The sequence below is a fragment of the Diospyros lotus genome, chromosome 4 (genome assembly GCF_014633365.1).
Source record: "Diospyros lotus cultivar Yz01 chromosome 4, ASM1463336v1, whole genome shotgun sequence".
In the NCBI taxonomy this organism is placed as follows: domain Eukaryota; kingdom Viridiplantae; phylum Streptophyta; class Magnoliopsida; order Ericales; family Ebenaceae; genus Diospyros; species Diospyros lotus.
Window position 1 is genome coordinate 6187541 of NC_068341.1, and position 120002 is coordinate 6307542.

Here is a 120002-nt window from a genome sequence, read left to right on the forward strand (position 1 = left end):
GCAAAATTACAAGAAAGCAGAGCCATAGCCTACCTTACAATGTACCCTGTACCGTTCCTCTCATCAGTTCATCTCACTTTTTCTCAGCCACACATATCTTACATGTCAGACAGAGAGACACACAAATATCTTCTTCTTTTCTTTTTTTTATGCTGAAAAATATTACCGACGCGACAAAAACAATGTTTGAAAATGCAAATGATGGCGGATGGCCTCACTCAGTGCAATTTTTATGCCCAAAATAGAAGAGGGGATGGAAGGCCTCTATCATAGAAAATTGACATATTTTAAAAATAAGGTTTTGTTCACTAATAATAAACACTTCATTTTATTAAGTGGAGTGAGTTAGGTTAGATTTTAAAAGTACGTTGTGCCCATTGACCCGTCCCTCGTAGGTATTGGCCCTTTTAGATTTTAAAAGGACACTTGGTTTTAATTTTATTAATAATAATAATAATAGGTTTTGACATATTTTATTGTTAAGTGGAGTGGGATGCTCTAGAATTTGCCTAGTCTATGAGCCAGCCATTTACATAAATAACTGATCTCTTCTTCTACAGAAACCAACCAAATCTTTCCACATGTTCAACTGATTCCTGGCATTGCGTGGCCATGTGAAACTGAAGGAGGAATCAGCCACTTCCATGACTTACCCTTGTGATTCAAGATACCCCTCCCCTCTCCCTTTCAGGAATCACAAACAGAAAATGGCAGAAACATTTTCCTTTCCTACTGAAGAAATGGTAGTGTCAATGTAAAGTGCTGGCAGGAAGAAGTTCCAAGAAAGCAGACAACTACAGACGCTGGAACGGAGAAAAGAACAAAACTAACACACTATTGTTCTTAGGTGCTCATGAGTTCAGGTGAATTTGGTAACTCAATCAAACCAAGTTGATTGAGTTGATTTAATTTAGGTTATCTCTCAGCTCAGCTCAGCTCAGCTCGGGTATGAATTAGACTATCGAGTCTATCAATCCGAAACAAAACAATTATAAAGCTCATTTTCTCTAAAATTGCCTCCATTAAATCCGTTTAGAAATAAATGAGTGGAGGGCGACCTGTCATGTATCCAAACAAGGAGTCATCTTGGTCGTGTAGATTGAGAATCTCTGGTTTCAAGAATCCTCGAAGCAATCAAACTTGCACTCCTATCGTTATATATAATAATATAATAATATAATAAAATGGCGTAGAAGTGGGTTGGGTTTGGCCTCCTGAGTTCTGAGTTAGCTGGGCTGAGTGGATTGGGCCTCGGCTAAAAGAGCCTTTGGTTACGCCCCCTATATTCTGCACAGAATTTGTATGTATGTATGTATACTGGACTGTGGTTTGTGAATAAAATTATAGTATATTATTTGGTTTTTAAACAACTCAGCATTTTTGCAATAGGCCACTAGCATTAAAAAAAAAAAAAAAATCAATTTTTAACATTGATTAATTTTAGTTTAATTTGGTTCTAATTTAGCTTTGGTGTATATACACGAAAAAACAAAAAATCAATTTTCAATTTTTATTTTAACACTAGTCTTTAGATTTTAAATCCAGTTGACCGATATTATAATTATTTTATAAAAATAAAACTAAGTTTTAGATTATTTATCAAATTATCACTATTCTAAAACTAGGTTGATGTCTATTGCAATAATTGTATTTACTAAAATGTTTTAAATTCCTATTAAATTTTCTTAACATTGGGTATCTTTAAAAAATATATATATTTTTTGATTAAACTGAGTTTTTAAATTTTGGTTCAATTTTGTTATATATATATATATATATATGTTCAGTTAATTTAGTTTAATTGTCAAATTATTCCATAATCAAATGCTCGCCCCTAAAAGCATTTAAAACTCATATTTTAAGAATAAGTTTTGATAAGAATGGTAAAATTATTCTTTTATAAAGGCCACAAATCATAGTTATAGAAATAATTTCTTCACGAAACAAAAATAAATTTAGAATATCTACCATCCCTCTCAAAACTGCAAGTCTTGTATACTAGCAGCCCACTATCATATTTAATTTTTTTAGTATAAAAAAAATTAATAATAGTCTAATCCAAAAAAAAATATAATTCACTTCAAAATCTATAATGTGTAGCTCTCCACTCTGGACGATATCCTATTTATAAGTAAAATTGACTAAAGCCACTCAAATTAAATTATTAATTTCAAACAAGTTCAGATTATAGTTTTTTAAAATTAACCTTTATCATTAATTTCAAACCTAAATCCTATCATTAATTACATAAAAAATTTATTATATTAACTTTTTAAAATCTGAACCTTCCCTAACACAGATCCTTTGATCCGCCCTGAGCTATGAATTAATCAGCTGCCAGCCTGCTTTAGCTAAAAGAGGCCTGCCTAATGAGCTGCCACGCTGCATGCTTTCGCAACACAAAGCATGTGGGCACCATCAGCTCTGTCTTTAATCTCAATCCGTACCGTACTGCTCATTTTCTAAAACTAGCCCCAGCACTGCTTCAACTATCAAACAACCTAATAAATCAAGGAGGATTGGGTGAGCGATTTCACCTTTTGGACCAATAAATCAAGGAGGATTGCTTTTGGTGATTTGATTAATTTGACACAATAAAGGTGCAAGGCAATTATTGAACAATTATGCAGGCACTCGAATCTATGGTCGCCGATGGTGTTTTTTTTTTTTTTTTTGTGAAGTTGATGTGCCACTGCCTTAGCTTAGCTAAGAGGACTGTGGCACGAAAGAAATTCAGGGCTTGTCTTATTCAACAGATGATGATGATAAGACTGCTTGTGAATGTGAGTGATTCTACATGTGGGGAACCAAAATTCTGAGCCCGTGACAAGCAAAGAAGTGGGGTTGAATCACATGCTAATGCACTAGCCCTTTTCTCTTCGAAACTCTAATCTTCCACTCATTATTCGCTAATGGTCCACGAATTCCATGCCCATAATCAGAGCAAATAATGGAGAAATTTGCAACCTGGTACCCAAATAATCATCCCCTAGATGTGTTGCCTTGTGGAATCATGGCAAAGCGTGGCTGAGACCAAGTGAGTAAATCAGTGCCATCACAGGCAGAGAATTTAGCGGGAAAAATTGACCCAGTGACACGTAACGAGAAAAATAATTGTACCTAAATCCAAGTAGTAATTGCTCAGTAATATTAATAGATCGTTGTCCAAGTAAATTCACCCCTTGACAGAGGCACATAATGCTGGAAGGTTTTGGACTGAGGTGCTCTCACGGGTCATGGGCAAACTGGGACTAGTGAGCAGCTTAGCGTACTGCTGCAGCTGCTCTGGGTCTGGGTGAGGTCCCTTTCATGACAGCCTCACCAGGGCTAGCATATGCATACGGCCTTCACCACACCAAACAAAATATAATCAAAATGGTCATCCAGCTGCATTCAGATGGCCTGAGTTTTGTAATGGGGTCTACAGGGGAGACTCAGTTCTACCTTGGAAACTTTCGTTTCGTCATCTTTGGCCAAAAGGTAAGGTATTTCAAATACTGAACTAACAGAGACACAGTTCAGCGCATATGCAAGATGTGAAAAATCAGAAGGTAAAATAGTGATTAGTCCTGGGAAAACAGAGAAATTTGAAAATTAACACACAAAATACCTGTTCATCAGACGGTCCAGCTCATGCGGCCACCAGTTCTGACAGGTCAACATGCCATCAGCAGTGCCTGTGCACGGGGATCACAAGAAGTGTAAGAACAGATGATTGATTATGAATGCATATGCTTGAATCCTTCCAAATTTCTATATAGAAAATTGAGAATATAACTCTGTATTATCAATCATAGATATAAGCTCATGAATAACAATGCTGAAATATTGAAAATGAAGAAAATTAATCGACTACTCCTCCGTGCAATTGAAACAAAGTTACAAAGTTGTTTCCAAAGAACCATAGTTGTCTTGTGGCAGATGAAATCTAGTGACCATAAGTTCATAACAAACTGTGAATGCATCCCATATGAAGGTGAATTTTATGTTAAACACAAAAAGGAAAAGAAAAATGCTAGTATTGCTCCATTTATACATGTTATAATCATGACCAGATAGGAAAAAAATAATAATAAAATTGAAAAATGGTCTTGATTAGTCAAACTACACTTTAGCGTAGAATCACATGATGATCTAAATATAAAATAGCATATTACACTCCCTTTATATAGAATGGTAGGAGCGCACACAAAGTAATAAACATGTGTTAGCAAAACTCTATGAACCTTCATGGTTGTAAGAAAATAACTGTTAATAGTGTCAGTGTCTTATCCATCTTGCCCTCCTTTGAAGGAAGGAACATTTCCTTGTCTGTTTGTAATGGTGGGTCCTGACAAGTCAAAACAGTAATGAGTAGAAGTCCAAACCTCCAATATTCTACGAGACTGTGATATCTCCGTTACCCTTTCTTATCCCCAGCGAAGCACTCTTCTCCTTCATGAGATTAGTATGTCACAGAATTCAATGGCTTCCTGCTCTTCTTCTTCTTCTCGTGAATATGAGAGACCAAACGCTGAATCCGTCAGGGCAGTCGTCGCTTCAATCAACACACACATACATGAATTCCTTGCAAATGACAAAACTTGGAAATCCGTAAAATTGAAATGCACTTCAAAGCTCAAGATCCAACAGAGAGAATTCTTTGAATTCTCTGAGCATTCAGTACTGTCAAATCTATACTGGGGCATAGACAATATTGAAGCTGCAATTCAGTCAAAACAGCCAGAAGAGAAATCTGGCAGGCTCAAGAATTCAGAGCGAATGCTTCAAGTCCCTGCTTTGCTTAATGAGCTCGGAGTGACAGCAGGAATTTCAAACCAGTACTTGATTTGCTGCTCCTACTTCTATCTCTCTGTGGTTCGGAAACTCCAAGGAGATGAGTGGCAGGTTGCATTGGATTTTCTCCAAGCTGTTCTGGTCTCCCCACAACTTTTTTGGACAGAATTCACACCAAAGCCATGCAACAGTTCATTTATTGCCTACATGACATTTGAAAGTCAGAAAATGGGGGCCAAGAGAAGCCTGAACTCGGCATCTCTAATGGATTGTAACGATGATGAGATTGTCAAGGCAATGAGGCACATGGCAAGGAGGTACAAGGCATGGTTAACATACTATCAGGTCATGACATATGGAGAGGCTCCCCAGTGCCATGCTGCAGGCACAGATACTGCTTCAGCTAATGAGGAATTGCAATTCTGCAAGTAAGTTCTCTTCACTGCCTATAGGGAATTCTACAGTTATTTTTATGCATCTAGCAATTGCAACTACAGTTTAGGATTTCAAAATTATTTGATGGCTTAAAGAAAGGATGAAGTTATAAAATATGGAAAGCATCGAGTACTTACAGAATAACTGACTTGTAAAATATGCAGAACAAACCAAATTAAGAATTCAATTGACCACTCATTAATATGTTCCTGATAATAATATTGCTCCAGAGTCTAGGACAGCAAATACTTTACTAGCCCACAAAACTAATCATTATCTAGAGCTACTTCATCTGACACAGAAGAAAATGAAAAGGTGCATGCATGCTGTTTAATTCTGCTGTGAAATCTTAGAATATTAATGGCTTTTATTACTTTCAATTAAAATGTCAAGAAACTGATTTTATCAACAAAATGTAAGCATATCCTTCATGTTCCAAATGGTTTGGTATGTGGGATGAATCTATTTTTGTCACGCCAACAGGATCTTCCTTCCAAGTATGAATTCTAGAGTAAGCTAAGCCTAATTTACATTTCTATTTACAGAAAAAAAATATACATTTCACTTCTTTTTTTTTTTTTTAAATCTCCTGAACTAGTATGGCTCATAAAATTTGGATGAAACTAACTTGTTCAAGCAGAATTTCAAAGCATTCAACAATTCTGAATGTCTCATATCATTCAATGCTTCTGAACAGGAACAGGAAGTCCACTGGCACTGCACCAACAAATTTAAAAGAACGCGGGAAAAGCTTGCTTACTCATTATAGTGTAAGACTACACACTTTTCTTGTCCAGCTTCAGTGTATTAACTAAATCTAACAGCACTATAAGATACAGTTCTCCTTAAATTCTAAGTACAATATGCAATCAACAAGTTTCATGATTTAGAATTATTAAAAATGCTCGGTCTAATAAGTGAAAGCACTTTGATGCAAAATGATCAAAAGAATGCTATGATATAAAATCTGATGTGGAAATCAATGTCTATGTTCAATAATCAAAAGGGTGTGAATTTTTTAATACATCATACGCTTAATCATAGGCAAAATCCAATCCTAGCTGTGATATAATTATGAAATCCTATCCTAACTATAATAAAAGATAAAACCTAACTAAAAAAATCTAAAATATAATCAAAACGCCTTTAAAATTTAAACATATTATGATAAATCAAAATTCTAGATATGCTATCGAACATTGCATGTTGATAATCCTCATTCCTCATCATTCTCCCCTTGTTTGGAAAAAACTCATATCGAGGATCATTGTCAATGCCAACTCCCTCAAATTAGGGAAGAATTGCTGCTATCATGGCTAGATCCTTCTTGATGGTGCTCTAGGTTAGGATGTATTCCATCCTCGAGTCTATAATAAACCAATTAGGCTCAAATCTATGAATGCCAGGTGGCCAATAAAGATTAAAACAAGATATTGGTGGAAGACCCGGTGCAACAGAAAGATAGTAGAAGAAAGAGAAGAAAGTATGGGAAGAAGAAGAAGCAAAAAAGGGAGAAAATTCAGCAGAGGAAATAAATGAGTCCATATTCAATAATCAAAAGCACATGAATTACATCATACGCCTATTCATAGGCAAAATACAATCCTAGCTATAACATAATTATGAAATCCAATCCTAAAAGATAAAACCTAATTAAAATAAAATAATCTAAAATATAATCAAACTACGACTCTAAAATCTAAGCAAACTATGATAAATCAAAATTCTAAATATCCTATCAAACATTGAATTTTGATAATCCTCATTCCTCATCACACTTAAGGTGCACTAGCATAAAAAACTACAAATGCACCATTAACTGCACTTCATTTCCAAATCACTGACATCCAGTTCAATGTCTGGTTGAGATTTGCATTTTTTTTTTTTTTCAGTTACAAAATTGCATAAGACTTCCTCTGGAACAAATGTGTTTCAGCTTGCACTTCACAAAATGAATAATGTAACTAAGATCAATGCAGTTTGAGAAGGTGCATCCACTTGATCCTCAAGAACATGTAAGTCATAATGTGGAAGAGGAGTCTAAGGTATCTGACATTATGCAAATTCAAGAACACACAGAAGCTCTTGCAGATATTGATCAAGTTCATGCTGACAAATTAAAGATAAGGTCAAACATTGGATATCTTCAAGATCTGCTGACAGAATCCAAGTCAGATACACCAATTGCAGAGGATGCAAACAGCAGTGGTTCTGCAGATGACGATAAACACGAGGTAAGTTTAGTCATTAGGTATTTCTAAGGACTTTTTTCTGGGGTTAGGTGATCTAAAACTGCTGCTTAATCTCCTGAACCAGGTGTATGATGATGAAATCACAACAGATAGAACTATGATAAATGCAGGCAATCAAGGACCAGAAACTTATGATTGGTTTGTTCCACACATCTAGCAACATAAAATTTTAGGTTCAGTATTTTGACATATGTTCTGAGTGTGAATATGTGATTGTCCTATCACCTACAGGAAGCAGGTGGCACATAGCTCCACACGACATCAAGTGCATACCATATCCTCGCCTCAACCTCCTAGAAATTTAGAAAATGAAGAAACCAATGAAGGATGCACTACCACTTGCTATTCAGAAAGATATCACAGATCATTCAGTGATTTGGAGTCATCCATCTTGGAATTCAGAAACATGGATTCTTGTAGGCTAGGGACTTGCCATGTGGAAGAAGGGACAAGAGGGAGGAAGTTACACCACTGTGATCTCCAAAGCTTCAACCATTTAACAACTGCAGCTGTGGAGAATAATTTCACCATTATCAATTGCCAAGGAACTATTGGAAGAAATAAACAGAATCAATATTCCATAGACAATATAAATGAAGTTTGCTTGCTTCCTGGAAAAGGCTCTGAAGCTGAACTAATGGGAATACTTGAGAAAGCAATTTCGAGTCTATGTTTCTCAGAAGGATCAGGAACATGTGATGAAGATTACACCATTGAAGTTGTAAAGACGTATGAAATGCTGAGCAGCAAGAGAGGAATAAAATACACTCTGCTGAAAGACATAATATTGGATCAACTGCTAGCAGCTATTTCAACTTCCAAAGAAGTAGGAGTTATCAAGGCATCAGTTACCATACTTTCAACTCTTGTTGCAAGGAACAAAAGAGTTATAAAACACATCAACAAGAATGGCTTACAGCTGTGCAATTTAGCAGGTGCTCTCAAGCGAAATGTGCATGAGGCAGTGATTCTAATTTATTTAATAAATCCACCTCCCTCTGAAATTAAAACTTTAGAACTTTTACCAACACTAGTGGAGGTTTTGTGCACTTCAAGCCGTTACAAGGGCAGGCTAGCACCTGTTTTGCCGACACCTCCTGTAGCATCACTGATGATCATTGAAGTTTTAGTAACTGCATTTGACTATGCTACCAATAACATGCACTTGGCTGCAATTAGTTCACCTCGAGTCCTCTCAGGCCTTCTGGATGTTCCAAGAAATAATAATTTGGAAGACTTCACCTCTTTGGCCACTATTCTCGTTAGGTGCATGCGATTTGATGGACAATGCAGAAAATATATTTCAACATCTGCTCCTATGGCCCCATTTATCTCTCTCTTATTGAGCAGCCAGAAGCAAGCCAAATTCATCGCCCTAGAATTTTTCCATGAAATGCTTTGCATGCCACGGTATGACCAAATGCTCAAAATCCTGTACTTTTCGCAGCATTTTATACATAACCTAGATCCATGAGAAAATCAGATGACTATCATGAATTATAATGCATAAAAGGATACATACATCTCCTTACAATTCAGAAACTTATTAGAGGCATTTGGATGTTGATTTTCCACTTTAGGTCATCAGCCACCAATTTATTGCAACAGATACAAAAAGAAGGAAGCACCAACAATCTGCAAACACTACTGCTGCTCATCCAACAATCACAGCCCAAGTATAAACTTCTGGCAGCAAATTTGCTGCTTCAGTTAGACATACTGGTAAGTTCAGTTTGCAAGTTATGTTTTTATTCTTTCTGTATATGCATAATTGGTTCCACCTTCAGACTAAAATGTTGTATGATCCCTATCAATATGCAGCTGTCACAGAAACAACCTAAGGAATTACCCTTTGCAGTAAAATCCTTGAAAAATATAATCCTTAAATCCCCTATGCTGGTACATTAACTTTCCCTGAACACCCTCCCCTGCTCATACTACATTTCTGGAAACTTGAGAAGAAATACAGAGGTGATAATGTATCAGGGAAAGGAAAAGGCATATGGTTAAAAGCATGAGCGACACGCTAAAACTATAGAGTTGATAGAAATTACAAGCTTAGTTCAAATTCAAGTGAACCAACTTCTTAGGTATCTTGTCAGAAAATAGAGTTACTCTGTATGGCACCACAGATAGGTAGGTTACAGAATATAAATAAAGCACTTAAAAAGAGTACCTCTAGAAGTGTGAATGAGCATAATTTTACCTAGCAAAAAGAAGTGTGCCGGAGCTAATCATGTAGAATTATCTCTTGATTTTGATTCCTACACTAATTTACTAATGTAACTCAAACTATTCTTCAGGAAGACCCACAAGGTCAAAGCACATATAGAGACGAGGCCGTGCAAGTCCTTCTCAAGTCATTGACCGATGAAGAGAATTCTGATGCGCAGCAACTGTCAGCATTCCTTCTATCCAATCTTGGTGGAACATATACCTGGACAGGGGAACCATGTACAGTAGCATGGTTGCTGAAAAAAACAGGTTTGACCTCACAGCAACACAGGAACATGATAAGAAACATCAACTGGTTGGATCAGACCCTACAGGTGAGTGATGGTAGAAGAATTAGTTTGGCATTGCTTATAACTATTCTCTAGTTAGGTCACATGTGGAAATCATCACATGACTGCATGAGATTGCAGGACCCTGGTGTCGACACATGGTGTAGTAAGATTGCCAGAACTGTTGCCAAAATTGGGACACCCATATTCCATGCCTTGGTAAGAGGACTAAGTAGCAAGAAAGAGAAGGTTTCTCGACACAGTCTGACTGCCATTGCGTGGATTGGATGTGAAATTGCTAAGTTTCCGGATAACTTGAGATATTCTGCATCTGAAATCTTGTTAAGTGCAGTTGACCAATTTTTGCATCCTGGCTCAGAGCTTGAAGACAGACTTTTGGCATGTATATGCATCTACAACTATGCTTCGGGTAAAGGTAATGTCCACAGAATAGAAAGTAAAGACTAGTAGTACATGCCATGGAGGAATATAGAGCTAAATGAAAATATATTACCATTCATGAAGATCCAGCTAGACACATTATGATGTTTAGGTAAATAAGTATAGAATTGTTTATAGAAATCTTATAAGGCTTTGAAATTTATAGAAAGATCAAATTTTAGCATCAACAGAATACCACTATTTTTAACACCAAGATTATAGAAATGACGAACTGCATATCTGGCCTGTAAACAAGGAATGAAAAGAAGTAAATTGTCTCCAATCTCTCCTGGCTCATCCAAATCACCCACTAAATGAGAAAGTATGCCAAGATTGATCATAAGATGGGAATAAACCATAACTCACAATAATTACAATGAGCTCTACATCAATTATAAAAGATACTGACAGTCTTCCAACTTAACCCATTTACTTGCCACATCTCCCAGCCCCACATGAAAGACTCATTGTGAAAGATACAGATCCCAACGAATTACAGCTGTATTAGTATGTGAGTTCCTTATAAGACCTTAGAAGCATTATGAGTGGATTTTTCCTCCTATAGCAGCTTTTATATAGTTTGTTTTTTGCCCTTTTTGTCCTTTTTGCTGCAGGAATGCAGAAACTAATTCATTTCTCAGAGGGAGTGAGGGAGTCACTTAGAAGACTTTCACACATAACCTGGATGGCAGAGGAATTACTGAGGGTTGCTGATTATTTCCGGCCGAATAAATGGGTGAGTCTCCTTGCACGCTTCAACTTTCAGCATTAACAAGATAAATAACTACTGCAACTGCGCAGAAAAACCCTTTTTATCTTTTGAAAGAAATGCTGAATGCAATAAAATAATTACTGGTTCTTTCAGAATTATTCAATTGTACGACACAAAGTGCCCAAAGTTTACACTCAACAACACAACATGCCTTCTGGGGACATGTAGACATGAAATAAGTAGAAAATATATACTAGTAACCTAAAAGCACTTATGTAAATAAAAACATGGAAATAAACACAGGAAATGACGATTTGAAAAAGGTTTACAGATATCATAAAATAGCAATATTTTTTATTCTTTTATTAGTATGTTGATAAACAATTAAACATAATAACCAAGAAAGACTAAAAATATCTTTAAAAATCCCCCTAAACCAAAATGAAAATACCGTTCAACCTATAACAATGATAAAAATACAAAAAATATTTTGAAAAAAATACCACAAATTCAACATAAGGGTACCATCAAATCCATAATAATAATATAAACATCATGAGACAAAAAAAAGAAAAGAATAACTATTTTTTCAGATTTTAAATTACATGGAATTTTATCTTCTATTCTGTATCCAAAAACTTATTGTGCTAGAAAATTTTAATTTGGAAAAAGTTCTAAAAAGTCTATAAGAACCTCACAATGTCCCCAAGCTTGTATCAGCATCCAAGAAGTTGCAGATACAAATATAAAGCCCAAAATGAAGTCTCCATTCTTCCTATCTAGTGAAAATAGCATCAGGCGTTCTGCGCTATTCCAGAATTCGAGTCCATGAGAATTATACTTAAGTAAAACTTACTTCAAAAAGAGTAGGTCTAGGACTATAAATTACAGCTATGGTTAGCATTCATGCATAAAACAAGACCAGTTACCCAGGATATCTAAAAATCACCCATCAGATATAGTGTAACAGCTATCCCATAAGTGACAATTGCAGCCGTTTAACCAAAATTCTCTCTTGCTCTTGTGGTTTTGCTCACAATAAATCTTGATAAATCTAAAAAATTCCATGTCTTATATGTTCTATTACAATGGGCAGCGAATTTCTTGTGTTCACACACAAATTCTGGAGGCTACTTACAAATACAGTGGAGCCGTAACTGCTCTTGTCTACTACAAGGGACAGCTTTGCAGTGGATATGCAGATGGGTCAATTAAGGTAGAAAAACATAATGTTCTTTGCACTGAAAAGGTCATTATTTCATGTCAATGTAAACTAAAACCGTTGCTTACTTTTGATTGCTAAGGAATATTTCAGAAAAAAATGCCAATATTCTAAAATTGAAATGGTATTATTATAGGTCTCCTTTGTTACGTAAAATGGTTGTGGTCCTGTGGAGGCTTGAACTGCCCCACATTTGGAATGAATAGAAAACGATTTAAGTAAAGGTTATGCTCCTAAATAGGTATGGGACATCAACGGACAGACAGCTACACTTGCACTGGACATGAAGGAGCACAAAAAAGCAGTGACATGTTTTTCACTTTTTGAACAAGGGGATTGTTTATTGAGTGGATCTGCAGATAAAACTATAAGGGTAATTTTATGTAGTTGGATACATTTTCCAGAGTTTAATCTGAGGATGCCAAAAAAACATAATTATATCCAATACATCTCGATTTGTCCTTGCTGCAGATGTGGCAAATGATCCAAATGAAACTGGAGTGCATTGAAGTGATAGGAATGAAGGAACCACTTCGAAGTCTAGACACTGATGGCCAACTCATTTTTGCAGTCACAAAAAGCTATGAAATGAAGGTAATCTGTCTAGCACAATTTGCATAAAACATTTTAAAGGTCCAAATGCAAACTGCATGTACCTAGTTTAATCAGTATGTCAATAAATAGACAATCAAAACTCTATTTTTTCTTCAAACTAGTATTGATACGAACATCTAACTTGGAAAGGATCCCTTCTTTTGTCAGGTGTTTGATGCATCAAGAACAATCAGAGACCAGTGCAGAGCCAAACATGTGAAGTGTGTAAGGGTAATTCATGGGAAGGCTTATTTAGGTTGCACAGATTCAAGCATACAGGTTGGTTTGATGATCTTGTCTAATAGAAATGTCATCGTCTGATTAAAATTGTAAGTAACTTACAACTCAATTTAGGAGTTATCTATAACAAACAATCGGGAGCGAGAGATGAAAGCACCATCAAAGATTTGGAGGATGCAAAGCAGGGCCATCAATGCCATTGTTGTGTATAAAAATTGGTTATACAGTGCAAGTGCAGTCGTTGAGGGTTCAGATATCAAGGTAAGGAATAGATTTTTTTTTTTATTTGCATTTAGTTTCCAGTGAATGATAGTGAAAATAGTACAGGAATGGAGAAGAAAGAGCAAACCCCAAATGTCCATAGTGCCAGACAGAGGAACAAATGTGCTGGCAATGGAGGTAGTCGAGGACTTCATATACTTAAAATGCAGTTCGTCACCAAGCATCCTTCAGGTAATTAGTGCATTTTGGATGTATGATGCATTTGTCAAGGTTAATGAAATTGAGGTACTTAATGTTTAGCATAAAAAGCGGCCAGTATAGTCCAACAAACAGGCTCATCGAGATAAGACTTTATGGCTACAATTATGCATCTGGGCTCCAGTGTCCCTGAAGTGGATCAGCATTATGCCTGATACCATTATATAACCTAATTACTTCTAGCAATGTACATAACCTAGCTGATTGGATTGGTAACCTCATCTAACATATAATAATACTTCATGGCTACCAGATCTGGTTGAGAGGGACACAGCAGAAAGTTGGAAGGTTATCAGCTGGGAGCAAGATAACAAGCCTCCTTGCAGGCAATGATATTATTCTATGCGGTACTGAGACAGGACTAATAAAGGTATGATCTTTCAGCTCATGTGAATCAATCTAGTTTATACTTTAAAGTAGTTTGTTTAATTGATTGATGGTCTCACCTCAATTCCCTGATCCGGTTTCTATAGGGTTGGATCCCCCTCTAGCAGCAGATCCCTAGCAAACGAAGTTGTCATCAGTATATTTCAAAAGCTGCAAAGAGTTTTCAACTGATTTGGTCAACCAGCACAAATATAGCAAATGTATATAGATACAGAAGGCAAAGCAGTAGCATATGATTGGTTTCAATAGTTAATTACCTTAAAAGATTAGCTCAAATATATTTTGGTTGCAAGACATGCTCCATTGTAAACAAGGAAAAAAAGAAGAAACATATTTTCACCTATCGTTTCTCATTTTACTAGAAAATTATAATTGAAATTTTACAAAGAACGACCCTCGGTTCTCAATACTTATTTTTCATATCTGTTATCATGATGCCAATTTGAACAACTAATAGACATTAGACAAAGAATTTTTATGAAACTTGTAAAGGTTTTCATATGTCGCCAGCAAGGGTCTCTTTCCACAAGTAAAATTCAGACAGTGATGAGCACCCCCGCAACTGAATAAAATCAATTCACAGGAACATCCTTAAATAGATTAGAATTTATATATAAGAATGTAAATACCACTTACATTACTGGTATTTAGATCATTAGGGAATTTGCTGAGCCCGCAGAGCTAGCAGCGAACTGTAAATCAAGAAATCTCAGACAACCTGTTGGTGAAAGACGAGATGTACGAAAATGAATGGACAATGAATATATATATATATATATATACATGTATATTACTTCGCAGAGAAACGGAGAGATACCTAGGATACGAGTTTTTTGTCAGTTCGCATTTCCTTTGAACACAAAAAAGGCGGCTAATTGAAAATGAAAATTAAATCAAACGAGCCCTTAAATTTTTATTTTTTTTTCTCTAAATGAAAATGAAAATTAAATCAAGAGATTATGAGAATTGCTTCTAAAACACAACGAAATTAATATGATAATTCAAACAGCTGGATTGATAATTCACTTTCAAATGCAATGCCCTTCGTCACTGCTCTCTTATATATTTCAAGTGTTAGCTTGAAAGGTAATGGTGAAAAATTTCCTTCATATTAATTTAAGATGATGCAATAATATATTATAACACAAATTTTTATGAGTCAAAGAATACTAATAACCTATACAATACCAAAAAAAAATATATGATATATAATATGAAAAAAAAGTGCATCGAACACCAAAAAATGTGCACTATACAAGTATTATGCAAATACATTTTCTAATATTTAATATTTTTTTTATATTAAACAATACATTACTCGTTTAATATATTATATTTTTTACATTACACAATATAACAATGCTATAATGACGGACAAGTAATACACTGAGATTAACATCAGTAGGTCATGAGTTCGATACTCAACTTAGATAAGGGCCAATGGCCTATCTACAATTTATCGATTTATCTCTTTTATTAAAATCGAGGGCAGGAGCGGTGAGAACCACGCAAGGGCGATAATCCCAATATAGCAATGCCATTGATTACCATAGAATTTCCTTAATTAACCACATTACAGTTTTCCATATGTAATAGGAATAAGAAAATGTAAAATAAATTAAGACCAGTAACAGATTATAAAATCAATATGGCTATCGCATCAATACAACCCCTCAATACTGTATCGAACACTCCTTATAGGATGACAATAACAATGACAACAAATGGTCATCCTCTGTAGAAACTCAAAACCATGCTATAGCGGAAAATGCGGGTGGTTAGTATGACAATAGTCATGGTTATTGACAAGAATAATAGTACTTAGAAATCTATTCGAACATGTCTAATGTAATGAAATATTGCCCTCCGATCTTTCTGGGAATATATTTCAAGCATTGTCGAATGAAATATTGGTCTCAATCTTTGTGTGGATGTCCATTTGCACCGAGAAACTTAGCGACGCGCTCTTGCTTTGCTCCTGATCTATGGTCGTAATATTCAACAACAGCAGCTCCAGCTAGTGCGGCAAGGGTCAGAGCTTGTGCATGCAACCTGTTTTTCCCACCCAAAAAATAGCAGTTACATTCACAATATTGACAATGGCATCAACAAAATAAACCAGCAAGCCTCGATCCCACTAAATGGAGTCAAATAAGTTATATTCATGATATTACTAAGATAAACTCGGAAATAAAATATTGAAATAGTCGTCCAATAATAACATCATGCTGATTGTACAAGAGTACCTTCAGCTTTAGAATCAAAATATGGAAAAGATGCAAACAGAGATTGACACATCACGTAGTTACCTAGCGATGTAGAAAAAATAGCTAACTCTTAAGTACAGTTCAAGAGGAAAACAAAAATATTGAAGTTGCTTCTGATGCTTTATCAGAGACAATTTTAAAGTGCGCCTTAATCTTTTAATGATTTCCTCCTTATAATTGCGTACTAAGTGGAACTTGGATAGAATCATGAATTACTTAGCAGCATGGGCATGATTGTGTTTTATGCTCAATTTCTATCACGTGGCCCATTTAAGTTTTTATTTTTCTAAATTATGTTAATTGCTATAATTACTTGTGTATGTGCTTAATCACAAAATGAATATACAAGACTCTTGTGTGTAGTTATGGCCTACAAGAATATTATTGCCAACCTCAACAAGAATGAAAACTGGATGGAAATAGTTATGCCAATCAGCACCATAAAATCCAGTATTTATTGGAGGAGCAGGCCCGAATGTGATCAATATAGGACCTTCAATGCACAATAGAATATCACAAATGTACCTTTATACTCCATGATCTTTGCTGGTACTACAAGCTTTTCAGCAATTCCAATAAGCAGATCTCCATAGCTCACTAGAATGATTGTTGCTAGAACAATCGCTACCAATCATTCATCATGAACTAAGAACTTCTAATGATTGAAACTTCAGAAAGCTCGTAGCACATGCTAGAACCTAGAGTCTAAAGATACATTCGTGATTGGCATTCTCCTTTCTTGGAATGGGAAATGCCCAAGGCAATCTCTTAACACGATCTAGTGAGTAGTCTCTATAGGTGTGTTGTGGCCTATTTGGAGAGAGTGCAATACCAGAGGGTTTAGAGTTATCATTTTTTTTTTTTTTTTGTTGAGGAAACCAACCTTGTTTATCCTTTTTAGTGGTTGAGTGTGGTGTGCCCCCTCTTCTATTGAGTATTGGGTTAGTTTGTGGATGACCATCGTGCCCAATGAGCTCCTGTAGATATATAGGCTATTGCTCTCAATCTTGCCATGCCAAGGTTCTTTACCAGGTTTTCCCCTGGATACTGTTATTTTCTTTTGTTATAGGCCATCGATCATGCCCAGAAAAAAAAAACGTGTGAATGATTTTCCTGATTTTTTATTAACACACAACTCTATTATGCAAGACCAAGTAGAAGGCGAGGTAAATATCCAGTCTCCAGATAGTAATTCAACAGTATTCCTCCAAATTTTATCCTAGAATGTCATGAATATGGTTCCAATCATGAAAGAGACCTTAACCTAGTTTGAAGCATGTTAGGTTCATTCCACATATTGCTATGTTTTATTAGATATTTCCGCATATCAACGAAGCAAATCATAGATGTTGGGTTCTCAATATCAAAAAGACAAGAACAACATTAAGAACTTCAAGAGGATTACAGCAACAAATGCAAATTGGTGAATTAGTGTTTTGACAGTCCATAAATAACAGAACCCGATCCAAGATGTGCATAAACATCAAAACTAATCAAATCCCTAATTTCTCTTCTATTCGCTCCCCAGCCCCCAAATTCCCCCACCAATCAAACAGATTTATCTAGCACGGATTAGCATTCTGATGAGGGTTTGTAAGAACAAACATCGTCATACCTAGCATGAATGATCTTGACACTGGTCTTCATGTTGGGTTGGGACCAATTGTAGGCGATCGAACCCGCTACGCCGCTTAGCCACAAACATCCTTCACCAATTTTCAGACCAAACTCATTACAATCAAACCCAAAACACATAAAACTTGCATCAAGAAGAGAGAGAGAGAGGGAGGGAGAGAGAGACCAACGGTGCGAAGCTTGTGCTCGACGACCCATTCTCGAATGGAATCGAAATTGCTCTTCGCTTCAGCCATTCTTCGTGATTGAAACTCTCAGGGCGGTCTCGGTTTGCGTACTCGTTTCTTCGAGTGATTCGTGAATTTATAGGGGAAAGCAATGAAGGGTTAATTAAATGTGGGTCCTTTAACTATGTTCTATTTTTATTTTCCGCCCTCAGCCGAATAGCATTACACTTTACACCCCTCATTTTATTTTATTATATTAAAGGGTGGCCATGCGTGTAAATTAAAAATAAAAAAAGCTTAAATAAAGGTTTATTAATGATGGTTGACAGTTGCAACCTAATTTCATTTTTAATAAAAATTTAATATAGTAATAAATTTATTTCAAATTTATTATCATTTAAAGAAATTATAAGTGCAAATTTTATTAACTTATTTAATTTATATTTTTTAAATACAATATTAGAAGATATTTTAAAAATAAAATAGTTTGACAATACTTCATATACCAAATTTGATGTTTATATATTTAATAAAATAGATAATAAATTATGAATTCAATCCTGGTAAAATTGTATTTCTTGTTTAATTTCATAGCAGTAAGTACAAATTTTTAAAATAATTGTGAATATTTTAGCAGTCCCCGTTTAAATGGGGAGCGGGTGCAATATTTTTAATTAAAGGCTGCTAAGGGAGATAAATTATAATTGAATGGGTAAAGTCAATTGGGGTTGTGAAGTTGGACGGTCCACGCGGTCTGTTCTGAGGCGGCTGGCACGTGTCACATTGCGTTTACGTTTGTGATTTGTTGTGTCTAAAAGTGGAAAACCTTGCGACTCGTTTGGTCGCTTTTATAAAATTGTTACAGAAAATACTATCCGTCAAACAATTTTCACAGTGAGGAAGAAATTGATAAGAGGCTTTTTGCGAATCCTCTCATATTTAAATTAATTTTGTATTCAAAATATATAATATAAAAAATAAATAGAATGATGGTCTGAATTAAATTGTGAGCGTGCATTTCGTGGAAGAAAAGTATCTTCTTTGCTTTGTATAAGTTAATTGGTTGAACTATGATAAGTTAAGATTCGTATCGATAAATTATGGATTCGACTCTTTACTCTGCGTAATAAAGTAAAGTCTTCACCTGCGATTTATCTCCTTTGTCGAAATTGAGAGCACGAGTAACAAGGGACCACACAAGAATGATAATCTCAAAAGTATCTTGTTTATAGGGGAAAAATATTGAAATGAAAAAAAAAATTACAATTTTTTGTAGTAATTTTGAGTTTTCTTTCAAATTTGCAGGCGATGAAATCAGAGGTAAAAATGAGTATGTTCTTCGAGGTCTTGCATAAATAATGTATGGAGATTAGGTCTTTTGAGATTTATAGTCTCACAAAATGATCTATCGCATAGTTGGGATAAATGCTTTTAGGTCTAGGTGGCTCATGAAATTCTTTCAAATAGCAATTGGCAAGTGACTTATAAATTCTTGAGAGGGTCTCTCAAAGGCGTGACGTTTTTCTCCTGAAGCCCGAAAGAAATTTGGATAAGCTTATAAATAAATTGGCATACATATTCCTTTGCTTAAATACCTCAAAATGATGTTTATTACAACCACGGAATTGGTAAAATGATTCTTGAATAAGAGACTCTTCATGGCTCTTCAACTGCATCTGAGGGCGATGTTTCCATTAATATTGCATTTCTTTTAATAGGCCCCGAGCTATCTATATGGTTAATTATGGGGATGAGTCGTAAGACTCAGCAAAAGCAATATATATAAAATAACAAACCATAGTTCGTAACAAATATGGAAAGAAAAATATGAAGTGTTTTATGTACGCAGACTTGTCCACCTTATCCATCCCAAACTCTTGATATTTCCCATATGATTTTTCATAGATCTGAACACGAGTTATGTTTTGTCCCTAAAATTTATAACCTCGTGCATTGGCACTTCCCTATTATCACATGCAATTTATGACCACAAAATTTGCACATAAAATATATATTGACCTTTACCCTTTGCTTCTAATGCCTTGATAAATCTCTTTAACTATATTCTTTAAGTGTTGAAAATACCGTTACCACGTGTTAAAATTCTTCTAACAAAATTCAACATAATAAGTTAAAATAATTATTTTAACTAAATATTAGTAAACTAATTTTAAATATAATATTGGACATCATACCTTAAATTATTATTACAATAACCTGACTTGTTCCACTACTAACTCTTATCTCTTCCTTTAAATTTTTATTTGTAAGCATTTAACTTTCACGGAAGTGCTCTTTATAAAGCTCTTATCCCCTTTTATTTCAAAATTTTTACTCTCATTCTTCTTATTTTCTTATTTTTCTTGCGTGAATTATCAAATCAATTTAAATTCAAGCTCATTACATGCCATGTGTCTTGTTTGACAAGTTAAAATTGACACTCAACATCAATTTTATAATAACATGGATGCTCCCACAATTTATCAATTTCATCTCAATAAATCAATCTCATATCAATAAATATTTTTTCACATAATTATTTAATGGGTTGCAGCTTTCAATTAATGCTCATTTATAAACACTGTTTCACTTTTTTGTGACTATAATTGTTTGCAACTGGAAGCAAATAAAAAATTAAGGGTGTGTTCTCTTTACTGTTTTTAAGTCATTTTTAGTTTTTAATTTTTTAAAAATAATGAAAACGTGTTCTCTTTACTGTTTTTAAAAATATATTTTTGAAAACAAAAAAAATTGTAAAGAAAACTCAAAACAACAAAAAGTTGTTTTAAGTGTTTTCATCCAAAACAAACTCTAAATTCAAAACATATTTATTTATTTATATTTTATTATTGTAATGGGAAAAAATATTACAAAACTCATTAACTTTAAAATGTATATATTTTTAATAATATATTAACATTAAATATTTTCAATTTACTGAATAATTAAATTTATTGAATAAAATATCATTAATTTTTTTTTTTAAAATTTCAAAGAGAACACATTTTTTAATTTTCTGTTTTGAGAAATAATTTTTTAAAATGAGAAAGATAATGTGTTTTCAATTTTTTAAAATAGACTATCAAAACAGAAAATTGAAAATGAATTCCAAACTCAAAATTAAAAATTAAAAAACAAAGAGAACGTAGCCTAAACTTTTTCGTAGCATATACGGGGCACTACAAGCAACGTCTAAAGCCTTAAGTGACGTACAAAACTACGCCCTTCTGGCACCCCACTGGAAAATTCCAGCAAACGACCCATCATTGGCGAATTAAACCCACGTCACCCATCCAACAACCCCTCGGGCACAACTGCTCATGCTGCAGCCTTCTTCAATTATTAATGTGCATTTCATTAAATTTATACTAATATCAATTCAAGTTTTCAAAATTTCACGAAAATCCCAACAAAAAATTCAAAAACTTTTAATCCTCTCCTTATTCAAAAAATATATAAATTTTAATTTCTTCCATTAAAATTTTCAAATCCAAAAATCACCAATAGACCATAAATAATTCATCTCAATTGCAACAAAATTTAATTTTTCTCAAAATACCAGGGGTATTACAAAAGGGATTGAGAGAGGCTATCAGGTGAGGTCCGTAAAAATTGATATATAACCAATAAGATAGTGAATTGAGTTTCAAAATCTTTTCAATTTGAAGTAACTTTATGCATGAAAAATTGTTTGACCTTTTTAGATCTTTTGAAAAATAGTGATAAAAGTATCTGTTAAAATATTTAACTTTAGTTTGTTAATAAAATATTTGAGTATGTTTGGGTGAAGATGAACTTTACAAGATCAATTTTAGAACTAATATTATAAACTATAAACAGAGCCAGCCCAATCAATTTGGGGCTTTAGGCGAAAAAATTTATCGAGGTCTTCTTAAGAGTATTAATTATTTTATAAAAAAATAAATAATATATTTTTTTACTAAAATTTTTTATCATTTCATTAAATTAAAAAAAAAGTTGAAGTTCAATGAACTAAAAAATCTGATAATTTGTTAATGATAGTGAATTTTTAATTACAATATAATATCTCAGAGATTAAAAAATACTAAACAACCTACTACAATAAACAAAGAAAAAGTAAAACTAATTTTTTCTTGAAACTCTAAGAAAATCCGTGCAACTCAAGTAGAAAATTATACATTCTTGATTTTTCTATAGAAGAAAACAAAATAAAGCATTAAACTGATAACATTAAAAATGTAAAGTTCACAAATAATGAGCAAATTTTATTCCACAAATATGTGTTAAACTATATTCAGTTTTTTGGAAAATTAATTTTTCTTGCCTTTTGAAATACAAAATCATTGATTAAATCTCAATAATTAAGTTTATCTAATAAACCATGTTCAATAGATAATATAGTTAATCTATTTAATATTTCTTGCGACATAGTTGACCTCAAATATGACTTTATTAATTTTAATTTTGAATTTTTTTTTACAACAGAAGCCATTGAAACTATAATTGTGAATAATATTCTATAAACAACAATATATGCATTTAGAAAATAATCGACTGTTTTGAGGTAGTGAAGAATTTTCAATATACTATTTTTTCCTCTTAAAAAGTTTCTGTTAACACTCTTAATTCTAAAAATAAATCTAAACCATCTATATCAAAAAGTTCATCAAATTTAAGAACATTTCTAAGATTCAAACAATATCCTTTTAAAACATCTTTATCCATTGATTTTAATTTCTTAAAATTGCATAGAAATCTAAATTTTTTTTCATATATTCCAAATTACTCAAACCTATTTCGAAATGAATAAATGACTTGATCAATCGTGTACATAAAATAATCAACTCTAAAGGATTTTTCAATAGATTTTGTGTTATCATCATTGATATTTTCATCAAATTGTATTTTGTATTTAATTTTTTAATCAAATATTTATTATTAAAAATAAAAAAATATATATAACAAATTTTTAAAATTTGGGGCCCTCCTAATTTGGGGGCCCCAGGCGACCGTCTTGCTGGCCTTACTATATGGCCGGCTCTGACTACAAATGCTGAAAATAAATACTTAACTAGTTGAAATAAAAGATATAAACGAACAATACAGTGTACAAATGTTTTATAATGGTTTGGTTTAATCAACCTACTCTATTTCCTTAACTTCTTATCAAGAATTTCAACAATCCACTGTAATTTTTTGCATGGTCATCTATAACCTCATATTTTAATAAGTGCAATTGTAACTTATACTTTTTGATAAATCAGTTGTAATCAAATACACAACTTTCATAAGAATCAGTTAAAAATTTTACAAATGTTTTTTATGTGCTTAAGCACAATCCCTTTAAGCTTTAAATAAGGTACAATATAAAGCTTAAATAAGCTTTTATAATGTATCATTCAACCAGAAAATAACTTATCATCGTAAAGTAAAGAGATATTAGAAAGATAAGAAGGTAAGTAACTATTTTTTTCTTTTTTTCTAATAGAAGATTAAAACTCAATGTATCTTTTTGGCTTAAAGCATTAGTAGGAATAATTCAAACAACCCTTTAGTTTCTTCATCCACTTCTATTTTTTATACTTATCAATGGACATATGTAGGAAAAATTTTATTTTATCGTAAAAAAATGATTAAAATATTCAAATATTATGCTAAATATGTGAGAGACAAATTAGAGCAAAATATGTGCCTTAATAGCAAAAAATGTGCATTAAATACACTTGTACACCTATTTTAACGGCTAGTTCAACGGCTATAATTTTAATTTCCAGCACACTTTTACTCGAGTAAAAAATATTTGTAATCGACTAAATTTTGACTGCATTCGAGTACATATAGTTTGTAATTAACTAAAATTGATAGTTTACTTGATTACAAAACAATTTATACTCGATTGCATTTTTAGACATAAATAATAAATAATTACTCAATTATAAATTAAAATTAATTAATTATACATCAACATTTACTCGATAACAAAAAAAGAATACTCGATTAATTTACTCAAGATGATTAAACTTAAACTCTTACTCAATTTCAAAATTTACATAGTCCATTAATACTTTAAATACATAGATCCAATATCTGTCAAGGCCAAATTACTCGACTAATAATATATTTTACTTGATTATGTTTTAACTCTTAGTTGATTAATGTTCAAGTAATGAAACTTGACATTTTTCATTTCATTTATCACTTGAGTAAAGATAATTTATTGCTCGACTAAAAATATGATATCTTTTGAAACATATCAAGCATATTGACAGATAAGATATAAAAACGATCTCGATCACAAATAGGCAAAGCATATTAACATATTAAGGTTATCACTCATAAGATTATCAATCTAAACATTTCCTTAAGAAATATGAGAATTTAGCATATCCTAAAAAAGGATAAAATATTTTTCACTTATATAAAACATATTAACAAATAAACATATCAAGATTCTTCGAGTTTATTCTTAAAACATCATTATCATAGAACATGTCTTACATTAACGTTTTACATAAAATAATTATCATCAAAACATTAAAGAACATACTTAACAATGTCATTCCGTCTTAGTCACATTAAGACTCGCATCTCTCGATCTTGGTCATTCGAGGATTTCATGCACTTGTGACTTATTTCTATTGATTTTTTCTTCTAATAGGCTTTTGGGTCTTTTTGTTTTTCTAAATTTGGATATACTTTCTTAAACACAACATCATCAAATTGAGTTTATAAATTTAACACAAATTTAAAATTAAATATTTTTAATACACAAACGACATAAAATACTAAGATTGCGTTCTCTTTACTTTTCAATTTCCAGTTTTAAGTTTTGAATTCATTTTCAGTTTTCTGTTTTGGTAATCAGTTTTTAGAAAATTGAAAACGCTTTCTCTTTGTCCTTTTGAAAAATTATTCTTCAAAACAGAAAATTAGAAAACGCGTTCTCTTTGAAAATTTAAAAATATTTGTTAATAATATTTTATTCAATAAATTTGATTATTAAGAAAATTATAAATATTTAATATTAATATATTATTAAAAAAATATAGACATTTTAAAGTTAATGAATTTTATAATATTTTTTCTCATTACAATAATAAAATATGAATAAATAAATAAATAAATATGTTTTGAGTTTGTTTTGGATGAAAACACTCAAAATAACTTTTTGTTGTTTTTAGTTTTCTTTATAATTTTTTTTATTTTCAAAAATAAATTTTTAAAAACAGTAACGAGAATACGTTTTCAATATTTTAGAAAATTGAAAATAGTAAAGAGAACGCAACCTAAAATTTTAAATATTTGGTTGTGTTCGTGTTTTTTTTTCTTTTTTTTATATTAATTTTACCGCACTATAAGCTTTTCCACTATAATATAAAATGTTTCAGTTGCTTCATCCTTGGCAAGCAATATGAGTGAAAAAACGCACATTGAGCATAACAAGACAATGCAACTTGGTATTTCCAAAATATAGATTAAAGGAAAATGCTATTGGTACACCCATTTTGTACACCTTGGGCTACAAAATGGGGTATTATGACAAAAAACCCCTCATGAGGCGCATAGAGGCGCGTGAGGCTCATGGAGAGGCGCAGGGTATTTTGGTCATAATACCCCTTGTGTAGCTCAAGATGTACAAAAATGGTGTACATGTAGCATGATCCTAGATTAAAATGACATTTTTCATATTTGTTAGTCAAATAATTCCTTTAACTCATAACAATTATTTATATATATATATATTAAAATGACTTTATTACATCTTTTTATCTTTCCCTTAGTTTGATTTCACCATAGCCTTATGAAATGATTGCAACAACTATATATGTGTTGGAGTGGAACTCAGTACCTAAGTTATAAATATTACAAGAGATTGAAACTCCAACAGTTAGTAGGATTCAGAACGAAAGATTAGTTAGTGGATTTAATAAGCCCATCACAACAAGGTAGATAGTGTAAAGGAGAGCAACTGTTCCTCGATATAATTCGACTGGCAAAGGTGGAATTGTAATATGCTGGTATTATTCTAATGAGTTGTGTATTTGAATCTTGTGTTTATCGAGGTATATTTTATAATTTATCTTCTTTTATAAAATTAAGAATACGAGTACAGAAAAACTGTACAATAATTATAATATGAAAAAGAGAATAACTATAATATCATTGTTTATATTTTTAAATTAAATTTTAATAAAAATTCGACCTAGGGTTGATAAGCTTACTAATATAAAGAATAAAAAAAATGAGAGAAATTGTTGCCACAGCAAGTCATTTAATTTTTTTTTAGTAAAAATGAAAAAAAGGGAAAGTTAAAAATAAATGATATTTTTGACATTTTATAAAATTTAAGAGCACTTACTTTAGTCATCAGAAAAAAATAGTGGGATTAAGAATATAAGATAATTAAAAATATGTTGTTATTTTCAAAATTGCAGGGGTGATAAAAAATTTAACTTAAATTTACCCATTTTTAAAGTATTAGAATTGGAAATTAGGAAAGTGCCCTAAATTCGTGGGAGGAAGCATTGGAAGGGCAGACCGCCGGTTTGGCTACAGCCGACGTCGATTTGAACGCAGGATTGGAGCGCTCCATGGAACAAGCAATCTGTTAAACTCCGAGCTAGGGCTCGATTCGAATCCATTCTAGGAGGCGAGAAAGAGGAAGAAGATGCCAGGTTCGACGGCGGAGATGGAGCCGGTAGAGCCACAGTCACTGAAGAAGCTCAGCTTCAAATCCCTAAAGCGCGCCCTCGAGCTCTTCTCTCCTCTCCACGCTCACTTCCCTCCTCCCGATCCCGAAAGGTATGACATAATCTGTACTAATTTATCCATTCCTGTTTTTACTTGTAACCCCTATGTATCTTGTTCTGTGTTGTCGATTATCAGTCATTTTTGTTTTGGCGTAATGCTTTCGATTTATCGACTCATCGGGGTTATGTTTGTATTTTTTTTCCTTTTTTTTTTTGAGTGCAGTAAGAAGATAAGGATGAGCCACAAGGTTAGTGATTCTGATTTTTTATCCACGAATGGTTGTTTTGGTTTTCTGGATATGTGCGGTTGTTCAGTGTCTTCATTTTGGCGAGTTCAAAAGTTCGCGTGCCTTCGGAAGGGGATTTTTAATGAATTGCGATGATTGAAGTGGTAGAGCGTTTGAATTAAACCAATGAGTCCTCGAAAATGATAAGGGGTGGAAGTACTCATGCAGGATACTTGATAGTCTGTGTTGGGGTATGAGATACATGTTAGTCTTTATAGTTGAATTTCTATGAAATTATGCGAAGGACTTATTTTTCAATTTATAAAGCCTCTATGTTAGTTTGAAAACATCATTTTATCCTAAATAAACCAAACATTGAGAACCTGTGGAGTTTCCATGTCCTGTTGTCCTTTGGCATGGGATTTGTACTAATATGATGCTTATGCACAAGCCTGTACAATTCCTTGTAACAGAGGTCTCCCGCTTATCAAACATAATCCCCCCCCCCCCCCCCCTCTCTCTCTCTCTCTGTGAGCATGTGTATATAAATTGTTTGCCTAATGTTAACTGCACTTCGATGGTGAAGTTTAATGTTGAGTATGGAGGCATAAAAACCACAAGTAGTCAGCCCTTGTCTCATGCCAAGTCAGGTGCTCAAGATCAGGCCCAGCAAGCTTCTGTTCCTACGAATGCCCTAGCCCTTCCAGGTATTTCCCATATGCTCACAACCAATTTTGATGTACTTCTACATATTTTTTCTCTCTTCAAAACTGTCTTTTATTCTTAAAATCCTTTTTATAACTGATTTTTCCGAGGTTAGAAAAAATAAAGATAATGTACAAAACAGGATTAGCCAACCCCACATAGTCAGATAAAGGCTTGATTCTTTTAATGTATTGGATAGGATATGTAGTTGAGTTGGGACAGATGATATGCAGAATTTTGTTTCTAGTTGTGCAAAAATAAATTTTAGTAAGTACCACATGCAGCATAATGTCCGAGATAAAAAATACTTGATGTTAGATGCAGAGAAGCAATATCTTTAAAGTAGTTGGGAAAAGCTCAGAGGGATACTTGGTTAATTAAAAATTGAAACCACTCACCTACTGAAAATCTGAAATTAATGCTCATGATGATGATGAGAATTCAAAACCTCTTCTTACAAGTATTGTTGATCGAATGATTGAATACTAAAGCATCCGAACTATCATACCCGAATTCACATACCGAGGCTCCACTATCAGAAATATTTTTATCTTGTAAGTCATTTTTCCTCTTAGGATAGTTTCTTTTAATGTGCCCATCTTCATGACAGTAATAGCATTTAATTGGATTTTTCCCATTCCTTGACTTAGACCTAGATTTTCCCTTTGTCTTAGGGTCTCTCTTGGTGTTCCTAGATCTAGTAGTCAACACATCTCCAGTGGGGGACTTTTCATCCGCTTTAAATCTTAAGTCTTTAGAATTTAGGGCTCCTATTACATTATCTAAAGACAACTTTTCCCTACCATGATGCTAGATATCTATAAAGTGCTCGTATGACCGTGGCAAAGAGTTCAGTAATACCAAAGATATCTTCATCATCATATTTAACATTAATATTTTCTAAGTCTAGACAAAACAAATTGAATTCGTCAATATGATCTTGCAATTTCTGATTATCTTTCATCCTAAAAGTAAATAATCTTGCCTTTAGAAATAACCGGCTTGACAGTGTCTTTGTCAAGTAGAGGCTGTCCAATTTCTTCTATATCTCCAATGCCGTAGTCATCTTGGAGACCTCTTGGAGGACCTTATCGCCTAAACTTAGAATGAGGGTATTGTACGCCTTCTCTTCTATGTCTGCCTTTTGTTCTGTCGATAGGATCTTGACCCTTTCTCCTACCTTTTCTTTTGACTCCTCCTTTAGCACCTATTTTAATCCAAGATTTCCATGAAGAGACTGCATCTTAATTTTCCACAATGCAAAATCATTATTGCCATTGAATTTCTCAACATCATACCTTGAGGATGATGCCGATAGAGCCATTTCTTGATTTTGGTTTCTGTCTTTAACTCTCTTGAGTGAATCTTGAGTGTGCATCTGTAATTCTAGCTCTGATACCAAGTTGTTGAGCGAATGATCGAATACTAAGCACACAACAACTCACACTCTCACGTGAAAACAAAAAGAAACAAAAGACAAGACAAAAAAGGTTTATCTTGGTTTGGACTTTGAATGAATCAAAGTTCTATATCCAGACTGAGGGTGATATCACATAATCCACTATCGAATAGATCAATACACACACAAAGCCTTCTCACACAAGCTTTCCACACAGAGAATACAAAGTCTAATATTCTAGGCTTTTCTCTCTATCGTGTACATGAAAAAATGAAGGGAAGACATGACGGAAACATAGCTGGCCCTTCTATTTATAGAGGATAGAGGAAGCGGTAATTACAAGACATAAAAGAAAAAACAAAAGTCGGTACTAACTATTACATGGTTAGTTACTGTTACAAAAAATTAAAACATAACTTCTAATTTCTTTAATGCCTTTATTCTGATTTTAAGACTTAAATTGTGCAAACTTCAACAAGTACTGTTACTTAGTTATTAATTTGAAAGCTCAGAGGGATATACTCGTTCAAGCACCTAATGGCAAGGTATAAGGATAACACATGCCATTTATAGGTCTAGAAAAAGCTTATGACAAAGTTCCTGGAAGGCCTTTGAGAAGAAATGAGCCTGAGTTGCAATTGCTTATATACATGTTATTAAAGACATTATAGAGTAGAAAAACGTGTTAGAACATGTGGAGGAGATATTGAGACTTTTCCAATTACAAGTGGATTATATCAAGGATCTACATTAAGTCCTTACCTCTTTGACCTTATAATCGATGAACTCACTAAGCATATTTAGGCAGAGGTGCCTTGGTGTATGTTGTTTGTAGATGATATTGTTTTGGTGGATAAGACTTAAGATTGTGTGAATAGTAAGCTTGAGAAATGGAGAAACACTTTAGATCTAGAAGTTTTAAGTTAAGCATATTGAAATCTGAATACATGGAGAAGTTTAGTGAAAAGATAAGCATGGATGGTGTTATGACAAAAATTGATTATTGAGGATGTTACCAACAAAATTATGGTGGATGTTACAGTCTTACACGTGAGCCTTCTTCAGCACGTCTAAACCATATTTAGATTGGGTCAAGTACAAGCTACTTGTATCTCGATATGCCTCAAACCCTAAGAAGTAATTAACTGAACCAAGAGTCTTTAAGGCAAAGTGTGTATCCAAATTAGCAATATAAGACTTAAGGGTTGTATTAACAGAACCAGTGAGCAAGATGTCATCCACATAGACCAAAATGAACAAGACATAGGTGGAGGTTCATTTAATGAACAAAGATGCATCAGATGTTGCCCTACAGAATCCCTAGCTCTGTAAAGCCATCCTCAACTTATTGTACCAAGCCCTAGGTGCTTGTTTAAGCCATCTTTCATACCATGTAATGAAATTCTAGGGTACAAAAGAACAAAGAACACGAGAGGAAGAAGAAAAAAAAGTCTCTCGGTAACTTTACTGATCCAGGGAATCAAAAACATAACAAACAAACAAGAGGCGTGGCTATTTATACATATAGTGCAACACTCTTATTAATAAACAACGCCTAACTAACAATAAGTTACCGGAAACACAATAGAAACAAACTAAGCACAGCAAGTACAGCAATACAAAACACTTATACTTCCACATTGACTTCAATAGTGTATGAAAAAGCTCGCTACTTATTCGCTTAATTGAATGTTGTTGATTTCACTATTTGTGGTTTATTTTAATATTATACCTTAATTTTTTGGGCTTGGATTTGGCTATTGGCTGCAGGTCCTGCAAGTTCCAAGGATCCAGGGAATGGAGGAGCTCATTCTGATTTGATTGTTGGTCCAACAACACAACCAAAGGGGTGAGATACTCTTTATTTAAGTTGTTTATTCATGAGGCTTAGATGTAATGTAACCTAATTGAAGATGAGGTTTTCAGAAGCATCTCTGATTCTATAGTCTCCCATATCCTCTCTCAAGTTCCTTAATATTCGCTAATGAATGCCACATCAGATGTTTCTGGCCAACCTTATTTATGCTTGTAAGTTGAGTTTCTAGGAGTTTGTGTATACTAAACATTGAAATTTAACTAGGCTGAGTGAAGATGTGTGGGGTAGTCTGGATAACACGGTACTACATGAAATAAATAACCAGAAAGAGGAGTTATAACAACTCATTGTATCAGTTCTCTCTACCCCTCCCCAAAAGATATGTCTATATGTATGTATTGTATCTCAGAGACATGTAGAGCCATCAGGGTCAGAGGGTGACATTTATTGTGGGGGGCCAAAGAGTTCATGTATAATGCGTTTAGACATATTAGCAGTGTTTTAAAAACCAGACTGGGCATCAGACTGGAAAGAAGAAAGGGGAGAGGGTCAGACCAAAATGCATTTTTTGTTAAATAAATAAATGTATGAATAATTAAAATTTTGATTTCAAACTAAAAAAGTTAGAATCTATAACATATTTTCATAACAAATTATGATATTAATCACATATTTTGAAAACATTTTTGTAATTTCATCACAAATAAAATTAATCACTTCTACATGTATATAACAAAGCGAGGGGGGGGGGGGGGGGGGGAGAGGCATTCACATCACATAATAAATGCTGATCCATTAATTATTGACAGATGCATATGTGTGTATGGAAGTATGAGAGCATTCAGTTGGTTCCTCATTGCGCTTCTATCATCAGCTAAGCTGCCCATTTTTACAAATACACATAGAGAAGTTCCAGCTGTATGTATATGAATTAATATGCATTGTGATTCACCCATCTTTTGAAAATTCCATTTCCCTATGCATACCTAGGGATGTAATGGGACCCTAATAAACCCCATTGACATGCTTGTTTTAATAAATGTTCAAATAAGTTTTATACCTCTAAAGGCTGGATATGTTGTTGTTGTTAAGTTTTATACCTCTATATCCCCATCTACATACTTGTTTAATTGGGGAGATTTTAATTGGGGTTAATTGGGGACCCATTTACATTCCTATGTAACTTGCTCTTCATCTTTCTTACCGACAAACCCTTCGACTCCTCCATTCTTTTGCAGTAGGAGCAGAAGAATCATTTTCAATACCCAGAAAAATCCATTTCAATTTCTAGATCTGTATCTCTAAATGGGCACCCACGAGCCTTATTTTCTACTTTCATTTATATTGTAGTTACAGAAGGAATAATTATGTTTGACACTGGAATTTCTTTGTGGATTAATTTGTTGCTTATGTATTTTGCAACAGACTTGATGGTGGTCTTTCTGGGAAAAGCACTACCACAATTTCAACTTATACTTCATCTGAAAGGTTCTGATCATTCTTCTTTCTATGACTTGTCTTTCTTCATGTTTACATGAGCAATTTTTCCTTCTTTCGATAGGATTGGTTTCTGCACTGTACCTTTAGTTTATTGCAATATTTATTTGCTTATTCTTCAGCAGACTACCAGATTGAATACGCACTAGTTTTGTTTTGTTTTGTTTGGCTGACATGTTGTGGCTATCTAAAGCATTAAATAGACATTTTTTTTAATGTAACCGAACTTTTAAATCATATTCTCGAATCTCTTAAATCTCAGTCTTCTTGTTTCTTTATATTGTTGGCATTTATTTGCTTTCATCATGCTATGATATCTGAGACGGATGGATACCTTTCTGGTCTATTGATTTCATAATGTTCTCGACGAATTACTATTTCTTTATAGAGTTCATAGTTCCTCCTGTATGGAATCCTTTCAGCAGGTATCTGCTAATTGTGTGACGTGCACATGTATTATTCAGAGATGGATTTTTGACCTTCAATTGGATTATATGTTTATGGTACATTTAGAAGGGTGTTCTTTCTACAGTCTTCTCAATGAGATGCTTTTAGAAAAATGAAGTTCATTGGAAGCTTTTAGGGATTTGAGTTGCTTTTTTGTAGTAGCAGCATACACCACCATGGATGGATATTCTGTAGCTATCTCAATATGAATTTAGGTTCATATTTAGAGGTTCTTCAGTTTGCAATTAGTTACTACCTAGCCCACTGTCAATATCTGTTCTTTGTTAAAATTTCAATGCCAATTATGTGATATTTGACTCAATTGTCATCAACCTTTTTGTATTGTCTCCCAGGAATCCTTCAACTTCAGCCCTTATAGAAAGAATTCCTAGCAAATGGCCGCGTCCAGTATGGCATCCTCCATGGAAAAACTACAGGGTAAGAACATTTTTCTTGGAACTTTTCTAGTCTTATCTTTGTTAAGGGGTAAGGGTAGCAGGAGCTCTGTGGAGGAGTTTTTTGTTCCTGTTCTTATTCATTATGTCTGTTAAATTTTTCTAACAGAATTACCCAAATTGTGAATATTGAGGGTTGCATTTGACTGAAGAATTTTGAACTCCAGTAGATACTTACCATCGGAACGATGCAGCTCAGTTATTTAAAACTTCATTTTGATGTCATTCCTACCATATTAGAAAATGGTAGAAAATGTGGTTTGGCTGTGTCACTGATTTCCTTTGATGTTGCTCCTAGCAATTGGGATAAGATTTTACCTACTTGCTCCCAAAGTAAAATCAGTTGGTAATTCTTCAAAATAATTTACAGCAAACTGAGCTGAACTGGCTTTCCCTTTGCTTTTCTTTCTTTAACTATCGATGAGAACAGGTGGTTACTACTATTTGAGTGTGCACTGGTTTAACATACCTGGTATGTGCAACAGCTCATAAACCACGACACTAGGTAAGCATGCAGAAATCTGTGTGTGGCCTCACCCCCGGGAGGCTTGAATTTTGGTTGCAGAGGAGACAACTATAGTCTTTTACCACCAGGACAACCCTTGGGGGTGAATTGGCTTTCATAATGTGACAATAAAGTTCCGGGACTGGGTTGAGAACTTCCCACTTCATATTCATGTGAACTGTTGTTGCTGCTGTAGTTAATAAAATCATGAAACAAAGATATAAGCTGTTATATCCCTTAAATAAATGATGCATATTCTTCGTGTCGATCATTGAAGCAACGGTAGATTGGGCTGCATTAGCCATATGGCGTTCATTTCTGATCCCCATGTATATGGTGATTCATGCAAATATGCAATTTACTTTTGATTTCTTTGGCTGTTCCTTTTCCTCTTTTATTTCTTATCATTGTGTCTGTTCTGATCTTAGTTCCTATTGCTATTTTTTTTTTTCCAATTAGATTTTCTGACATTATAAGATATTAACTTGTATAGGTGATTAGTGGTCATTTGGGATGGGTGAGATCTATTGCATTTGATCCAAGTAATACATGGTTCTGTACTGGTTCTGCAGATCGCACAATCAAGGTAACTTTTCTTACTGTTTCGTTTCTGCAGGTGATGGCTTTTGTCCTAGTGTATATAAATATGATGGCTTGTTCACAACATACACAGTTGCCACCTCTGTAAATAAATCATTTTGTGTATATATGGCTAAAGCACATACCATAGTGTGTTTAAGCCTCATCTGGAATAATTTAAATCTCAATTCTTTCAGTGCATTGATGAACTAGCAGCATTCATTTTAAGTACTCACTTAGTTCTGGTTTATAAGTTAAGTTTTCAGGTATGTTTAAAGATATTTGGTTTCTTGGAAAATACGGAATTTACTTAAAAGGCAAGGGGGAGAGAGAGACATTCTTCCATGGCCCATGTTCTGACTAATAAAACACACACACACACACTCACTCTATTTCTCAATAGATTAATATCTCCCTGGACGTGCATTTCTTATTCCCCCTTCATTGTGGTGTCCAGATATGGGATGTAGGAAGTGGAAAGCTAAAGCTCACACTGACTGGGCACATAGAACAAATACGAGGTCTGTTCCTCATGTGTGGTACCATTTTTGTTTTGCTAAAAGCTACTATGCTGGAGTGGTAAAATTATATAGTTTTCTTTGCAGGCCTTGCTGTCAGTAGTAAGCACACATATATGTTCTCTGCTGGTGATGACAAGCAAGTCAAATGCTGGGACCTTGAGCAGAACAAGGTTGGTACTGCTGGATTGGAGCTTTCTAGGATGTGTAAATGTGTAATTATAAATACGAACATATAACAACCGCCAAAGTTTTTTTTTTTTTTTTTTCAGGTTATCCGTTCTTATCATGGTCATCTAAGTGGAGTTTATTGCTTGGCTCTTCATCCAACTATTGACATTCTGTTTACTGGTGGTCGTGATTCTGTCTGCCGGGTAAGGATTTATTATTAGACATAGAAGTTACAGCACAAAATGTTGACCGTGCATATTCAACTTCCACTTGCAATGTGTAGAATACAAGGATGATTTTACAAGGATGCCACGTCATGGTTTCAGGTTTGGGACATTCGTAGCAAGATGCAAATTCATGCACTGTCAGGGCATGAGAACACAGTTTGCTCAGTTTTTACGAGACCTACGGTAGGCAATCTTTTCGTCACTAATGAGAAATTTGTTTTAAATTAATAAGCATGAATTCTTATTTTATGTTCATTTCTTCCTTGCCTCCTTTTACTATTGTTAATACTAAGTTAATAGTATATCTTTTGTGTGTATAGATGTCCTCAATTGGGGTGTGGAAAATGAGATTCTAGTGACTTAGGCTGAAGTTTGTATATTAATGTCAGAATTCTTTTTTAAGATGGTTGCTGGATAACTACCATAGCATGGCTGAATGAATCTTCCTGCTCTTGACTAAATAAAGTTAAAAGTTTAAGAATAATGGTGCTGGTGAAAGGAGAGTTAGGTTGATCAATTGCATGTGAATGCTACATCTTTTACTTTCCGTGCCCACATTCAATAATTTTTGGCACCCATTATTTATTATTTTTCGGGTTCTTCAAAAGTAAAATTGCATGCGTCATTTGTAGGAAGAGAACTGTATACGTTTCTTGACATCCTCAATGGATGTTCTTTGCCTTGTATGGATACAGCTGACTTTGGTTTCCATGCCAAGAAGCCACTGAATTTATAGTTTGTCCAGTCACCAACATGAAAGCATAAGGCAGCTATCACTCTTCTCTTACATGTTATATGGAGGGATAAGATGAAATACATATGATGCAAGCAATCCTTGCATTGGTGAGTGTATCCCCTAATATAGTATGAAATACGTTCCTCTGTACAGGAAACTAAACTTATTTTCTTTTCTTCTTCTTTTTGTTTTTCTTCTTTTTTGGGGTGGGGGGGGGGGGGGGTTGCGATATGGAAGTTTGGAGATTACGAGTGTGATACTCTCCGAGAGATATCATGACAAAGTATAAATAGTCAATCCTGTCTATTCTTTTGCACTATAATTTCTGTTGAGTGAGGAAATACCTTTTCTGTGATCGAAACTTAATTGTAAAAAAATTTGGTTTTCAGGACCCACAAGTTGTAACTGGTTCTCATGATACAACTATAAAGTTCTGGGACCTCAGATATGGTAACTGATGTTTGGGGTTTTCCCAGTTTCATCCTCTCCCTCCCTCTCTTTCAAATATTTCTTATGGTTTTAACAGTGTAAGTTGATGTTTGTATGGCAGGTAAAACAATGACAACTCTTACGCACCATAAGAAATCCGTGCGAGCAATGGCTCCACATCCTAAAGAGTATGCACCTCCAAGTACAACTGTTGAGTTATATGGTTATACTCTAGGGTTAATCCTATGATAGAGCCCATGGCCCATGGCCCATGGCCCATTGTATTTGTATATATATATATAGGTGTATAGTCTATGAATTTAATTAAGTGATTTTATACATATTAAAAGCTAGGGTTTACTTCCTAAGCTTCACAACAACGTTTTCATTTGTGATTGTGAGGCTTGTAACATTTTGCAGTAAATTTATTTTCAGAATTAATTCCTTGTTTTAACATTCCAGGAATTGTTTTGCATCCGGCTCAGCTGATAACATAAAAAAGTTCAGCCTTCCAAAGGGAGAATTTATGCACAACATGCTGTGAGTGTTTTTCCCCTTCTGAACAGGATGTATAATTCCTATGATGCTACTTCAAGATGTACAAGTTGTTCTTTCCTGCTAGGGTCTTGGCATCAATGTGTTCTCTTTTTTCAGATTTCTGTCATTTTCATCCTCCTCCTTCCTTTTCTTGATTTAACTCTTTTTCAACCATGATAAAGCTCGAGAATGATCCTTTGTCAATCATCCAACTTGTTGAGTTAATGGCCAGTCTCTTAAGTTCATTTCTGACCTTCTTGTTAAGAGGAACTTGAAATTTAAGACAGTTTGTTTTGGGTCAATTTCATAACTGGAGAGAAACAAAATATTGTAGCAATTGCTTGGATGATCTCATTGATTACTCCCAACCCTATGATTGCACTGTTCACCGCCTCCTTTTTTCGTATATATATATTTTGCAGCATTCAGTCCTTGAAGTTAGCAAAACCTGTTTCTAGCCTAGGTTTTACAATTTGTATCAAATTTTGGTGTGGTAAAATTGTATCATTGCGTATGTACTATTTGGTATCTGTTTTGTCATATGCATGCCAGGGTGTATAAATAGAATATGTTAATTTAATGAATTGTTTGGGTGGGGAATTTTTATACAAATAACTAGCCCCTCTGCATTTTAGTCCCTGGCTTGGCATAATATGACATGACGTCACCTGAATTCTTCCTAAACTTGATCCTGTTCATTTTAGGACATCTTGTTTGCCACCTATACGTCCAGTACACCTCAATTTCTATTGGATATTTAATTACTGAATATACCATGGCCTCACTTTTTTTGTGAATTTTATCTTGTTATGCCTGTAACTTCAATGTTCAGGGATCTGATAATCATGGTCTTTGCTCATGCAGCACTCAGCAGAAAACCATCATCAATACAATGGCAGTCAATGAAGAGGGCGTATTGGTTACAGGAGGTAAGAATCCAGATCATAATTGATTTTGACTGTTTTAATTGTCCTAATTTTACGCAAAAATCAAAGCACAAACCTAAATCAAATAGCTCTTTTGGCCTTGATTCTATATTTTATTTGTTGTTCTATGGCTGTTTGGGGTGGAGCTGGGGGAAAAAAGGGAACTGGACCACATGCACTCCCATTGTGATGTTATGTTTTTTGCAAAAAATATTCCATCCTACTTTCTTTTTTCCCCCACCTTCAATTTCGGCTTTGTTTTTAAAAGGTGATAATGGAAGTCTATGGTTCTGGGACTGGAAGAGTGGTCACAATTTCCAGCAATCGCAAACAATCGTACAGCCTGGTATGTACCTTATGCATCTCGACTTTCATGTGCTTGTATTTCTGAATGGTACGGTGAACCTTATTATGCACTTTGTACGATCTAGGTTCGCTTGATAGTGAAGCCGGTATCTATGCCCTCGCATATGATGTTACTGGTACGAGGCTAATCACTTGTGAAGCAGACAAGACGATAAAGATGTGGAAAGAGGATGAAAATGCCACCCCTGAAACTCATCCTCTCCACTTCAAGCCGCCTAAAGATATCCGAAGGTTTTAACTGTCATCTCTCCTAAATGTCAGCATCTTCTCGCCTCCATCCTCTAAGAATAGAAGGGTATTAAAAGAAGAAAAAATAGGAACGCGTTCATTGAAGATGACTTACCATGTGCTATCTTAGCTTGATTAGTGGTGGAAAAGAAGTGGTAGCTTTTAGTTTTTTCTCCAAAAGACCTGACCGACCTGACTAGAAGAAAACATGTACCGACCTGACTAGAAGAAAACATGTATGGTTCGGTGATTGAGTAAAGGTCAAGTCATCAACAACGAAGGCGAAGGGTATATTTCATTTGGAAATGAATGTTCAAATATTTGGTTAGGAAGCCGGCTTTCCTTGCAAGACAAATTAGTTTGGTCAGTTGCCTATAAATGCTCTTTTTAACTTTCGTAGAGTCCGTGCCCCATCTAGAAAAATGCCGAGTGCTTTTCTTCCTGGGTAGGCATCATTAAAACCAGACTTGACGTTTCTTTTCTTTTATTAATGTGTCTGGTTTGGCATTTTAAAGTTGACAAATGATGCTTAGGTTTTTTTTTTCTCTCTCTCTTTTAGGTTTGTTGGCCTTTGACTTTTACATGTTCCATTTATGCACCCATTTCTCACTAATTTATTGGATCAAGAGAGTAGCGTTTGGCATGCATGCAATTAGTGCTTCTTTTTTGTTTTAATTCGAAGCAAATATATGGTAAAATAATAATAATAATAATGATTAATAAAGCATATACCTCACAGCCAAGAAAGTCAATCGTCTTCTGGTAATGTAAATCATTGCATGTGCGTGGTGAACCCCAATATGCTAAATTTCATTTAGACGTTGGTTTGCTCTGCATCGTTGGGAAAATTATACTAATCTGGTTCATTATCTTTCTAGTTCCGATTTCAGAAAAAAATCAATAGGTGTTTAGGGTCTGGAATTTAGGATATATCTCAAATTAAATCTGATTTTTAATTCTTACTTTATTTTTCGATTTCCACAATTTACTATTTTACGCTTTTTTTTTTTAATTCCTTTTTTGTTATAAATCTGATATGATACGTTGCTATCACCAGGCATCCTACCGCTGCCGGGTGATAGCAACGTATCATATCACCACCAGTACCAAATTGGGATACTTTTTGTCTGGCAATGACAACTATGTTTACATAACATATGTATTGTAACTACAAAAATATTTGATCTTATACTAATCAAATCAAAGCGTATTAGAGAATAATCTAATAAATTAATAATGGTAACAAATACATTAATTATTGAAAATCTGACAATAATACATTGTATCTAATATATTTTTAATTCAAATGCGGGGGAGAGTTCATATTTTTTTTTTATTACAAGAATTAATTAAATCAACTGCAATACAATTTAGTGGGTCAAATAATTTCAAATTAATTTGGTTATAAAAAAAAAGAAAAAGAATTGGAATTGGAATTATGAAAACAGTTTTGACCAGTGATCTTAAGAAGGGGGTGTTCAGATCCAATATTCAAGAACCAAAGAACAGCCAAAACCATTTAACACCACAAATTATTACATCACTTGAGAATCCTTTTTTGCTAATTATTCTCTGCATTCTTGGGAACAATAAGTAACAATGCTGCTTCTTGGGTTTATACACTTTATATTACCAAAAAGCCATTTTTTTTTTGTCACAAAACCCAAATAATGTGATAAAACATACTCATAAATTATATCTTTAAAGCAAATTGATTCTAGACTGATACCATTGTTTTTCAATAGATTTAACCATTTTATTATTTTTTATTTTTAAGTGAACCCTTCTTTTAGGATAATTTAATATTCATCTAAATATGACGAAAAATTAAAATTATTTTAAACTTAGAAATAGAATATTTTCTAAGGATAGTATACATGTATAAACCAAAGCAAAAGAAGGGCCCATAAATTTGAACGTTTTGGTTTGTTTGTTTTAAGGAGAATACGAGGTCCAAAAATTTAAATGTTTTGGGTTTCTTTTTTTTTTTTATGGAAAAAAAAGAAGCTGTGGCATCTCCGTAATTAAAGAGCGAATCAAGTCCTAATTAAGAAAGGGAAATGGCTCTGGAAAACGATATATAATAGCCAAGGAAATAGAAACCAAAACAAAACGAAAAAAGGGCCGTAAAAACAAAAGCAATCCACAGCCAGCCACGCGCCGGAGAGCGAGATTTCACGGCGAAAATTCATGCAAAAGCCGCTCCCTTGAACCCGCCCTCCACCACTCCCCGCCCCGCACTCCCTTCTCCCCCTTAAAGAAAGCCAAACAAACTCCGCTCCCCCGCATTTTCTTTTCTCTCTTCCCAATCACCGGTTCTAATTTTCTCGGGGAAATTGAGAGGCGAAGGAAGGGAAAATGGCTCTTGGCCGTGCAAGTGCAACCAGACGTCTGGGCACCCATCCAGTCGGCCACATTCTGGAGCGAGTCGTCTACATCCTGATCGGAGTCGGCATCGCCGTCGCGTTCTTCAGCATGATTCCCTCGTCGCCACCGACCTCCGTCAGGATCGAGAACCGGTTTCGACCGGCCGAGCCGACCCCGGTCCCTCGCCGGGTCACGTATGAAGCCCACAGCTGGGTCGGATACGCCAATGCAGGTCCTGTGAATTAGCTCTCCGACTGGAGTATTACTTTTACCGACACTCGATTTATATTGGTTTTATTAATTCATTAGATCTTATCATTTTGTTTTGAATATTTCATAATTCAACTAAACTAGAGGGAGGGAGGGAGGGATCACTCACTCACTGGTACTATTATTATGATGATGATGATGATGATGCATTTAAAAATAAAAAATAAAAAAAAACTCATTTTTAAAATGTGGTGGCTGAACATGGCATGACATATATAACCTCCTATATAATTAAGGGTAAGATGACAACTTACTATTGTATTGCAAGCAAACAAGCAATGCAAGAGGAAGAGGTTATTGATGATTTGATTCAGGAGTAGCAAATGATTTTTGTTGAATGAAACGTGGAGCAGGAGGGAAGGTGCTGCTGGGAGTGAAGAGGAAGAGCCTTCGGATAGTGGTGACGGGGGGGGCGGGCTTCGTGGGTAGCCACCTGGTGGACCGCCTGATGGCACGAGGGGACAGCGTGATCGTGATCGACAATTTCTTCACGGGTCGGAAGGACAACCTGGTGCACCACATGGGCAACCCCAGGTTCGAGCTCATCCGCCACGACGTCGTCGAGCCCATCCTCTTGGAGGTCGACCAGATCTACCATCTCGCCTGCCCCGCCTCCCCTGTTCACTACAAGTTCAACCCCGTCAAGACCATTATATCCTTCTTCCCCCCTCCCCCCCCCTCTTTGTCCTTCTTTTTGTTTTTTTAAATTAATTAATTAATTAATTGTTATTATTAGTTTATATATATCTTTTTGTGCTTTGGAGGCCTTGATTCAGAGAGAGGCGGCCTTGATTGATTCACAAGACAAATGTGGTGGGAACGCTCAACATGCTTGGGCTGGCGAAGCGCGTCGGTGCGCGGTTTTTGCTAACCAGCACCAGCGAGGTGTACGGTGACCCGCTGGAGCACCCTCAGTCCGAGACCTACTGGGGCAACGTCAACCCCATTGGTCAGTCAACTCACATGCCCCCCCCCACCCTTCCTTCGTTGCCTGAGAATAAATAAATAAACAGATAAATAGTTGGAATAATACTCTATATATGTGTGTGTGTGTGTGTGGGCTAGAGCTTTTACTTTTCAGCGTTGGGTTGGGTTGGGTTGGGCTGGGCCATAATCCAACTCAGGTGTTGAGATATTGTCTGTGGGGGCTCTGACATCGGTCATCAATGGTAGCATGTGGTACTCTGTGTGGGAACAGGGTTAATTTTGGTATTTAAATCGGGTTGCGGACAGGTGTTCGGAGCTGCTACGACGAGGGGAAGCGCACGGCGGAGACGTTGACAATGGACTACCACAGAGGACTGGGCATTGAGGTGAGGTGGTTCGACTGGGCAGCAGTGGGTAGTGGGTTGGAGCATGCATATATAATCAAATGAATGTTGATACATAATAGTTAGGGGGTGGTGTCTTGGCGCAGGCGAGGATTGCGAGGATATTTAACACGTACGGGCCCAGAATGTGCATAGACGACGGGCGAGTGGTTAGCAATTTTGTGGCACAGGCACTGAGAAAGGAGCCCATGACAGTCTACGGAGATGGCAAGCAAACCAGGAGCTTCCAATACGTTTCCGACTTGGTAATTAACACGCCTTTCTTTCCTTCCTTCCTTCCTTCCTTCCTTCCACCTATTAATATTATTGCTAACTAATGCTGCTCTTTTTTATTTTCATTTTCAAGTTCTAGAAAAATGTGATTATTTATTTATTTTTTTGGTTTTTGGTTTTTGGTTTTTGGTTTTTGGTATCTTCTTCTATCAATTAGAACCTGGAATTATTAATTAGGATTCGAGAATATGCACGGTATAAACTCTCTAACCAGCCAACCATGCATGTAATAATGTCACATAAAACGTACCCCGTGCTAGCCAAATGTAATGTAGTAATAAATTATTATTATTATTATAGGTGGTTTCTGCGGTTTGTAGAGTGGTGGTTGGGGGCGGGGGGGACCCTGTGGGGTGAGCTTCTGAAATGTATAATGTCTTTGTTCCCGAACGTGCACGTACGGGGGGGGGGGGGGGGGGGGGGGGTGCCTCTCTTCTTGTGATGGTGACTACTGAAATGGATAGTGTTGGGTGTGGACCAGGTCGAGGGCTTGATGAGGTTGATGGAGGGAGAGCACGTGGGCCCTTTCAATCTTGGCAACCCTGGCGAATTCACCATGCTCGAACTTGCCCAGGTACTGTGAAAAGTTGTTTCGAGCCGAATTGCAGGGTCCTTCTCCATTTCCATATATTGATTGGAGGTGGTGGTCCGTACAGGTGGTGCAGGAGACGATCGATCCAAACGCCAAGATAGAGTTCAGGCCGAACACGGAGGACGACCCCCACAAGAGAAAGCCAGACATCTCCAAGGCCAAGGAGCTCCTTAGCTGGGAGCCCACCATCTCCCTCCGCCAGGGTCTCCCCCTCATGGTTTCCGACTTCCGGCAGCGCATTTTCGGTGACCAGAAGGGAGGTGGTGCCGCCAGATCCTCCTTGGCTTAATTATTATATATCAGCCCACCAAATTAAACAGATAGAGAGTAGGCATATATATATATATATATAATAAGTACTGATTTGAAAGTCGAAGCTAGCTAGATTTAGTATTATAATAAGTACCGATTTGAAAGTCGAAGCTAGATTTAGTATTCTCTCTCTCTTACCTCATAAAATAATGTTCCAATATAGAAGCAAGAATCGGAAGGAAGAAGAGATGTTTTGTGTAGAGTTGGATCCATTATTTTTCCATTTATGTATTGTTGTCTCTTCTAACTTGCATTATGTTATGTAATTTTGTTTCATCTTTCATCAGAATAAGATCAGCCATAACACGCCATTGATAGGGCCTCCAACCCTACAGTGATTATTTGTCTTCACTGTGGCTATCGTGAATTACTGATGCCACAAATCCCTTGTTATTGTTTGTATGTTAGTATAAAATATTTTAGTTTCATTCTAGTAATTTACCATCTTCCCCAGTTGTGCGATTAATAATAATAGTCAAAATGAAAGTTTAGGCCATTAATTGTTATTTTCGTCATGTTATTTTTCTTTTTTTTTTCAAAAAATATTATTAGTACACATTTGTGTACATTTTAAACTACATAAAGGTGTACCAATGACAAAAAAGTTTCCTATAAAGCGCATGTTAAGCGCGAAATATTTTGATCATAATATCCCCTTGTATAATTCAAAATATACAAAAAGATTGTACATTTAGCATGATTCTTTTTTTTTCTTAACTTAATTAACCATGCAATTTCAGTTTTTTTTTCTTAGCTAAATTAACCATGCAATTTCAAATGGTTGCCCATTGTTACTAGGATTAATTTTATCTGGCTTTTATTATAAAGATATGAAATTTTAAATTAAAACTTCCATTTCATTAACAAATTTATATTATATTTTTAGTTTTCATTTAACACGCAAATAATTCTATTTCAAAATTTGCCCACGAACCTAAAATCCAACCCTACATGTAGAGTAATTCAGCCCACGAAATTTAATAAACTGCTTGGAGGTTAAAAGTCGTCATACACAATGTGTTTGTGCAGAGGTGTGACAGTGGCTTATTTACAAAAGAGTTGTTCTAAAAGGCCCGACGGGCCTCCTGAGCGACTCACAAAAAAAGGGCAAAAAAATGATTTTGCCCTGCCTGCTTTGCAAATTTACAAAGCGAGTCACTGCCCCCCGCCTCTACTGCTCTCGTCTCTCCTGCCATGGCCGTTACCGTCGCCTCTCTACCATCGCCGTCTCGCCTCCCCTCACCAACAATCGATACAACAACTGTTAGTAAGATGAGGCGAGGTGACGATGATAGAGAAGCGACGTAAGCAAGGCAATAGCAGAGGCCAGGGGAGACGAGAGCAGCAACGGCAAGGCAAATCTATGGGAGGGGGAACAAGAGAGCAGGACATGGAAGCAAAATCATCTTTTTACCCCCTTTCAGTAACCTGATCGGTAAGGCCGTCGGGCTTTCTAGAATTTTTCTTTACAAAATTAAATGTTGACGCATGTTCCAGAAATCGAAGGACCCAAACGCCCAAGCAGCAGCTGAACAAAAATCTATCACTCAATGTATTTCATACCACCACGAAGCTTAAACATACATAATCCAACCATTTAACAAAACTCAATCAACCCTACCAATTGTCTTCCTTAACAACAAAAAGGGGGAAAGAGAACGAAAGAAACATTAAGACAAGTTCTCATCGCAGACAGCATAGGCATAAAAGCTTTAGTAGAATGGCACAATGTTCATAGCAAACAAGATATCAGCGCAACCTTCTTGCTTCTCTCTCAGACTCAAGCAGGGTCAGCACATCACCTTCCCTCACTGGGCCCTTAACATTCCTCATGATATACCGGTTCTGATCGTCAAGAAATTTGACTCTCACCTGGGTCACCTGACCCCTTGATCCTGTGCGACCCATAACTTTCACCACAAGAGCATGCTTGATTTGAGAATCCATTCTGAACAAGAAACCAGAAAATTAGAACCACTGTAGAGAATGATTACTTTTGTTACCTAACAGTAGCAAAGCATTTCATCTTAAATTAAAAGACATACAAAATGGGATACCCAAAGGATACACATTAACTATGTTGAAAGATAATACAGAGGCCCACGCTCACTAAAGAAGTTGGATAAGAAGGAAAACTGGGCACCTCAACATCAGACACCCCATCATGCAGTCACGCAGGGATAACCATTAAACATACAAGTCTACCACAGTAAACAAGTTATGCATTTGCATCAAGCCAAATAAATGTATCAAATCAAGAAAATAGCAAACACAGACCAATGGCACTAGCTTGGTCAGATGAATGACAATTTATTATTGTGGGTCTCAGGTAGGCATCAGATGGTGCACACCCAAACAACGTATGCATTTGCATCAACATGCTGCTGAACCAACAAAGTTCTCATTTTGCATCGCATTCTCCACAAAAGTATGAATACATTACATAATCATAATCAAATGCCAGAAGCAGTTAACTGCAAATGCCGCATCAAGTAAATCTTACTACCTTTATGTATTATTTCGACTACATATGATGTATGCTTGAACAAGTGATTGTATTATAATACGCATCATGACAGCATAGTATTTTTCAGATCAATTCTAAACATGGTTTCTGAAAAGGTCCGTTTAACATTACTCAACAAAAAGTTCACCAAAAGCATAAATTATCCTTTTTAATTTATGATCAATCTATACAACAAGAATAAGAATTATGATGGCTATTGATGGGATGTATAAATATCCGAATCTATCTAGGAAAGGAACCAAGGAAAAGACGGTTCCTCACTCTCAAACCGATTCGGGGAAAGGGTCCCTTTCACTGGTTTTGCGCCTCCTGTCTGGACCGAAGGGCGATTCTGCATCACACGCCTTCCGGTTATTCGAGAGGCAATTTTAAAACTACACATCTATTTAAGCATCCCTCTATATCTTTACACATACGTTATACATATACGATGCCCAATTAAATTACGTATAGATATTAACATACATATATTTATAGATTCGTATCTGTATATGTGTGGATTTAAATATAATGATGTCCAAGACTGCTTGGAGGACTATTGAGGTTGAGGAACAAGTAGTCCCCTCAAAAGGTCTTTGGAGAAGACACCCCCATATCAGATCTTATAGTCTGACCAGGGAGCCCTCGATTTAGTTTGCGCCCCCTAACTAAGCCAACATATGAAACCCTGGTACTACAAATAAGTACCATTCATAGGGCTACTCAAAGGGGCACAGCGTTGAAATTGCCATGTTCATCGAATGCAAGTGAAAGCGAAGAACCACTACAATCAAATACATCAGCGAGAGAGAGAGAGAGAGAGAGAGAGAGAGAGCGTTACCTGATAAGCAAAGCAGAATTGCCGCTACCTCGGCGTTCAGATGGAGCTGAGGTTCTGGTATGAAATTAGGGTTTCATTCCGTGGTTTATATAGATATAGGGCCTTCCTACAATTACTTCTGTACCCTTACTATTGGTTTCATATTACCGATCGGTCCCCCAAAAAATGGGCCGGCGGGGGGGGGGGGGGGGGGTCATGGAGAATATAATCACTTTGTATAATCTGGACTGGAAAATTGTTAAATCAAAATTAAAAGAGGTGGGAAAATAATAAATAAATAGACGTAAAAAGTTCTGTTCAAAAGCAAATAGCAGCCCCTGGTTCCTTGTTATAGTTTTGGTCTTAAAATCAACAAACATTCACAAAAGAATTCTAAGCCTCTTCTTTATATATTTTTGAGTAAAAATATTCTCTTGAAGCATGGATGGAATCCCAAATAATAAGTAAAATAATTTACTTAAACTATAATGTCTTTATAGTAATGCATTCATTCACTGGATTTGGTTTAATACCAAATTCAAATAAGTAAAATGTGTTCAATCTGATCCATGTTAGAATTAAAAATGAGAAGAGGAGATGCAAATTCTGGAGAGCCCCACAGAATGAAAGATTTACCATCAAAATATGTTATTTTTTTTTTTTTTTGGGTATAAATATTTGTTTCCTGCAACAACATTCCCAATTCGTAGCAAAAAGAATACCATTCCCAATGCTAACACACTCTATAGACCAACAGTGGCTGAACAACCAAAGATCAAAACTAATCATCAATATTACTCCAACTATAATGATGCTTCAAACATATATAGCCCCGAGCATTTAAGAAAACTCAACCAAAACCACATGAACGGTTTTTCTCAACAGCCAACAACAAATAAAAACCAAGTCCTCAAGGACCCAAAAATGATGCAAGTTCATAGGAAGCCATCCAAATCTTGCAGACGGGAAGAACACATGCAAGGAGATCAACGCAGCCTTCTTGCTTCCCTCTCAGACTCGAGCAGGGTGAGCACATCTCCTTCCCTCACCGGACCCTTGACATTCCTCATGATATACCGGTTTTGATCATCAAGAAATTTTACTCTCACCTGGGTAACCTGTCCCCTTGATCCCGTGCGACCCATGACTTTCACCACAAGGGCATGCTTGATCTGTGAATCCATTCTGAACAACACAAACAGAGAGTTAAAAACAAAGTAATTATTTTCTTTTATGGGAACATGCACGTGCGTCAAGTTGCGGGCGTTTCATTTTCCAGGATACAGTTGGAGTATTCTTGATAGAGGGTGGCATTAAAACAACAGCAGGATGTTGCTCTATTGAGACACAGAGAACACAAGTTCAAACCACAAAAACGTAAGGGAAAAGGCCTCTCAATTCTCATGCATAGCCAGGGGTAAGAAGCACTTTTCTGAATCCACACCAAAAAGGAAGCCTTTTTACATGGAACGCTGACATTTAGAGCCAAGTATTTCATATGAAGTGAAAAGCCCTACAGTGGCATATGTAAAAAAGAAAACATTGTCTGGTTGGAAGCTAGTAAGTAATAACAGAAGCTCAACAAATGCCAAACCATGTACCCGAGGATAAGCATCAACTGTAAAAGTACCAACAGTATTTATCAGGCTCTCCAATTTCATTGGTTCAGTCACCATGTTATACAAAATACAAAACAAGATTATCATAGGAAATTTTTGTATCTTTCCAACACAAACACCACAATAATTAAATCAAACTTATACGAGCTAATTGGAGCAACCACAATCTTAAAAATGCAGAGCATACAACCAAACCCAAACAAATGTATCAAATCGAGACAAAAGCAAGGGCAGGAACAATTGCACTCACTTGGTCAGATGACTGACAATTTATTATTGCTGGTCTCAGGAAGCATCATGTCACTGTACATATACACACCTAGGCAAGGTATGCATTTGCATCAAGACGCCCCTTAACCAGCAGAATTTCTCCACTTTAGAACCATTCTCCGCTAAAGCAAGAAAACCCAAAAAAGTAATCTAAACAAATGCCAAACCAACCAATTGAAAATGCATCGTTCAGCAGGTTTATTCCCTTTCATTGTACTATCTTTGGAAAACAGAATTTGAGGAGGTGGTCAGCAAGATCAAATGTGCATCACAACAGTACAATATTGCCAGGCGAATTCTATGCATGCTTTCCAATTGCTGATCAACACATATAACAAGAACCAGAATTACTATTGTGACTGATGGGAAGTATAGATATCCAAAACTATCTATTGATACAATTTCTACATAAAGCTGCACCCCGCAGAAATTGCCAGTCACACAATGCAGGTGAAAGCAAAGAAATAACTCTACAAACTACAATCAAATATATCGAGGAGAGCGAGAGTACCGGAATGGCTTGACGCTGTCTGGAGAAGAGTTTGCGGCTGTCTAGGGCTTCTGATGAAGGTGGAGGATGCGTCGATGCTGCTAGGGTTTTGATTTAAGTGGTTTATATAGAGACAAATCGCACCATATCCCTGCAGTTTCTATCATTTATGCGGAGATTCTTTCATTTCTTCGTTGTTTAATAGTTTTGAAAATCTCTATTCTTTTCCTTAATCTCTTTTACGCACTCCTTTTTGTTATTAATATTGTTATTTAAATTCTAATTAAGTTAAATTACATAAGTTTCAAAAAACAATTAAATTAAATAAAGATTAAATTATAATTAAAATAAATAAAGGCTAAATTTAAATAAAATGAAACCAAAATATCACACTCGCCTCTGTTAATTAGTGTTGGTCACTTCTACAATTAATTAGCATTGATTAGAACTAACGACGGCCATCTCCATTTCTCACTTTGCACCAATAGTCACCTCACTTTGGTTTTTTCTCACTTTGCCATTGCAAAGTCGTTGTTGACCATTAGTACTATTGCACTGGTCTCGCCCTAAATTTTCTTTTTTTCATTCTTTATTTATTTTTCTAAACTACTGAGATCCTTTATATTATCACTATGGAGTGGTTGTCAACCACTATTACTATTGTTGATGGCCGGCCCAAGGTTCAATGGGTCTTAGGCGATAATAAGTTTTTTTTAAGGAAGAGTGGCATGGTATATTTTTTGGGGGTTCCCAAATTTTTTTTTTTTAAGACAGGGGGGGTGGGAATTTTTTTGGGGGGTAAGGTGCAATTTTTTTAAGGGTGCTTTGTTCTCTGCTTATTTTTCTTTAGGGATATTTTTTGGGGGCTCAATTTTTTGGGGGTGCTTTGTTCTCTGTTATTGGAAAGGGGTTTTGAGGGCCCCAAATTTTTAGGGAGCCTTAGGCATAGGCCTTAGTGGCCTATGCTTTGGGCCGGCCCTGCTACTGTTATTGTTATACTATGTCTTTATTTATTTTTTTTTTTCACTCTCTTCCCGACCATTTTCTCAACTTTTCCATGTATATGGTTCATTATTTTCCTTTCATGACCTATCTTTACTTCTTTGTCATTAACGTAATTATTAATCATGTTTGTCCTTTCTTTTGAAGCATAGAAACTACTCAGAGACGTTGTTCTATATTTCCAAACTGTTTTCCATTTCTAAAACAACAAAGATGCCCTCAAACATTTTTTTGGTCGTTTTTGAAATTTGGAAAATGTTTTGGGATGTTTTGCAAATTACAAAAAATTGTCGCCTTTTTACTACAAACGCAGTGTTCATTTCAGTCTTAATTATTCTTTCCACCATATAGCCACTGCTTGTGTGGGTTGTTGTTCCATTCTTCATTGTGATGTCCACCTATTTTGTTCTATTGCTTAGTCCCGCCTCTTTATAATTTTATATTTTTTATTCTTTATTTTTATCTTTCACCTCATCCATTGTCACATGCAATTTTGCTGCGCTCAATTTCAATTATCTTATCCAATTTTTTATATATTTTTTTAGTTTACCATTATTCTTATATTTTTTTAATTTAAATTTTATTTTGTATTTTCATTTTTTATTTTTTTTTAAAAATATTATTATTTTTTATTTTCATTTCGTATCGTAAATGTTGGACCTCTTCACCAAATCTCGTCATCTATTTTTAGTGATGTCATGGCCATTATCTATTATGGGCTGCTTAGTAACGTTATGGATAGTTTCACATAATCTATTAACAAAGGGTTTTGAAAAGTGTATTGCCATGCATATTAGGTAATTAATTTTTGTTAGTTTTGATTTTAGTTATATAGTTTTATTTAACTTAATTAATTTTTAAATTAATGTAATTTATCTTTATTACAATTTTAATGACAATATTTAACAAGGAAGAAGTAGTATACACAAAAAGAAATTAGAAAAATCTTTAAAAATAATTTTTAAAACATAAAAACTTTCCATGCATGTGAGCCAAATCAAGAATTTAAATTTAGATAGAATTACCGAAAGAAGAAAAAAATTCTTAAACTAAATATAATCACGACAACATTTATAATTTTGGAGTCAAATTATCGAAGTCAAATCAAAATTTTGATTTGGTTGGGTCATTGTTTTTAGGGATTTGGTGAGAAGAGGTAGATTTATTATTAATTTTAGATAATATTATTATGAATTATATGTGTATTACATTAATTTAATTTATGATAATTATTTATCGTAAGAGTCACTCGTGATTTTAGAAAATTGAGAAAAAGAGAAAAATAAAATAAAAAATACAAAAATAAAAGACGAACTTAAAAAATAAAGCCAGAGAGTTGAGGGAGCTCTCATTTGTTTGTATATGGTGTTCAATGGTATTATGGAAAAATAGGAGGACGTCAGAGCAATTCATCTAATTATGGAGATTGGGCCTGCGAGCAAAAAATGAAATAAGGATGCATCAAAGCCTAATGTTCACGCACTTTCTCGTTTCTTCTTTCTGGTCTCTGAAATCTCTGCGGTGAGTGTTTCTCAAAATCTACACATATAATCGTACACTTATATATTATCCATACTATGACGTAAAATTTTAATGTGATACTTACGATTACCTTCAAATTTCGCATTTTTTGGGATTAAATTTATAGGTTTTTGTTAAATCTCCAAGAATTATAGGGTTTTGTTGGATCTCCGGCTTCGATTTGCCAGCTTTCTAGCTCAGATTAATGGAATTCGAATTGTTTTTTTATGAATTACCTGATCTTTTGCAAGTTGCTTTTGGTGTGAATAAGAGCATTAGGGTTTTGGGGTTTACAGATTCCAGTTCTTTGATGTCTGGGAACTTGCCTTTTTTGTGTATTAGTTGAAATGTTGAATAGCCAATGTGTTGCCCGAGCAAACTTACAATCAAATGCCTCTAGGAAGCCCCTGAAGTCCCTTTATAATGTTATACAACGGAGGAGGAAATATTGTTTTGTACACGCTTAGTTCTTAATTTGATTTACTTGGCTTGCATAATTTCTGAAAGAAATTATTTACTTGGGCTGCACCTCAGTTCTAATTCGTCTTCCTACAAGATGAATCCTAATTTTTGAAGTTCCTTGACACTTGTATGTGTTAATAGATTCTGTCAACTGATTTCGTTAATTTGATGCAGCTTTTGATCTTTTTGAAGTAACATTCATCTCTTCCCTGGTCACCGAGCTTAGTAAACCAGGGTTTCCATCTGTTTGAGCAGAAACTTGCTTTATTGTAGCCAAAATGTCGCGGAAAGGACTGATGGAACAGGACTTGAGCAAGTTGGATGTTACAAAATTACATCCGCTCTCTCCTGAAGTTATTTCTCGCCAAGCAACAATAAATATTGGTATTTCTCTTTTTTTCTGAAATTTGTAAACTGCTTTACCATATAAGAAGTCTGCATGGTGGTTGTTTTTGGGACTTGAATATCACGCACCTGCATTAGCATCTGGTTAGTGTACCAGAATAGGGCCTAATGCTCAATGGAATACTTGAGTTTGAGGCTAAATTTTATTTGCAGGTACTATTGGTCATGTGGCTCATGGAAAGTCAACTGTTGTAAAAGCAATATCTGGTGTTCAGGTAAGTACTTTCTCTCTCTCACAGAACTTCTACTACACACAACTTCTACCACTCGGTAAGTGTACTACATCCCTTTTCAGAAATTTCTGGTGTATGAGTTTTTATTTTTGAGCTTACTTGTTTTCAATTTGTCAAACTCAACATTTAACAGTTAGGTAGTCCTCTTGTTTATGGATGTGACATAACGATGGAGGGAAGTATTAGTGGAAATAATTTATATTTTAAATGCCACTTAGTTTTTAATTGGTTGTTTTGGTTAAAATTTCTCCAGGCTAAAACAGAAGTGGTTTCATTGACAAATTATTTGTTGCTGATTGTGAGAAATGAGTTTCATTATTATACTGCTGGGATTATATTTTGCATTTCCATTCCATGACATTGTCCCTTAATTGAGCCCTACCTATTTCTAGGTGGTTAGATGCCTTCTGTTGGCTTGTCTGTTTATATGTGGAATATGTGAATGATGTAAGAATATCATATGATGGCCATAAATGGAATCTTACAAAGTTGATAATCTTAATGTAAGGGGCTCTTCATGGAGGGGCGATTGCTGTATGTGCAGCTTCCTTGACTTTTCACACAAATATAATTTAGTTATTTTGATGTTCTCATATTGTTTTATTTTTGGCCATCTATTTAATTTTCATTTTGGTGACTGCTGTGCTTGTTAATCCCTGAGTTTTCAAGCAAGGGAGGTGCATTAACCAAGAAGTTGATGTGGCCAACTGATTTCCAAGTTTTTGGTTCAAATATTTATGTGATAATTTGAGGTATTTCCTTTATTCATTCACTTCCACAGACTGTTCGGTTTAAGAATGAGCTGGAGCGCAACATTACCATTAAGCTTGGATATGCTAATGCAAAGATATACAAATGTGAAGATGAAAGATGTCCTAGGCCCATGTGCTACAAGTATGTATCCCCGAATGCTGTGACTTTATTTCACTCTTGTCATTTCACTGGCAGCTAATATATTGGAGAACTCTTTTCAGGGCATATGGCAGCGGTAAAGAAGACAGCCCTATGTGTGATGTTCCTGGGTTTGAGAATTGCAGGATGAAATTGTTGAGACATGTATCATTTGTTGATTGCCCTGTAAGCTTTCTCATGCTGCTCTTGAAGGAATGTTGTTTATCTGCATCAAGCATATTGCTGTAGACATTCATAAATTTGTTTTTATATCTTCTCATTAGATTGTTGTCAACTGAACAATGGTGGCATGCCTACTCTTTTGCATAGCATGCCAGCTATTTGTGTGCATGAATATTTTGTTTGTGTATGTTGGTCAAGCTAATTATGACATTTGATGACATTGATTACCTATGAACATTTTTTTTTGTCTTTGAAGCTCTCAACTCAAATTTGAATTATTAGTTAAAGACAGTATAGTATTGGTTATTGTTGTGATGGATGTATAAGCTATTTATCTTTTTTTCCTCTTAGATCAACAGCACTACTTCAACAACGACAACAATTATCTGCCTTAATCTAACTAGGTGGATCAACGGACTATATGATATTATATGCTTATTTCATATGTTGTCTGAGATGTTCTTGGATTGTAGAGGGTCATTTGAACACCTAATGATAGCTGAATTTTGTTAACATGGTCTGAGATGTTTTGTTTTGTTCAGGGTCATGATATTCTCATGGCTACAATGCTTAATGGGGCAGCAATCATGGATGGAGCTTTACTTCTAATAGCTGCAAATGAAAGTTGTCCCCAACCTCAAACGTCAGAGCATTTGGCTGCCGTTGAAATAATGCGGCTCCAACATATAATAATTCTCCAAAACAAGGTTGACCTTATTCAGGAGAATGTGGCAATTAATCAGCATGAAGCAATTTCGAAGTTCATTCAGGTCAGTCTTTTTGATATATTTTTAAATTATCTTTCTGGGTGACTTACAGATATGATTTTTCTGGTATACCAACTGGCAATGGCATTAGATTACGTAGTGAAGAGTAGTACAAGGGAAGTGACTTTAATCTTATCAATTGGATATATGGTTTATCATACCAAAATTTTTGCTTTCTTTAAGGATACTTATGGTATGAAAGAGTTTGAAATAATAATATTTTTTCTTTACTTTTATTTGATTGCAAATAGGAATGCTGAATCACAAACAAATATGCTACATCCATGTACAAAGGAATCAAGTTCAAGTCTCACTAAGTGGCTGTGAAAAAAATATACAGATATATTTTCTTATTACATTTGATTAATGGGGTGTTACTGATTTCTGCTAACCTATATTCCCGAACTCTTCTTTACCAGGGAACTGTTGCTGATAGTGCACCAGTAATACCAGTTTCTGCACAACTGAAGTACAATATTGATGTTGTGTGTGAATACATTGTGAAAAAGATCCCCATTCCAGAAAGGAATTTTATTTCACCTCCTAACATGATCGTAATCAGGTCCTTTGATGTCAATAAGCCTGGTTTTGAGGTTGATGAAATTAGAGGTGGTGTTGCTGGTGGAAGTATTCTGAAAGTATGTTTCTTCTTTTTCCTTTAAATTATATTTGTTCTTCTTTTCCATTAAAATCATAAATAAAAGTCCATTAATGACTGGTATATGTGCTATGTGTTGGTAAAAAGATGTTCATTCACTACGCAAAAAAAAAAAAAAAGATGCTCATTCTGTCAGCACAAGTTCCCTATCATGCGCTGCTTCCTCTTTTACTATTGTTATTTTTTTTTGGCTAGGCTTACAACCCTAATATTGCCTTATTTGCCATGTTTTATTTTTATAAGAATGTTCTTTCTGGATATCTCTACTGTAATTTTTTTTTCCTTAACAAAACAAGCTGCAGCATTTTATGAACACGCCATCTAGAATTAGGGATGTTGAATGATATTTGATATCAAGTGTATCATCATAACTTATCTGATAAATCTATGTTGTACAGGGTGTTTTGAAGGTAAACCAATTTATTGAGGTCCGACCTGGGATTGTTGTTAAGGATGAGAATGGAAACATCAAATGCACGCCAATATATTCTAGAATAGTTTCTTTGTATGCCGAGCAAAATGAGCTACAGTTTGCTGTACCTGGAGGTCTTATTGGGGTTGGCACTACAATGGACCCCACTTTGACTCGTGCTGATAGATTGGTTGGTCAGGTACTTGGTGAGGTTGGATCACTTCCTGAAGTCTTTGTTGAACTAGAGGTAAATAAATGATCCTTAAAAGTTCAATCTTTCACTTCCAGCACTAGCCAGAGATATAAAGAATGTCATAGATATTGATGCTGAACTTCTAACCTACCCCGAAAATCCCATTGTCATCTTGCTTATTGTACCGCTAGATTTTAATTGCTTCAGAGATTATATTCAGTTTGCAAGTGCAAGCAGGGCATCTTCTCAGATTCTTCATTTTATTGCCATATCATGGCCCTTGCTGTATCTGTGATATAATAAAGGATACCATCGCCTTTTGGCTGTGTTGACTTTGCAGGTTAACTTCTTCTTGTTGAGACGGCTTCTTGGGGTGAGGACAAAGGGAACAGAGAGGCAGGGGAAAGTCTCAAAGCTGGCAAAAGGCGAGATCCTAATGTTGAACATAGGTTCTATGTCTACAGGCGCCCGAGTAGTTGCTGTGAAGAATGATTTGGCAAAACTACAGCTTACATCTCCAGTTTGCACCAGCAAAGGCGAAAAAATAGCCCTAAGCAGGCGTGTCGAGAAGCACTGGCGTCTAATCGGTTGGGGGCAGATCCAGGCCGGTATCACGCTCGACGTCCCTCCTTGCCCCATTTGAGTGACGCTGCCATAGCCGTGAAAGAAGAATTTGAAATTAAACTCAGAGAGAGAGAGGGAGAGAGAGTGTTGGGAAACAATGTGGGTGGGAAGAGAACTGATTGGTACAATTTTTGTGAGGTGGAGAAGAAAACAATGGTGCGGGCTTCGTTGTTTATTGATTTGTGATGATACTTTGTTTTGGGCTTCTAGCTTCTAAAATTTTGCAGTGTGGGTGCATGTAATTTGCTAGTGTTGTGTTGTTGGGAATGATTGATTGTGATTCATCTGTTTCGTCCGTGGAAATGCAAAGACCACGAATTTTGTCCTGGTGCTATTAGAGGTTTAAACGTTCTTGTCGACAAATTTAGACAGATTTTTGTGTGCTTGGTTGGTGCGTGCAGGCGGCTTGAGAGAGAGAGAGAGAGAGAGAGAGAGAGAGAGAGACTTCCTACTAACAATGTTGTTGTAATAGAAATACCATACCAAGATGATCATTTCTCGTAAAATAAAGTCAGTCTCTCTCTTGGCTGGAAGAGTATTATGTCACGCACGCAGTTGATGATAAGTTCAAGTGCTTGCAAAATACGTAATGCTAAAGAAGAAAATTCTATTCATAGTCATCAAAATAGCTCTCTAAAACCACTCCTCAAAATTTATTGATATTTTTTAAAAATTTTATTTTACCCTCAACAATCTCATAGCCACACCCATCTTTTTCTCACACCCATCTTCTTCTCCCTCCTCGAATATACATGAATATACACACAAACTGTTGTATATATGAGAGTATTTCAAAAGGTTGTAACTCTTGAAATTAAATTTCTCCAACAGTTAGAATATTTATTAGGGCCTAACAGCTATCAGTTTTATTTTTAAACACTAATAACTCCTATATTTATTTTCCTCAAACAGCTACCAGTTACAAAGGCCTTTATTATTCTCTCATTTAATAAAAAACTAGCTATTGGAAGATCTGATATTTGCCTATAAATACCTTCTTGTATTCCCTATTCTGCAGAGAACAAACTAAGCTTCTTCTCCTTGTTATTTCTATCTTCTTTTTGTTGGGTTTAATATTTTTTTGTTGTTTCTGTATCCCTTCCTAAGAGAACGAACCCTTTGAATCCTGGGGGATACCCTACCATAGGGAAATATCCTAAAGGACAGTGTCCTCACGCCTCGGGTGTTTTAATTCTGTTCAAGTCTTTGTTCTATTCATTTTTCCTACAATCTTAAGGATATTATCAATGGACGGTGACTCAATTTCCACTGTTGCTGCTGCTCCTAACGCCAATACTGTTGATACAACTATTGTTCATGCTGCTCCCAACGCTTATGTTGCTGTTATAGTCCAACCAGCTGCTGTCCCCACAATTCCTTATGCCAAGCATTTTCCTGACATCTCTAAAATTGAAGTTTTTGGTGGTGAGAATTTTAAGAGATGGCAAGAAAGAATGTTTATAGTACTTGACATGCGTGGAGTTGCATGGGTTCTGTCCGAACCCAAAACTGATGCAAATGCTGAAGCGTGGATGTATGGAAATAAGGTTTGTCGTCACTCTATACTTAGTACTCTTTCTAATGAATTGTTTGATGTATATTGTGGCTATAAAGAAGCAAAAGAGATATGGGCCAATATGGTCACAAAATATACAGCCGAGGATGTTGGTAAGCAAAAGTTTGTGATTGGTAAATACTATCAATGGGAGATGGTGGACGACAAAAACATCAAAACTCAAATCAATGAATACCACAAACTATTGGAATATTTGAAAGTAGAAAAAATCAATCTGCCAGAGGAATTCGTTGCTGGAATTTTGATCGAAAAATTGCCCAACACATAGAATGACTACAAGCAACAACTCAAGCATAAGCAAAGGCAATTGTCCTTAGCCGACCTTATCACTCACATCATAATTGAAGATACAAATCGGAAAGAATTGCAAGCTGTCAAGGCAAAGGAAATGGCTTCCAAAGCAAATTTGGTGTAAGGTAATCCGCACCAAAAGAGGTATGATAACAACTTCAATAAATCAAATAATAATAATAAGTCCTACGATTACAAGTCCAATGCAGTCAAACCCAAACCCAACAATTTTAAGAAAAAAATAAATTGTTTTGTATGTGGAAAACCTGGCCATCATGCACCTCAATGCCGAAAAAGAGTGAGAAATGACAATCCTCCTAAACCCAAGGCAAACTTGGTTGAAGGAGAAGAAGAAGTTATTGTTGCGGTTGTTTCTCAAGTTAATATGGTGACCAATAACAAAGAATGGGTTGTAGACTCTGTTGCTACTAGGCATGTATGTGCTAGTAAAGAATCCTTTTCCACCTATAAACCTGTTGAGGATGGAGAAGAAGTGGTCTACCTTGGAGATTCAAGAACTGCAAATGTTCTTGGTAAAGGTGAAGTCCGTTTGAAGCTGACTTTGGGCAAAATACCGGCTTTGAGTGAAGTGCTACATGTCCCTAACATAAGGGCAAATTTGGTCTCTGTGGCTTTGTTGGGAAAGTTTGGGATTAAAGTGTCATTCGAATCTGACAAGATTGTAATGACTAAAAATAATGTATTTGTGGACAAAGGATATTGTAACCAAGGACTCTTTGTACTCAATGTTTCTGAAATTATGAAGGCATCTTCTTCTGCTTATTTGCTTGACTTTGTTGTTTTATGGCATGTTAGATTAGGACATGTTAATTTGTCTTATCTCAAGAAAATGCATTCACTTGGTTTAATCTCTAGTTTTAATTCCTTATACATGAACAAATGTGAAATATGTGCTGAAGCTAAAAAACAAAGAAAACATGTGCATCTGTTAATAGAGAAACAAAGTTACTTAGTTTAATTCACACAGATTTAGGAGATTTAAAACAAACAATGACTAGAGGTGGAAAAAAATATTATGGGACTTTTATTGATGATTTTTCAAGGTATACTAGAGTTTATTTGCTTAGAAATAAAGATGAAGCTTTTAATATGCTTTTGTTATATAAAGCTGAAGTAGAAAATCAATTGAATAAGAAAATTAAAAGAGTTAGATCTGATAGAGGTGGTGAATATATTTTGATGAATGATTATTGTGAAAAGGAAGGAATAATTCATGAAGTTACTCCTCCTTACTCACCCAAGTCTAATGGGGTAGCAGAAAGAAAAAATAGAATATTAAAAGAAATGATAAATGCTATGTTAATAAGTTCTTCTGCTCCTGATAATTTGTGGGGGGGAAGCTATTTTATTTGCATGTATGCTTGTTTTTAGTACTAGCATGGATGTGGTGCATAGTACTAAACATCTCTTAGTTTCTAAATTTGATATGAAAGACATGGGTGAAGCTAGTGTGATATTAGGTGTTAAAATCATAAGGAGAGACAATGGTATAATGTTAACTCAAGAACATTATGTTGAGAAACTTCTCAAGAAGTTTGGTCATTTTGATGTGACACTAGTGAGTGCTCCTTATGATGCTAACACTCAATTAAAGAAAAATCGAGGTGAAATTGTTGCTCAGCTTGAGTATGCTCAGATTATTGGGAGTCTGATGCATTTGATGAACTTCTCTCGACCTGACATAACATATGCTGTGTGTAGGTTGAGTAGATATACTCACAATCCCAATCATGAGCATTAGGCGGCAATAGTCCGAGTAATGAAATATTTGAGAGGTACCATGAATTATGGTATTATGTATAGTGGATATCCTGCTGTATTGGAAGGATACAGTGATGCCAACTGGATTTCAGATTCAGACGACACTAGATCCACTAGTGGCTATATCTTCGCTCTTGGTGGTGGTGTGGTGGCTTGGAAATCAGCCGAGCAAAATATAATAGCTAGATCCACCATGGAGACAAAATTTATAGCTTTGGAATCAGCAGTAAATGAGGCTGATTGGCTAAGGAATTTTTTAACAGAAATTCCTTTGGGGTATTAAACCAACACCCTCAATACCCATGCATTGTGATTGCCAAGCAGCAATAGCCATTGCAAAGAACAAATATTTCAATGGCAAAAATCGACACATTAGATTAAGACATGATGTGATAAAGCAGCTACTAAAGGATGGAATCATATCAATTGATTATGTGAAGTCAGAGATGAATTTGGTAGATCCTCTAACTAAACCACTTGGTAGAAAGATGATATCTGAAACATCGAGGGGAATGGGACTAATGCCGGTTGAGAAATCAAAATGATGGTAACCCAACCTATGTGATTGGTGATCCCATAAATTAGGTTCATATGGGTAATAACGAAGTCATTTGTGATTCTGTAGCACTACAAGATAAGTCATTTCCTATGATGTGAGAATAGTGATAATCTGCAATAATAGAGAGGATGAGTTAAAAGCTCTTAGTGAATTTCATATTCCTTATGGATAGTGTTCAGATTGCAGTGAACATTTGATGGAATCACTTATATGAGTATGGAGTGGGGCCGTTCCTATGAGATAATTCGCCAGATCTCTAGAGCACTCATGAATAACCAGGCGCGCGCATGGCCTATTGATTAGTGGTTAATTTTATAAAAATTTTGTTATAATTATACCATTCTTTTGATCTTAAAAATAGTTTAAATTAGATATTAATATATATTTTATGGTTATATGCAAGTTTAAATTGAAAAATGAATGAAATGAAATTTTAAAGTAAAATTTAATAATAATAATAATAATAATATATAAAATTATATATAATACATATACATCATTATATGCATGCATGTAATATATATATATATATAATATAATATAAAATATATATATGTGTCATGTGTAATACATATATATAATATATAATTTATTAATAACATTAAATTATTTTTATTTTTTTTTAGGCATGAAGAATTCAAGCCCATGAAGACTTAAAGTCCATGAAGAATTCAAGTCCATGAAGAAATCAAACCCATGGAGAAATCAAGCCCATGAAGAATTCAAGTCCATGAAGAAATCAAGCCCATGAAAAATTAAAGTCCATGAAGAATTCAAGCCCATGAAGAATTAAGGCCCAATTTGAGCAACCCATGGAAGATATTATTTGGAGAAGGCCCAAGGATTATTTTTAATCCTAATGAAGATTAAAAACCAATTTATAGAAATCTATTTTTATTTTTTATGTGAGAGCTTTATTAGGTGTGTTTTTTAGCTAAAATCCATTTAACTATTAGGTGGATATTATAGCTAAAATCAATTTAACTTTATGAATGCTTTATTAGGTATGTATTTTAGCTAAAATCCATTTAATATTAGGTGTGTATTATAGTTAAAATCCATTTAACTTTAAGTGTGTGAGTGCCCATTAGATATAATTATGTCTAGTTGAATAATTGAAATTGTGTGGTTTGTATTGCATCTTGTGGCCTATAAATAGATCACTTGATTGCATTTGTAAGTGTGATTATTATTCTTAAATCAAAGTTTAGTTGTTTCCTTATAATTCTCTCTTTGAGAATTGTTCTTGTTCTTTCCCCTTTTCTTTAGTATTCTCTCTTGTGATCTTACTTCCTTCATTTCTTCTTTTAAATTCTTATGTCATTTATTATTACTTTATTATTCACCGCCTAAATGACCGGTTAATTTGTGCCTTTAAATTTCTGCAATTTTAATTCTTGTCATTTAATTATTCACCGCCTAAATGGACGGTTAGTTTATGCCTTTAAATTTCTTGTCATTTAAATTCTTGTTATTTAATTATCCACCGCCTAAATGGCCGGTTAGTTTATGCCTTTAAAATTTCTTGTCATTTAAATTCTGTTATTTAAATTACGTCGTTTAAATTCATGTCAATTAACTTTTAAATGGAAATGAGTAGCTAAATCTAATCTTGGGTTAAGGCAAGGACAGTGTCCAACGCCAATGATTCCCAAAGACAGCTGCGCTTTAAATAAGTAACATTAATTTTAATTTCAGTATGAGTGTATCTTAATTATTGAGAAATCACTAGGTTTGGATTGGAGCGTAAGCTTAACTTAGAGCTTTCATGTCATGTATGAGAGTTACTAGAACTGGAAACGCTATCATACCCAAACCCGGATGATTAATTTAGTTGTTTTGTGTATTAATTGCAATTGAATTTATGGTGGTTGCTTAAATTAGAATCCCGCATATCATGTATGGGGATTGCTTAACCTAGAACTATCATCATCTCTAATTGCATTTAATAACAAACCCTCATATCTGAAATTAAATTAATGTTGCTAATCTTTTATGCTAAAATTTGGGAATCAACAGGTTGTCACTGAAATTGTCTTAACTCAAGTACTATCTAATTTTATATTCTCACTTAAAGTATTTATTTCAATTACTGCCTTAATTTATTTCCTAGTATCTGTTGTTTAAAAAATCATAAAAAATCTTGTTGCCAATTTATCCAAATGCGTGTGTGCTTGTGTGACATTCTTTTTATTTTGCCATAAATAAATCTCTCAGTGGACGACCTGGACTCATTCAGAAAATATAAATTTAAATTTGGACTACAACTGCACTCGTACACTGACGAGTATAAACCTCTCACCTAAACAAAGAAAAAAATATAAATTTTTTATTGTGTTTTGTTTTGTGTTTTAATTGCATGGTGGGAGTGCAGTCACCTATTAGAGTAAAACTGCGTAAACAGCAAGAAATTGTGGGGGTGTAATGTGATTGGTGAGATACCTAATTTACAATAAGAATCCTTGGTTCATAGAAGTTATAAAACTTCACCATTGGTCTTGTAAATTAAATCTCATACTTTCTAAAATCTGGTTCATAGTCCAAAAGACACCAGATTTGAGGCATTTACACTTGTATATTTGTAACCCAACAAAAACCTTTCTTAACCTCAATCTTTTGAAATATGTGGGGGATTGTTGTATATATGAGAGTATTTCAAAAGGTTGTAACTCTTGAAATTAAATTTCTCTAACAGCTAGAATATTTATTAGGGCCTAACAGTTATCAATTTTATTTTTAAACACTAATAACTCTTATATTTATTTTCCTCCAATAGCTACCAGTTACAAAGGCCTTTATTATTCTCTCATTTAATCAAAAACTAGCTATTGGAAGATCTGATATTTGTCTATAAATACCTTCTTATATTCTCTATTCTGCAGAGAACAAACTAAGCTTCTTCTCCTTGTTATTTCTATCTTCTCTTTGCTGGGTTTAATATTTTTTTGCTATTTCTGCATCCCTTCCCAAGAGGACGAACCCGTTGAATCCTGGGGGATACCCTACCATAGGGAAATATCCTTAAGGACAGTGTCCTCACGCCTCGGGTGTTTTAATTCTGTTCAAGTCTCCGTTCTATTCATTTTTCCTACACAAACACACACACACACACACACACATATATATAAACATAGCTACGGCCATGGCAGTTGTCGCTGGGCACCATGACTGCGGCCATCTTTCGCGACTGATGGCGGCCACGATGCAGCCATCGTCGTCGAGGAACCCCCGAATCGCCATGGCCGCCTCTTTCTATATATATATATATATGTATGTGTGTATATATTTATATATCTGTGTGTCTAATTGTATGTGTCTATGTATATGGGTTTGGGGGTTCCTCCTCCGACGATGCCATGGCCGCGACCATGGTGGCCTACGACAGTTGCCATGGCCGCAGCCACGTCTATATATATATATATATGTGTTTATATGTGTATATATTCGGGGGGAGAGAGAGGGAAATGGATGTGAGAGAGAGAAATGGCGTGGCTGTGAGGTTGTTGAGGGTAAAATAAAATTTTTAAAAAATATTAGTGAATTTTGGCTTGAGTGATCGTGGAGAGCAATTTTGATGTCCGCCAATAGAATTTTGGATTGAAATATTGCAATTTCCTCCTTTTATCCATTTGTTTTCAATTTTTGAGTAAAATGACTGATTAGTCACTCCGCTGCTGTTCGTGGGCCGACAAGTTTAGGCGACCCTCTGCAGATCATCCACCACGGGGCGACGCCCTAATATGCATATAAGCAGCATTCGCGACTCGCCTATTTGCACTTCGTTGTAACCCTAACCCTAACCCTAACCCCCAGCGGGCATAGCTTCTGTTTTTTTCCCTTGATTGCAGAATAACCGACGAGGATAAGTATCGTATCGGCGGCGCTGCGGATGCAGGCGGACCCGCGTTTGTCAAGAAGAATGAAGAGAAGTTGGTTGCTATTGACCGTCCGATGTCGATGAAAAATAAGATAATGACCATCGCCTGACTGGAAAACTTCCTTCCTGAGGGCCAGGACCGCGGGGAAAATCCGGTGATGTCGGTCACTCTGTCACTATTTGTGGTGACAAGTCCAAAGTTACGGTCTCCTTCGACTGCTTCTTTTCCAAGCGGTAAACATCATTGCGCATTTTGATACTGCTGAAGATGCATGGTAGCTGTTGTCTTTCCGAACCTGCTGTTGAATTCAGATGAATATTCTGGCAGAATATAATATATGGTCATCTCCGACCTAAAATAAAATTTCTTTTCGAGATGTCTTAGTGTGTTCCACTGTCTTGCCTCTCTGAACTGAGAAAACCTAATGCCACAAACCAGTTCTTTTTGCTATGTTGAGTTAGAAGCCTTGTCAAAGATAATTTGACCAATATAGGAAGTATTAGTTGGAAGAGCTTAAGTCTCCTTATTAGCTCTTGGGTTTCTCATCTGGCATGGATCATTTCAATGTATTTTTGATAGATGGGGCTGGAGTTTGGCTCTTTGGCACTTGATTTTACGCCTCAGAGATGAATACAGCTCCCTATATTGATAGAAACCTTATGTTGAATTTAGGCAGGCGTGTCCCAAGCCTCCCTGAACATCAAGGAAGGAAATATTAACATATCCTTGTTCAATACCAAAAATGGAATCTGTTTTTTAGAAGCCTAATTCCTCAAACCAGTTCTTTTTACTATGTTGAGTTAGAAGCCTTATCAATGATCCTTCGATCATAGAAGGGGCAATCTAAGAAATATTGGTTGAAAGAGCGTAAATTTCCTTATTAGCTCTTGGGTTTCTCATCTGGCATGGATCATTTCAATGTATTTTTGATAGATGGGGCTGGAGTTTGGCTCTTTGGCACTTGATTTTACGCCTCAGAGATGAATATGGCTCCCTATATTGATAGAAACCTTCTGTTGAATTTAGGCAGGCGTGTCCCAAGCCTCCCTGAACATCTACGAAGGAAATATTAACATATCCTTGTTCAATACCAAAAATGGAATCTCTTTTTTAGAAGCCTAATTCCTCAAATCAGTTCTTTTTACTATGTTGAGTTAGAAGCCTTATCAATGATCCTTCGATCTTAGAAGAGGCAATCTAAGAAGTATTGGTTGAAAGAGCTTAAATCTCCTTATTAGATCTTGGGTTTCTCATCTGGCATGGATCATTTCAATGTATTTTTGATAGATGGGGCTGGAGTTTGGCTCTTTGGCACTTGATTTTACGCCTCAGAGATGAATATGGCTCCCTATATTGATAGAAACCTTCTGTTGAATTTAGGCAGGCGTATCCAAAGCCTCCCTGAACATCTAGGAAGGAAACATTAACATATCCTTTTTCAATACCTAAAATAGAATCTGTTTTTTAGAAGCCTGATGACTCAAACTAGTTCTTTTTGCTTTGTTGAGTTAGAAGCCTTATCAACAATCCATGATCATAGAAGAGGCAATATAAGAAGTATTAGTTGGAACAGCTTAAATATCCCTGCTGGTTCTTGGGTTTCTGTTTTGGTAGAAATCATTTCAATGAATTTTTGATAGATGGGTGTCAGATCTGAGATTTGACAGGGGAATTCTCAACTATTTAGAAGAGAATTAGGCGGGAGAATGAGGGGGGAAAAGGGGAGAGAGTTTGAGAATTGGGAAGGAAGAATTGAGAGAGAGTTTGAGAATTGGAAAGAGAGAATTGTAGGAGGGAAATGAGATTGCTGAAATTGTATTCAATGATTTCAAATGAGTTGGGTTGGATCTTATATACCGATCCACAGCTGGGAATTGACGCCAAAGACGGTTACCGATTCTGAGTACAACTTGTAATGCATACATGAAGTACAACTCATCACAACCATAACTACCCTCAATGTAATAGCCTCAGTTTAGGTACATGACAATGGGGCTGGAGTTTGGCTCTTTGGCACTTGATTTTATGCCTCAGAGATGAATATAGTTCCCTATATTGATATAAACCTTCTGTTGAATTTAGGCAGGCGTATCCCAAGCCTCCCTGAACATCTAGGAAGGAAATCTTAACATATCCTGTTCAATACCTAAAATGGAATCTGTTTTTTAGAAGCCTAATGACTCAAACTGGTTCTTTTTGCTATGTTGAGTTAGAAGCCTTATCAATGATCGTGATCATAGAAGAGGCAATCTAAGAATTATTAGTTGGAAGAGCTTAAATCTCCTTATTAGCTCTTAGGTTTTTGTTTTGTAGAGATTGTTTAAATAGATTTTTGTTTGATGGGGCAGGAGTTTAGCTCCTTGGCATTTGATTTTGTGCCTCGGAGGTGAATATAGCTCCCTATATTGATATAAACCTTCTGTTGAATTTAGGCAGGCATATTCCAAAGCCTTCTTGAGCATCTAGGAAGGAAATATTAACATATCCTTGTTCTGTATCTAAAATGGAATCTATTTTTTAGAAGGCTAATGGGTCAAACGAGTTCTTTTTGCTATGTTGAGCTAGAAGCTTAAGAGGTAATCTAAGAAGTATTAGTTGGAAGGCTTAAATATCCTTATTACCTCATGGATCTCTTCCAGTAGAGATCATTTCCATGAATTTTTGATAGATGGGGCTGAAGTTTGGCTCTTTGGCATTTGATATTGTGCCTCAGAGATGAATACAGTTCCCTATATTGATATAATCCTTTTGTTGAATTTAGGCAGGCGTATCCACAGCCTCCCTTGAACATCTAGGAAGGAAATATGGACATATCCTTGTTGTCATACCTAAAATGGAATCTGTTTTTCTGGAGTTGTGTTTTTTCTTCTTCTCTTTTGCCCTCCGGTTGTAAGTGGGCAAAGTCTAAGATTTGAACTTATCACTTATTTTTCCTATGTTGCATTAAAAGCCTTTCAGTTGATCTTTTCATCTTTAGCAATTTTCATTTGCTAATCTAACCGTAGATTTCTTTCTAGATAACCCCGGTTCTGCACATGAGTGTGTTTAATCCTAAATATGGTACTTGCAACCACTTTTCATATCAACCTTAAAGATAAAAAAAAAAAAAAAAAACCTTTTTCATAGTATTTATTTTACAAGAATTTTGCATAGATTCCCTTCGTTTTACATTGACTAGAAATTTAACACTTTGCAGGTGTGAATATCAATTAGATTTGCTACCTTTCATTAGTTTACTTTATTCTAATCAAATCTTCAAAATATCAGGTATATCGACAGGATATGAGTGAATTGTATCACTCCATGCATTAGCCATATCTGGCTTCACATTGTGGAGGCACTTCCATACTGCACTATTGCACTTGAATCCACTTCCGAAGGCAATTTGCCAGATTCTGTCATCCTTTTTCATCCTCCCTTTGATTTCCAAATAGCTAAGTGCATACCAAATCGAAGAAGAGGAGGTGTTTCCAAACCTGTGAAGTGTCATCTTGGAGGCCTCCACATCCTGCTCTCTCAACTTAAGGGCTTTCTTAATTGCGACAATAACAGTTTTCCCTCCTGCATGTATGCAGAAGTGGTCAAACGCCCTTCTGAAATCCGGGGTATAGATTCTTTTCCTCCCTACTGCTTTCTGCCAGATTAGTGATGAACCATATTGAAGCTGCTCGGTTAGCGGCAAAACAAGTGGTCCTAATGAAGCAAGGTTTGTCTTCAGTGCTTCCCCTGCCACATTTACGATGCTCTTTGATATGGATACACCAACTTTGTTTTCCATGTCCAAATCTTGAAAAATGCAGTCATAGGATTGATCTTCTTGTGCCTTGTTCGTCCGAACAAGGTGTTGTAGCGTGTATTTAGCCATCCGCCTGTCTTGTTGTCGGCTTGACAGTAATATCGCTGCAGCCCCCATCCTGAATAGACAATTGGTTAGCAGCATGGAGTGGTCCTTGCCAGTGTACCAGTTTTGATTCAGAATCTCACTGCTGACGATTAAGGCCAAAGTGTTTTGATGAATTCTCAGCAAGTCGTTAGCTAAACTGACTGAAACTATCCCGGCACTGCACCCCATACCAGAAAGGTTGAAACTAAATGTATTGCTTCTCATTCTGAACTTGTTTATTATCATGGCACTGAGAGATGGGGTAGGAGAAAACATACTGCTGTTAGTGATCAGTATATCTATATCTCTGGGGCTTATCTTTGCTTTCTCCAACAGGCCTCCGACCACAGAGAACATGACTGTTTCAGCCTCTTCTTTGTTGAACAAGAAGGATTTTCTGATGGGCAGTTCTTGGAGAGATGGAGGAATGCAGGTTTCCTCACTGAACCCTGATCTCTCTAGGATCTTGACTTGGAAGGCTATGGCATCGGGGTCAAAGTTGTCGTGGACGATGTGCTCTGCAAACATGGACATTGGTAGCCGATGCGAATTGGGTGGCCGATAACAAGTGAAATCGAGCAAGTAAATTGCAGCTTTCCTCCTGTACACAAGATAGAGGAGAAGACAGCCTGCAAGGACTAGTACAGTTAGATGGCAATATGCCATGGAGAAGAGGAGCTCGGTGAGAGCTGAAATGAATTCAGGGATTGAGGCCATGAAGAAGAAGAAGAAGAAGAGGCACAATTGTTGTTTGTGTTTGCGGGATATCGAATTAAAGTTTGTTATGGTAGGTGTTTCATGGGTTGTGCACATAGAAAGGTTGGAGTTGCAGGTGGTGTTGGTTCTATTGAGGGAGGAGAGGGAGGGTTGTGCATTGAGAGAATGAATACCGAGGCACATCTTTTGTGCTTGCTTCAGCTGAATCAACGTGAACACGTAATTGTGCAAGGGTTGTTTCCTCTTGTGTGTTCCAAAGCTAATCAATGGAACATATTTCTGGTAGCCCGAGGCCGAGGCCGGGTGTGTGAACTCTTTTTTGCAACAAAATTCAATCAGAGCTTGATTATATAATATAAACCTCAAATTTGAGGAAAATAATATTATTATTATTAGTACGGAAGTGTTACGTGTACACGGGGTTGGTTAGGTGATATTTTACGTGATACTCAAAAAGACTTTAGTGATAAAAATTTTATTAGTCATTATTTACTGATTAGATTCACAATGTCAATAATAATAGTAAAATTAGTTACTGGTACGTTAAAATTTTTGACATATGTGAAAGTGTCATTTTGAAAAAGCAGTTTAGTGTTTATATATCAATTAGATCATCCAAGATTTAATTCTAATATTGTTTTATGTGTTTGACCCGACGTAAAAATGCTTTTGCCAATCAAACTCTCAGGTTCCCATGATTTTATTTTAAGTTGGTGGCAAAAGCTAAATTAACTTTGGTCTACAAAAAGTAATATTATTGCCAAGACAATGGTTAAAAAATATTAAATATATTTATTTTTAAATAATTAATTTTGTTATTACAAAAGTATTTGTTTTAAGTACAAATTAATAAAAATAAATAAATCTAAAAATAAGTATTATTTAAAAAATTAATATATTTAATTATTGGTATTCCCTTTTATAATGATGAGAGAGCCCCAATACAACTGTTTCATATGAATATTCATAGGTCAGACACACCAACACGATGCCCGTCTAGCTCAGTCGGTAGAGCGCAAGGCTCTTAACCTTGTGGTCGTGGGTTCGAGCCCCACGGTGGGCGCGAAGGATTTTTTGGAAATGATTTTTGTAAGGCACTTCCACCTCACCACGAACAGTGAATTTTGATGCCTTTCCTGTTCTTTTCCGGGTCTGTTTGTTTGTTTTAGAAAAACCAGTCTCTGGAATTGCATATCATTGACAGATGATACTAATGACTAATAATTACCCATACACACACAATCAAAACCAATTCAATCTCACTCATTAAAAGCCATCCAACTTCCAAATTTGAACCAAGCTTTTAATTCCCATCACCCGCTTATCATCCCACCCACACCATGATATGATTGATGGCTTCACTGCCAATTAGGTGAGATTCAGTATGGTGGGCGTGGTATGCTATGAATGTGCTGCAGCCAGAAGGAATCATGAATTCATTTAACTATATATATATATATATCTGGACCCCACAAATTTTTATTTCTGCCCAAATGGGGAGAGTGGAAAGAAAGGTCATGACCAGCCCCTCGCTCCCCTGGAGAAGGCCTTTTCTCATTTTCATTTTCCTAACATCTGAGAAAGTTCCCCCCCCTTCATTCATTCAATCATGGGTCCCCCTGTCCTGTGTTTGAGATGATGATGATCATCATCTTCTAACAACATTACAAAAGAGGGTTTGTCCACTTATCACAGTTGTGGGTTCGGATGTCTTCGTACATGTCCTTTTGATGTGAATGCCTGTTCCTTTTCCCGTCCGCCACCAATTTTTCAATCCCATCCTATTAGGATTAATAATAATAATTCATAAATGATGTTATCAGAAATTATTGAAAGATATACAGAAGTGAGTTTCTGGATTTAGATTATTTAGAAATGTTAATCTTTAATTAAAATTTTGACATTTTCTCCTTTTTAATCATTTCTCTCGTCACCTTAAATTCTTAGCGTTAGTCTCCATTAAAACATAAATTATACGAGCATTATAAACATATAAAAAACAGATAAGTAAACAAAATTTAGGGGATATAAATTGAAAATTAAAAAAAAAAAAAACTCCAAACCCTCTCAAACTTAGAACTCTCCCCACTACTGTTTTTCCACATGCCATTGCCTCCTGTCCAAGCTTGTCATCCGATTCTACCCAACTCACCTCCACAAACTCTTCATCAGTATTAATTATCCTTCCCTGTTATCGTCATTCATCGCAACTGAAAGTCTAAATCCCACTAAAAAAGTCAACTTCTTCTTCTTCTTTTTTTTTTTTTTTCCACTTTTAGCTATCCATTTTTCTCTCTCCTTCTAAACACCGAAATCATTACAATCACCACTACTCATCCCAGTACAACCACCGTTACCCCAATCACCAATAATGTGGGAAATTGTTTTTATTTTTTATTTTTGTAGTTATTTCAAAGGATAATATATCAGAGTTTAGTCTCATGTATATAAATTAATTTGACATATTAAAAAAGTTTAATTTCACTTGATATCGTTAATTGAGCCATTAATTTTTAATTGAAGAACTAAATGTGAAATTTCTTAATAGTTCAAAATCCGATTTTATCTATTACACTTTTAAATATCTACGCAAACCCATAAAAAGAAGTTAAATCCTTAACAGCAGCTTAAATATTTGCGGTCGCCATCATTCGTCACCAAATTAATCGTTAGTGCCTATCGCACAAAATCATTATTTTCCATTGTCAAATTAATTTTAGTTTGGGGGCCCAATAGTTTGTCAAGTCATCTTAGTCTCTTTGTCGGTATGTGATTTTTCTTTTTCGTTGCCTATTAGAAAAAAACATTTAATTACAAGACAAGATTCCTTTAATATCATTTTCTAGTGATACATACATACACATATATATATATTCAGTCCCGGGAAGTAGATCTATGAGTTTGTTACATAAATCCCACAAAAACATGTGCGAGTTTGACTAGAACAAGCTAGAAGAGTGAAGCTTCTTCTTTCACTTTCCATGGCTTTCTCACTCTTTCTTGAGATGATGATGATGATGATGATGATGATTAGCTGTGCCACTGGGCGCAGCACATGCGCAGCTACCTATGGACTTCCAATTCATAGTAGTATAATGTAGCTTAGCAGAGACTGGGAGAGAAAGACTCCTGGCTTGAGACATCAAGGCATCAAGCTAGCCCCACAACTCATTTCAGCCATTTTGTGCACAAAAAGTTGCCACCATTTTTGCAATCTTGTGCTTGAAAAGCTATCACTCATCTCCTAATGCATCAATCAAAGGCCTGGGGACCATGGACATGGATGCATCTGTCCCTTTATATCTATACATATTCATACATCCATATCATTTGATTGAGAGCCCTTTATGAAACACAACTTGTTCACAAAATACATGGAACACACACACACACACATATATAGGAGCATCTCCTTGTCATTTCATGAAGATATATATATATATATATAATAAGCAGATACAGTGAAGACAAATTTAGCACAGCACACGATTAATAATCCTACAAGCCAAATTACAAGACACTATGCTCAAGATTTATTTGTTCTCATCAAGATCTGAGCAAACCCTCCGTAACATTAATTGTATGCAACGAAGATCAAACCCTAGTAAAATGCATTTCACTTCATAAATCCATTTGGATTCAACTTCATAGCTAGCCCCGTTCCAGTATTCAACTTCCAAGATTCAACAATCACCATACCCAAAATATGAATTGAACAGAACGATTTAAAGAGTAGCAGACAGTAGAGGAACCGATAGAAAACTCACAGCCAAGAGGAAGGGTTTTAGGTTCTGACAGCCAAGAGGGAAGGAATGGCCACGAGATTGGGGGTGGGGTTCTTATTAGGAGCTTCTGTCTTCCCAGTGGAAGGAGGCGGCTTGGAGAAAGCTCTCATTGGACTGGCAAACGCCCAGACCCAGCTTTTGCTTCTTCCATGAACAGAAGCTTTCTCGTTCACATTGCTATCTTCAGCCGAAGACGAGACCAGGTAGGAAGATGAAGAGGAGGAGGAGGAGGATGAAGTGACCATGAAGCCGCTGAAAATCCCGCCACATTTAACTCTCTCCTTAATACAGTCCTGGCCGCCGCCGGCGCCTCGCCGGTGGACCGGCGTAGCCTTAGACTTGCCTTCCCTGTGGGACTCGACTCGCCGGAGAGTACAGTCGCCGAATCCAGTCGAGATCCGCTCAAAGAAGTCGCCGGAGAAGCTCCGGCTCCCGCACCCGACGGATCTGGATCTGGACACCTTCCGGCCAAGTGCTGCCTCGTCGGGGCTATCATTTTCATCCTTTCTTGACGTCTGCGAGAAAGACACGTTTGCCGAAGACAAATCGCAGCAACTCTCTTTACACTGCTTTTCTGTTTTCCGGTTCCCGGAAGAGTGCTTGGACAGGTAGAGAAACGACCAGAAGCTTCTCTTCCGGGGGCTGTCCACGTCGGCGTCGACAAAATGCAGGCGCCGCCGAGGCGTGGCCGTGGACTTGCTCCGCTTGAAAACGATACCGGCTTGGTCGGAAGCACCACCTCCGCCGACAAGCTCCTTCTTCTTCTTCTTCTGCGAGGCGAGAAAAGGGATGCGGCACCGGCGTGAATAGTACCGGTGATACTCACCGTGATTGAGAGCGTTGGCCGAGGAAGAAGAAGCGGATGACGCGTTGGGGGCGATGGAGACGACGGAGGCGGCGGCGGCGGCGGCGCCATAGTCGGATCTAAAGGAAGGAGACGAAGAAGAGGAGGCGGAGGGGAAGATAGCGATGGGAAAAGAGGAGGAGACGAGCTTGCCGAGCTTTTCTTGGAGGCAGAGAGCGCAGATCCCGCCGGGGGAGCTGTTCTTGTAAGGATGATCGGCGCATTGCATGTTGCCATCGGCCACGTCTTCTTGGACTTGCGCTTCCATCGCCATTGTGATGCCCTACAGAACCCTCTGCAAAACCCTAAATCGGTGCCTGGAACCAGAGGTCAGTTTGGTGGCTGGTTCTTTGGCTGACCTCTCTCTCTGTTCTTACTACCGGTCTGGCAGATTCATACATAACACCACCGCTCTGGCTCTGAGTGCTCGCTGTAATGCTCCAAACACTGTTGTAGACAGAGAAAGGATTTGCAGAGAGAGAGAGAGGGTGAGAGAACAAATGGTCAAACGAGACGTAAATGAAAGGAAATATAGAATTGAGGAGGTAAGGTGGCTGCTGGCTATGGTGGTGGGGAATGGGAGATAAGAAGTCACCCGGCCCACGTGCACGTCTATATACTACGTAGTATAAAATAATATACAATAAAAATAAAAATAAATTATTAGGAGGGGATGGAGGGACACTTTACTACTTCCTATATAATAATCCTTTAATTATCACTTGATTGCAAATTACGACGTCCTTGTTAAATTAAATCTCCATTATTAATATTATTATTATAAAACTAATAATAATGGTGTGGGTTTTGGTGGTTTGATTGTAATTAAAATCAAAAGAATTCTCCGGGGAAATGATGAACCCAGAAGATGACAAGAAGAACCCTAAAAATATATAAATATTTTGTTACAGATAGCTAGCAGCCCAGTCTACAGACCCTATCTACTCTACCATCTTCTTTATATATGTGCATATAATATATAAATATTATTATAATATATTATAGAATCCGGCTCCGGCCGGCCTTGGAGAAAGGATATTATGTGGGCTGTAAAGCGAGGCTCTGTGTTGTCTCAAAGAGACGCAAGGGAAGAGAAATGGCAAATTCTATACTGTTGTTGTGGGATCAGATGGCTTCCAAAGAATGGAAAAAAAGGTCGGCCACTGCCAGCAGCATCCCAATATACATGTATATTTGCCATTTCTGCCCATTTTTGATGTATTTAGCCCGCCCTTGGGTTTCACGTCGCCTCTTGTGCAAATTAAGGTTATAAATTGAAGAAAATTAGGTCAAAATAAATCATGGTAGTGGAAATTCTTCCCATGAATATAAATTTCTTTTCTTAGGAAGCTTGGGATACGTCGACTAAGCTGATTAATGTTGGTTTCTTCTCGTGCCATATAAATTTCTTTTCGTATGAATATAAATTTTTAATTTTAATTATAATAAAAATTAAAAATTACTTAATTAAAATTTAGTAATTGCGATGAAAACATTAAAAGGTATTCTAAGAATAAAATTTCATATTAATAATAAGGTGTTAATTATAAATTTTAATATAATAATAATATGTGATGAATGTCGGTATCGTTATCGTTATCATGGGGGTATTTTCATCCGTCAGATTCGATCCAAAATATTTGTCCTTTTATGCGAAGACTCCCACCTCCTGAATCAAACCACAACTCATGCTTGGATTTTTTTTCCCTTCTATCTAACTTGCGCCGCTCCCTTCGTAACAAACCTCTTAGGGTGTCAAAAATAATACATGTAGAGCAGAGCAGAGGAGTTGGGTGCATGGAGTGGTCCGACGACGACGAGGCTCTACAATCACATTGAAAATGTTGCCCTGCCTTGCTTGCCTTTGGTGGCTAAATTACAGAAAAATGTTGGATTATCCCAAGAAGGCTTGGAAGGAAGGAAGACAGAGACAAAGACAAAGACAAAGTTGCTTTGATTTGGTGCCACAACTCAAATCTTGAATTTTCTTTTGGGGTACGTACTATGCATGTTAGGGCCACACGCTGAAATGGTTGGAGTCCATGTCCCTTAGTTAAGGGCTTATACTCTCGTCAACGTTTCAACGTGGGCTGTCTTGTGGGACAACCACCATTTTCATGTCTGATGATTAATTTATTGTTATTGAATTAATTAATTAATGTTTCCTATCAATCAGCTTTTATATGTAATATAATTTATTTAAATTTAAAAAATGTCAAATGTGATTTAATCTGAAATTAATTAGAAATTAGAATCAAATGCGTTGTTGTTGGAGATATGAATGAAGGAGGAAGGAAGGAAGGGACGCATTTATTTGGTGGGAAGGGAAGGACTAATAATAATAATAAGATAAATGGGCAGTGAGTGAGTAGTAAGCGTTATTATTAGTAGAGCAGTATTATTCCGTGACAGTGATGGTAAGGATTTTGACGTACAACTAGGTACACGTGGAAGCATCGCAGTGGGTGTGCAGCTATTGAAGCGATGGAGCACGCTCGCTCGGGGCTAACTGACAATCAACTTTTATAGTCACAGAGGAAGTGGCTAATTACAAGGCAAATATTAATGATTTTTAATGTGTGAAATGACATTACATACAATGGGCCCCTCCAACTCCCCCTCCAAATTACTAGATTTGCCAATGTCCTCCAACAGATCTGTTCTGCAAACCCGACCCGGGATTATGTTAACCTAATGCAGACATATAACACTTTTTCATCTTAAAATTCTCTCTTCCTGTGCAAGTAAATTTTGACGAGCAAAATTGTTATATTATTTATGTCGAATAATATAATATTTATTTAATATAAATAAAATCAAAAAAGAGGTGTGGGTCCTATCAGCCTTTCTATGTTGGATAAACTCGACATGAATAATTAAATAAATTTTAAATATCAAATCATTCAATATTATACATGTTATTAGAATAAGATAACAAATTTTATTTTATATAATAATTATGGCTCAAATAGATTATTCTTTGACAATAGGGGTTATTATAATTACGCCTAAATTAACATTTTAATTAGCAAGAAAAAGAAAAATAAGAGTAATTATTTTTTCTTTTTGATCCCTTGATTATCTTATGGATTCAACAATTAATTTATCTCCTTTGAAACGCATATGGTTTGTTAATTTTTAAATTGATTTGGAAATTTAAATTTGTTTGAATTGCCCCCCAATTAAAAGAGAGGTGTCTGTTAACGAAGATGATGTGATGATAAAATGTGTTTTAAAATTTGTGCGAAGTTTCATTTCAAAAGGTTAAGGTTAATAAAACAAGATAAAAAGCACAAAGATGATAACGAAACAGTCCTTAAGGGCTTGTTCTCTTTGTTGTTTTCGGGTCGTTTTCTGTTTTCGATTTTTCAAAACACCCAAAACTCGTTTACTTACCCATTCTCAAAAATGCATTTTTCAAAACACAAAAAAAATTTACACACAAAACTCAAAACAGCAAAATCGCGTTTTGGCCGTTTTCAGTGAAAACCAGCGAAAAATTCCAAAACACAGAAAACGCCTCTCGGTCCTCTTCTCTTCCAGCTCTCTTCTCTCTTCTCCTTCTCTTCAAGCTCGGCCTCTTCTCTTCCAGCTCTCATCTCCCTTCGCTTTCTCTTCAAGCTCGGTCGCCACTGCCATCACTGCCATCCACGCCCGCCACCGCCACGCCCAGATCCATCGTCCATGCCCGCCATCGCCACCGCCACGCCAAAATCCGCCGTCCACGCCATCGCCATCGCCATCGCCCTCTGCCATTTCTTCATTCCGCCACCACCTCTACCTTTTCTTCCTTCCGCAACCGCTTCTGCCATTTCTTCCTTCCTTCACCGCCTCATCCAGATCCATCATCCACGCCCAAATCCGCCGTCCACGCTCGCCACAGCCACCGCCCTTTGCCATTTCTTCCTTCCCTCATCGCCTCTGCCATTTCTTCATTCATTCACCGCCTCACACGACCTCTGCCATTCTTCCTTTCTTAACTTTTATGATTTATAATTTTTTTTAATATTTATTTGTGATAATCTAAATCTGTAGATAATTTCAATTTGTTGATAAAAGAAATTTATTATGAAATGAATAGTTGAGTCAAATTAAAAATAATTTTAGGAAGTATTTTGTAATTTTAATACATTATATATGATTAAATTATTAGTTATCTCTAATATTATATTTTAAATTTTTTAAATTAAATTTATAACTTATTAATAAATATTTATAATTTACTTTGAATCAATTTTTTTAAATAAAATATCATAAAATAACATTTTACAAAATTTTAAAGTAAACGCATTTTTCAGTTTTCTATTTTGAAAAATAATTTTCAGAATGACAAAAAGAACATATTTTTAAAATTTTTAAAACAGACATTCAAAACATAAAATTAAAAATAAATTCAAAACTCAAAATTAAAAATTTAAAACACAAACAGAACACCACTGAGAGTTTCAACGTTTCCTATTTAGGCCAGCCTAAAACCACGCCCCGCCGCCGCCAGGCACACATCTGAGCTGGGCTTCAATTTCAGCTTCGGTGGGCAGCCCAAAGCACCCGTACTGTACAATTGTGAAATATAAAATGTGAATTATGATGTTCTTTTGAAATTTGAAAATATTGCAGTACTAGATACTTTTCGGGGGGCTGTACTGGATTTTTTTGAAATTTGACTGTTAGAGCTGTTTCAGTTGAGTATTTTTAAATGAAAAACCTGTTTCAATTTTAATTAATTTTACAAAATTAGCATATTTTGAGATAAGTTTCTTTTTAAAAAATAATAATTTGGTTGGAGATTGAGATTGTGATTGTGACTGTGAGCCCCTTTAGAAGGCATATGTCAGCTCACTGGACAGGTGACGTTTTGCCATTATATGTTCCAGAAGTTTCTTCACAAGTCTTATATATTTTAAAAAAATTTAATTCACTAATATTATTTATTTAAAAATAAAATATTAATTATTAAAATAAATTTAAGAACTATATATATACAAACGAACGACTCCGATTGCTAGACTGTCTTTGAAAATTATTTTATCTTTTTTTTCTATAATATTTTAATGACGTTTCTAACTTTCGGCAAAGGGAAATCGTCGAGACCAGAGTCACGCGCAAACGGGGACCCGCTTTTAGAGAGAGAGAGAGGAGAACGCCAAACGCATTCCTTGCCGGAGCTCATTCTCTCTCTTTCCCTGAATCAAATCGGAAATGAGCGAAGACGCGAAGCGGATGAGCGCCGGAGCTCTCGTCCTCAAGCCTTCCGGCGACGATAGGAAAGCATCGGCTGCTCCGTCGGCCAAGAAGTTTACTATCAAGAGCGCCGACATGAAGGACGACATGCAGATGGAAGCCGTCGACATTGCCGTCGCGGTATCTACCTTCTATACGCTGACCTAATCTCGCTTTGCGTGTTCAATTTCGATGTTTCAGCTATGGATTTGCTTTCTGTGTGTAATTCTGTGTGTATGTGCAGGCGTTTGAGAAGTGCAGTGTGGAGAAGGACGTGGCAGAGCACATAAAGAAGGAGTTCGATAAAAAGTATGGCCCTACTTGGCACTGCATCGTCGGAAAAAATTTTGGTAATTTCTCAACCTTTTTCTGTTGCTGTTGTTTGGAAACTTTTCAAGATAAATGGAAGAGAAGGAACGTGATTGGGGAGACATTGCAGAGAAAATAAAAGTTTTGCTTTGTTTGATTAAAAGAAAATGAATAGAAAAATAAGTTTTGTATTGCTTGATTTTGAAAGGAAAATGGAAATAATTGATTGGTACAGACTACAGATGATGGGAAGAAAATGGAGTTGGGAAGAAGGGAAAGAACTTTCCTCTTGCTTTCTGCATACTTTAAACCCAGAGCGGGAGCTAGGAATTTTTTTCTTTGCAATTTCTCTTCTTTTCTCTTTTCCCCAACTTCAAGCACAACCTTATATGATAATGTCAAAGTATTTCACGAATTAGTAATTTCTTAGCTAATACAAAGTTGTGTTATCTGAATCTGTGGAGATTGTTATAGGAAGTCATATCTTGGGATATTGTTTCTTTCCTGATCGTTGGTATGATGTGAAATGGCTTTTGTGCCGTTAGTAGATGATTAAGGTCTAGATGGTTGAGTATTGATCCATACAATGGAACTTGAGCCCACAGGATAAGGAACTAGTTCTCCTTGAACAACATCGCGTCATCACCTATTGGTCCATGTGGATGGACTCAATCTTGGAGATTCACTCAGCCTTCAATCCTTCAACGAGTAACTAAATGTCCTTCTGAAGGATTGGAGAGGGTTTAAGGCTTGTAGAAACCTCTCTAGATTGTCTGTAGATCAAAATACTTGAATGGATAGGTAATTATGTTAAGATTTCACTTATCACACCATTCAACAAGCATCACTTGAGTAGCGAGCAAGCATTGCTGGAGCGAGGTTGGTCAGATGAGCACTCTAGTTGGTATCTAGTGAGGATGTATGGGCTTCAGACGTTTATTAGGCAAAGTGTCTAGTTGACATCCTCTGGTGATCGAGTGTTCCTGTATTTGGCTCAAGTAAAATATCTAGCTAGATATAGTAAATTACATTTTTAACCCACGGAATCCAGCAGCTTGTGGCACAACCCTCTATGGTCAAATCTTGGACGTAGCAGACTCCATCACCCAAAGCAACTTCTCTCAGCAAGTTTGTGAGCAATAATTCTAGTTGACATCCAGTGAGACTATATGAACTACTAGACCTTTATCAGGAGAACTTAGAGAGGTGTCCATCTGACATGAGGTGAAGTCCTTTGAAGATCCAACAATTTGTGTTTTGCTTGAGCAAACATCTAACAAGGCATGCTATTAACCAGCATGAATCCAGCTGTTTGATTGTGCCACAACCCTCCTTCACTAAATCTTTTGTCCACTATACTCTAGACTCCAAAACTTCTTTGCTAAAGGTTTGTGAGCAATTGCCCCAACATAAGAGAATATTACATGAAAAATTGCTTCGTGATAAAGTCTTCCAGTAGCTAGGGTTAACAAGTCAATTTTCAAATCATGACTACTGGTTGGTAACAAATTATATTTAAATGATGGCAATTGGTTCTACCAACAAATTTACTTAAGTTCGAAGGTTTCAGAACTCAACCTTGTTCTAAGCAAAAACAATCCAGTTTATGAGATGAATTGGAACTCCCAAGGTTGGCCTGGTGGTAAGAGGCTATGGTGGCCTCCTCTCACTACAAGAATCTTGATGTTTTTAAAACACTCAGGAAAGCCCTAAAAAACACCAGACATTGAATTCCAGATGTTTGTTTTGGCACTCGCATGAAACCTTGGTGAAAGTCAGTGTTGTGAATTATTCCCGACATTTATTTACTAAATACCGGTTACCGTTAGTTATGGTTACAGGGAATTTAAGGAAACGTCATAACATCAAATAAAGTGGTACCTTTCTTTATTTTCCCACAGTTTGTGAACACCAGGAATTGACAAAACAAACACTGATAATTATGTGGCATTTGTGTCTATTCCCCAGAGTTTATCTAAACAGCAGTAATTTCAAAATTCCTTCAGTTCAGAAACACTGCAAACTAAAATGTAAATGCCCGGAATGAAGTATAATTAGGTGGTTATACAAATACCGTTAACCTAAAAAACTGCTGGCAATTCACTCAAAAATTTCACAAACGTCATTGCTTGTGAACAAAAATGCCGGTAATGTCTCCCGGCATTTAGGGTTTGCCTGGCACAACACACACAAAAATGGACCTATACACCAAAAAAATCAGCCTATACACCTTCAACAAATGCACTATATGGTCAAACTATATTTTTTTACATTTGCCAAAAAAATAGAGAACATCTTCATGTAAGCTTATATGTCATCTTCGAACCAAAATATATATCCCAAAAAAGTGACGTCAACCACCAGAGAGTCATACCGACATTTGTGTCATCATCCTTGTCTTTTTCTCTTCCTTAACCCTCTCTGAAATAATTAAAACTTTATATGAGATGAAATGCAACTTTGACATACCCATTTGAAACCAATTGGAATTTGTTTAACTCACCGTTAGCAAACAAGTGGGGGAAGATCAAATAATACAGTTCACAGCATACAGTCAAAGTGATCTCCATCTAATAAGGATATGAAATGGGTGGAAAAGGAGGAGGTGGTGGGAAAGAGGGCTAATGTTAATTGGTTTTGAGATTTCATGTGATGGATAGGGACCGTAAATTGCTAAAAATGCAGTAAGGAATGAGAATGAGTCTTGATATAACATAAATAACCACAGAGAACAATTCCTTAAACAAATCAAGTCCAAATGATGTAAAGGAGTGAGAATGAGTCTTGATAATAACATAAATAATACTGCAACAAATTAACCATTTCTTGAACCATTACTTGGCATGTGAAAACAGATTAATTACAGAGAAACATTGTTTTGTAAAATGAACTTTGGAACAGGAAGGTGCTCCGGCAATAATAAAAGGAAAGCAGCCAACTTGACATAACATTGTAGAACATAATGTTTGTGAACTTATCATGCTTTCTCAACTTTTCTCAGTTGTCTTACTGAAAAGGGTGAAAGTTTTGCGGCAGTTTTGTTGTGGGAAATTATGGGGAGGTTTTTGCTGCAGTTTGGCAGTGCCAGGTGTCTGCTGTCTGCGCCTTCAATATTAATATAATAATAACAAATGCAGACTCAGCATTCACACCCGGTCTTACTTTTAAGGTTTCTAGGCAGCTTGAGGTAGCTTGGGTTATATTGCAGTGATTGGGTTGAGATAATAGAAATTGACCATTAAAAGAGTTGAAGCCTAAATATGAATTATTTTGGCTCACAAACCTGATTATAATACTGGAAGGAAAAGACAATAGAGGAAAGATACTACAGTTCCTCCCTTTGCTTGTTTTCCTACACAATCGATGAGTGATGAATTCTCTCTCTCCCTCTCTCACAAGAAGCAGAGAGAGGGAGAGAGAGAGAGGAAAAGGACCTCTGAAACAGTGGCAGAGCCATGTTATGGCCAGCTGGGGTCTTGGCCGCAGCTGACTTTTCTATTTTTTTTATTTTTTATATATATTATTATAGATAATTATAATTTGGCTAGGTTTAAAATTATAATTTGGCCTAAACTAGAAATCTTTCTTCGCTCCGCCATTGCTCTGAAAGTGATTTGTATAGACATGTTGTACATCACTTAGTTTTGCTTTCTTTATTAATAGTTAATGTTGAGTTATATGGTTATAGTCTAGGGTTAATCTTATGATAGAGCCCATAGCCTTGGCAACATGTGAATTTATCTGGTTAAAACAATTGCTTCAGGAGCTCAAGTTTGGGGAGATATCACAGATGAGATTAATTTGCGACAATCAAGCTGCATTACATATTGCTTCCAATCCAGTCTTTCATGAGAGGATCAAACATATTGAGATAGATTGTCACTTCATTCGAGAGAATATTTTATCTGGCTGTATTACCATAGATTTTGTCAATTCCAACGATCAGTTAGTAGATGTCTTCACTAAGTCTCTCAGGGGTCCTCGAATTGAGTATATTTGTAGCAAGTTTGGCGCATATGATATGTATGCTCCAGTTTGAGGGGGAGTGTTGAGTTATATGGTTATAGTCTAGGGTTAATCCTATGATAGAGCCCATGGCCCATTGTATTTCTATATATATATATAGGTGTATAGTCTATGAATTTAATAAAGTGGTTTTGTACATATTAAAAGCTAGGTTTATTTCCTAAGTTTCACAGCTAATGACAACTTTATAAAAATCTGTTTTCTAAAAAATAATTAGGATTCAAGCTTTTATTTAGACTTCATACATATGCATTTTTAGTGAAATTACCAAACATAACTAAAAGAAAGGGATTGTGGGTTCTTGTGAATCTAAAAAAAGGAAATGAAAGTTACAATTATGCATGATAAGAAAGTGTCATGACCCAAGGAATAATAGAAGGGTATTATGGTAATAGGATTGTAGTGGGTTGTTAGGATATTTTTTACAAGTTGTTAGAAGCACATGGGTGTTGTTAGGAGATTGTTAGAAATTAGTTAACTAGCTACTATGCCTAAATAAAGGCCCCATTGTAAGAGGAGAAGATATGTTTTGAATGATAAATGAATATTCTGTTTTCTCTCTAAGTTTCTCTACAATCTTCCTCTCATTTCTCTATTCTGCTCTCCCTCATTTTCTCTCTAATTTCTCCCCCATTCTTCTTCAATTTTCCCTCTAATACATTCTGCCCTTAACCTTCATTCAATCGGATTCTTCCGATTGTCCATTTCAGTCCGTCATGAACCCTAGTTCATGACAAATTGGTATCAGAGCAGTCAATCTTTGGCTGTGGATTTGATTCTAGTTGATTGGAACTTACAGACGAGCAAGGCCTTCCCATTCTTGGAGCTGTTGTAGGTGGATTTCGGAGAAATTGCAGCCATCATTCTCAATTTCGGAGAATTCCGCTGGTTGCATCACAATCGCCTTCCTTGATCGATCAAGCTCTGCACCTTCTTCAATCGGTTCTGCCACACTGAACACGTTAATCAACTTGGGTGCAAATCTCGTTGCTGATCCACAGTGAAGCGGATTTCAAATGATAGTTGATAACGGTTGGGTGCAGTGATTCCTAGCGATCGGTTGGAACTTAGGCGGTCATCAGCTTAAGACAGAATTTCGGGTGAACGAATTGAACACCCAACTTGATTGAAAGCATCGATTGATTGAGTGGAGGAGGAGACCGATTGAGGAAGGCGGGTGAAGGCGAAACTGACCTAGGCAATTTTGACAGTGATTCTGGAGCAACTGGGTCTAGGTCGCTGAGTCGGTGATCCTCGACCTCGAGAGGCAACAGAGGGTCGACGGGAATCTTTGGGTTGACGGTGGTCCTCGACAGTGATTCTGGACGATGATAGATCTGATCCTTGGAGGTGATTCTTGGTTCGGTTGGAAGACAACGAAGGGAGGGTGGTCTACGACCACTGAAGTGCGACTGTTGAGGCGAGCATGAGTCCGTCGGAGGTGAAGCGGATGACCCAAAGAGTTGCGACCAGACTAATAAGCTTCCTGTAGGCGTGGCTGGGTATTGCAGGTTTGATCGAGAAATTTCGACCGGAGTTTTGGGGTGTTGCCGCTTCGATCGAAAGGTACCGTGTGCTACGGTTTTGGTTGCCTTCCGACTTGTGTTGGTGAAGTGACTGGGGGTTGTTGCGATGCAGTGGGTTGGATTCGGAAGTGGGTGTAGTTGTTGAACCAGCAGTGAGTTGTGGTGATTTTGGAATAAAAAACGATTGCAAATTGTGTAGGGAGCCCTGGACGGTGATTGGGCAGTAGCTGTTCTTTGGCTGCGATTTTGATTTGAGTTGAAGGCAAGGAAATCAGTTTCCATAGTTAAGGTCCAGGTTGAGAAGGCTTGAAGGCGACTTGGCCTGGCTGGTCCGACTGTGTTTTCAGCAACTCCGGTGAATTGATTGAGCTTGGGCTGATAGCTGAGGCCGAACTTGGAAGTGCAAAGCAGATTCCAGTGAGCTCTGACAATTACACAGATCTGAGTTGAAGGCAGGGGCAATCAATTTCAGCGATTAGAAGTTCAATGACTAATAGCAGCAATCAGTGAAGAACAGTATGTATACAATCCCTATCCTTTGGTCTTCCAAGTGTCATGTCCGTGAGATGTCGACCATGGGAAGCAGGGCACACGTGACACAAATGGGGCTTCGATTGCAGCCAAAGGATGCTGCATTTTCAATGGAATGTCCTGCTCGTGAAGCCTTGGGAAGTGGCGCACGAAGGAGTCCAATGGAGTCTCAATTGCAGCAGGAGAAAGTTTCCTTTTTAGCTAGAGTGGAGCCTCAATGGCAGCCAAAGGAGGCTGCGTTTTCAGTTGGCAGCAACAAGGACAAAGGAATAAGCAATGGGATTCATGAAGAGTGCAAGGAATTCGGTCGAATGTTCCGCGAAAAGCTGCAAGAATTTGCGATGATACTTATTAAGAAGTATCATTACAACTTTCCGGTGGAATATTTTGATGATTATCATGGAAGCTTTAACAAGGAGGAATTCCTTGGAATGGAGCAGCAGGAGGAGAAGTTGAAAGAAAAAGCAAACAAGGAAGCAAGGAGCATTGATCATTTTATGGAAGAGTTGGAGCGTGAATCAGAAGTGAAGGAAAGGCGGAACCAGAAGCCGAACTGCTATGAAGATGGCCTATTTGTAGCTGAAATGTCTTCCAATGTTGTGAAGGTGTGTAGAGCTGATCCTAAAATGTGCCACAATGTTGCTGTAAATTTTGAGGTTGAGGAGCAACAACAATGGAAGGCTGAAGGACTAGATAACGTGGAGGGATTTTTATCAAACGATAAGAGGGAGACAGCCCCAGCAGAAGGAAGACTTGCTGATCCTAAACAATGCCACCATATTGCTGCCAATTTTGGAGATGATAAGAAGAGGGGAACATATGTGGTAGCTGGTCAGTTAGAGTTTCAGAACGATCGACATTTGAAGGCTGTAGGGTTGCAGATTTCAGCTGCTACCTGCGACAAGGAGCGGCTAAATTCATTGAGGGCATTTGATGTGAACACATTGACAGCTGAAGAGTATCCAAGAACAAAGAAGAAGTGGCCTAGAAAAGGAATGATAAAAGAAAGAACAACCAAACTAGAGAGAGTTGGTATTGGTTGAGGAGCAATGGCTAAATTGTTGTAAGTTCTTGGGGACAAGAACTCTTTCAAGGAGGGGGGAATTGTCATGACCCAAGGAATAATAGAAGGGTATTATGCTAATAGGATTGTAGTGGGTTGTTAGGATATTTTTTACAAGTTGTTAGAAGCACATGGGTGCTGTTAGGAGGTTGTTAGAAATTAGTTAACTAGCTACTATGCCTATATAAAGGCCCCATTGTAAGAGGAGAAGATATGTTTTGAATGATAAATGAATATTCTGTTTTCTCTCTAAGTTTCTCTACAATCTTCCTCTCATTTCTCTATTCTGCTCTCCCTCATTTTCTCTCTAATTTCTCCCCCATTCTTCTTCAATTTTCCCTCTAATACATTCTGCCCTTAACCCTCATTCAATCAGATTCTTCCGATTGTCCATTTCAGTCCGTCATGAACCCTAGTTCATGACAGAAAGGTCTATAATTTTTAGGGCTTCCTAATACAATAGGCTTTCCTACTTTATCAGGGCTAGGAGACCATTGTTAAATTTTCTATATGCAGCCTTAGCTTTAGATAGGAAAAGAAACTCTTTTTTACAATCGAATTAATTGTGTCTCTCTAGTCAAATATTAAGGAGTAATCACACTTAGAGCTACTAAAATCCATGTTCTAAGAGAGTGATTTTATTAACCATAAAAAGTATATACATGGAGAAGAGATTTTATTGACACTGCTTTAATAAATACCTACTTGGAATCTCAATCTACAGCTAGCAGTTCTAACTAAACCAGATACGAATAACAACTTGGCAAGACTTCAAGCTCAAGACCTTAAGACAACATTACCATCTTCTACTACTAGACTAAAACTCTATTATATAGTATTCTCTTGATTCAGCGCTATCATTTATTTATATCAGAAAGTGTGAGAGTATCACTTCAATTGCCTGCAATTCAAAGGGAAATTCTAAATAATATTCAATTGTTTCCAGATCTCTGTTACGACCCTAGGGGGTTGACAAGGGCCTAAATGTAATTAGTATCCAGAAGTGGCAAAGCTGTAATTAGCCTATGATTGTAATAACCCATAGCTGTACCAATTAGTTACAGCTATCCCCACTTGCGCCTGGCAGTTACAGCCATGCGAACGCCTATAAAAGGATGTAATACCGAGGATGGGATTTATGAAATGAAATAGAACATAAATCTTTCCCTCCAAATTCTCTTTCTACTTTCTTCTAAATTCTCCCTCCTATCATTCAAACATTCTTTCTCCCTCCATCCAAATTCATTCCCTAATTGTATAAGTCTCAGATCCGAGACTTATCAATCTCCTTTTTATAATTCTGGACATGGGCAATGGTTCCTGTGGACTCTCTAATGCTTATCCAGATTGATGAAAAGTGGCTGGATTCTGATACACTTGTTTTGCTACCAATGTGAAATGTGTTTCAAATAGGATTTGCTTCCAATGTGTTCTTCCCATAATTAGAAGTGTCTTTCTCTGAAATGCTGGTAAGATGGATAAAGGTGCAGAACTGTAATGGACTATTTGCTCTATAACAGAAGTGACTAATTCATTATGTCCCTGCTGCACATCGAGCTTGGTGGTGTAATGGAGGGTTAGATTACCTCCACTTCTCCCAGGGAAGAGGCTAAAACTGTTTGCCCTATATCAAATGAAAATGAGTCTAGTTTCTAGAAATGTCTTTCCCAAGTCCCCATTTCCAAATGGGTGGAATGGCAAAGTTGGCCTATATGCAGGTGGCTTCACAAGGAGAGGAAGCAAGTGTTCCGATAATGTTTACGTCATGACCCAAGGACATAGGAGTAATTAGATAATAGTGGAATTTCTTTAGTTGTATTGTAACATCCTCCAGCTGTATTCATTTGAATAATTGGCAGCCTTATTGGCACCAAACCTAGCTATCAGATCAGCATATAAGGCTGATCCAATCTGATTCAAAGAACAACCAATTATTGAATGAAATCTGATTTTTCAGACTCTCAGTTTCCCTCTCTTTCTCTCGGTCCTCCCTATTCTCCCTCTCTCTGTTTCTGTTATTCTCTAATTCCCTCCCATTTCTTCTTATCTCTCTCCCCAATTCCTTCCTATTATCTCCCAAACCCTAGGTTGAACCCTAGGAACGTGACAGTTTGCTAGCATGGCCAACTTTACAGTCTTGTTTAATGTTTCCTTACAAAGTTAGTGCATTTAGAAATTTTCCTTGTGGGTCGTGAATCAAATGGTCTTGAGGGAAATCACAATTCATGATGTAGAATATCTGGGGTGTGAAAAATTTAGACAAAGGCAGATAGAAGTTGTTTCTATAGATGTGCATAAAATGTTGATTGTAATGTTTCATGAACATAAATATAAACTGTGAAGTTGGAACTCTCGCCATTAAAACAGTAACCATGATAAGCATGTTTCACAGACATTCTAAATCACAGAGGCAATGTTACCAAAATTCTTAAGAATTCTCTGTTAAACCCAACTGAGTTTAGACTCACAAGAGATGTGTATAAGGTTAGAATTTTGTTTCTTATTTAAGAAAGCAATATTGTAAGAAAAGGAAAGGAAAAGGAAAGAGCTAAAGTGACGTGCTGGTCAGTCAAGAATCAAGAAAAAGGGGACTGCTAGAGGAAGTACAGGTGAATCATGAACATTCTATTCAGGAAGAAGTAATTCATTTTCCAGGAAACAAAACTTCATTATTCTATTCTTGAAGTTACATTTTCTGGAAAGAAGGAAAGTCATCTGGAGGTTTGAAGTTTGAACTAGCAAGCTAAAATTTGTGTACTTGTGATGAAGTTTGATATAGGAGTCATTTTACGCCATCTTATATTTTGGACAATGTAGTAGTATGGAAATGACTTTCAGATTGGCTTGATGTGGAGCATATCTAAGTTTTGTTCTTTGAAGGTGTATCATTGATTTCCAGGCTATTTTAGGCACTTGAGGCAGGGTTTGGTGTGTACTATCCTGAAGTTGTAAATTTTTCTTCTTTTTTTTTCTTGTTTCTAAAAGTCACTAGAAAAAAGCAGCAACAACAGAACCCTAACTTCAATAAATCCAAGGCAGAGACTCCACCAGAGCAAGAGGAACAACCACGGTCCAAAAGGAACAATGATTTTAATCAATAAATTAACAAAAGCCCAAATCACTAAATCAACTACCAAAACCCTAACCTCAGTAAACCATAACAAATCAAGGACCATCAACAGCTACAAAATAGGCATAGTTCACACACATATCCAACAGAGAGAGAAAGGGATGAAATGCCATACCATTCCAACACAAAGAAAAGGACGACAATGACACTATGAGCAGTGATAACAATTGGCCAACTGCAAGACATCAACAGATGGTCAACAAAGAGCTAGAAGGAGGAGGGGGCGGGGGAAGAGAGACTCATCGGAAGAGATGCACGACGGAAAGAGGAGTGGCTTCTGTCTGATCATCAACGGACTAAATGCGTGAGAGAAGAAAAAAGTGGAAAGAAGAAGGGAATAGACACAGGTCAAAACTTGACCTGACCAAAAATGATGCTATTTTTACATGGGAATTACCTGTGTTTTTAAGGAATTACCGGCATTTATAAATGTTGACCAACTCCCCAGCATTTGGTTCTATGTTTGTTGGTGTTGTTTTGGTTTTAATTTTAACCTGTGTCATTAATGTCAGGATGACCAAAACAGTGTCGTTTTTGTCCAGTCATTTGCTCATGTTTTTTAAGGAAATTAGCAACGTTTTTAAATGTCAGTATATCTCTAGAATTTTCTTTTGTTTTTTCCAGCATTTAAAAATGCTGGTGGTGATTTCAGACCAGGTTAAGGTCAGCTGCTTCCGGAGGGTTTCTGGGTTGGCCCACATTTTTCCCCTTCAAGTTACTGGTGTTTCTAAATGCTGGGAAAAGCCACAAATCTTGTAGTGTCTGTCGCTAAGGTTCGAAACTATCTAGGGGCTAGTCCATACAGATTTCTGTGTGCTGTTTACCTGGAGTGCTTGGTTTGCGGGCTATTGTACGTACCTTTTGAGTTTATTTAGTGTGCACCCGAAGTGTAGTGGTTATGAGTTCTCTGCTTATAATCATCAACTACACCTTACTCTAACCAAGTTAGGGTTGTCAGTGGTGTTTTCTCATTACCCCCAGCACCACCACCAAAATAAAGGTACTGAATTGGAACCCAAGCAGTTCCTTCTTTATGGCTTTGACAACTAAGTATTACCATATGCATTTAAATTTTTAGGAGTGTAAATAAGTATTTAGGTACATGACTACATGTAAATATGTATGGAAAAGGATATACATATGCAGATAAGATAAATATGATGCACTCATAGACAATGTAAATTTTAGCTGTGTAGTACTAGGAGAGGAATGGACAATTTAAAAAATACATGGCAGAGTTTGGACTCTGTCTAGTGTTGAAGTCACCAAGAAAAATGGCTTTGCTGCGAAGTTTGCAATAATTAGACCTAAAATATTATGTTTTAAATCATTGTAACTGGTAGGTAACTATTTTTTTTTTAAATTTTCACAACCTGTTCTACCACCAGTTTACTTTGGTGCAAAGGTTTTCACCATTCAATATTGTTCTAAGCAAAAAGTCCAATTAAAGTTCTGAAGGAACAAAAGCAGTTCCCTCTGTATGGTTCTATCAACTAAGTACTACTCTATGCTTATAATTGGCCCCTACATGCATTTATATTGTGTAAATAATTATGTCCGTGGTTACATGTAAATATGTCTGAGAAAGGGAAATATATCCATGCAGATAAGAAAACTTGACCCGCTTCTAGAAGATGCATATATAGGTGGCCTGGATTTGCTGTTTATTACTAGGAGAGGAATAGAACATGTAGAAAGTACACAGCACGTTTTCCATTGTTATAAAGTTTCCATTAGCTGGACTGAATAAATACTTTTTTAAATTTGGCAACTGGTTCTGCTAACAAGTTTACTTGGGTTCAAACATTTCAACATTCAACCTTGTTTTAAGCAAGAACAATCCACTTAAATAGCTGAACTGGAGCATGTGAAGTTCCCTCTTATGGTTTTGACAACTCCCACATGCAATTATTTGGTGACTGTAAAAGTTTGTGTGTGAATATGAAAATTTGTATTAAAGAAGAAAATATACATTAGCAGCTAAGATAAACTTGATGCTCTTGTAACTAATAGCGAGGAACTGAAAACGTAAAAAATATATGGCATACATTTCCCAAGCTATCTTGTGTTGAAACTGAACCACATTATCTCTATTTGAACTCTTCTTTTCACCAAAATGCACTTGAACTGAGTGAACAATTGGATGGACCACCAGATGCGATGCTTTTTACTGAAAAAACATGGCAGCTCGGTGTTCAAATTCAAATTTGCTCTCCTAGTATATTCATGGGTACATTTAAAATATGTACGAGGAACAACATATTTATATGGAGGGAATTCTTATTTTATCCACTTACAGAGGAAGCGTGCAACACCTAAATTAGATGCCAATTGCTAGGAGAGGTATAAAAAATGTAACTAATATGCAATATGCTCTTTTGAGACACTGTTGCACTGGATATGAATGATGTGGTGTCTATTTGAGCTTTACTAGCTGTAGTTGAACTATTGAACACTTTAATGAACCACCAGGGTTAATGGCAAGTGCTCATTACCAAAGTGTTGTAGCTTGAGTTCAAGTTATGGAAATTAGCCTCTCCACAAAGAAATTACATAAAGTTATCTATCTAACGTTTGGTCCTTAGCGTAAATGGGTGTGTTTTGCACTGGGTATGATCAATGAAAGAGGAAGCATGTTAATTGTGCTTTAAGAAAGAGAAAGTTAAACGGGTAAAATGTTGACTTAGTGAATCACAATAACGGTCAGGAAAAGAGTGGTAGACAAATAGGATTTAGATGGGTTGGCATTCTAATATATGCTTGTTTCTTTCTTTATCTTTTTCATTTCAAGGTCCGTTACCATTGACAAATGCTATAGCGGCATCACCTGTACTAGTTCACACCAGGCAGATAAATAAATCACTGATATTCGTTAATTGTGTTAAATCTTGTTTGGTTTCATGTGTCGTGAAATTAATTCTGTATTGATTCTATAGAATAATGCCATTTTGTCAGATGTTAAAAAATGTTACCAATCTATTATTTGCTTGGTCTTGAGATGATCACCCCTGGAACCTCTATTTCTCTCCTTTCTTCTTCTTAGTAATTATTTTCTCGGTCCAATGATGCCCCGTTTCCAAATCCTACAAAAAGAAAAAAAGAGGATTTATGATGCAGTTACACAAAATTGCATCAACAAATTTATTTCGTTCGGCTTTCTCGTGCAGGTTCCTATGTGACTCATGAGACGAATCACTTTGTGTACTTCTATTTGGACTCGAAAGCTATATTATTGTTCAAATCTGGTTGATCATGGGAAAAATGCTTACAGAAAGATGGTCATGTTGTGGTTACAATCCAGCATTGTGTGTATAAGTTGAAGACAAGGTCGTGCAAAATGTCTAAGCTATAATATATGTCTGTTGCATGAAGTTGATTATTTCGTTACTGGTAAGGGTAAGTTGGGCTTGGACTTTGCATCTTTTGTTGGAACCTGGATTTCAATCCTCTGTTCATATTTCTCTAATTCACTTAGAATTTTATGTCTCTCCATAATTCTCAAAAAAATATCGTAGTTATTGAACCTAATCTTATCAGGGTAAGTCGGGATGGTTAGACTTTAAAAGAGAGTGAGCCCATTGTTAATTAATCTGACTCAAGCGATCTTATCCGATAAGGTTTAACCTTTATTCGGCTACCAACTTATCCTGAAGAATAAAGTGGAGAAGTAGTGGACTTTGTACTTTCTTTCGGCTTTTCGCATAGATCCTTGAACAATTTCGTATGTATCACATAATTCTTTAAATTATTAATTATAACAATTGAATCCTCCATTACCACAGACATACCACTTGCAGTGCAATTCTACCTTTTCATCTGTTTTAGTTTTTAATTAGTAACGGATCAAGATTTTAGGAAATAACTTAATAAGATAGCGTTTCTTAAGGTAAGATAAAATTATGTCAAGTTATTTGTAAAAATAATTTATTTAAGATAAAAAAGAGATAAATTTATTTTAAAAAATTAAAATAAAAAATTATATAATTTTTTAGATAAATTTAATAAAAATAATAGAAAATATTTCTATTTGAATGTTTTTTATATTTTATTTTTTTAATTTATATTTTAATTAACAGGTTGATTACGTTAATAATAACTTAATTTTGCATTTTATTATTGTTTGATCACTGAATTTTAAAATATTACCTGTTAGTCACTGATATTTTAAAACGATGCTTAGTCACTAAATTTTGAAATGTTATCTATTAGTTACTGATATTTTAAAATTGTTATTATTTAGGTACTGAATTTTAAAATGTTATCTATTAGTTATTAATATTTTAAAACTGTTATTGCTTAGTCACTGAATTTTAAAATATTACCTACTAATCATTGATATTTCAAAATCATTTTTCACCTGTCACTCAATAGTCACTGAACTTTAAGTTTACGAGTAACGAATGAGGAATAATTTTGAAATATTAATGACTAATAGGTAATATTTAAAGTTCAGTGTAATAGTTTTGAAATATCAGTGACTAATAGCTAACATTTTAAACTTCAGTAATTAAGCAGTAACAGTTTTAAAATATCAGTGACTAACATGTAATATTTTAAAGTTCAGTGAGTAAGCAATAACCGTTTTGAAATATCAGTGACTAACAGGTAATATTTTAAAATTTAGTGATCAAATAGTAATAGCATGCAAAGTTAAGTTATTATTGGTGTAATTAACCATTTAATTAACAAACATTATCTAAGAGTTTATTTTAAAAATATAATTTATTATAATCCTTTAACGCCACACTTCAACATATATTGTTAAAAGGGCTTTTTTCTTCAGCCTTTTTAATCCCAAATCTCTATCGTCCATCTAAGACCGATTAGGGAGTTTAGGATTCAATTTGCAACCAGGAGTCTCGCACACACAATTAGGGTGACAAATTCTCTTAGGGTAGCAATTTCATGTTCAAACTTCATGCGATGTGCGGGCCTTTCAATCCTTTTTTTTGGGATTAAGTCTATAATTATGACTTATTTACGTATTCCTCAAATTTGAAAAGAATAAGGTTGGTTAAGCCAAACAATGAAGATTGCCATTAAGAAAAAGATTTAATCGATGAATTTTTGTATTAAAACATGAGATGTGACAGTGACAGTTTGGCATTGTGATCTTTTTTAGTGGATTAATTTACTTCCTAATCCCTGACATATACAGGGGAGTCACTCTATCGTGCTATGGGTAGAGGGTATTTTTGACATTCCACAATTTCATATTTATATTGTATTTCATCATCTGAAATTGTTAGGGAAATTTTATCATGGGCTGTCAAATTACTCTTTACAGCTCACACCATGCAAAATTCTTCACTAATTTTAAAATTTCCATTTTAGCTCCATAGCCCACTACCTTCTTCGACCACCTCGACCGTCGTCTCACCTCTCTGTTTTTCTCTCGTACCATATATATACATACACACAAACACACCAGTAAGAGTGTGCAATTAGTTATAACCGAATCGAACCGCTCAAAAATTACTAATCGAACCGAACCGAATTATCCCTAATAACCGAATTGAACCAACCGATAATCCTAGTATAACCGAACCAACCGAAATCAAAATAACCGAACAACCAAATGCGATAACCGAACCGAACCGACAATAGGCAGAAAGTTTCCAATCCCCAATCAGAACTGATAATTCTAGTATAACCAAACATAAAACCAAAACGATTTTCTAATCCCCAATCAGAATTTCCAAAAGAAATGAACAAGAATCGGAAATATCCAGAGTTTCCCAATCGAAATTTTCCAGAACAAGAATCACTGAATCATACATAGTGTACCTTTGAGTCTTTGACGCAAGAGGGTCGCTGGGGATCTTGTATCGATTGGGAAGAAAAAAGGGCCTGGTCGACGAGCTTCGAAGCGCATGTCGTCATCGCCAATTGCCCCTCCGCCACTGCTAGCGCCGCCGCCATGGCCCAGATCTTGGAATAGCCCTCGTCGATCGTCCAAGCACAAGGAAAAGAAGAAATGAAGGCGAGGGATGGTGGGGTGAGAGTTAGGGTTCGATTTGATCGGGTGTGGGTTAGGGTTAGGGTTCGATTCCAACGAAGGCGAGGGTTAGGGTTTGATTCGATCGCCTGCGAAAGAGAGAGAGAGAAGGGGGGTGCGGTTATCCCTCAACACATGAACTCACAGGCGAGGGTGGGGGGAGATAGCGAAAGAGAGAGAGGGGGGAGTATGAGTGTTTGTATCAGTTCTGTGTTTGGGGGGGGTGAACTGAACTCACATGGTTAACCGGTTAGTTCGGTTTAACCGAAAATTAACTTATTGCAAATCGAACCGAACTGTTTCATAAAAAAAATTGAATCGAATTAACCGAATTAAATTATTTTATCAAAAAAACCGAACCGAACCGACTAATTTGGTCGGTTCGGCAAGATTAATTCGGTTTAACCGAACCGCTGCTCACCCCTACACACCACACACTCTCCCTTTCTCTGTGCAATGGCCATGAGCCATATCAGAGAAAGAGAGACAGACAGAGAGTGGGTCAGCTGCCATGGCCGACTCACACACACATACACCATATATATATATATATACACACACACACCATATATATATATATATATATACACACACACACACACACGATTTCATGGCCGCGACCATGGAAGCCGACCCACTTGGCAGAGAGAGAGAAAATGGTCGACCTACACACACACACACACACACATATATATATACACAAATGCGCATGGCTGCGTCCATGGAAACCCCCCCGCACCTCGCGGTGCGGGGGTTATATATTTATATTTATATATATATGTGTGTGTGGGTCAACCATGGCCGACCCATTCTCTCTCTCTCCGTTAGGTGGGTCGGCTTTCATTCGGCTTCCATGGCCGCAACCATAAAATCGTGTGTGTGTATATATGTGTGAGTGTGTGTGTGTATATATATATATATATATGGTGTATGTGTGTGTGAGGGGGCTGGCCATGGCAGCCGACCCACTTTTTGTCTCTTTCTCTCTCTTTGATACGACTCACGACCATTGTACAAAGAGAGGGAGAGTGTGTGTGGTGTGTTTGTGTATATGATGCGAGAGAAAAACAGAGAGGTGAGGCGATGATTGGTGTAACGCCCCATTTTCCCACAATGAGCGTTAACTCGAGATTTCGCGAATATTTTTAATATCATCACAATATAAGCTTCTCGACATACATACCCTCATCATAGACATTTCCCGACAATCCCGACCGTACCTTCTCAGCATATCAAAATTTAAAAATTAATAGACTAAGACAGGTATTATCAATCATATCAGCGGAAGCAAGATCGAAACCTCAATGATATATATATCCGACAAATTTCTCTTACAATAACCAAATCGATGTTTCACATGAAAATATCAAAATATTACATTATCCTTGAACATTGTAATCATAGACAAAAACCTACGAAAACTGAACATAACAGCTACATCTCGACGACATTCTTTCCCTTGGCGCCACTGCTTTTACCTGGAACGTTTGAATATTCCAGGGACATAGTCCAAATTAGATGCTGAATCATCTAAGTGAGAGTTCAAAAATATTTTCATACAGGAATGCAAAATCATATGCATAAAACCGATAAATCCTGACATGCACGAGCCTAAGAGAATCCCACATAGCATTTAACCCTAACCGGGGAAAATGCAATCTCTCTAAAGGCGACACGACCACACCGACCCATTGGCAAACCAATCCTGCTTAAGAGGGACAACCTCGACATATGAACCCGGGAATCACCCCATTGTCATCGTTAGGCTTTACGCTCCAGCTCAAAAGCATTCCAAAACCCAACGCAACCCTAGCCCCAAGAGTGTCACACCAGCACTATCCTCGGAATCGACGTCACCTCGGCATTAATGCTATTGCTCAAAGGAACCTGGGGTGGTGTCCACTCGCAGCCCCGCCACTTGAGCCAACAACCGGGGTGGTGTCCACTCTCAGCCCCGCCATTTGGGTTCCGTAGGGTGAAGTCCGTCTCAGCCCCGTCCCAAGTGGGTCACCTAGCATTAATCCTAGGTACGCATCCCGAGTGCTGTCACTCTGGCTACGTCACAAGTTACCAACCCAAGTCCCACATGGACGACACAAAACTAGCCAATGTCGAAAATCATAACATGCATCACTTAAAATCATAACATGCGTCACTTAAAATCAACATTTAATGCGCGTGTCAATAATCATTTGGACAATCCATCACAAAAACCAAGCCATAGGCATGAACACTTACAGTAAACCATTCACATGTTACTTGAAATCTTTTCGGATAGAACCACTCACAATTCAAAACAAAGTTGGGGGCGAACATTCACCTTTGACGAAATTTCAAATTCTTCTCGACAAGTGCGGTACGCCTCGATTTGCGTGCCTTCTTCAAACTTCGCATGAGTCACTTCTTCTCAACTCTCAAGGCACCCTAATCATCACATTTATCCAACAATTATAATTTTCCTTAATTTTCTCATATTTTTCCTATTTTTCTCCCATTTTCTTCTCTAATAATCCAAAATAAATATCTATACGACTATTTTCTCAAATATTTTTACATAATAATTTATAATTTAATTTTCTTAAAATAAATAAAAAAAATTCGAAATTACCTGAAGTCTTACGCGCCCTCACGCGCGGGCGCGTGGCTGACTGGTTTGAACTGGCGTGTGGCAGTCACGCGCGGGTCGTCTTCTACTTCTAGCTGGCCGCCGGCGGTTGCTCCGATCGCCTCGAAACCGGTACCCCCCGGAAGCCCTTGCAAAGTCGATCACAACCCCACTAAAATCAGGCCAAAAGGCCACCGAAAAATAGCCCAAATGGCCAGTTGCAGGTGGCGGAAGGCGGACCGCCTCAAACCCTCGGCCGATTTCGAAACCCCCTCAAACCTACTCCAAAACACCTCAAATCGATCCCAAAATGATCCTTGACTCCTAGAGACCAAAAGCCCTCTATCAAAGCTCCAAAAATCGTTCAAAAACGAGCTCGATTTGGTGCTTCCTTCTCGGCCGAACCCTTGGCTATTTATAGCCAAAATTCGCCCCCACGTGGCCGATCTCCGACCAAGCCTTCTTCCCCACGCCTCCTAGGCCACCCTAGGCCACTCCCTGACGACCCTAGGCTGTCCAAATCGTCGGATTTTCTGGCCACAAATCGCGGCCAAATCTGTCCAACCATGGCAGATTTTCAAAAATTACAGTTTGGCCCCCCTCGAATTTCCTTTTGCATTTTGGTCCTTATCCTCAAGCCCCTGATCTTTCTAACACCATCACTAAAACCCTCAAGATTGGTACTTCTCATTTCTCCCTTGAAATTTTTGAAAAATTGTCGTTTAGACCTTCCTCGGGTAATTTTAGAAAATTACACTTAGGCCCGATTGATTTATTTGACCTTAAATCTACTCGATTCAACCTGAAACCACTTAAGGGTTGTTCTATACATCGAATACTAGTCCTTGGCACTCTCCGTTGACTTTTTGGCCGTCGTTTACAACAATTCGGTAATACGGCCTAATTGACAGCTATATTTTTGTTGTACCGAAAACTGTTCCCGATTTCATTTCTTTCATCACTAAAAATCATAATTTTAATTACTCGTTGATACTATACCATTTTCCTTGGCTATCTAGGGTCCGAGGTACTCCCTCTGATTAATTTGGTCGTCCAAAGCTGTGTTAGTGTGTCCTATAACCTTATTTTTTTCAAAATTTCAATTATGCCCATCATTTTTATCCTCAAAATTATTCTGGGGTGTTACAATTGGGGTTGTCAGAGGAGGTAGTGGACTATGAGGCTAAAATGAAAATTTTAAAATTAGAATAGAATTTTGCGTGGTATGAACTATAAAGAGTAATTTAACGGCAGGGATAGAATTTCCCAAATTGTTATTTGTGCAGGGGAAATCAAAGAAGGGTGTGGACCCTGGACAAAGAACATAATAATGATAGGATTAATCTCTCCACATCAAAAGCTTTACTGCCCATTATTAAATGCATGGCATTGGCTAACCCCAAGATAGTAATGAATCAATGATAGGATTTCTTTTTTATGTAAAAGTTTAACACTCTTAATACAATTTCATCCCAAAAAAAATACTTTTTTTAGTATAACTACTCAAAATTACATTGCTAAATTTATTTTGAAATTTTTATGGTTATATAAATTTACATTATTAAAATAATGTAATTTAGACAGCTTAACTAAAGGCATTACTAAATAGAAATATTACTTTGAACATTTAAGGTCGATACACTAATAAAGGAGTGTGACACAAAACATAAGTCCTATATGTCTAAATAATATTTTTTTGGTTAATGTTTTGAAAAGAAAAACAAAGGTGTTAATAAAAAGAAACTATAAATATTAATAATTATCAAATTGAAACGACAACTCAATCCACATAGAATATATATATATATATATATATGCAATTTACCTAAAATAGTCATCCCACTTCCCAATGAATTAAATTAATTGATGAGTCAGGGTCAGTGTCAGGGTGGCCTTTGGAATAAAAACAAAATGTTCATCACTCACTGAATAAACTAGAGTTCATTCATATAGTCATGGGAGAGAGATATATATATATATACTCAGATGATACTCCTTTGCTGTAGCAAAGCATCGGCAGCGGTCTTTTTAATTAATCCAATTTTCTTAATTCAAACGCTGATTAATTACACTAATCAGCAATCATTAACCCAATAACCCCCCAATACCAATATATTACGAAATACCAAAAACGTGCAGCCGCAAACATAGAAAGAACTCCCCCACCCACCGCCCCATCCGCCCGCCTGCAGTTTTGAAGGGGCTAGCTAAAAACCAAACGACAAACCCGTGGATATGATGGTTTCCATTCCTGGACAAAAGTGGTGACCCCAAACCCAGGGGCCGGGCTGCCTGAGCTGAGAGAGGGCCACCACGCCACAGTCAGTCATTAAAAGCAAGAGGGGAGGGTAAAACTGGAACAAAAAAAATATTTGTTCCTCTTCTTCTTCTTCTCCAAAGCCCAAACCGATCAGTAGTAGTACGTAGTCGTCACGTCAGTAGGCGAAGCCGTTCGCCAGATTTCTGGCCGATTTACCGCTCCGAGACGACGACGATGAACAGTTGTCCCTTCTGGCAATAGTCGCATTATTGCTATTTCCACTGCCCGTACTGCTTTCTTCTTCGTCCATCAGTATTTGCGTGCACCTGCACTCCACGCTGCAAAACGCTCTATCCCCTCTGCGCCACCACAAACAAACACAGCACCCGACCCGAATCAACCCCAAAACCAAAAAGAAGAAAAGGTACTTTTAAATCTAATTTAAAATAGAGTTACTGTATTCAAATACGATCGTTGGAGAAGGAGTGCTGCTGCCTGTGTTGTGAGGTGTGATGAGGGCGAGAGCAGAGAGAGATCTGGGCTTACTTGTACATGTAGATGTCGTTGCCGGGCAAGAGCTTTCTCCGGCAGAGGATGCAGTGATCGAGAAAGCCGGCGTCAAGGAGGGGCGGCGTCGATGGAGAATTCCGACGAGAGGCTTTGATGATCATGTTGACCTTGTTGATGACTTGTGGGTTGCTCTTGCTAGCAACCTTGCTGGACTTCTCTAGAACTATGCTTAATCCCGCCATCTCTCATGCTCCTCCTCCTCCTCCTCTCTCGCCGGCGGCGGTGGGTGCTCACAGTAAGGTCTGGTTGATGAAAAGACTAGGAAAATAAATAGAGAAGAGAGAGAGAGAGAGAGTAGCGTAGCCAAAGATCTAACTGGAAACGCTTGCTTTGCTGCCACGTACCCCAAGCCTGCTATCGCCATTTTCCTTTTTTTCTCTTATTTCCATTTTTCTTCTTCTTCTTCTCCTCCTCCTCCTTCAGTTTTGTCTTCTTCTGCTCAGGGCTTACGGATTTATGTATTTGGACACAGTTTCACAGCTCAACCAGGGGGCTGGGCGGGGCTGCATTTGCATGCATTTATGTATTTGGCCGTTTCGATGACGTGGTGGTGGTGGAGGAGGTGGGCGGGGATACGATACGTACGAATATGATACGATATGATTGTAATTTCATTTTATTTAAGACTTGTCATTTATCCAAATCAAATGTTGCACGTAACCAATTAAAATGCAGCTCCCTCTCTCTCCCACCGTAGACTTATTTGAAGGAAGGAAGCCATTTTGAGGATAAATCTGGAAAATTCATTTTTTATATACTTTTTGGTACTAACCAAACCAAAACAATGCATTGCATTTGATTTGATTTGATTTGATTTGATTACTCCCAACTTGTTTATTGTTTAAAAATTAAACATCAACTATATATCTTGTACTTGTACTTTCTTTAATTTATATAACTCACTCAAAAAGACACAAAACTTTTGAAAAGCAATAAAAGCGTAGAAATCTATACATGTACTTCCAATCTTGCACCCAAGATTGGAAGTACATATATAGATTTCTACTTCCAATCTTGGGTGCATGGCAGGTTGGTTGGTCTTGGCATCTATACATGACTCAACTCAACAGTCACTATATCCAATAGTTTAGAGTGCCATCTTCTTCACCCTCTTTGACGAGGGTGAACGTAACTCTCGTTAGTGGAATTAAAAAAATAATTTTTTTTAAATAAAATAATATTTTATCTTTATGTTAAAAATTGTAAAAATTAATCATATTTAAAAAAAATTATTTTCAGTCACTTTTCTAAAAAAATCGTTTTCAACCACTTGAACAAACTAATTACTGAAAACAGCCACTTTTCAGTTTTGATTCAGTTTTAATCCTGTCAATTATTTTTGTAAGTTTATTATTTTTTTATAAGTTTTAATTTATCAAATTTTAATTCTGTCACATTTTCAATTAATTTTTAAAAATAAATTTTTTTTCTTAAAATATGGTTAATTTTTATAATTTCTAACGTAAGAGTAAAATATTATTTTTAAAAAAGAATTATTTTTTTAACCCCTAATGACAGGGTTACGTTCACCCCGTTAAAAGGGGTGAACAAAATCGCACTCAATAGTTTATCCATTAGCTTCACACTTTTCGAAAAAGGGATTTAACAGTGACAAACAATTATCAGTTATTATTGGTCGCTTAATAATTGGGGATCGAATCAGTGGACAGGACATGCCTGTTCCTCAGTTATCTCAGCCCATTGGCTTTGGAGATTATTATTATTATTATTATAGGGTTGATTTAATATCAAGTTAGCAGCCCCTGAGTCTTTAAGTATTATTATATTAAACCCTTTTGCCTATTATTAATTAATTAATGATATGATCATTAATTAATTTTGTTTATTTCTCTATCTTACAAATAGATATTTAGTAATTAAATTGGTTTTTATATGTACACAAATTATATGCATTCAATTAGGGGCGGGCGCGGTTGCGTGCTTGCTTGATTATTATTATATTATTATTATTATTGAATCAATCAATGGGATCTGTGGGCCGCCAAACCCAAGCACAAGCCTAGCGATGTATTATTATGTTTATTTATGTCCACCAATACTTATCCAACTAATTAGCAAATCCCTCTTCTCATTATTCAACTCAATTGATTTAACATTACACCACCACCACCACCACCACCACGACAAATTAATGGTTTCATTTCAAGTTTAGGTAAGACTTTTGACTCCAATATTACCAAGTTAAATTGATCCAACCTCACCTGATGATAATAATTAAATTAAAAAATGGTACAGAACTGAACAGTTTTCAGATGGGAAAACACACACAAATTATTGAAGTCAAAAGTACCTCTTGTTGCTTTATTGGGCTCTTTCTTCTGACTGAGTTTTAGGTCTATGGCGCCTTTCCCTTCTTCTCTACTTCAACACAACACGAGCCGCCTTTTTAATCTTTTATTGAAAAATAATTATTTTATGCTTGTTAAAAAAGATTAAGATAATATTACCACTAATTAATAATTTTTATAATCATCATCATCCACTTTAATCACGTATTAGTACTAATTAGTAATTAATAAATCAAGCATTACATTTAGATACGTAGGCACTTTCATTCATTCATTCATGTCCGGAAATCAAAATTAAGAAAGCAACGCGTTGGACAGAGAGGGCGAGTAGGGCATTATACAGTACGCGAGCACGTGGGCGCTGAAAGTGCACGTGCGTACGGCTCGTTAATTTCAAGTTTCAACTTCATCCATCGGAGAAAATAGATTATTAAAAAAATTTAAATGCACTAGGCGACAATAGATGCCAACTAAGGAGAGGACGATGACGTGTCGCAGCTACGACTTGTGCTCCGTTTTATCTCTCTCGCAGCTACGATTTGTACTCTCGTTTTTTATCTCTCCGTTCCGTCCCATCCACGTGGGCCCCTACGAAGATCGGAAGAGATTCTCCTCACCTAAACCCGGCGCCTCTCGAACAGTGCCACCTGTCACTCCCAACGCTAATATTTACTAAACCCTAAGAAGGTGTTTCGTGCACCGTTTTTTTTTTTTTAAAGTTTATAAATCTTTTTACATTTAAACTGTGTAAAATTTAAAATTAGATAACATTTAAATTAATAATATATTTTAAACTATCAGTTACATAACTATATGCTTGGTTTAAAAAAATTGATAAGTTATCTAAACTGATCAAAATAAATATATTATTGAATAATATAAATAAAATTTATAAAAATATTATTTTTTAATAATCATAAATTATAAAGTGATATTCAATTAATAAAATTATTATAATTATACTTTGATAAATTATATATAATTATTAAAAAATATATTAATATAATATAATATATATATATTACATATAGATATATAAAGAGATAATTAAAGACAACTGATAAAAAAAAAATAATGAATAACAGAAAAGGTGCGAGTAATAGACAACGACAAACATGGAGGAGTCGACAATTAATGGGGATGGGTATGGAGGTAGTGGCTGACGACGATGACCAAAACTAAAGGGAGGTGACGACAATAAAAAAGAGCTAGAGGGAGACGACAATAGAAAACCAATAAGATGATAGAGATGGATATATTAAAAATTATAAAATTATGTAAAGGTAAATATATTATTTACTTTGTCAACGTAACCAACTCCTAGGAGTTTATTTAAAAAAGTTAAAAGAAGGATTTATCTCAAACTTTGTTAAAATAATTTTTAAAATTGATAGTATTTAAAATTTTAAATATTATCAAATGCATAAAAAATAACCTACGTAATTTATAAATGAATTCAACAGTATAATGGTCAAACCCGTAAGCCAAACACCTTTTAAAAGTCTGAAGCTACAGCGTTTGCACTGCAGAAGTTATTATAATTTGTAATAATTTATGATGTGGCAGTTTTTAATTAAATTAAAAAATATTAAAAATTGTTATTAAGTGTTGAAATTTTTATTAAAATTAATTAAATCTTAAACGGGTTCAAAAAACCCACTAGATCCAAGAATATTTTTTTTATGCTCTTATAGGCCCATCCGTACATTTTATTATGCACTTAATTTTAATTTATTGTTTATTTATTTATTAAACTAAAAAAACAATTGTGTTATAATAATAAAATGAATAATTTATTAAAATTAAGTATGCAAAATCCATGCGTATAAGTAGCAATTTTGGTTTCTAATTTTATGTGATTTAATAATAAGTTATGTATTTTTATTATTTCAATTTAATAGTTATAAGTTTTAACTCTTTTAATTATTCTGTTTTTTCAAATAAAATAAAATATAAAAATATTTTTGGAAAAGAAAAGACTTCACTTGGTAGAACAAATTTGCTTAAGTTAATCATATATATATATATAGAGACAAGCTGACGTGGGTCCCGAGTTGATGAGGTGATTGACAGCTGGGCTTCCTAATTTGGATCTTCCGAAACTTTTTCGACACGTGTACGATGATAACTATACTCTGCTTGCTGACAACGAAGGCATCGTCGTACGAGGGTCCGCCGCGCAGCCTTGTCCGTTCTTCAACGTAATAGATCTGTTTTCTTATCTACGTCGAGTTGTGTAATCCGACACAAGTTAGTAAGGAAGGAGGGCCGTCCGTCCTCTCACATATATATTGGCGTAAATGTTATATTGTTTAACATTAGACAATATAATACTTTTCGCCAAGCTAATGATATTACGTCATTGTACTAATAATTTTAAATTATATATTTAAAAATTGTAAATACATGATAGTTAGTTTATTATTAAATATTAATAATATTATATTAAAATAATAATATAATATCATTAGTATATTAAATATATATTTCCGATAAAAGAGAGCGAAGGAAGAGACGAAAGTGTCCTTTCCTTTCAAAGATAGCTGGATTTGATCGTGAAAGGAATGCACGACAAAGATATCTGGGCAATTTGGAACGAACTGGGGACTGGGGTGGGACCATTTTAAATAACGATAAAATTTATAGTATAGTCCCAATATGCTCTCTCTCTCTCTCTCTCTCTCTCTCTCTCTCTCTCTCTCTCCGTATATATACACACGCATATATTATATTCATATATAAATATATAATATTAATTATTTTTAATTTGAATTATACTTATATTTTTTTTTATAATGGGAGCTATTAAATACTTTGAATGCATCTAATAACTCTATGTTCTTATATACTTCATTAAAGAGTATTTAAAATATTTTATAGCCTGAATTATAAAAAATAAGTACAATTCGGCCTAAAAATAATTATATTCTAAATATATTATATATTTTATTAAATATAAAAAATATATGAATATATAAATATTGTTTATTCTATTAATTAAGTAAATAAGTTATTTTGAAATTATGAAATATTGCGAATTCCACGATATCTTTTTTTATTTTTATTCAAAAAATAAACACTTATACTAATATAATTTAAAAAATATATTTTTTTATCTGCACTTACATAACACGGGATGTATCCCTAAGTTCTAAACTATTTCAAAAATTACTTACATATATATAACATGGTATTTTAATTTTTTAGTAAAAAAGGCATCAAGCTTAGATTGTCTCGACCTCGCATCGCACCTCATTGGAGCGGGATATTGGATACGTACGAGGTTAGGGACGTGACAAGGCTGCCCTGCCTGTATTTTTGGATGGTTTTGTAATGATTTAATGGCTTTAAAAGTTCAATGGAAAATAAATTTAATTTTTTTAATCAAATTATGTTACTCTCAATCATTTTAGTTAAAATGATTAAATGAATTTTTAGTTCAATTAATTCATAAAATTAGTTAAATTGTTGTTCAACCATGGATCTTGCCCCCAAAACACTTACCGAAATTTAATTAATCAACTTTATTGATTTACAAATTATTGAAATGGTGGTGCAAGCAAGTGTTTTGATTGGTGTGGGAGAGGTGTTGGGTTCAAGCCCACCCACCCCAATATTGACTTTATTTTTGGAGTGTGGTGATTTTTTCTACTGTAGTGACTTAGATTTTAGGTAGGAAAAATACTTGATCGTTATCTTTAGAAGTTGGCTAAGTTTTAGAGATAATTATTAACGAATTTTTTTGTTATTCGCATTAGATAACATAAAATTTATCTGATATAAACAAATTGAGATGAGGGCATGGGACTTATGGGATAAGTGAAACTCATACACATTATCTGCAAACTCGCATTAGACAATAATATATGTTGCCCGACACAAATAACATAATAATTCTCTAGTTATTAATTATATAACAATTTTACTTAATTTTTTAACCATGCCCTTTGTTGATTTGAAAGTTTGAGAGTGTACAATGATAAAGATTCTATTTATGCGATATAACTTAGTTATTGGACTCATATTTTGTGAGAAAAAAATTATTAAGAAGAATAATTATTAGGCTTAACACATAATTATTATGTATTAGGCTTAATACATAATTATTATTATTTTTGAGGCATTAAGAACAGCTAATTAATAAGTAGTACCGTGGGTCAATTTTTGGACATAAATTTAGAAATTTCGATTAGGTTCTTCAGAATGGGGAAATGAATTGGGACAAACTGCCAAACGACCAACACTCCCTCGGATTTTGGACTACGCGGGAAAGATGAGCGTGATCCAGAAGTGAGTTTCTCTCTGTCTATCTACTTCAGGGTTTCGAAACAGCAATTGGATGTATTGATCACGAAATTTGTTATAGTTGATTGTCGTTTCCGGTTATAACTATTTAGTTATTGCGTGTCGTTAGCAAATGCACCGGATTTGAAAGGAATTTTGGTTCCTCACTGCAATGATCCGCTAGATTGGTTTTGTAATTATGTTTCTGCAGTTTCGCAGTTGTATATTCACATTTGGATGAAATGTTTCTAGTTTTCCTTTTGTCTTGCTCCTGTGAAGCGAAAATGTTTCGTTTCTGTTTGTGTAATGCGAGAGCGTGTCTCTTTGAGAAATTTCAATGCTTCTGAAAATCGCAACCCTGCCGTGCCTAATCAATTGGCATTTTTAGCATCTTGTGGAAAAGATGAAAATGCTGAAATTGGTTTCGCTTGGTCACAGCAAAATGCAAATTTATTTCATGAAGTCTTTTACCGAATAGAAATGAATTGTATGAAGTTTGCTCCATTTGGTGTCGAAAGACTGGGTTTTGTTATAACAGTGCTGTCTTATGCTGTTTGAACATAGTTGCAAGTTATCTACCCAAAAAAAAAAAAAAAGAAAGAAAGAAAGAACATAGTTGCAAGTGAGGCTGAAATGAAACCTATAGTTCTTGATGATGGCCTCCAGTGAAATTAATGTTCACATAGCGCTTTTAGGTTAATGATGGCCTCCAGCAGCTACTGCAGCGCACTATTATAAAATTACCGTCTGTATATTTGTGCATCACCTAATTACATTATTTCAATTTGTATTTATATTTTTAGTATTAATTTTTTGGTAACACAGGGGTTGCAGGCTCAATTTGTATTTTAACTAATAAGTTCAGTACATTTCATTTGATTTTGTTAGTGGAAACGTTCAAGTAATTTAGACTTTTTATTTTGGAATGCTACTATTTTCATTTGGGAATTTATTCAATATTATCTTGCAGCACCTTTCTCGTCGAATATGTTCTTGATGATTAAAGAATTTGTATTGTGTCAGATTTCTTTCATTTACATGTATAGAATCAAAGCTAAAGGTGCAAAGAAGTTAAATTCAAGCCAAGCTAGCCATAATGTTTGCTGATTGAAGCTTAAGGACACATGTTAAGTTGGTGGCTAGAGTGGATGCAGCTCCTGTTTAGAAGTAATCTTGCTTCTTAAATACTATGTTAGCTAAACTAGTCATTCTGCAGTCTATATGGTACAATTGTAGTTAAATTGGTAGCTTGCATCTCGTTATGGTTCTTTAGAGATGGGAAAGAATGCATGTCACTTTGGTTTAAAAAAGGAAGTCAACTTCAACAGCTGTTTCACGTTGAAGAAAGTTCGATGTAAATGGTGGAAGGCTTGTTGCAGTAAATTCTTAGAATTGTAAATTCAATAATTTTGTGAGGCAAGTGGCAAACTAAGAAAATTGGATATAGATATAAGACATAGCCATAGGACGCAACATGGCATGACTAGGACACTATGACATTAATTTTTTTCAAAAACAAAAAAAGAAAAAAAATCAACACCACAGGTAAAAAACATCAAATAATATTTGCCTATCATTATGTGAAAATAACTGTGAATAAACATGCCGTAATGTATATTTTGAAAAACTCTTATGCATAAATTAAGTTAAAAATATTGTTTACAATTTCTAAAATTGACAAAAACTAAAAGAGCAAGGACAAATAAAAGTAAATATAATTTGTCCAAACCTGCACTCAAATACCTTTATGAACCTAAGTCTCCCTAAAAGTGCTCATGAAGTGTCTAATTTTACAAAAGCTACAAAAGATTCCATATTAGGAAGAGCTTGATGAGTTGGTGTTCCACACATGATATGGCACCTTCTTAGAAGTATGTGTACTTAGGATATAATTTAAACTAAAACATTGTTGTGGAGGTGCTGCACATCATCTGTTGTTTTTCTCGTTTATTTTGGATATATTGGAGGGGCCAAAAGCTAAAAAGATAAGCCCTGGCTAGTCTGGGCATGGAAGCACCTCTAAATTGGACATATTATCCAGGAGGAAACCCAATGATATCATTGAGCTTGGCCCAACTATTCACTCTACTCCAAAGCATGGCAAAGGTGCTTCTCAAACTTCTATTCATGTATCATCAGTTCTATACAGGTTTGTTGACACCTGCTTGCTTGTTATTAATATGGGTAATTTTGAAGAGATCACCCAAAGCAACAAAATTGGGGGCTACTTGTAGGGTGAAAGGATCCATTTCTTACTGATCTAAAAATTATCGCATAAATCATGCATGGAATAATTTGCGAAAGATGTATATGTAGCAAGGTGAATCCACTCACTTGATGTCCATTTGGTGCAAATTTACAAGTACCCCTGTTCTTAGCCTAGTTCAAGTTAATTATCAATATGATAATGCAATATAACATTAACTTGTGTCACTCTTTGGTGGTTAATAGCTGGTAAGGGAGTGCATTAATCCAGCAGTAACAACTTCCATAGACCTGCCTATGTGCATGCAGGTGGCTTTCTTCTTGCTAAATTTCATTCATCTCCCTTATTTTTATGATAAAGGTTTTGATTCATCGACTGTACCTCTGGCAATGTAAAACCAACTGAAGTGTTGGACTGATAAGAGTTGATAAGTGCAAGATTTTGCTCGAAAGGAAATATTTCGAAGCAGAAGAAGGTAAGTAATAGGCAACTTAATTTGTCCTGTTCCTGCGCTTCTTGGGAATGGTAGCCATGTCAAATGACACCGGATAACCAACTTGATTTCATTGCTATATTGTTAGAGAGATATATGGGATTTCAAGTTATTACAGTGTGAGAAATAGAAGGTCTTGCAGCATCTTATTCATGTTGTATCATATTTATTTTTGGTCCATGGTTGAAATTCTGAATCTTGAGCATTCTGAATAAGTAGGATCATTCTTAAAGATTACCTGCTTTTGGAGTAAATCTAATCAGCAGATTCAGAACTACTTTCGCTTTACCTGTTTTGCCTTAAAAGGCACAACTGGTTGATAAACTCTCTCTCTCTCTCTCTCCCCTCTTTGGTTGCCATGGAAACAGAGGACAGTTTTAGTGTATTTTCTTGCATGTGGTTTGAAATCCCATTATCCCAGTTCGTTGATGTTGTCAATTTTCTCTATGTATTAGGTCAGTATCAGGGGGTAGAAATATCTAGGCATGCTTTGCTATGCAGAATGTATGCCTGTGTGATTTGTTATGGTATGAATATTTGTGAATCTTCCTGCCAGACTAATTATGACATGCCAATTCAGTTAATTCATGGTCATTGAATAGGCCCCTATATTAGCCATACATAATGGAAATAAAATCTAATTATATCATATTGTACAGAGCAAATGTAAAAGGATTTTACATCTGCATGCAACCAAAAAACAACAGATGAAGTCAAACTGGCCTATGGTTAAGTAAAATGGAGCAGACATTTGGAGATAGATGGGGGATGTAATTAGAAAAAATAAGAGGAGATGGAATTAGATATAGCATGGACATAAAACAATGAAATGGAGACTTCTTATCCTGTTCATGCTGTATTATTTCTGGATGTTACTTCCATGTACTTGCTTCACTTCTCATAAGCTATCTCTTCCAGAGAGCCAACTCCTTCCTGAAAATTTACTGTTTTGGCTGCATGTGCAAATGCCCAACTCCCTTCTACTAGAAATTTAGCCTTTAATGACTCATTGTTCCAATTCATCCTGTATATCACTGCAAGGACTGAAATTACACAAGCCAGTTGAGCTGCTAAAAGCCCATAACAAAGGCCCAAAAATCCAAGTCCCCAGACGAAGGCCAAAATGATAGCAACAGGCATACCCACCAAATAAAATGAGTAAAAATTTATAGCTGCCCCAACAATTGGTCTGGCACTTCCTCGGAGAACCCCACAACCTGTAGTTTGTGGACAGTTTGCGAGCTCACATATCCCAATTATAGGTAGCACAGCCATTGTCAACTCTAAAACCTCATTGTCCTGTGTAAAAACTCTTCCCCAGGCTTCTCTCCCTAAGGTGGTCCATAAGAAGCCAAAAATAGAGACTAAGAGGGCCATTCCTGTAGCTACCACTGTTGCCAAATTGGCCTTATCTGGCCTGCCTGCTCCAAGCTCATTGCCTACTCTGGTCGACACTGATGCACTGAGTGCAGAAGGCAAGGTGTACATGAGAGAGGTGGTTTGTATTACTATAGCTGATGTTGCTAGGGCAACATGAGGTTTGTTAACATAACCTGCTAGAAGCGTCATGAACTCATACCACCACCACTCCAAACAAATTGCTAGACAACTTGGTATAGCAAGTTGAAGTAGCATCACCCACTCCTTCCAAATTGAAGTTGATGAAAGTGGAATCATTTGAGGTATCAGTGGTTGACACATGGGCTTGTTTGGGTTGTGAGTGTAGATTATGTACCCCAGAAGGAAGAACAAAGTATTAAAGTTGGTGATAAAGGTTGAAATTGCCAACCCTGCAACCCCAAGGTGTAGACTGAAGGCAAATACCATGGTGATGGGAAGATGGAGAAGTACAGAAATTGAAGTGCACCACATCAATGGCCATGTTGTCCCTTTACTACGTAAATAGATACGTAATGGGTGTAGGAGGCTATTGGCAATAAGATCTGGGATGGCATAGCGGCAGTAGAGGCTAGCAATATGTGTTATATCTGGGTTTTGATGGAGCATAAGCATGAGATACTCTAGCTTAAACCATAATAATCCTATTGGCAATGATGCTAACAGTAACATTAGAATTGTTCTTTGAAGAGTGAGTGATACTAAGGCTAAGTTTCTGGAACCAATAGCTTGGCTGCATATTGGTTCCATCCCCATGGCTAGACCTGATAGAATTGAGTAGCCTGTGATATTTGTGAAGCCAATGGCTAGTGCACCACCGGCTAGCTCAAGGCTCCCCAGCCTTCCCATGCACACAACTAAAATCATGTTCTTGAAATAACCAACCAAACCCATGGCCATTATAGGGAAGCCAATGTCAGTCATTATCTTCAACTCTTCCACTACCTAGTGAAATCATGAATAAAATAATGGTTTTCAGAATGTAATATTTCACATTTGTATGGCAAAAATATTGTTTGAGTTTATATCATTCTATGGTTCGTACCTCAGGCATTGTTGGTTGCTTTTGGGTTTCCTCTGTAGCCATCTGTTATCCCTTTTGCTTATTCTGTTTTCCTGTCAGAGTTTAATGGTAGAAATATCACGCATGGAGAGAGAGAGAGAGAGAGAGAGCTGCTGGTGGCAGCAGAAAATGAGAAGAGGTTTATAAAGGTGGAAGGTGGTGGGATTGAGAATTTATGTTCCCAAACAGAAGCTAAAGTGCTGTAAAATAAAAGGCCATTAAATAAGAAGGGTATATTAACCTTTTCAGATCAGCCCCCCTCCTGGCGCCCCACTGTCTAACTGTATCTTGTCATTCATTCGCTTCCCTTTTGGAATGATGGCCACTATTCTATTCTTAAACCTATCTTCACATGAAGAAATTTAGGGTAAAAAATTGCTTATGTTTTTATCATAATTAGAAAAGATGAGGATGTTAAGATGGATGTGCGGCCATACAAGAAAAGATAAAATTAGAAATGAGGTTATTTGTAATAAGGTAGGAGTAGTGCCAATTGAGGAGAAGATGAAAGAGACTAGACTAAGATGGTTTGGTCATGTGAGAAGAAGACCAAGAGACGCTCATGTGAGGAGAGTTGATGAAATTAAATAATTAGTCATAAAAAGAGGTAGAGGCAGAGCCAAGAAGATTTTGAGAGAGACATTAAAGTTTAATATGAAGTGTATGGACCTAAATGAAGATATGACAAAAGACATAAGTATATGGAAGTCTATAATTCATGTAGCCGACCCCACATAGTGGGATAAAGGCTGGATATGTTGTTGTTGTTATAGAACTTTAAACGCCATTAAATTAATGTGTAGTTTACTAATTCCCATTCCACTTTATGATAATTCATATTCTCATCTCAACAATACTTATACTAGTTTATTATAATATTTTTCTGGTTTTTGCTCTTCAATAGTGTTAGGTTGCAAAATTTTGAAAGGTCTAAATTGTTTGTTTGTAATAATTAGAAATAATCAGATCTATGGAGGTTGAGTTAGCTGTGGCTGGTTTGACAAAGCAACAATAGGCATTGTTTTAGAAAATGGGCTGAAATATTTCAAAAAATATAAATGCTTCTAAAGGGTTAAGTTTTAATGTTACAAGAGTCCATTGCCGAACCAAGGGGCAACAATCTTTCTTGTTCCGACTTTCGATATTGTTATTATTTCTCTTTTCTTTATCTTCAACAGTCATGTGTAGTTCCAAGGATTCTGGTTACCAGCCATTGCTCTGATGTTATTTTATGTACCATTCCAGTAGGGAGGGTCTTTAATATAATTGGTGGAGATTTGTTAGAAGCTCTCATGCGCCTTATCCTTAATGTTGATGCACTAGAAGAAATCATCAAATTTTAAAACCATTAAAGATAAGATTATTTGCTGATTTATGTAATTATGACATCAGTGATTTGGTAGATACAGGAGCCTTTATATATGCCTCAACATTAACATTATCACAAACTTATTAGCTTCTTTTTAAAATACTGCAATTATTTGAGTTTGGTTATCATGTCCCATGTGTACCTTGGCAGGTTCATGCCACATACAACTTGGAGTTTGAGGCCTAGCAAAAACCTTTTCCTCACATGTTTTTCTTAGATTCCTTAAATGGATCCCAAAACAAAGGACCCAACCCCTCTTCCTAGTTCCTTGCATTCTCAATAGTAATACAAAGCTTTCTCAACATGTTTAACACATCCAACCTTTTGTGCTGTAAGATCATGTTCCTTTCTTTTTATTAGCACATTTTCATTGGGAGCCATTGTGCATTCTCTAATTATTCTTGTTTACCTATTGGAAATTCATTTCCCATGTGACATAACCATGGTATAGTTGCTATATTGTTTGCTTGGGATTCAAGTTGTGGGATGGGTTGGGCAATTCATTTGTTATTTACTTTTGGATATAAACTTGAAAGTTACTAGAGGACATAGTATCTTTATTAGGTGGTACAAGCATCATGGTTGGGATCAGAGGAGCTGTTTGCATGTTGTTGCACTTTATATAATTACCAATAATTCATCCATCTGAACATGCATATTAAACTTCTGGATTATTCTTACCAAACACTACAGAGTTTTACTTACCTATGTCAATGTATATCCATGACAACATTGAAATACTCCGAAAAGATCTGGATGTAATATATGATAATACAGTCATTGTTGAAGATATAGAGTAATAATTGATTTCAAATGCCTCCAGAAGTACACTCTTTAAGTTATCTTGTGAGAGTGACGACAGGATTTGTTTGTAGGCATTGAGCTTTTAAAATATGCGAGAGTGCTTTTGTCAATTTATAGATACTTCAAAGGAGACGATAGTTGGACTGAATTCTAAGGTAATGTAGAGGTAAAAGATTTGCATCACTTTTATTTTTCAAAATCCTTTTCTTGTTTGTTCATCTGTCAAAGCACTCTAGTCCTGAGACACTATTTTTTCCAAAAAGGACTCTGAAGATTACTGCCTTTGTGGCCAGACATAACATAATTACATATGGTTGATTTTCGCATAAAGCAGCTTAGTTATATTGTGCTTGCAATTCCTCAAATCTTTCAGCTTCAATCCTTGAGAGGCTGATCTCTCCTCCATTGGTTTGCTTCTCAGTTTCACATCCATTATCACTGTTTACATTGGAAACAGTTTTCTTGTTGGCACACCAATCTGAAACCATTCATGTGGAATTAGTTACACCAAATAACCAGAAAATCAATTCTTATTTTTTGTGAATTTGTAGAGTGTTTACATTTCAATAATTTATTTTTAACTACTACCTTGGTGTAGGTTGTTCGGTGGAGAGGGTACCATTTCCAACAGCTGTATCTTGCATGTTGTTGTTATGTTTGTTAATAAGACATGTATTTGTTCCCAAAGCCTCAAGCATTACTTTAAAACCATGGAGATGCCATCAGATTTCTCACTTCACCCTGCAACTAGTAACTGATAGAGAATACTGGTTTTGTCCAACATTTCATTTAGAAGTTCAGAGTTGAAAACCTAAAGCTTGAGCTCAACTTGCACCAATTTGACATTAAATGCTTCTGTTCTATACCCCACACATGTTGGTTCTTTGTTAGTGTCTTTTTCTGACAAGCAAAAGGCGTTGTAAGCTAAAATATCATGGTTTAAAGATACAAGACACTAGAGTCTTAGGTTTTAAATCAGCAAACATGAATTATAGCAAAAAACTAAACTCAGTAAATAGATTTTGGTTCTAAGAGTAATAACCATTGCTTGTGTCCTCATGGGCTTTGAATATCACGGTTAAAAGATACAAAACACTAGAATCTTAGGTTTTAAATCAGCATACATGAATTATATTAATAAAAAACTGAGCTCAATAAATAGATTTTGGTTCTAAGAGTAAGAACCATTGCTTGGGTCCTCATGGGTTTTGACATTTTTTTCTAGATATAACACCATTTTTTCTCTGTTCTACTACCTGTGCTTTAGTTTACTTCCAACTATGATTATAGTACCTTCACAATTGGAATTCTTGTTTGAGGATCTCCTTCTGTTAGATTTTCCACAATGCTTGGTCTCTTGATCTCATCAAGTGCCAGTGGAGGCATGGTCGTTCCGTCAGAACAAAGAGATCAGTTTATGACTGTTCATGTTTTCTTTGCACATGATGGGTGCTCGTGCTCACGCATGCATTCCTGTAAGATGATGATCTAGATCTGTACATGCTATGGTGGGTGAAGAAACTTGATGCACACGGCTAACTTTAGGTATGTTATTGTACTTTGTCTTTTCCTGACCTTTTTCTTTATACATAGAAAGTAAGGCCCTAAGGCCTTCTCCAGTTCTAGTAACAGGAAAGGAAATTTGAGCAACTGAAATGCCTTACAGCATTTTTGGAAATAAGGAGTTTTGGCCACATCAAATTTACAAAGATAAAACACTTGAGAATTTACTGAAAGGTAATGGTGAACTACATGTGGTGGAGAGGTGATGTCGAGGGGTCTGCAATCCATGTCTTCGCTGATTCCACTTAAAAGTATGGTCAGTCTCCTGAACTTTGTCGTGAAATCTGTTTACTTAAATGCTTAAAATGGACATGAATACTATTGAAGCCTAGCCGATCTGTTCTTAATACTTAGGTATTATGTTCAATGGAATTACTAACAAATTCTGCTAAATCAACATATATACAGTGCACCTGGTTAAATTAAGGATACGTGCTGCTGGTGTCGTTTTAACTGATTCCTCTTCTGCACTGATAGATTAAAATTCGCCTAGTTGAAAGACCTTTATGCTATGTGTGGAACCGGGATTTATCAAAACAAACTAGAAGATATTGAAAATAAACGCCTCTATGTGTATATAAAATGGCATACACATAAGATTTTCTTTGAAAACAATATAGTTCCAAACATAGCATTAGAAATATATATGAGATGGTAGTTCCTGACAGCAAGCTTCAGTCAGGACATTTGACCTAACCTCCTTTTTCTTTTCATGGTTTTATACGATAAAAAAATAACTCAATCTCTTAACAATGAGATCAAAGAGACTAATCGTGTTAGAATTCTTTGATTGTGCCAAAACCTCATGAATCTGCAAACCTAATTTCTCACGAAAGGTGGTTAAAGGTTCCCGAAATGGCATTTTATTAACTCAGCATGGAGGGGATTTGAATGTGATGAAGCCCCATAGATGACCAAATCTAGCTAAACATGTGTGCAATCACTTGAAAGGTTGTGGATAAGAATGGCCTAGTTGATGATAAAAGGGGCAGATTATCATGTGAAGAGTGGGCTTTTCAGGTCACATAAACATGTGACCTGACATTATCCTTGCTTTCACCACGTTCCAAATTGTTCCTAACTCGTTGGAACTCTACTGGAAAGTGCCCAGAAGCCCACATTTTTTCTTCACAAGGGAACATGAGTTGATTAGAGGGAAATAAAGAGTTTATTGCTTTTGCGGGTGAGCATTAAAAGTTTTACAGAAATGGGGAAACACAGCCCATTAGTGGCCTTGTGTGAACAATTGAGAGATGATGTGAGGTCAGAGTCATTGTGAAGAAGAGGATAGTATTCACTCTCTAGACTCGGATATGCTTCTTTCAATTTCAGCCACATGATTTATATTGGTTTAATTTCAAAATCACTGTTATGCACAGCCATGTGATCTGACTTATCATGCAGCTGTATGTGGATACTTCTTTGGGATGACAAGCTTGTACTCGTAATCCCTCCTTGCTCAGTGGGTTGAAACAATGATGTGAGTTGGGTTAATTTGGCTGCCTCAGCCTCAGCCTCAGACCATTACCTGAATGGCCACCTCAAAAGCATCTAAACCTAGTTCAACGTGGCAAGGAGGGTTATCTTCAATATATGAGACTTTTTGTTTCGTAAGAATCGTGTTTATACATTTTTTTTTTTTTTTTGCATTCTTTAAATAAATTGTTTGTACAACGTAAATTCGTGTTTTTTTGGTCATAATGGAACAACTTCACTATTGCTATCAGGGCTTTGTGAGTGTTGATTTGGGGCAATGCTTATAGTTTATATATATATATATATTATACGTTACTAGTGGCTTAGTTTGAAACTATAGAAATTATCTCTTTGCATTCAGGATAAGTATTCAGCGAGTCAGATAGGGGGAGAGGCTGCAATATGGTTGGGCTCATGCAGATGGGCCAAGCCTATATGCCTATATATATATATATATATATATTATACGTTACTAGTGGCTTAGTTTGAAACCATAGAAATTATCTCTTTGCATTCAGGATAAGTATTCAGCGAGTCAGATAGGGGGAGAGGCTGCAATATAGTTGGGCTCATGCAGATGGGCCTGACTTGGACTATCTAATGTACATATTTGGGCCTAAAAGAACATATAATCTAGCATACTGCCGTACATTTTGATTTCTCATGAATATGGATCCATGCTATTACAACTAAAATATAATAAGCTATATATTCTTGTTAAATGAGGGATACCAAAAATAACATTAAGAGGGAATTTGGGCTTTTCATTTGCATAAATTAGTTAGTGGTTAATTTTTGAGAATTTCTATAAGAAATAAAAAAATTCATGTAATAATAGTATTATCACAGTCCTCTCCCAGTGAGAGTTTTAGTATGGAAGGGAATTAAAAGTAGTGCAGTGAGAAATAATGGAATAGATTGTTAAGTATGGGATGAAAAGTAATATAAAATAAGGGGAAAATATTTTTTCTTGCTTGGGTAATTTAGGATCAGGAGAGTAATTAAAGTAGTAGATGGTGAGAAATGTCCAAACAAGCCTAATTTTATTAAATATCTACGTCAACCGTTATATATATATATATATATATTAATACAGAATAGAAAGAGGGATACTAAACAAGTGGATGAGTTAAGGTTTGATTTAAGTGAGGAGGTGAATAGGTTAATGGATGATGGTGAGCAAACTTATTATAATTGTGCTTGTCTACTAATTTTTATATAGATGATAAAGCTTTCATTTGTGTGCACACTTTTAGACATGAATGTGTAAAAGTTTAGTTTACTTGAACTAATTGAATTTGTCAATACGATTCAATTTTTTTTCTTACATTGGTTAATTTTTCTTAAATTTTTGATTTTCGATTCAATTTTTTAGTTGAAATAATTGCACAATTCGAATCGATCAAATTTTAAAATAATATTAATTTTATATTTATAAAATAATAATAATTTTTTAATTTTGTGTATTTTTTATCCATTACTTTGATTTTTTTTTACTTTTATTCAATTTTTTTAATTATTGGTTAGTTTGATTTTTCAAGTTAATTGATCAGTTTAATTTGATTTAATTAATTAGTAAATTTATCAAACCGACCGTTTGCAAACTCTTATCTTTAGACATATTCATTTGATTATTCCATTACTATATATGATCTAAAATTTAAAATTTGA

At 35.9% G+C, this 120002-nt stretch overlaps 12 protein-coding genes, 1 long non-coding RNA gene and 3 other non-coding genes across 17 annotated transcripts; 6 read left to right on the top strand and 10 right to left on the bottom strand.

The window, feature by feature from the left end:
* Nucleotides 1-4297: 4297 nt before the first annotated feature.
* On the top strand, nt 4298-14430 carry LOC127799471 (putative E3 ubiquitin-protein ligase LIN-1). The gene is made up of 17 exons (XM_052333527.1): nt 4298-5204; nt 5909-5981; nt 7191-7445; nt 7528-7601; nt 7695-8873; nt 9044-9185; nt 9767-10012; nt 10109-10403; nt 11023-11144; nt 12217-12336; nt 12584-12715; nt 12814-12936; nt 13105-13215; nt 13291-13437; nt 13504-13629; nt 13910-14026; nt 14130-14430. Exons 1-17 carry the CDS (start codon nt 4450-4452, stop codon nt 14145-14147), a joined length of 4035 nt encoding a protein of 1344 aa, XP_052189487.1. The 5' UTR covers nt 4298-4449; the 3' UTR covers nt 14148-14430.
* A 1246-nt stretch (nt 14431-15676) lies between these two features.
* On the bottom strand, nt 15677-18245 carry LOC127799477 (uncharacterized). Its single transcript, XM_052333539.1, has 3 exons — nt 18112-18245; nt 17926-18016; nt 15677-16095 (listed from the first exon to the last, which is right to left on the bottom strand). The coding sequence occupies exons 1-3, from the start codon at nt 18179-18181 to the stop codon at nt 15960-15962; spliced, it is 297 nt and encodes a 98-aa protein (XP_052189499.1). The 5' UTR covers nt 18182-18245; the 3' UTR covers nt 15677-15959.
* An 8349-nt stretch (nt 18246-26594) lies between these two features.
* Nucleotides 26595-38804, top strand: LOC127799473 (protein pleiotropic regulatory locus 1). Its single transcript, XM_052333531.1, has 17 exons — nt 26595-26896; nt 27068-27092; nt 27658-27778; nt 30946-31024; nt 32417-32479; nt 33289-33373; nt 34389-34481; nt 34932-34995; nt 35080-35165; nt 35265-35366; nt 35490-35573; nt 36516-36576; nt 36677-36743; nt 37018-37095; nt 37957-38021; nt 38287-38364; nt 38450-38804. The coding sequence occupies exons 1-17, from the start codon at nt 26763-26765 to the stop codon at nt 38620-38622; spliced, it is 1458 nt and encodes a 485-aa protein (XP_052189491.1). The 5' UTR covers nt 26595-26762; the 3' UTR covers nt 38623-38804.
* A 1921-nt stretch (nt 38805-40725) lies between these two features.
* Nucleotides 40726-44113, top strand: LOC127798960 (UDP-glucuronic acid decarboxylase 2-like). Its single transcript, XM_052332620.1, has 7 exons — nt 40726-41211; nt 41603-41901; nt 42051-42198; nt 42483-42562; nt 42667-42825; nt 43335-43427; nt 43510-44113. The coding sequence occupies exons 1-7, from the start codon at nt 40971-40973 to the stop codon at nt 43732-43734; spliced, it is 1245 nt and encodes a 414-aa protein (XP_052188580.1). The 5' UTR covers nt 40726-40970; the 3' UTR covers nt 43735-44113.
* Nucleotides 41427-42191, bottom strand: LOC127798961 (uncharacterized). Its single transcript, XR_008022510.1, has 2 exons — nt 42056-42191; nt 41427-41906 (listed from the first exon to the last, which is right to left on the bottom strand). It is a non-coding gene; the product is annotated as an uncharacterized LOC127798961 (long non-coding RNA).
* Nucleotides 44114-45298: 1185 nt separating the features above from the next.
* On the bottom strand, nt 45299-47265 carry LOC127800743 (40S ribosomal protein S28-1). 2 transcript variants are annotated; one of them, XM_052335534.1, is made up of 3 exons: nt 47105-47171; nt 46546-46615; nt 45299-45705 (listed from the first exon to the last, which is right to left on the bottom strand). In XM_052335534.1, the coding sequence occupies exon 3, from the start codon at nt 45702-45704 to the stop codon at nt 45507-45509; it is 198 nt and encodes a 65-aa protein (XP_052191494.1). In that variant the 5' UTR covers nt 45705; nt 46546-46615; nt 47105-47171; the 3' UTR covers nt 45299-45506. The 2 variants fall into 2 exon arrangements, with proteins under 2 accessions (XP_052191494.1, XP_052191493.1); XM_052335533.1 differs by lacking the exon at nt 46546-46615 and having other exon boundaries at nt 47105-47265.
* On the bottom strand, nt 46495-46651 carry LOC127800884 (small nucleolar RNA snoR138). Its single transcript, XR_008022900.1, has one exon. It is a non-coding gene; the product is annotated as a small nucleolar RNA snoR138 (small nucleolar RNA).
* Nucleotides 46796-46942, bottom strand: LOC127800877 (small nucleolar RNA U19). Its single transcript, XR_008022895.1, has one exon. It is a non-coding gene; the product is annotated as a small nucleolar RNA U19 (small nucleolar RNA).
* Nucleotides 47266-47855: 590 nt separating the features above from the next.
* Nucleotides 47856-49623, bottom strand: LOC127800744 (40S ribosomal protein S28-1). The gene is made up of 2 exons (XM_052335535.1): nt 49484-49623; nt 47856-48268 (listed from the first exon to the last, which is right to left on the bottom strand). The coding sequence occupies exon 2, from the start codon at nt 48265-48267 to the stop codon at nt 48070-48072; it is 198 nt and encodes a 65-aa protein (XP_052191495.1). The 5' UTR covers nt 48268; nt 49484-49623; the 3' UTR covers nt 47856-48069.
* A 2223-nt stretch (nt 49624-51846) lies between these two features.
* On the top strand, nt 51847-57147 carry LOC127800539 (eukaryotic translation initiation factor 2 subunit gamma-like). Its single transcript, XM_052335201.1, has 9 exons — nt 51847-51985; nt 52622-52831; nt 53006-53067; nt 53867-53979; nt 54060-54162; nt 54702-54929; nt 55346-55564; nt 55983-56243; nt 56530-57147. Exons 2-9 carry the CDS (start codon nt 52726-52728, stop codon nt 56830-56832), a joined length of 1395 nt encoding a protein of 464 aa, XP_052191161.1. The 5' UTR covers nt 51847-51985; nt 52622-52725; the 3' UTR covers nt 56833-57147.
* A 10825-nt stretch (nt 57148-67972) lies between these two features.
* On the bottom strand, nt 67973-69790 carry LOC127800443 (probable 3-ketoacyl-CoA synthase 21). The gene has a single exon (XM_052335057.1). It carries the CDS (start codon nt 69680-69682, stop codon nt 68147-68149), a length of 1536 nt encoding a protein of 511 aa, XP_052191017.1. The 5' UTR covers nt 69683-69790; the 3' UTR covers nt 67973-68146.
* A 699-nt stretch (nt 69791-70489) lies between these two features.
* On the top strand, nt 70490-70562 carry TRNAK-CUU (transfer RNA lysine (anticodon CUU)). Its single transcript has one exon. It is a non-coding gene; the product is annotated as a tRNA-Lys (tRNA).
* A 2356-nt stretch (nt 70563-72918) lies between these two features.
* LOC127800767 (uncharacterized) lies at nt 72919-74715 on the bottom strand. Its single transcript, XM_052335568.1, has one exon. It carries the CDS (start codon nt 74400-74402, stop codon nt 73284-73286), a length of 1119 nt encoding a protein of 372 aa, XP_052191528.1. The 5' UTR covers nt 74403-74715; the 3' UTR covers nt 72919-73283.
* Nucleotides 74716-79191: 4476 nt separating this feature from the next.
* LOC127800552 (uncharacterized) lies at nt 79192-93419 on the top strand. Its single transcript, XM_052335231.1, has 3 exons — nt 79192-79489; nt 79593-79698; nt 93101-93419. The coding sequence occupies exons 1-3, from the start codon at nt 79328-79330 to the stop codon at nt 93181-93183; spliced, it is 351 nt and encodes a 116-aa protein (XP_052191191.1). The 5' UTR covers nt 79192-79327; the 3' UTR covers nt 93184-93419.
* Nucleotides 93420-100484: 7065 nt separating this feature from the next.
* On the bottom strand, nt 100485-101824 carry LOC127800375 (FCS-Like Zinc finger 15). The gene is made up of 2 exons (XM_052334957.1): nt 101343-101824; nt 100485-101155 (listed from the first exon to the last, which is right to left on the bottom strand). Exons 1-2 carry the CDS (start codon nt 101546-101548, stop codon nt 100972-100974), a joined length of 390 nt encoding a protein of 129 aa, XP_052190917.1. The 5' UTR covers nt 101549-101824; the 3' UTR covers nt 100485-100971.
* Nucleotides 101825-111549: 9725 nt separating this feature from the next.
* On the bottom strand, nt 111550-113143 carry LOC127799192 (protein DETOXIFICATION 55-like). The gene is made up of 2 exons (XM_052332979.1): nt 113102-113143; nt 111550-113001 (listed from the first exon to the last, which is right to left on the bottom strand). The coding sequence occupies exons 1-2, from the start codon at nt 113141-113143 to the stop codon at nt 111550-111552; spliced, it is 1494 nt and encodes a 497-aa protein (XP_052188939.1).
* Between the last annotated feature and the right edge of the window lie 6859 nt (nt 113144-120002).

What these genes read in the sequence shown, in the direction of transcription:
- LOC127800743 (XM_052335533.1), bottom strand. Translation starts at nt 45,704, where the DNA reads ATGGATTCTCAAATCAAGCATGCTCTTGTGGTGAAAGTTATGGGTCGC.
- LOC127799192 (XM_052332979.1), bottom strand. Translation starts at nt 113,143, where the DNA reads ATGGCTACAGAGGAAACCCAAAAGCAACCAACAATGCCTGAG. An exon ending in AGCAACCAACAATGCCTGAG is followed by an intron (nt 113,002 to 113,101) that starts GTACGAACCATA and finishes TGATTTCACTAG; the next exon opens with GTAGTGGAAGAGTTGAAGAT.
- LOC127799477 (XM_052333539.1), bottom strand. Translation starts at nt 18,181, where the DNA reads ATGGCTGAAGCGAAGAGCAATTTCGATTCCATTCGAGAATGGGTCGTC. An exon ending in GCACAAGCTTCGCACCGTTG is followed by an intron (nt 18,017 to 18,111) that starts GTCTCTCTCTCC and finishes AAATTGGTGAAG; the next exon opens with GATGTTTGTGGCTAAGCGGC. An exon ending in GTCAAGATCATTCATGCTAG is followed by an intron (nt 16,096 to 17,925) that starts GTATGACGATGT and finishes TGGGAAAAACAG; the next exon opens with GTTGCATGCACAAGCTCTGA.
- LOC127798960 (XM_052332620.1), top strand. Translation starts at nt 40,971, where the DNA reads ATGGCTCTTGGCCGTGCAAGTGCAACCAGACGTCTGGGCACCCATCCA. An exon ending in ACAGAGGACTGGGCATTGAG is followed by an intron (nt 42,563 to 42,666) that starts GTGAGGTGGTTC and finishes GTCTTGGCGCAG; the next exon opens with GCGAGGATTGCGAGGATATT. An exon ending in CCATGCTCGAACTTGCCCAG is followed by an intron (nt 43,428 to 43,509) that starts GTACTGTGAAAA and finishes TGGTCCGTACAG; the next exon opens with GTGGTGCAGGAGACGATCGA.
- LOC127799471 (XM_052333527.1), top strand. Translation starts at nt 4,450, where the DNA reads ATGTCACAGAATTCAATGGCTTCCTGCTCTTCTTCTTCTTCTCGTGAA. An exon ending in CAAAAAGCTATGAAATGAAG is followed by an intron (nt 12,937 to 13,104) that starts GTAATCTGTCTA and finishes TTCTTTTGTCAG; the next exon opens with GTGTTTGATGCATCAAGAAC. An exon ending in TTGAGGGTTCAGATATCAAG is followed by an intron (nt 13,438 to 13,503) that starts GTAAGGAATAGA and finishes AAAATAGTACAG; the next exon opens with GAATGGAGAAGAAAGAGCAA.
- LOC127800443 (XM_052335057.1), bottom strand. Translation starts at nt 69,682, where the DNA reads ATGTGCCTCGGTATTCATTCTCTCAATGCACAACCCTCCCTCTCCTCC.
- LOC127799473 (XM_052333531.1), top strand. Translation starts at nt 26,763, where the DNA reads ATGCCAGGTTCGACGGCGGAGATGGAGCCGGTAGAGCCACAGTCACTG. An exon ending in CCTCCTCCCGATCCCGAAAG is followed by an intron (nt 26,897 to 27,067) that starts GTATGACATAAT and finishes TTTTGAGTGCAG; the next exon opens with TAAGAAGATAAGGATGAGCC. An exon ending in GCAAACAATCGTACAGCCTG is followed by an intron (nt 38,365 to 38,449) that starts GTATGTACCTTA and finishes TGTACGATCTAG; the next exon opens with GTTCGCTTGATAGTGAAGCC.
- LOC127800539 (XM_052335201.1), top strand. Translation starts at nt 52,726, where the DNA reads ATGTCGCGGAAAGGACTGATGGAACAGGACTTGAGCAAGTTGGATGTT. An exon ending in CCAAGCAACAATAAATATTG is followed by an intron (nt 52,832 to 53,005) that starts GTATTTCTCTTT and finishes TTTTATTTGCAG; the next exon opens with GTACTATTGGTCATGTGGCT. An exon ending in TATCATTTGTTGATTGCCCT is followed by an intron (nt 54,163 to 54,701) that starts GTAAGCTTTCTC and finishes TGTTTTGTTCAG; the next exon opens with GGTCATGATATTCTCATGGC.
- LOC127800744 (XM_052335535.1), bottom strand. Translation starts at nt 48,267, where the DNA reads ATGGATTCACAGATCAAGCATGCCCTTGTGGTGAAAGTCATGGGTCGC.
- LOC127800767 (XM_052335568.1), bottom strand. Translation starts at nt 74,402, where the DNA reads ATGGCGATGGAAGCGCAAGTCCAAGAAGACGTGGCCGATGGCAACATG.
- LOC127800375 (XM_052334957.1), bottom strand. Translation starts at nt 101,548, where the DNA reads ATGGCGGGATTAAGCATAGTTCTAGAGAAGTCCAGCAAGGTTGCTAGC. An exon ending in AACGACATCTACATGTACAA is followed by an intron (nt 101,156 to 101,342) that starts GTAAGCCCAGAT and finishes GTGGTGGCGCAG; the next exon opens with AGGGGATAGAGCGTTTTGCA.
- LOC127800552 (XM_052335231.1), top strand. Translation starts at nt 79,328, where the DNA reads ATGAGCGAAGACGCGAAGCGGATGAGCGCCGGAGCTCTCGTCCTCAAG. An exon ending in CCGTCGACATTGCCGTCGCG is followed by an intron (nt 79,490 to 79,592) that starts GTATCTACCTTC and finishes GTGTATGTGCAG; the next exon opens with GCGTTTGAGAAGTGCAGTGT. An exon ending in CATCGTCGGAAAAAATTTTG is followed by an intron (nt 79,699 to 93,100) that starts GTAATTTCTCAA and finishes TTTCTCGTGCAG; the next exon opens with GTTCCTATGTGACTCATGAG.